Source organism: Arachis ipaensis, chromosome B4 (assembly GCF_059453495.1).
Source record: "Arachis ipaensis isolate K30076 ecotype BB chromosome B4, ASM5945349v1, whole genome shotgun sequence".
NCBI classification, from domain to species: Eukaryota; Viridiplantae; Streptophyta; class Magnoliopsida; order Fabales; family Fabaceae; genus Arachis; species Arachis ipaensis.
In genome coordinates this window covers 136593526-136725045 of record NC_142439.1, presented here as the reverse complement: position 1 = coordinate 136725045, position 131520 = coordinate 136593526, and the positions used below count along the sequence as shown (strand labels likewise).

Genomic DNA, 131520 nt, shown 5'->3' with positions numbered 1-131520 from the left:
TTATATATAAATATCAAATAGTGAATAATGAAAATCTTTAAATATTGTATACATAAATGTATAGCGTGAATAAATTTTACATATAATATCAAAAATTGGAAGTTGTGCAAAATTGTCTAATCTATTATAAAGAAAAAGATCTAATGTCTAGGTGAATAATTAGACATACATCTTATGATGGGTATCAATTAAAGAAATACACTAAAAAAAATAGCACAAGAATCAATAGGGATATGTTGATGGGAATAATAATCGAATCCAACTATATCTATCAACTATTTATTCCAAAGTTAGACAAGTAGATTTATTCCAAACAAAAATTAAACTATCCAGAATTCCGAAGTATTAATAAGGATGTATTTTTTTTCCTTTTTTCAAAAATAAAAAAATTACATATGGCTGGATCGGACAAAGATTTGAACATTAAAAGAAACGTGAATATAAAAATGAAATTAAAATGATAAGGAAAAAAACATACTCGTAACATGCAATGTAAATTATCTATGCTTCTGGAAGAAATAAATTTGTAATAAATGTATTTTGTGAATAGATCTCAACCATTTTACAATCGATACGATATTTATTTAATTTATAGGATTAATGGTAAAATTAATCACTAAAAAGTAGCTTATTCGTCGAATTCATTTTTAAATAATTTTTTAATCAAATTAATCTATAAAAAATTTAAAATTAATTGCATTTGTCCTTTCGTTAATGAATTAATATTCTCTGTTAACAATTAACAGTGAAAAGGTATGCTCTGTTAAGTCCAGAAAAAAATCATTTCTAAAAGGACTAAATAATTTCACGGAATTAAAGATCTAAAATTAAAAAAAATTATTATTATTAAGAGTCTCATTGTCTTTCAAAATAATTATGAGATGCTGTTTAGAGGTTTTTTTATAATTTATTATAATTATTTTATATAGCATAACCTTAATAATTTTATAAAAAAAATTATAATTACATATTTATTATATCTAAAATTATATAATTATTCTAATAATAATTAATAAAATATTAAATAAAATAAGTTTAGACCATTTAAACTGATTTTTTATTATCCTTTAAATAATATTCTATTTCATTGATAATATGTAAAATGAAGTCAATATTCATGGTCAAATATTTAATGCGCTTCCAAAATATTTAGTAATCTTCTCAATAATTATGAGAATATATATAACATCTGAAGCATCTAATTTTATTAATTAAATATGTGAATGCATTAATATTTAAATTCTACCATCAAAATACTTTCATGCATCTCTACACAGTTGTTTTAGATGAAAACATGTAACACCCTCACTACCAGAATGTCACGTGCACATTTTCGGCTGCGCCATTCTGATAGTAAAAAGTATTACGACTAATTTATATCCTTAATATTAAAATAGAAGCTTGTGACTCGACACCGTATCGCTGACTTCTTTAAAAACTGAAAATAAATACTTTATCTAAAAAAAACAAGCAGTCATAGATTCGTATATATATATATATAACATACAACTCATATCCCTCTTACAAAATTGTAATAACAAAGACGAGGGAAGAAAATAATCTAATTAATACAACAACATATAAACCAAACGCATTATAACTCTTCTTAATGCTTCTTGTCATTTAATTTTCTGCACTTGCATTCAAAAATCAAATCTCATGAAAAACCCATGTTTGTTTGACTAAATATACCATTTAACTAAAATTGATTAATCTACCAATTTCCGTGGGATCGACCTCACTCTTAGTGAGTTTTATTACTTGATACGATCCGGTATACTTGCCGGTTATACGTGAATTCTTAATTTTTTACGTATCACGAGGCGGGCGAGGCTCGCGAGGCGGCGGCGGTCACCCTCCCCCCTCCCCCTCTCCCCTTCCCCCTCCCCCTCCCCCTCTCCCCTTCCCCCCACCCCCGCGTCCTTTCCCCCTCCCCCACCCCCCACGCGTGTTTTATTTTATTATTTTAAAATTTTATTTTTTTATTAAAATAGGGGTAGTTTAGGAATTAAATTAAAAATTTTATTAAAAAGGACGAATTTAATACAAAAAAAAAACATTAAGGACAATTTTAAATTCAAAATTAGAAGAGGGACGAAATCGATTCTGACGCTAAACTTTAGGGACCAAAATCGTACTTATCCCAACTAATAACGAGGTTTCATGGTTATAGTTTGATCCACGTTTCTTTTCTTTTCTTTTCTTTAATGATTCGGGCACAATAAAAGGAAATGAAGAATGATAAGATTAACTAATGAAATGAAATGGTTGATTTGTTAGAAAAGGAGTTATGTGTCACGTTTATGTTTATATATATATATATATATAAACATATATATATATATATATATATATATATATATATATATATATATATATATATATATATTAAGCCAACGTTGCGCTTTCTTTCTTTTGCTTCTATATTGGCTTCAACCAAATGAATGAATCCCTTTCCCTTATTTCCTTATCAAACTTAATAATAATAATAATAATTTTTATCTTTTTCAAAATATTTTATTATAATAAAATTTATTTAAAAATTTTAATAAATTTGAAACTCAAAATATCATAAAATTTAATTTAATTATTTTTAAAAAAATATTTTTTTTAATAAAATAATAAATTATGAATAACTCATTATTTAATTTTCAAAAACTCGAATTATTATATACCACCTCCATCAACAACTTTCATCCGGCCGCCACCGCAGAGCCCTCGGTATTTCAATGTCCTAACCACACCATAACAAGTCACATTATGCCTGCCTCCACTACATACCGACCCTAATCTCCATTCTTTCGGCACTCTTTCTTTCCTTAGAGTGGCTGCCACTACCACATTGAAGCTGTCATCACCACCATTTCACTGTCCTCTTCCATTTTCTAGATTTGTCGTCTTCCTCCTTCTCCTTCTTCTCTTTCCTTTTTTGAAAATTCTAAATCCTTTCTATAGTTACAACTATCTCCATTGTTGTCCCCACTAGCCTCTAGGTTAGGCTAAATTTTAATTTTAATTTTACTTTTTATTTTTAATTACATTTTAAGTTAACATGTAATTTTATAGTTATTTTATGTTTAGAATAATTATACATAAATTAGGGTTATGATTTTTTAATTTGATAAAGTTCTGTTTACTTTAGATCATGTAATTTTTAGGATTTTAAAAAATTTAGGGTAATTAATATAATTTAAGTTTAATAAGTTAATTTATCTTAATTGGTTAGTTACAGTTTAATTAATTTAGAGATTCGGTTACTTTAGTTTTGAAATTAGGTTAACTAGGAGAATTAGGTGACTTTATTTTTTAAATGAATTAAATTTAGGTTAATTATATTAATTTACGTTAGTTAGGGCAATTTAGGTTATTACCTTTGAATTTAGAGAGGAAACAATATGAGATAATAAATGGTGTGAAATAATTAGTTGGTGTAAAAATTACCTGTGATAAAATTCGATGGTAATTGTTTGTCAATTTTGTTGAACTTTTCTATTATTACTATCAGATTATTTTAACAGTAAGAGTGTTGATGAATTTTATACATATTTTGATCGTACTGTAAATTTGCCAGAAGTAAAACACTGTTGATGGAGAGATGCATTCTAACAAAGTCAATAAGACATTTGAAGTCACCTGTAACAAATATAGCCAAAAAGACTGTTACTACAAGACTTGCTCCAAATCCCATAAAGATCCTAATTAAAAGTCTATGACCAAAAAGAAAGAAGAGCTAGCAAAGAAAATGTTACATATCAATGGGCTCTACCAACACCATACAGATATAATAAGCACTTTTGGGTTCCATTTGTCCTATATATCAAAAGGTTGGGAGTTTAAGTGTCACTTTATATTTTGATGAGGAATTTAATTCTTTGTAAATAAAATATTCAAGTGTTTAATTGATAATTATTTATACAGGTTCAGAGAATAGAGAAAAATAGTCAGAACACCAATTCTATAATAACTACCATGGATCCGGTGGTATAAGCAAGTTCATGGTTATATCTCTTAAAGTTGTGTTCATAATCTTGTCATTGTTTATATATGAATTGTATGTTATTTATAATTGTAGGCAAATAAAAAAACTACCTAAATCAATTCTAAATGAAGGGACTCTAGTAGCATAAGAGGATGAAATGTCATTTTTATGGTCTGCTCCCCAATTAGAAGTGGTAATCTGAATCATAATTAAATTATACTATTTTATCGTTCATCCCATCTCTTTTGCTCCCATGCTCTCTGCTACTACTCAAGGAGGTTTATGGTTTCAAACATGAAACAAGAGGAGAGAGACTACTAGAATCATCTAATAACATCTTCTGGGAGCAACAAAATGACATTGTTCGTGCTCACGTGGAATAGGACAAATAGGTCTCTGTCCTTTCTAACAAGCCATGCACGTGGACATCTAACATGTACCTCATTACCTTAACATTCTACCTCAGTAGCTTAACGAGACACATTAGCAAGTTTCGTTACTCCTTGATAGCAAAAAAACAAAAAGACCTCATTGGCAAACAGAGGACAAGGTCAATGGTCAAAATGGATTATTTTTTAGTCAAATATTGTGTTGTCATTCGAACAAATGGACAGGGACCATATTGATCATTACAAAAAAATATTAGAATAACGAGACCGATTTTAGCAACCAACAACATCAGTTGCTAATAGTGATCAATTGATCTTTTTTATACCAAAAAAGATTAGTCACTAAATCGATCGCTAATTTTTAATTTTTAGTAATGGGTACCTTACTCTAGAAATTTTAAATGTACGAATCAAGCGTTTCATTAAACTTTTTAACAATTCAAAACAACAACAATAGTACAATTTTAAGAAAGAATTTTGCTAAAGAAGAACACTGGTTAAGAATAAGAATTTTAAAAATTATTTTTTACTTTGTATTTTAAAAAATGATATTCTTAATTAGTATTTCAAGACATTTATTAGTAAGACCATTTTAAAAAATTTGAAGCATCAAGCTACACAATAATTTTTTTTTAAGAAATCAATTTCATGCAAGAGTATAGTTAGGAGGGTTATTGACTTGAGTAGACCCAAAAACTCAGGGTTTAAAATTTCTTTTTAGAAAAAATCATATTCATATTTTGGTTCGGTGCCTTTTTTGGAACTTGGCTCAACTTGGCTTGAAAATATATCATTCTTGAAAGAATAAATCACAAAAAATAAAAAAAAAATAAAAACTTAGAGAAACTATCCAAAAAGAGCTGATAAAAATAACTATAAAAGATGAAAACGACAAAAAAATTTTCAAAAGATAGATTAAAAAATTAAATTGATAAAAATAATCAAACAGCAAACCTCTTTAAATCTTCATTATATATAATAAAAGTAGAAATATATAGGTAACAAAAACGTCAAGTTTGTTAGAAGTTTCAACTAATGATTGTTAAAAACATTAAAGGTTTTAATAAAAGGATGGGAAAAATTGAAATTGTTTGAAAATGTCGAAGACAAAAGTAATTAAAACGGTTTAAAGTTTTGAGAGCAAAATTAAAAATTTCTTTAAAATGTTGGAGGCATTTTTTCATACTTTTTCCTTATTTAATACTATGTTAATTTCAATTTTTTTTCAATTGCTTAGACTATACAGCATTTTGTCTATATTTTCTTTGGTGATTTAATTTTCTTTATATTTTGTTTGTTTGCTTTTCCTTTTATTTTTTGTACAGAGTTTTTGATGCATAACAACTTATCATAAATTATTTATTCAATTTTCATTATTTTTTCCAATTCTAATCTAATCAGAATAGTTGGTATTCTGCTAATATTTTTGGTCCAAATTGAAAAGGAACATGGAATTCTTGTTTGTAAGAAAATATATCCAGAGACAATGATATGTCAAGGAACTAGGAATATATAACATTAAGGATTCAAAGTTTAATATTTAAAATAATTAATAACAAATAGATAAGACTGATAACAACTAATAATATTATTTTCATTAATATATATCTTTTATGTAATTTTTATAATTAAAAAATTTAATAATTATTACTAATATTTTTTAATTCTTATACAATAAATTTAATATATGAAAAGTATAACAAAAAATAAAAAAATTAAACGTTCTATGTCAATTATTCAAAAGATAACGAGGCTTTTAATAAAAAAAATCTATCAAGCTAGCAACTAATAAAAAGATCAGTAATTTAACATATTACGTAAGTATGCTCCATTAATTCTAAAAAGAAATCATTGACAAAAAGACTAACCAAATTCATAAAATTAAAAATCAAGGAATGAAATTTTTTTATTAAAACTCTAGTAATTCTTCGAAAAAATTGTCGGAATCATAATGAATATTCACTCTAAATTATTTCTCTATCATATATTATTGCACAATAGATCTGTATGGTACATTTTTAACAAATGAAATAATTATACATTTTACCAATCTTACACATAGTTAAAATTTAAATAAAAATAAGCTTTTACAACACACATAAAATATATTCTAGAATCACATAAGTATTTATGACGTTTTATACTTTTATGAAAATGGAAATTATATGATAAATTAATTATTTATATTCTTATTTATTATATCAATTTTAGATAAACTTTATGTCAATTTTTTTATTATTTATTATAAAATAGAATATACACTTATTTTAATAATTCAATCAATATAATAGTTAATAATAAATGAGTTTTATGTGAATTATGATATTCAATTTAAATTGAATATACTTAAGACTTAACATAATTCTAATAATATAATATGCTAATAATTTTTTTAAATTAGAGTGAAAAGATTAAAATGATATATCTTCTATTTAATTTTTATAAATAAAAAATTAAAAAATAAGTAATATTTTTCAATTCTTACACAATAAATTTAATCAATATATATATATATGAAAATATAAAAAAATAAAAAATTCTAAATATCACTGATATAATTATCTCAAAAGACAATAAAATTTTAAAAAAAATCTATTAATCTAAACTGGTACTTAACAGACATATCAGTAGTTTATTATGCCACATAGGTATGTTCTGTTAAGCCTAAAAAAAGATCATTTATAGAAAGACTAAACAATCTCACAGAGTTAAAGATAAAAAAAAAAAAGAATTTATTATTATTAGGAGTCTCATTGTCTTTCAAAATAATTATAAGATACTGTTTAGAGTTTTTTTTAATAATTTATTATAATTATTTTATATAACATAACCTTAATAATTTTATAAAAATAATTTTATAATTACATATTTATTATATCAAAAATTATACAATCATTCTAATAATAATTAATAAAATATTAAATAAAATAATTTTAGACTTTAAATTGATTTTTTATTGTCTTTTAAATAATATTCTATTTCATTGATAATAATATGTAAAATGAAGTCAATATTCATGGTCAAATATTTGATGCGCTTCCAAATTAGTAATCTTCTCAATAATTATGAGAATATATATAATATCAGAAGCATCTAATTTTATTAATTTAATATGTGAATGCATTAATATTTAAATCTTACCATCAATATACGTTCATGTATCTCTACACAATTGTTTTAGATGAAAACACAATATGTTTGATATGAAATGCATATATAAATACAAACCGTTCCAGGAGATTATCATCAAGGGTTCATATGAAAAAATATTGATCACCATGTTAGATGTTTGTTCCTATGGTCATTCACTGCCTTACCTACATATACAACTTTCAACTATAATGATCTTTAAATTGATCATCATATCAAGTCAATAAAGTACCAAAGGATTAGATTATTTTTGTTTTTATTGTTGCTATATATTTTTAATAATAACTGATTCTGGGAATTCATAACTGCAGTGATGAAAACAAATCTCTGCATTGTTGGGTGATGATATTGCAGGAGATTATTTTAATATTTTTTCTGACAAGTTCCACCATAGTTTTTAGGATTTTATGTTATCCTTAAATGTTATAGTGAGCTCAAGTAAAAATAAATGAGATCTAATTTTGATACATCTTATTGATTCGAAGTGAAGTTCTTCGGTTATATAAATTTTCTGGAACTAATGTGCTATTTGAACATTAGCAAATGAGATCCAATTGATGTATATACAATGATATAGTGTATTAAATTGAAAAAAATGTCATTTTATATTTTTTAGTTAAAGACAAGTAAAAAGTGAGATCTAATGTATGTTATAATAGTGTATTAAATTTGAAACTTTTCCTATTTTCTACTTGTATTTTTTATATGTAATGAATGCCTCTTTTAAATTTGGTGTTATCATAAAATCACATTTATTCTAAAAATTTAAATTAACAAGAGAAGATACATAATTATTTATATTTTTAATAGATTTTTGTATCAAAATTTATCATTTTTGTATTTTTTACAATTTTTTTTATTTTCGATATTAACATATACTTTTTTATCATCAAATTAAACAGAGAAGTGTCCAAGAATATGTGAGAATATTATTTCTATTCTAACTATTAATAAAAGAAATAGATAGAGTGTCGGGGGTTCGAATCGCGCCTTATACACATTGGCCAGCGACAAACTCTTAAATGGAGTTCAGTACCGCGACAGATTAGTCCTTGCCCTGTCGGATTGTGGGATACCGTAGAAAACCAAAAAGAAATAGATAGAAGCACAAAGACCATTTTACATTTTATTGCATACATAATTAAATCAAATAAAAGACATAACAAAATTAATTTTTTTTAAATTGGTTGAACTTAATTAAATTATAATCATATACTATGGAGTATAGATTTAATCGATTAGACATCTATTATTTCGTTAGAATTCTAAAATTTACACTAAAATAATATTTAATCTCAATGACACATTTTTTATGTATATACTTGTATAATATTTAAATTTTGTAAATAATGGGAATTAAAGAGTATTTATAAATTTATAATAATATTATTATTAATATTATTTTTAATAATAATAAAGTAATTAACAGTTATTAACCGTTTAGCATGGTATCAATAATAACGGTAATACTTTATGTGTTGAACCATTGTATTGTTTGACAAAAAAAATATCCTTTGAGTGTATTTCATAAATGAAACAACATGTACATTGATAAGCCATGCTTGTTAAATTTGAAATTCGTTGAAAAAGTAATAACCATTAAATAATTATGTGACTTTTGATTATGGATTTGGATCTTTTAAAGTTTGAATTTTACTTTAGAGAGTAAAGTGTGATCTTTTACCCTTGAATAGTTTCTCTTTCATATTTATTATTGGTCCCACCTATAAAATCAATGGTGAGAGATCACACTTTACTCTCTAAAGTAAAATTCAAACTTTAGAGGATCCAAATCCTTTGATTACTACCCATAATATATGAATACTAACCAATTGTTTTGAAGTGTGCAACAAAAGAAAATAAAAAGTGTGCTTTTAATTTTCTTGTTCAAGAAATTTAAATTTTTTTTATTATTCTTAATTAAGAAATTTATTTGTTTCATTGTATTTTGAGAAAATATTATTGTCATTAACCCTATACAACCAAATATAGAGACAAATATATATCTTTCTAAAGAAAATAATCTAATCGTTTTTTGAAACTATCTTCATATACCCAATATGTACTAATTACTCTTATAAATTTCAAAATACTGATCACTTTAAAATTTGAATGGATCTAAAATTTAAAGGTAAATTATCAAATATTATCAAAGACTCTTTTATTAAAATTACATCCTGAAAGATCAAACTAATAAAAATTTTCTAAAAAAATTTAAAATTGGAACATATTCCAAATATTATTTTTTATATATAAATATCAAATAGTGAATAATGAAAATCTTTAAATATTGTATACGTAAATGTATAGCGTGAATAAATTTTACATATAATATTAAAAATTGGAAGTTGTGCAAAATTGTCTAATCTATTATAAAGAAAAAGATCTAATGTCTAGGTGAATAATTAGACATACATCTTATGATGGGTATCAATTAAAGAAATACACTAAAAAAAAAAATAGCACAAGAATCAATAGGGATATGTCGATGGGAATAATAATCGAATCCAACTATATCTATCAACTATTTATTCCAAAGTTAGACAAGTAGATTTATTCCAAACAAAAATTAAACTATGCAGAATTCCGAAGTATTAATAAGGATGTATTTTTTTTCCTTTTTTTCAAAAATAAAAAAATTACATATGGCTGGATCGGACAAAGATTTGAACATTAAAAGAAACGTGAATATAAAAATGAAATTAAAATGATAAGGAAAAAAACATACTCGTAACATGCAATGTAAATTATCTATGCTTCTGGAAGAAATAAATTTGTAATAAATGTATTTTGTGAATAGATTTCAACCATTTTACAATCGACACGCTATTTATTTAATTTAGAGGATTAATGGTAAAATTAATCACTAAAAAGTAGCTTATTCGTCGAATTCATTTTTAAATAATTTTTTAATCAAATTAATCTATAAAAAATTTAAAATTAATTGCATTTGTCCTTTCGTTAATGAATTAATATTCTTTGTTAACAATTAACAGTGAAAAGGTATGCTCTGTTAAGTCCAGAAAAAAATATTTATAAAAGGACTAAATAATTTCACGGAATTAAAGATCTAAAATTAAAAAAAATTATTATTATTAAGAGTCTCATTGTTTTTCAAAATAATTATGAGATGCTGTTTAGAGATTTTTTTTATAATTTATTATAATTACTTTATATAGCATGACCTTAATAATTTTATAAAAAAAATTATAATTACATATTTATTATATCTAAAATTATATAATTATTCTAATAATAATTAATAAAATATTAAATAAAATAATTTTAGACCATTTAAACTGATTTTTTATTGTCCTTTAAATAATATTCTATTTCATTGATAATATGTAAAATAAAGTCAATATTCATGGTCAAATATTTAATGCGCTTCCAAATTAGTAATCTTCTCAATAATTATGAGAATATATATAACATCTGAAGCATCTAATTTTATTAATTAAATATGTGAATGCATTAATATTTAAATTCTACCATCAAAATACTTTCATGCATCTCTACACAGTTGTTTTAGATGAAAACATGTAACACCCTCACTACCAGAATGTCACGTGCACACTTTCGACTGCGCCATTCTGATAGCAAGAAGTATTACGACTAATTTATATCCTTAATATTAAAATAGAAGCTTGTGACTCGACACCGTATCGCTGACTTCTTTAAAAACTGAAAATAAATACTTTATCTAAAAAAAACAAGCAGTCATAGATTCATATATATATATATATATATATATATATATATATATATATATAACATACAACTCATATCCCTCTTACAAAATTGTAATAACAAAGACGAGGGAAGAAAATAATCTAATTAATATAACAACATATAAACCAAACGCATTATAACTCTTCTTAATGCTTCTTCATCCGGTTCCTGAAAATTGTCATAAGAAGATTACTTAATAAGAATTGTCATAAGAAGATTACTTAATAAGAAAACTATTTTCAAGCTCAGTGGTTATCATTGTCCTGTGAATCTTTTAAAAACCAATAGCTAATCATTCAAAAACCTTTTCAAAGAAACAAGATTTAATCTTTCTGAAATCCAAAACCTTTCTTTTCTTATAAGAAAATCTTAATCAGAAACCAACTACGCAATCAATCAACACAATCATCAATTCAGCACCAAAGTTCATTCTCAAAAGTAGCACACCAGGACAAACACAAGCAAAACAGACAAGGAAAGCACAAATTTAGGTAGCAGTTACAGCAAATAGTTTAGGTAACAGTTAAGAACAGTTTAACAATTAGGCAAAACAAAACAAATTCAAACCCAAGCAATGCATACAAATGCATATGATGCATGCATGTCCTATGGCTAACGAGCTCATCTATCGGTTATCCAGCTAACCCGACAAGTTCGAAAACTTTAGACTGTCCCCCTTCGCGCATCCCCATGAGTCTATGCATAGATTTTACATTCATACATCATTCAAATCACTCACTGGGGGCTATCTATACCCGTGAATTTATACGTGCCCGGTCACCCTTACGACGTAGGGTCGACAGAGTATCGAGATTCAACCTGGAACACGTGGTGGCAAGCCACGGTACTTTACCCAGGGAAATTCATATCTCAGATAAAAGTGCTGAAGCCACATATATTTATTCATAATCATTCATCCATCATCATTTTCCACATTTCATTAACAATTCATATCAAACCAATCATTATTCAAGCCATAAGTCACTTTTTATTTCTCAAATCTCTTCAAACTCATAATTCAACTTTTCCTCAAACTCATTTTATTTTCGGTTTTCAAAGAAGTCAGCAATACGGTGTCAAGTCACAGGCTTCTATTTTAATATTAAGTATATAAATTAGTCGTAATACTTCTTGCTATCAGAGTGGCGCAGCCGGAAGCGTGACATTCTGGTAGTGAGGGTGTTATATTATGGTATCAGAGCGGTCCTTCCTGTAGAGCTTGAAGAATGGACCGACTATGCTTTAATTGCATACTCTGAGCGTCTGTCATGTAATAGGTCTTGTTCAGATAACGAGAATTAGAGTTTAATACACATGATGGTCTATTGATTAATGCCATTAGTCTTGCATTGCATAATTTCTGGTATTAAGTTTGGCCAGCATAACACTAGTGAATTATGTATATGGAAGCACCAATGGATTATCATAGATGATATGCAAGTCATAGATAACGTGAGTTGCGGGTTTTGGGAACGTTAGAAATTATTTCTCAAAGTTACTCGGTTAAGTGTCTTGAACTTTGTGAATATCATGTATCTTGTTCCTGCTTGGCATGCTCTAAGGTTCTTGTTTGCGATTCTTTTCTTGGAATGTGACCAGATTATCTTCCAATCCTGTCCTCTTGTTCATGTGTGCTCTTGTTTGATCCTAATTGCATATGTCTGCTTAAAACCCTTGGTGTATTTACCTTCTTTATTTAGACACTCCCTCTTGAGTCATGTATTCTTTGATATATGTAAAACCCGGTTAATTAACGGCTAATTAACTCATAAATGAGAATTTATTTTAGAAATCCAAAAAGTGATTTTTATGGCTAAAGATGATAGAGGAGATTGAGACGAGAATTTCAGTACCAATTTTATAGAAATCGGACCAAGATTGGACCGAACGGGCCAAACCGGGCCAACCGGACCCAAAGTGGGCCCTTGGCCCAACTAAACTAAGCCAAAACCCTAGTTTTCAGCACTCTCTCTCCTCATTTGTTACACACACGCTGAAATGGAGTAAGGGAGGGGAAGAACACTCTCTCAAACTTCTATCTCTCACTTGATCTTCAAACCACCATAACTTTTGATCTAGAGCTCCGATCGCCGCACCGTTTGCGGCCACGCGTTCATCGCGGAGAGCTCTACAAAACCCATACAATCAATCTTGAGGTAAGTGTAACACCCTACCATACAGAGACTTATGCTTAAGTCATAATTCAGAGATGGCAAGGTATTACGACCTCTAAAACAAAAATTTAGTACGTATAGTAGTATGAATGATTGATTATAACTAGGAGCCTTGTAGAAAAAAGGGATAAACAAAAACCGCAACTCGAAAGCGCAACACTCCGATCACTAACACAACGAGCAAAGGATAAGCTAACGCAAGATCATATATATAAAGAGTATCAAAAACAGGAATATCAAGACTCAAAATCCGGCTGCGAAGGTAACCGGTTCGAGCATAGCAATATATACATATAATAAAATAAGGAAAACCCAAAGGGACATAAATACCGAAAACCTAATCTCCAAAATCCCCTCTAGAAGGAGTCATCACAGTTTGTATTATTTAATGGAGATAAAAGTATCTAAACAAGATATATAAATCAAGATAGAGTCCCGAGAACAAGAATCTTCGCTAATCCCGAAGTCCCCAGCATGCCTCAACGAGAAGCCTCGCGTCCTGCATCTGAAAACCACAAAATCCGCATGGGTGAGAACCAGAGGTCCCCAGTACGGTAACAGCTTCCACATATATAATACATAATAATAGAGGAAAGCCGAAGGCAATCCTAGAACTTCCTCCAGGAAATATCAAAGCTTATAAACAAGCTAAACCGTAAGCGGCAACTAACTAAAGATCCTTCAGTCTAACTAATACTTCCCTTTCTACTTCCTTTAGACCTCCCAACAACCAGCAGGAGTATAATATGGCAAACACAGTTATATCAGACAAGAGATTTACAAATAGGAACAAATAAGGCATTTAGGCAATTAGCAAGTAATATGCAGTCAAATAGGCAATCTCAAACAATTCATGTAGTATGCTTATGATGCATGCCTGTCCCTAGTGGCTGATGATATCATCTGTCGGTTATAGAGCCAACCCGACAAGTCCTGGTAGCTAGCCATTGGACTGTCCCTCTGTCGTGCATCCCCAACTCGAGTTATACTCATCATAAACTTGATCATAATCATGATCCATATCCATCACCCTCACTGGTGAATATTTATCCATCACCATCACTGGTGAATATTTATGGGGGCGAGCTCATCCGGGCCTTTCACAGTGCCCGGCCACACTTACGACATAGGGTCAAAAGAGCTTCGAGTCTCAACCTGGAGCACATGGTGGCTAGCCATTGCTACTACCCAGGGAAACCCTCATCTCCAATGGTGGAAGTGCAAACCTTCACAATTCAATCAACATCATATATGCATTTATACTTGGCCATAAACATGGCTCCGCCGTAACACGGCAATAATCTAGCCATCCGGCTCACGGTTAAATCCATAACCAGCCAATTCATTAACAATTACGGCCCTTCGGCCCATGGCACAACAAGCACTTCCACCGCCATTATCCGCATCTCACATAATCATCTTTGATCCTCAATGATCATTCATTTTTCCCTTGCTTCACTCGCAAGTTACCACATTCATTAGCCCTTTTTCTCATGCTAGGCATATCATAATGATTTAAGACATAAGTGGTGAGATCGGAGGCTTAGAAGTATGAAATTTGGCTTTTAAAACTCAAAAATCAACTTTGGGATGAAAACAGGTCCACGCGTACGCGCACTCCACGCGCACGCGTGGATGGCGCTTTCTCGAAGAACGGCGCGTACGCACCAAGTGCGCCTACGCGCGAGGGGTCATTCTGCTAAAAATTTTCTAAGTTAAAAGCTGCAGAATTTACAGATTCAAACCCCAATCTTCCGACGGACATAACTTCCTCATTTTAAATCGTTTTTCACTCGTTCTTCGAACGGCATGGACATCCCGGATCCAATTTCATTTCTAAACAGATTTGGCACAAATCAAAGATCCGTAGTCCAAGTTATGTCCCGTCAAAGTATGCCCAAAAACCATGTTTTTATACAAAACCACAAGGTGCCATTTTCAAAACAAGCCACTTTCAACTCTTTTCAAAATCAATCAAACATGCCAATTTCAATCCTTCTCTTTGAAATCATTCAAAATGTACCAAAATCAACAACAAGCCATCCTCAACTCACACATTGACACTTTACCAAGGTTTCCAAAACCACATCCAACCATTTTAACACTTCTCAATCAAATGGCTAAAGGACAAACACAATATCATGTCATACATCCTTCCTCATCCCAATTTCTAATAATACCATTTCCAATTAACCATCATTATACATAATCAACATCATACTCACCATCAACATGGTACCACCCATCAATTCAACCTCAATCATCCATCAAGCATATATCACAACATGCATTTCTCATATTTCACACAATCAAGGCATCAATATTCATAATCACATATATGAACACATCATATATTTCAACCATTCAACAACACCAACAATTCAATGCCTATCTTAGGGCCTCTAGCCTAAGTATTTCCTACCACATTACATATTAGATACGGGAAACTAAAACCATACCTTAGCCGATTCCCCAAGCTCAACCGGAGCACTTTCAAACCACTTGTCCACAAGCTCTCAAGGTATCAACACCTCCAAGAACAGATTTTATCACACAAAACCCTCTTCCAAGCTTTCCAAAATCACCAATCAAGCTCCAATATTCACATATACACAACCTAAGCCACAATCATCATACCCATACACAACATCTCAATACCCAAACATCATAGAACAACAAATTATACTAGGGTTGAGAATCTTACCACACCCAAGGTCCAAGGAGACAAGATTAACCTTCTCCTTCAAGAGAGTTGGGTCCTATAACATCAAAGAACCCAAAATCTCAACATTTTTGCTCATGAAACTCGAAATCAAGGGCTGGAATTTCGAACAGTAAAACGTGGCTTACCTCAAGATTGATTGTATGGGTTTTGTAGAGCTCTCCGCGGTGAACGCGTGGCCGCAAACGGAGCGGCAATCGGAGCTCTAGATCAAAAGTTATGGTGGTTTGAAGATCAAGTGAGAGAAGGAAGTTGAGAGAGTGTTCTTCCCCCTTCCATCTCAATTTTCAGCGTGTTTTGGTGTTGTGTGAGGAGAGAGAGTGCTGAAAACTAGGGTTTTGGTTTAGTTATGTTGGGCCAAGGGCCCACTTTGGGTCCGGTTGGTCCGGTTTGGCCCGTTCGGTCCAATCTTGGTCCGATTTCTATAAAATTGGTACCGAAATTCTCGTCTCAATTTCCTCTATCACATTTAGCCATAAAAATAATATTTTTGGCTTTCTAGAATAAATTCTCATTTATGGGTTAATTAGCCATTAATTAACCGGGTCTTACATTCTACCCACCTAATTGGGAATTTTGCCCACAAAATTCAAATTCAATTACCTGAGAATAAGTGCGGGTAATCCGTTCGTATCTCCGACTCAAGTTCCCAAGTGTGTCCTTCAACACCGCCTCGACTCCAAGCCACTTTGACTAATGAAGCCTCTTTTCCACGCAATCGTTTGATACTAGTATCGTCAATTCTAACTGGAGCCACTAGAAGCGTCAAATCTTCTCTTAACTGAACTGATTCAGTTTCTAACACATGGCTAGCATCAGGAGTGTACTTCCGAAGCTGTGACACGTGAAACACATCGTGCAGGTTCGAAAGATGAGGTGGTAGAGCCACCCGATACGCCACCGGCCCAATCCTCTCCAGGATCTGAAATGGACCAATGTATCGAGGATTCAACTTCTTTGCTTTAATCGCTCTACCTACTCCTGTGGTCGGAGTAACCTTCAGGAAAACATGATCTCCTTCCTCAAATTCCAAGGGCTTCCGCCTCTGATCGGCGTAACTCTTTTGGCGACTCTGCGCCGTAAGCATCCTGTCTCGGATTTTCTTGACTTGTTCAGTGGTTTCAGCTATCGTTTCTGGCCCCAACAAGCCTTTCTCTCCAGCTTCATACCAACATAGTGGAGATTGACATTTCCTCCCATAAAATGCCTCATACGGAGCCATTCCGATGCTCGCATGGTAACTATTATTGTATGCAAACTCCACTAACGGCATATACCGATCCCAACTCGTCGGTTGGTCCAAAACACAAGCTCTCAACATATCCTCTAGTGTTTGGATCGTCCTCTCAGATTGACCATCTGTTTGAGGATGGTAAGCTGTACTCAAGCTTAATCGGGTTCCAAAAGCTTTCTGAAATGCACCCCAGAACCTCGAAGTGAAACGAGGATCTCTATCAGAGATTATAGTAGCAGGTACACCATGGAGTCTCACAATCTCCTTTATGTATAACCGAGCTAGCTCCTCAAGGGTGTAAGTCATCCGAATGGGCAAAAAGTGAGCTGACTTCGTCAGTCGGTCCACAATCACCCAGATAGCATCAAAACCAGTCCTAGTCCTTGGCAATCCCGACACAAAGTCCATTGCAATACTTTCCCACTTCCATTGCGGAACCTCTAAAGGTTGCAACATCCCGGAAGGTCTTTGATGTTCAATCTTTACCTTTTGACAAGTTAAGCACTTTGAAACATATTCCGCCACATCATTCTTCATACCCGGCCACCAAAACATCACCTTTAAATCATGGTACATCTTAGTACTTCCCGGGTGAATGGAGAATCCACTTTTGTGTGCCTCCCTTAAGATATCTTGTCTCAAAGTACCAACATCCGGCACAATGATCCTACCCTTGAATCTCCATAACCCATCTTTTTCTTCCGACACTCTCCACTGTTTTCCTTGCTCGATAGCCGGTAACACCTTCCATAATGCTTCATCATTTTCATGAGCCTTTAGGAGTTCGGACTTAAAGTCACTTGAGATTTCTAATCGGCTCAAACACAAGTTTCCAGATACTTCTCGAGCACCAATTTTTAGACTCTCGAATCCCTTGAGCAACTTCTCCTCTTGAAGCATCATCCAAGACGCATATAACGACTTCCGACTTAACGCATCCGCCACTATATTCGCTTTTCCCGGATGGTAATTCAACTCAAAGTCGTAGTCCTTCAATAATTCCATCCACCTCCTTTGCCTCATATTAAGCTCTTTCTGATCAAAGAGGTATTTCAAACTCTTGTGATCGGAAAAGACTTGGAACTTAACCCCATAGAGATAATGCCTCCACACCTTCAAGGCAAATACGACCGCAGCGAGTTCCAGATCGTGCGTAGGTTAACTAACTTCATGAGGTCTCAACTGTCGTGAGGCATACGCCACCACATTATGATGCTGCATCAGCACGCACCCTAGACCCTTCAACGATGCATCACAGTACACCTCAAAAGACTCGTTCGGCTCAGGTAACACTAACACAGGTGCAGTGGTCAACTTTTTCTTCAATGCCTGAAAGCTCTCCTCACACTCAGGAGTCCAAACAAACAGAGTGTCTTTGCGAGTTAACTTTGTCAATGGCAAAGCTAATTGCGAAAAGCCTTTGATGAACCTTCGGTAATAGCCAGCTAAACCCAGAAAACTCCTTATCTCAGTTACTGTGGTTGGTTGCTTCCATTCCATCACAGCCTCCACCTTAATTGGATCTACGGCTATTCCCCTCTTACTCACCACGTGACCCAAAAACTTTACCTCATCCTTCCAAAACTCACACTTAGACAATTTCGCATAGAGTTTCTTCTCCTTTAAAATTTGCAACACGGTCCGCAAGTGTTCCGCATGCTCTTCTTCGGTCTTGGAGTAAATTAGTATGTCGTCAATGAAGACAACAACGAATTTATCCAGAAACGGACGGAACACTCTATTCATGTAATCCATAAACACTGCAGGAGCGTTCGTCAACCCAAAAGACATTACAGTATACTCGAAATGACCATAACGAGTCCTGAAAGCAGTCTTAGGGATATCCTCACCCCTCACCCTTATCTGGTGATAACCGGATCGCAAATCGATCTTGGAGAAAACCCCAGCTCCTTGTAATTGATCCATGAGATCATCAATCCTCGGCAATGGGTATTTATTCTTTATGGTGACCTTGTTCAGCTGCCTGTAATCCACACAGAGCCGCATACTTCCATCTTTCTTCTTTACCAGTAATACTGGAGCACCCCACGGGGAAACACTTGGTCGGATAAAGTTCTTACCCAACAATTCCTCTAACTGAGACTTTAGCTCGGCCATCTCTAACGGTGACATCCTATAAGGAGAACTTGAGATTGGTCCCGCCCCAGGCACCAACTCAATAGCAAACTCGACCTCTCGGTTAGGTGGAAATTCCTCAATATCATCGGGAAACACTTCCGGAAACTCACACACTACCGGAATCTGATCCAACTTTTGATCATCACCTGAAACACCAGCGGTTAACAACAGGATACCCTGACATTCGATTCCAGAACAGTTCACCATCATCGAATTCAAGTAATAATTATTCACCACGACCGGCCCTTCTGTATCTTCCGGCATAAAGTACACCGACTTTGTAGAACAATCAAGCAGGACATGGTTCTCAGATAACCAGTCCAATCCCAAGATAAGATCAAGACCGATCATCGGCAAGCAGATTAAATTATGGACAAAATCACGCTGCTTGAACCTGAACAAAACTTTCGGGCATCCTAGCCTAGTTACCATGGCTTCATGGGTAGCATTATGTACCTTTAGGTCATAACCTAAGGTTACGATCTTCAATCCTAACTCATGGGCTTTCTCAAATGCAATAAATGAATGCGATGCTCCCGAATCAAATAAAGCATTTAAAGTTTGACCAGCCATTTCACAATTACCTCGAATGAGTGTCTCAGATCCTTCTGCACCCACAGCTGAGGTGGTGAACACCCGACCAGTCTGTTGTGCTTTCCCAGCACCTTGCTTTTGCTTCTCTGGACAACTTGCGGCTTTATGCCCCGCCTTTCCACAATTGTAGCACAAACCCCATCCGGCCTTGCATGGTACTCCCGGATGGTGACTCCCACACCTAGTACAAGCTTGATCATTCTGAGGCTGCTTCCCAAACCTTTTCCCTTGGGAGTAGTTGTTGTTGGGCCTCCTAAAAGAAACTCCCCTCTTGAAAGACAGACCTCTAGGTGCAAAGCTCTTCCTTCGGTTCTGTGGAAATGATCCTTTGTGACTTCCTTTCTCAGCGGCTGCCCTCTTCACACACTCTTCAGCAACCCTACACTTGTTCACCAATTCGGAGAAAGTCCTAATCTCCATTGGCCCCACCGAACCGAAAATATCACTCCGGAGTCCTCCCTCGTACTTAACACACTTCCATTCCTCATATTCCACCGGAGTCCCTTGACACATACGAGAGAATCTGAACAACTCCTCAAACTTGTCAGTATACTCAGATACGGACATAGTACCCTGCTTCAGCTGCAACAATTCAAGCTCCTTGGCCGTCCTAGCAGAAGTCGGAAAGTACTTCTTATAGAACTCCTCTTGGAAGACATCCCAGGTGATATAATCATCACCCTGCTGCAGAAGACGACGGATACCTTGCCACCAATGCGACGCTTCACCTGTGAGCATATAGGTAGCGAACTCGACACGCTGTCCTTCAGGTACCACTTGTGCTTGCAGTGCTCGCTCTATAGCCTGAAACCATGTATCGGCCTCAGTCGGGCTAGTAGTTCCCTTGAACTTAGGTGGATTAACCTTCAAAAAGTTCGCCAGTGTCATCGGGCCTTGAACTCCACCTCCGTCATTACCATGGTTGTTCATCTGTTGACCAAGAGCCTCAGCAGTGGCTTGCATAGCAGCAGCCATATTCTCCAACGCAGTCATAAAGTTCAACGGGTCATTAGGGTTAGTGTCCGGCGCACGAGCATTAGTACGACCTCTCCCACGGCCTCTACCGCGTCCACGAGGCGCCATCTGGTTCCTATACACACCAAACAATCGATATTAAGTTGATCAGTCTCAATATCGGAAGTTTAGTACTTTAAAGTCCCAAATGCATGCTCATGAACGTTTATGCCAACTATATCAAGTAGATATACTAACAGCACATAACACACATACAGAGAATGCACAGAAGCATAGTCAGTCCATTCCTCAGGCTCTACAGGAACGAACTGCTCTGATACCATAATGTAACACCCTACCATACAGAGACTTATGCTTAAGTCATAATTCAGAGATGGCAAGGTATTACGACCTCTAAAACAAAAATTTAGTACGTATAGTAGTATGAATGATTGATTATAACTAGGAGCCTTGTAGAAAAAAGGGATAAACAAAAACCGCAACTCGAAAGCGCAACACTCCGATCACTAACACAACGAGCAAAGGATAAGCTAACGCAAGATCATATATATAAAGAGTATCAAAAACAGGAATATCAAGACTCAAAATCCGGCTGCGAAGGTAACCGGTTCGAGCATAGCAATATATACATATAATAAAATAAGGAAAACCCAAAGGGACATAAATACCGAAAACCTAATCTCCAAAATCCCCTCTAGAAGGAGTCATCACAGTTTGTATTATTTAATGGAGATAAAAGTATCTAAACAAGATATATAAATCAAGATAGAGTCCCGAGAACAAGAATCTTCGCTAATCCCGAAGTCCCCAGCATGCCTCAACGAGAAGCCTCGCGTCCTGCATCTGAAAACCACAAAATCCGCATGGGTGAGAACCAGAGGTCCCCAGTACGGTAACAGCTTCCACATATATAATACATAATAATAGAGGAAAGCCGAAGGCAATCCTAGAACTTCCTCCAGGAAATATCAAAGCTTATAAACAAGCTAAACCGTAAGCGGCAACTAACTAAAGATCCTTCAGTCTAACTAATACTTCCCTTTCTACTTCCTTTAGACCTCCCAACAACCAGCAGGAGTATAATATGGCAAACACAGTTATATCAGACAAGAGATTTACAAATAGGAACAAATAAGGCATTTAGGCAATTAGCAAGTAATATGCAGTCAAATAGGCAATCTCAAACAATTCATGTAGTATGCTTATGATGCATGCCTGTCCCTAGTGGCTGATGATATCATCTGTCGGTTATAGAGCCAACCCGACAAGTCCTGGTAGCTAGCCATTGGACTGTCCCTCTGTCGTGCATCCCCAACTCGAGTTATACTCATCATAAACTTGATCATAATCATGATCCATATCCATCACCCTCACTGGTGAATATTTATCCATCACCATCACTGGTGAATATTTATGGGGGCGAGCTCATCCGGGCCTTTCACAGTGCCCGGCCACACTTACGACATAGGGTCAAAAGAGCTTCGAGTCTCAACCTGGAGCACATGGTGGCTAGCCATTGCTACTACCCAGGGAAACCCTCATCTCCAATGGTGGAAGTGCAAACCTTCACAATTCAATCAACATCATATATGCATTTATACTTGGCCATAAACATGGCTCCGCCGTAACACGGCAATAATCTAGCCATCCGGCTCACGGTTAAATCCATAACCAGCCAATTCATTAACAATTACGGCCCTTCGGCCCATGGCACAACAAGCACTTCCACCGCCATTATCCGCATCTCACATAATCATCTTTGATCCTCAATGATCATTCATTTTTCCCTTGCTTCACTCGCAAGTTACCACATTCATTAGCCCTTTTTCTCATGCTAGGCATATCATAATGATTTAAGACATAAGTGGTGAGATCGGAGGCTTAGAAGTATGAAATTTGGCTTTTAAAACTCAAAAATCAACTTTGGGATGAAAACAGGTCCACGCGTACGCGCACTCCACGCGCACGCGTGGATGGCGCTTTCTCGAAGAACGGCGCGTACGCACCAAGTGCGCCTACGCGCGAGGGGTCATTCTGCTAAAAATTTTCTAAGTTAAAAGCTGCAGAATTTACAGATTCAAACCCCAATCTTCCGACGGACATAACTTCCTCATTTTAAATCGTTTTTCACTCGTTCTTCGAACGGCATGGACATCCCGGATCCAATTTCATTTCTAAACAGATTTGGCACAAATCAAAGATCCGTAGTCCAAGTTATGTCCCGTCAAAGTATGCCCAAAAACCATGTTTTTATACAAAACCACAAGGTGCCATTTTCAAAACAAGCCACTTTCAACTCTTTTCAAAATCAATCAAACATGCCAATTTCAATCCTTCTCTTTGAAATCATTCAAAATGTACCAAAATCAACAACAAGCCATCCTCAACTCACACATTGACACTTTACCAAGGTTTCCAAAACCACATCCAACCATTTTAACACTTCTCAATCAAATGGCTAAAGGACAAACACAATATCATGTCATACATCCTTCCTCATCCCAATTTCTAATAATACCATTTCCAATTAACCATCATTATACATAATCAACATCATACTCACCATCAACATGGTACCACCCATCAATTCAACCTCAATCATCCATCAAGCATATATCACAACATGCATTTCTCATATTTCACACAATCAAGGCATCAATATTCATAATCACATATATGAACACATCATATATTTCAACCATTCAACAACACCAACAATTCAATGCCTATCTTAGGGCCTCTAGCCTAAGTATTTCCTACCACATTACATATTAGATACGGGAAACTAAAACCATACCTTAGCCGATTCCCCAAGCTCAACCGGAGCACTTTCAAACCACTTGTCCACAAGCTCTCAAGGTATCAACACCTCCAAGAACAGATTTTATCACACAAAACCCTCTTCCAAGCTTTCCAAAATCACCAATCAAGCTCCAATATTCACATATACACAACCTAAGCCACAATCATCATACCCATACACAACATCTCAATACCCAAACATCATAGAACAACAAATTATACTAGGGTTGAGAATCTTACCACACCCAAGGTCCAAGGAGACAAGATTAACCTTCTCCTTCAAGAGAGTTGGGTCCTATAACATCAAAGAACCCAAAATCTCAACATTTTTGCTCATGAAACTCGAAATCAAGGGCTGGAATTTCGAACAGTAAAACGTGGCTTACCTCAAGATTGATTGTATGGGTTTTGTAGAGCTCTCCGCGGTGAACGCGTGGCCGCAAACGGAGCGGCAATCGGAGCTCTAGATCAAAAGTTATGGTGGTTTGAAGATCAAGTGAGAGAAGGAAGTTGAGAGAGTGTTCTTCCCCCTTCCATCTCAATTTTCAGCGTGTTTTGGTGTTGTGTGAGGAGAGAGAGTGCTGAAAACTAGGGTTTTGGTTTAGTTATGTTGGGCCAAGGGCCCACTTTGGGTCCGGTTGGTCCGGTTTGGCCCGTTCGGTCCAATCTTGGTCCGATTTCTATAAAATTGGTACCGAAATTCTCGTCTCAATTTCCTCTATCACATTTAGCCATAAAAATAATATTTTTGGCTTTCTAGAATAAATTCTCATTTATGGGTTAATTAGCCATTAATTAACCGGGTCTTACAGTAAGCCACGTTTTTCTCTTCGAATTTCCAGCCTTGATTTCGAGTTTCATGAGCAAAAATGTTGAGATTTTGGGCTCTTTGATGTTATAGGACCCAACTCTCTTGAAGGAGAAGGTTAATCTTGTCTCCTTGGACCTTGGGTGTGGTAAAATTCTCAACCCTAGTGTAATTTGTTGTTCTATGATGTTTGGGTATTGAGATGTTGTGTATGGGTATGATGATTGTGGCTTAGGTTGTGTATATGTGAATATTGGGGCTTGATTGAGACCTTGGAAAGCTTGAAAAGGGATTTTTGGTGGTAAAAATCTGTTCTTGGAGGTGTTGAGACCTAGAGGACTTGTGGACAAGTGGTTTGGAAGTGCTCCGGTTGAGCTTGGGAAATCGGCTAAGGTATAGTCTCGGTTTCTCGTATCTAATATGTAATGTGGTAGGAAATACTTAGGCTAGAGGCCCTAAGATAGGCATTGAATTGATGATGTTATTGAATGGTTGAGATATATGATGTGATCATATATGTGATTATGAATATTGATGCCTTGATTGTGTGATATATGAGAAATGCATGTTGTGATAAATGCTTGATGAATGATTGAGGTTGAATTGGTGGGTGGTACCATGTTGATGGTGAGTATGATGATGATTATGTATAATGATGGTTGATTGGAAATGGTATTATTGGAAATTGGGATGAGGAAGGATGTATGACATGATATTGTGTTTGTCCTTTAGCCATTGATTGAGAAGTGTTAAAATGGTTAGATGGTGATTTTGGGAATTTTGGTAAAGTGTCAATGTGTAAGTTGAGGATGGCTTGATGTTGATTTTGGTACATTTTGATTGATTTCAAAAAGGGTTGAAATTGGCATGTTTTGGTTGATTTTGAAAGTAGTTGAAAATGGCTTGTTTTGAAAATGACACATTTGGTTTTGTATGAAAACATGGTTTTTGGGCATATTTTGACGAGACATAACTTGGACTACGGATCCCCGTTTTGTACAAAATTTGTTTAGAAATGAAATTGGATCCGAGATGTCCATGCCGTTGGAAGAACGGGCGAAAAACGATTTAAAATGAGAAAGTTATGTTCGTCGGAAGATTGGGGGTTGAATTTGTGAATTCTGCAACTTTTAACTTAGAAAATTTTTAGCAGAATGACCCTCCGCGCGTAGGCGCACTTGGCGCGTACGCGCCGTTCTTCAAGAAAGCACCATCCACGATTGCGCGTGGTGTGCGCGGGCGCGTCGATGCACTGCACCAAATGCCCATCTATTTTCCCGAGAGTTGTGCCAGTTTTGTGCCTGGGAAGCAAGAGCACCCACGCGTACGCGTGGCTGACGCTTGCGCGTCGTTTTGCTATTTTTCAATCCGCGCGTCCGCGCGTATGACGCTTGCGCGTCGATGAGTTTTGTGGCCATCCACGCGTGCGCGTGGAGTGCGCGTATGCGTGGCCCTGTTTTCATCCCAAAGTTGATTTTTGAGTTTTAAAGGCCAAATTTCATACTTCTAAGCCTCCGATCTCACCACTTAAGTCTTAAATCATTATGATATGCCTAGCAATGAGATAAGGAGCTAGTGAATATGGTAACTTGCGAGTGAAGCAAGGGAAAAATGAATGATCAATGAGGATCAAAGATGATTATGTGAGATGCGGAGGATGGCGGTGGAGGTGCTTGTTATGCCATGGGCCGAAGGGCCGTAATTGTTAATGAATTGGCTGGTTATGGATTTAACCGTGAGCCGGATGGCTGGATCATTGCCGTGTTACGACGGAGCCATGATTATGGCTAAGTATAAATGCATATATACTGTTGAATGAATTGTGAATGTTTGCACTTCCACTATCGGAAATGAGGGTTTTCCTGGGAGGAAGCAGTGGCTAGCCACCACGTGCTCCAAGTTGAGACTCGAAGCTCTTTTGACCCTATGTCGTCAGGGTGGCCGGGCACTGTGAAAGCCCCGGATGAGCTCACCCCCATAAATATTCACCAGCGAGGGTGATGGATATGGATCATGATTATAATCACGATTTGTTGAGTATAACTCGAGTTGGGGAGACACGACAGAGGGACAGTCCAATGGTTAGCTACCAGGACTTGTCGGGTTGGCTCTATAACCGACAGATGATATCGTCAGCCACTAGGGACAAGCATTCATCATATGCATACTATATGAATTGTTTGAGCTTGCCTATTTGACTGCATATTACTTGCTAATTGTCTAAATGCCTTATCTGTTCCTATTTGTATATCTCTTGTTTGATTTAACTGTGTTTGCTACATTATACTCCTGCTGGTGGTTGGGAGGTCTGAAGAAATTGGAAAGGGAAGTATTAGTTAGACTGAAGGATCTTTAGTCAGTTGCCACTTACGGTTTAGCTTGTTTATAAGATTTGATATTATCTGGAGGAAGTTCTAGGATTGCCTTCGGCTTTCCTCTATTATTATGTATTATATATGTGAAAGCTGTTACCATGCTGGGGACCTCTGGTTCTCAGCCATGCGGATTTTGTGGTTTTCAGATGCAGGACGTGAGGTTTCTCGCTGAGGCATGCTGGAGACTTCTGGATTAGCGAAGATCCTTTGTTCTCGGGACTCTGTTGGTTTATATGTTTTGCTTAGATACTTTTATCTCCATTACATAATACAAACTGTGATGACTCCTCTTATAGGAGATTTTGGAGAATAGGTTCTCTGTATTTATGTCCCTTTGGGTTTCCTTTGGGGTTTCCTTATTTTATTATATGTATATATTGCTATGCTCAGACCGGTTATCTTCGCAACCGGATTTTGAGTCTTGATATTCCTGTTTTTGACGCTCCTTTGTATATATACAATCTCACGTTAACTTATCCTTTGCTCGTTATGTTATCGATCGGAGTGTTGCGCTTTCGTGTTGCAATTTTTGTTTACCCCTTTTTCCACAAAGGCTCCTAGTTATAATCCTTATTCACACTAGTATATGTACTAAATTTTAATTCTAGAGGTCGTAATACCTTGCCATCTCGAAATTATGACTTAAGCATAAGACTCTGTATGGTAGGGTGTTACATTATGATATCAGAGCAGTTCGTTCTTGTAGAGCCTGAGGGACGGACTGACTATGCTTCTGTGCATTCTCTGTATGTGTGTTATGTGCTATTAGTATATCTGCTTGATATAATTGGCATAAACGTTCATGAGCATGCATCTGGGAATTTGAAGTACTAGACTCCCGATATTGAGACTGATCAACTTAATATCGATTGTTTGGTGTGTATAGGAACCAGATGGCGCCTCGTGGATGCAGTAGAGGCCGTGGGAGAGGTCATACGAATGCTCGTGCACCAGAGATTAACCCTACTGACCCGGTAAACTTTATGACTGCGTTGGAGAACATGGCTGCTGCTATGCAAGCCACTGCTGAAGCTTTTGGGCAACAGATGAATAACCATGGCAACGACGGAAATAGAGCTCAGGGACCAATAGAGATCAGAACTTTCGCTGTGTTGGTGAAGAAGTGTAGGGTTGCTGAAGAGTGTGTGAAGAAGGCAGCTGCTGAGAGAGGGAGTCACAAGGGATCATTCCCACAGAACCGAGGGAAGAGCTTTGCACCTAGAGGTCCTCTTTTCAAGCGGGGAGGTTCTTTTAGGAGGCCCAACAACAACAACTCCCGAGGAAAAAGGTTTGGGAAGCAGCCACAGAATGAGCAAGCTTGTGCTAGGTGTGGAAGTCACCATCCGGGAGCCCCGTGCAAGGCCGGGTAGGGCTTGTGCTATTACTATGGTAAGGTAGGACATAAGGTCCCAAACTGTCTGGAGAAGAAAAAACAAGGTGCTGGGAAAGCACAACAGACTGGTCGGGTGTTCACCACCTCAGCTATGGGTACAGAGGGATCCGAGACACTCATTCGAGGTAACTGTGAAATGGTTGGTCAAACTTTAAATGCTTTATTTGATTCGGGAGCATCGCATTCATTCATTGCATTTGAGAAAGCCCATGAGTTAGGATTGAAGATTGTAACCTTAGGTTATGACCTAAAAGTGTATAATGCTACCCATGAAGCCATGGTGACTAGACTAGGATGCCCGAAAGTTTCGTTTAGGTTCCAGCAGCGTGATTTTGTCCATAATTTAATCTGCTTACCGATGATCGGTCTTGATCTTATCTTGGGATTGGACTGGTTATCTGAGAACCATGTCCTGCTTGATTGTTCTACAAAGTCGGTGTACTTTATGCCGGAAGATACAGAAGGGCTGGTCGTGGTGAATAATTATTACTTGAATTCGATGATGGTGAACTGTTCTGGAATCGAATGTCAGGGTATCCTGTTGTTACTCGCGGGTGTTTCGGGTGATGATCAAAGGATGGATCAGATTCCGGTAGTGTGTGAGTTTCCGGAAGTTTCCCGATGATATTGAGGAATTTTCACCTAACCGAGAGGTCGAGTTTGCTATTGAATTGGTGCCTGGGGCGGGACCAATCTCAAGTGCTCCTTATAGAATGTCACCGTTAGAGATGGCCGAGCTAAAGTCTCAGTTAGAGGAATTGTTGGGTAAAAACTTTATCTGACCAAGTGTTTCCCCGTGGGGTGCTCCAGTGTTTCTGGTAAAGAAGAAAGATGGAAGTATGTGGCTCTGTGTGGATTACAGGCAGCTGAACAAGGTCACCATAAAGAATAAGTACCCAATGACGAGAATTGATGATCTCAGGGATTAGTTACAAGGAGCTGGGGTTTTCTCCAAGATCGATTTGCGATCCGGTTATCACCAGATAAGGGTGAGGGGTGAGGATATCCCTAAGACCGCTTTCAGGACTCGTTATGGTCATTACGAGTACACTGTAATGTCTTTTGGGTTGACGAACGCTCCTGCAGTGTTTATGGATTACATGAATAGAGTGTTCCGTCCGTTTCTGGATAAATTCGTTGTTGTCTTCATTGACGACATACTGATTTACTCCAAGACTGAAGAGGAGCATGCGGAACACTTGCGGACCGTGTTGCAGATTTTAAAGGAGAAGAAACTCTATGCGAAACTGTCTAAGTGTGAGTTCTGGAAGAGTGAGGTAAAGTTTTTGGGTCACGTGGTGAGTAAGAAGGGAATAGCCGTAGATCCAACTAAGGTGGAAGCTGTGATGGATTGGAGGCAACCAACCACAGTAACCATGATAAGGAGTTTTCTGGGTTTAGCTGGCTATTTCCGAAGGTTCATCAAAGGTTTTTCACAATTAGCCTTGCCGTTGACAAAGTTAACCTGCAAAGACACTCCGTTTGTTTGGACTCTTGAGTGCTAGGAGAGCTTTCAGGCATTGAAGAAAAAGTTGACCACTGCACCTGTGTTGGTGTTACCTGAGCCGAACGAACCGTTTGAGGTGTACTGTGATGCCTCACTAAAGGGTCTAGGGTGCGTGCTGATGCAGCATCATAATGTGGTGGCATATGCCTCACGCCAGTTGAGACCTCATGAAGTTAGTTACCCTACGCACGATTTAGAACTCGCTGCGGTTGTGTTTGCCTTGAAGGTGTTGAGGCATTACCTCTATGGGGTTAAGTTCCAAGTCTTCTCCGATCACAAGAACTTGAAATATCTCTTTGATCAGAAAGAGCTTAATATGAGGCAGAGAAGGTGGATGGAATTATTGAAGGACTACGACTTTGAGTTGAATTACCATCTGGGAAAGGCGAATGTAGTGGCGGATGCGTTAAGTTGGAAGTCGTTATATGCGGCTTGGATGATGCTTCAAGAGGAGAAGTTGCTCAAGGGATTCGAGAGTCTGAAAATTGGTGCTCGAGAAGTATCTGGAACTTTGTGTTTGAGCCGATTAGAAATCTCATGTGACTTTAAGTCCGAACTCCTAAAGGCTCATGAAAATGAGGAAGCGTTATGGAAGGTGTTACCGGCTATCGAGCAAGGAAAACAGTGGAGAGTGTCGGAAGAAAAAGATGGGTTATGGAGATTCAAGGGTAGGATCATTGTGCCGGATGTTGGCACTTTGAGGCAAGATATCTTAAAGGAGGCACACAAAAGCGGATTCTCCATTCACCCGGGAAGTACTAAGATGTACCATGATTTAAAGGCGATGTTTTGGTGGCCAGGTATGAAGAATGATGTGGCGGAATATGTTTCAAAGTGCTTAACTTGTCAAAAGGTAAAGATTGAACATCAAAGACCTTCCGGGATGTTGCAACCTTTAGAGGTTCCGCAATGGAAGTGGGAAAGTATTGCAATGGACTTTGTGTCGGGATTGCCAAGGACTAGGACTAGTTTTGATGTTATCTGGGTGATTGTGGACCGGCTGACGAAGTCAGCTCACTTTTTGCCCATTCGGATGACTTACACCCTTGAGGATCTAGCACGGTTATACATAAAGGAGATTGTGAGGCTCCATGGTGTACCTGCTACTATAATCTCTAATAGAGATCCTCGTTTCACTTCAAGGTTCTGGGGTGCATTTCAGAAAGCTTTTGGATCCCGATTAAGCTTGAGTACAGCTTACCATCCTCAAACAGATGGTCAATCCGAGAGGACGATCCAAACACTAGAGGATATATTGAGAGCTTGTGTTCTGGACCAGCCAGCGAGTTGGGATCGATATATGCCGTTAGTGGAGTTTGCATACAATAATAGTTACCATGCGAGTATCAGAATGGCTCCGTATGAGGCTTTGTATGGGAGAAAATGTCAATCTCCGCTATGTTGGTATGAAGCTGGAGAGAAAGGCTTGTTGGGGCCGGAGATGATAGCTGAGACCACTGAACAAGTCAAGAAAATTCGAGATAGGATGCTTACAGCGCAGAGTCGCCAGAAGAGTTACACCGATCAGAGGTGAAAGCCCTTGGAATTTGAGGAACGAGATCATGTTTTCCTTACGGTTACTCCAACCACGGGAGTAGGTAGGGCGATTAAAGCAAAGAAGTTGAATCATCGGTACATCGGTCCATTTCAGATCCTGGAAAGGGTTAGACCAGTGGCATATCGGATGGCTCTACCACCTCATCTTTCGAACCTGCACGACGTGTTTCACGTGTCGCAGCTTCGGAAGTACACTCCTGATGCTAGCCATGTGTTAGAACCTGAATCGGTTCAGTTAAGGGAAGATTTGACGCTTCCAGTGGCTCCAGTCAGAATTGATGATACTAGTATCAAACGGTTGCGTAGAAAAGAGGTTTCATTAGTCAAAGTGGCTTGGAGTTAAGGCGGTGTTGAGAAACACACTTGGGAACTTGAGTCGGAGATGCGAACGGATTATCCGCACTTATTCTCAGGTAATTGAATTTGAATTTTGTGGGCAAAATTCCCAATTAGGTGGGTAGAATGTAAAACCCGGTTAATTAACGGCTAATTAACCCATAAATGAGAATTTATTCTAGAAATCCAAAAAGTGATTTTTATGGCTAAAGATGATAGAGGAGATTGAGACGAGAATTTCAGTACCAATTTTATAGAAATCAGACCAAGATTGGACCGAACGGGCCAAACCGGGCCAACCAAACCCAAAGTGGGCCCTTGGCCCAACTAAACTAAGCCAAAACCCTAGTTTTCATCACTCTCTCTCCTCATTTGTTACACACACACGCTGAAATGGAGTAAGGGAGGGTAAGAACACTCTCTCAAACTTCTATCTCTCACTTGATCTTCAAACTACCATAACTTTTGATCTAGAGCTCCGATCGCTGCACCGTTTACGGCAACGTGTTCATCGCGGAGAGCTCTACAAAACCTATACAATCAATCTTGAGATAAGCCACGTTTTGCTCTTCGAATTTCCAGCCTTGATTTCGAGTTTCATGAGCAAAATGTTGAGATTTTGGACTCTTTGATGTTATAGGACCCAACTCTCTTGAAGGAGAAGGTTAATCTTGTCTCCTTGAACCTTGGGTGTGGTAAGATTCTCAACCCTAGTGTAATTTGTTGTTCTATGATGTTTGGGTATTGAGATGTTGTGTATGGGTATGATGATTGTGGCTTAGGTTGTGTATATGTGAATATTGGGGCTTGATTGAGACCTTGGAAAGCTTGAAAAGGGATTTTTGGTGGTAAAAATCTGTTCTTAGAGGTGTTGAGACCTAGAGGACTTGTGGACAAGTGGTTTGGAAGTGCTCCGGTTGAGCTTGGGAAATCGGCTAAGGTATGGTCTCGGTTTCTCGTATCTAATATGTAATGTGGTAGGAAATACTTAGGCTAGAGGCCCTAAGATAGGCATTGAATTGATGATGTTGTTGAATGGTTGAGATATATGATGTGATCATATATGTGATTATGAATATTGATGCCTTGATTGTGTGATATATGAGAAATGCATGTTGTGATAAATGCATGATGAATGATTGAGGTTGAATTGGTGGGTGGTACCATGTTGATGGTGAGTATGATGATGATTATGTATAATGATGGTTGATTGGAAATGGTATTATTGGAAATTGGGATGAGGAAGGATGTATGACATGATATTGTGTTTGTCCTTTAGCCATTGATTGAGAAGTGTTAAAATGGTTGGATGGTGATTTTGGGAATTTTGGTAAAGTGTCCATGTGTGAGTTGAGGATGGCTTGATGTTGATTTTGGTAAATTTTGATTGATTTCAAAAAGGGTTGAAATTGGCATATTTTGGTTGATTTTGAAAATAGTTGAAAATGGCTTGTTTTGAAAATGACACTATGAAAACATGGTTTTTGGGCATATTTTGACGGGACATAACTTGGACTACGGATCCCCATTTTGTACCAAATTTGTTTAGATATGAAATTGGATCCGGGATGTCCATGCCGTTGGAAGAACGGGCGGAGAACGATTTAAAATGAGAAAGTTATGTCCGTCGGAAGGTTGGGGGTTGAATCTGTGAATTCTGCAGCTTTTAACTTAGAAAATTTTTAGCAGAATGACCCTCCGCGCGTAGGCGCACTTGGCGCGTACGCGCCGTTCTTCAAGAAAGCACCATCCACGCGTGCGCGTGGTGTGCGCGGGCGCGTCGATGCACTGCACCAAATGCCCAGCTATTTTTCTGAGAGTTGTGCCAGAATTGTGCCAGTTTTGTGCCTGGGGCGCAAGTGCACCCACACGTACGCGTGGCTGACGCTTGCACGTCGTTTGGCTATTTTTTAATCCGCAGGTCCGCGCATATGATGCTTGCGCGTCGATGAGTTTTGTGGCCATCCACGCGTGCGCGTGGAGTGCGCGTACGCGTGGCCCTGTTTTCACCCCAAAGTTGATTTCTGACTTTTAAAGGCCAAATTTCATACTTCTAAGCCTCCGATCTCACCACTTATGTCTTAAATCATTATGATATGCCTAGCAATGAGAGAAGGAGCTAGTGAATATGGTAACTTGCGAGTGAAGCAAGGGAAAAATGAATGATCAATGAGGATCAAAGATGATTATGTGAGATGCGGAGGATGGCGGTGGAAGTGCTTGTTATGCCATGGGCCGAAGGGCCGTAATTGTTAATGAATTGGCTGGTTATGGATTTAACCGTGAGCCGGATGGCTGGATCATTGCCGTGTTACGACGGAGCCATGATTATGGCTAAGTATAAATGCATATATGCTGTTAAATGAATTGTGAATGTTTGCACTTCCACTATCAGAGATGAGGGTTTTCCTGGGAGGAAGCAGTGGCTAGCCACCACGTGCTCCAGGTTGAGACTCGAAGCTCTTTTGAACCTATGTCGTCAGGGTGGCCGGGCACTATGAAAGCCCCGGATGAGCTCACCCCCAAAAATATTCACCAGCGAGGGTGATGGATATGGATCATGATTATGATCACGATTTGTTGAGTATAACTCGAGTTGGGGAGACACGACAGAGGGACAGTCCAATGGTTAGCTACCAGGACTTGTCGGGTTGGCTCTATAACCGACAGATGATATCATCAGCCACTAGGGACAGGCATTCATCATATGCATACTATATGAATTGTTTGAGCTTACCTATTTGACTGCATATTACTTGCTAATTGTCTAAATGCCTTATCTATTCCTATTTGTCTATCTCTTGTTTGATTTAGCTTTGTTTGCTACATTATACTCCTGCTGGTGGTTGGGAGGTCTGAAGAAATTGAAAAGGGAAGTATTTGTTAGACTGAAGGATCTTTAGTCAGTTGCCACTTACGGTTTAGCTTGTTTATAAGATTTGATATTATTTGGAGGAAGTTCTAGGATTGCCTTCGGCTTTCGTCTATTATTATGTATTATATATGTGGAAGCTGTTACCATGCTGAGGACCTCTGGTTCTCACCCATGCGGATTTTGTGGTTTTCAGATGCAGGACGTGAGGTTTCTCGCTGAGGCATGCTGGAGACTTCTGGATTAGCGAAGATCCTTTGTTCTCGGGACTCTGTTTTGGTTTATATGTTTTGCTTAGATACTTTTATCTCCATTACATGATACAAACTGTGATGACTCCTCTTATAGGAGATTTTGGAGAATAGGTTCTTTGTTTTTATGTCCCTTTGGGTTTCCTTTGGGGTTTCCTTATTTTATTATATGTATATATTGCAATGCTCGGACCGGTTATCTTCGCAACTGGATTTTGAGTCTTGATATTCCTGTTTTTGACGCTCCTTTGTATATATACAATCTCACGTTAACTTATCCTTTGCTCGTTACGTTATCGATCGGAGTGTTGCGCTTTCGTGTTGCAATTTTTGTTTACCCCTTTTTCCACAAAGGCTCCTAGTTATAATCCTTATTCACACTAGTATATGTACTAAATTTTAATTCTAGAGGTCGTAATACCTTGTCATCTCGAAATTATGACTTAAGCATAAGACTCTGTATGGTAGGGTATTACATTATGGTATCAGAGCAGTTCGTTCCTGTAGAGCCTGAGGGACGGACTGACTATGCTTCTGTGCATTCTCTGTATGTGTGTTATGTGCTATTAGTATATCTGCTTGATATAATTGGCATAAACGTTCATGAGCATGCATCTGGGAATTTGAAGCACTAGACTCCCGATATTGAGACTGATCAACTTAATATCGATTGTTTGGTGTGTATAGGAACCAGATGGCACCTCGTGGACACGGTAGAGGCCGGGGGAGAGGTCATACGAATTTTCGTGCACCAGAGATTAACCCTACTGACCCGGTAAACTTTATGACTGCGTTGGAGAACATGGCTGCTGCTATGCAATCCACTGCTGAAGCTTTTGGGCAACAGATGAATAACCATGGCAACGACAGAAATAGAGCTCAGGGACCAATAGAGATCAGAACTTTTGCTGTGTTGGTGAACAAGTGTAGGGTTGCTGAAGAGTGTGTGAAGAAGGCAGCTGCTGAGAGAGGGAGTCACAAGGGATCATTCCCACAGAACCGAGGGAAGAGCTTTGCACCTAGAGGTCCTCTTTTCAAGCGGGGAGGTTCTTTTAGGAGGCCCAACAACAACAACTCCCGAGGGAAAAGGTTTGGGAAGCAGCCACAGAATGAGCAAGCTTGTGCTAGGTGTGGAAGTCACCATCCAGGAGCCCCGTGCAAGGCCGGGTGGGGCTTGTGCTATTACTATGGTAAGGTAGGACATAAGGCCCCAAACTGTCCGGAGAAGAAAAAACAAGGTGCTGGGAAAGCACAACAGACTGGTCGGGTGTTCACCACCTCAGCTATGGGTGCAGAGGGATCCGAGACACTCATTCGAGGTAACTGTGAAATGGCTGGTCAAACTTTAAATGCTTTATTTGATTCGGGAGCATCGCATTCATTCATTGCATTTGAGAAAGCCCATGAGTTAGGATTGAAGATCGTAACCTTAGGTTATGACCTAAAAGTATATAATGCTACCCATGAAGCCATGGTGACTAGACTAGGATGCCCGAAAGTTTCGTTTAGGTTCCAGCAGTGTGATTTTATCCATAATTTAATCTGCTTACCGATGATCGGTCTTGATCTTATCTTGGGATTGGACTGGTTATCTGAGAACCATGTCCTGCTTGATTGTTCTACAAAGTCGGTGTACTTTATGCCGGAAGATACAGAAGGGCCGGTCGTGGTGAATAATTATTACTTGAATTCGATGATGGTGAACTGTTCTGGAATCGAATGTCAGGGTATCCTGTTGTTAACCGCGGGTGTTTCGGGTGATGATCAAAGGATGGATCAGATTCCGGTAGTGTGTGAGTTTCAGAAAGTGTTTCCCGATGATATTGAGGAATTTCCACCTAACCGAGAGGTCGAGTTTGCTATTGAATTGGTGCCTGGGGCGGGACCAATCTCAAGTGCTCCTTATAGAATGTCACCATTAGAGATGGCCGAGCTAAAGTCTCAGTTAGAGGAATTGTTGGGTAAGAACTTTATCCGACCAAGTGTTTCCCTGTGGGGTGCTCCAGTGTTACTGGTAAAGAAAAAAGATGGAAGTATGCGGCTCTGTGTGGATTACAGGCAGCTGAACAAGGTCACCATAAAGAATAAGTACCCATTGCCGAGAATTGATGATCTCATGGATCAGTTACAAGGAGATGGGGTTTTCTCTAAGATCGATTTGCGATCCGGTTATCACCAGATAAGGGTGAGGGGTGAGGATATCCCTAAGACCGCTTTCAGGACTCGTTATGGTCATTACGAGTACACTGTAATGTCTTTTGGGTTGACGAACGCTCCTGCAGTGTTTATGGATTACATGAATAGAGTGTTCCGTCCGTTTCTAGATAAATTCGTTGTTGTCTTTATTGACAACATACTGATTTACTCCAAGACTGAAGAGGAGCATGCGGAACACTTGCGGACCGTGTTGCAGATTTTAAAGGAGAAGAAACTCTATGCGAAACTGTCTAAGTGTGAGTTCTGGAAGAGTGAGGTGAAGTTTTTGGGTCACGTGGTGAGTAAGAAGGGAATAGCCGTAGATCCAACTAAGGTGGAAGCTGTGATAGATTGGAGGCAACCAACCACAGTAACCGAGATAAGGAGTTTTCTGGGTTTAGCTGGCTATTACCGAAGGTTCATCAAAGGTTTTTCACAATTAGCCTTGCCGTTGACAAAGTTAACCCGCAAAGACACTCTGTTTGTTTGGACTCCTGAGTGCTAGGAGAGCTTTCAGGCATTGAAGAAAAAGTTGACCACTGCACCTGTGTTGGTGTTACCCAAGCCGAACGAACCGTTTGAGGTGTACTGTGATGCCTCACTAAAGGGTCTAGGGTGCGTGCTGATGCAGCATCATAATGTGGTGGCATATGCCTCACGCCAGTTGAGACCTCATGAAGTTAGTTACCCTACGCACGATTTGGAACTCGATGCGGTTGTGTTTGCCTTGAAGGTGTGGAGGCATTACCTCTATGGGGTTAAGTTCCAAGTCTTCTCCAATCACAAGAGCTTTAAATATCTCTTTGATCAGAAAGAGCTTAATATGAGGCAGAGAAGGTGGATGGAATTATTGAAGGACTACGACTTTGAGTTGAATTACCATCCAGGAAAGGCGAATGTAGTGGCGGATGCGTTAAGTCGGAAGTCATTATATGTGGCTTGGATGATGCTTCAAGAGGAGAAGTTGCTCAAGGGATTCGAGAGTCTGAAAATTGGTGCTCGAGAAGTATCTGGAACTTTGTGTTTGAGCCGATTAGAAATCTCAAGTGACTTTAAGTCCGAACTCCTAAAGGCTCATGAAAATGAGGAAGCGTTATGGAAGGTGTTACCGACTATCGAGCAAGGAAAACATTGGAGAGTGTCGGAAGAAAAAGATGGGTTATGGAGATTCAAGGGTAGGATCATTGTGCCGGATGTTGGCACTTTGAGGCAAGATATCTTAAAGGAGGCACACAAAAGCGGATTCTCCATTCACCCGGGAAGTACTAAGATGTACCATGATTTAAAGGCGATGTTTTGGTGGCCAGGTATGAAGAATGATGTGGCGGAATATGTTTCAAAGTGCTTAACTTATCAAAAGGTAAAGATTGAACATCAACGACCTTCCGGGATGTTGCAACCTTTAGAGGTTCCGCAATGGAAGTGGGAAAGTATTGCAATGGACTTTGTGTCGGGATTGCCAAGGACTAGGACTGGTTTTGATGTTATCTGGGTGATTGTGGACCGGCTGACGAAGTCAGCTCACTTTTTTCCCATTCAGATGACTTACACCCTTGAGGATCTAGCACGGTTATACATAAAGGAGATTGTGAGACTCCATGGTCTACCTGCTACTATAATCTCTGATAGAGATCTTCGTTTCACTTCAAGATTTTGGGGTGCATTTCAGAAAGCTTTTGGAACCCGATTAAGCTTGAGTACAGCTTACCATCCTCAAACAGATGGTCAATCCGAGAGGACGATCCAAACACTAGAGGATATGTTGAGAGCTTGTGTTTTGGACCAGCCGGTGAGTTGGGATCGATATATGCCGTTAGTGGAGTTTGCATACAATAATAGTTACCATGCGAGTATCGGAATGGCTCCGTATGAGGCTTTGTATGGGAGAAAATGTCAATCTCCGCTATGTTGGTATGAAGCTGGAGAGAAAGGCTTGTTGGGGCCGGAGATGATAGCTGAGACCACTGAACAAGTCAAGAAAATCCGAGATAGGATTCTTACGGCGCAGAGTCGCCATAAGAGTTACACCGATCAGAGGCGAAAGCCCTTGGAATTTGAGGAACGAGATCATGTTTTCCTTAAGGTTACTCCAACCACAGGAGTAGGTAGTGCGATTAAAGCAAAGAAGTTGAATCATCGGTACATCGGTCCATTTCAGATCCTGGAAAGGGTTGGACCAGTGGCATATCGGATGGCTCTACCACCTCATCTTTCAAACCTGCACGACGTGTTTCACGTGTTGCAGCTTCGGAAGTACACTCCTGATGCTAGCCATGTGTTAGAACCTGAATCGGTTCAGTTAAGGGAAGATCTGACGCTTCCAGTGGCTCTAGTCAGAATTGATGATACTAGTATCAAACGGTTGCGTGGAAAAGAGGTTTCATTAGTCAAAGTGGCTTGGAGTTAAGGCGGTGTTGAGGAACACACTTGGGAACTTGAGTCGGAGATGCGAACGGATTATCCGCACTTATTCTCAGGTAATTGAATTTGAATTTTGTGGGCAAAATTCCCAATTAGGTGGGTAGAATGTAAAACCCGGTTAATTAACGGCTAATTAACCCATAAATGAGAATTTATTCTAGAAATCCAAAAAGTGATTTTTATGGCTAAAGATGATAGAGGAGATTGAGACGAGAATTTCAGTACCAATTTTATAGAAATCGGACCAAGATTGGACCGAATGGGCCAAACCGGGCCAACCAGACCCAAAGTGGGCCCTTGGCCCAACTAAACTAAGCCAAAACCCTAGTTTTCAGCACTCTCTCTCCTCATTTGTTACACACACACGCTGAAATGGAGTAAGGGAGGGGAAGAACACTCAAACTTCTATCTCTCACTTGATCTTCAAACCACCATAACTTTTGATCTAGAGCTCCGATCGCCGCACCGTTTGTGGCCACGCATTCATCGCGGAGAGCTCTACGAAACCCATACAATCAATCTTGAGGTAAACCACATTTTGCTCTTCGAATTTCCAGCCTTGATTTCGAATTTCATGAGCAAAAATATTGAGATTTTGGGCTCTTTGATGTTTTAGGACCCAACTCTCTTGAAGGAGAAGGTTAATCTTGTCTCCTTGGACCTTAGGTGTGGTAAGATTCTCAACCCTAGTGTAATTTGTTGTTCTATGATGTTTGGGTATTGAGATGTTGTGTATGGGTATGATGATTGTGGCTTAGGTTGTGTATATGTGAGTATTGGGGCTTGATTGAGACCTTGGAAAGCTTGAAAAAGGATTTTTGGTGGTAAAAATCTGTTCTTGGAGGTGTTGAGACCTAGAGGACTTGTGGACAAGTGGTTTGGAAGTGCTCCGGTTGAGCTTGGGAAATCGGCTAAGGTATGGTCTCGGTTTCTCGTATCTAATATGTAATGTGGTAGGAAATACTTAGGCTAGAGGCCCTAAGATAGGCATTGAATTGATGATGTTGTTGAATGGTTGAGATATATGATGTGATCATATATGTGATTATGAATATTGATGCCTTGATTGTGTGATATATGAGAAATGCATGTTGTGATAAATGCTTGATGAATGATTGAGGTTGAATTGGTGGGTAGTACCATGTTGATGGTGAGTATGATGATGATTATGTATAATGATGGTTGATTGGAAATGGTATTATTGGAAATTGGGATGAGGAAGGATGTATGACATGATATTGTGTTTGTCCTTTAGCCATTGATTGAGAAGTGTTAAAATGGTTGGATGGTAATTTTGGGAATTTTGGTAAAGTGTCAATGTGTGAGTTGAGGATGGCTTGATGTTGATTTTGGTAAATTTTGATTGATTTCAAAAAGGGTTGAAATTGGCATATTTTGGTTGATTTTAAAATGAGAAAGTTATGTCCGTCGGAAGATTGGGGGTTGAATCTGTGAATTCTGCAGCTTTTAACTTAGAAAATTTTTAGCAGAATGACCCTCCGCGCGTAGGCGCACTTGGCGCGTACGCGCCGTTCTTCAAGAAAGCACCATCCATGCGTGCGCGGACGCGTCGATGCACTGCACCAAATGCCCAGCTATTTTCCCGAGAGTTGTGCCAGAGTTGTGCCAGTTTTGTGCCTGGGGCGCAAGAGCACCCACGCGTACGCGTGGCTGACGCTTACGCGTCGTTTGGCTATTTTTCAATCCGCGCGTCTGCGCGTATGACGCTTGCGCGTCGATGAGTTTTGTGGCCATCCACGCGTGCGCATGGAGTGCGCGTACGCGTGGCCCTGTTTTCATCCCAAAGTTGATTTTTGAGTTTTAAAGGCCAAATTTCATACTTCTAAGCCTCCGATCTCACCACTTATGTCTTAAATCATTATGATATGCCTAGCAATGAGATAAGGAGCTATTGAATATGGTAACCTGCGAGTGAATCAAGGGAAAAATGAATGATCAATGAGGATCAAAGATGATTATGTGAGATGCGGAGGATGGCGGTGGAAGTGCTTGTTATGCCATAGGCCGAAGGGCCGTAATTGTTAATGAATTGGCTGGTTATGGATTTAACCGTGAGTCGGATGGCTGGATTATTGCCGTGTTACGACGGAGCCATGATTATGGCTAAGTATAAATGCATATATGCTGTTGAATGAATTGTGAATGTTTGCACTTCCACTATCGGAGATGAGGGTTTTTCTGGGAGGAAGCAGTGGCTAGCCACCACGTGCTCCAAGTTGAGACTCGAAGCTCTTTTGACTCTATGTTGTCAGGGTGGCCGGGCACTGTGAAAGCCCCGGATGAGCTCACCCCAATAAATATTCACCAGCGAGGGTGATGGATATGGATCATGATTATGATCACGATTTGTTGAGTATAACTCGAGTTGGGGAGACACGACAGAGGGACAGTCCAATGGTTAGCTACCAGGACTTGTTGGGTTGGCTCTATAACCAACAGGTGATATCATCAGCTACTAGGGACAGGCATTCATCATATGCATACTATATGAATTGTTTGAGCTTGCCTATTTGACTGCATATTACTTGCTAATTGTCTAAATGCCTTATCTGTTCCTATTTGTATATCTCTTGTTTGATTTAGCTGTGTTTGCTACATTATACTCCTACTGGTGGTTGGTAGGTCTGAAGAAATTGGAAAGGGAAGTATTAGTTAGACTGAAGGATCTTTAGTCAGTTGCCACTTACGGTTTAGCTTGTTTATAAGATTTGATATTATCTGGAGGAAGTTCTAGGATTGCCTTCGGCTTTCCTCTATTATTATGTATTATATATGTGGAAGCTGTTACCATGTTGGGGACCTCTGGTTCTCAGCCATGCGGATTTTGTGGTTTTCAGATGCAGGACGTGAGGTTTCTCGTTGAGGCATGCTGGAGACTTCTGGATTAGCGAAGATCCTTTGTTCTCGGGACTCTGTTTTAGTTTATATGTTTTGCTTAGATACTTTTATCTCCATTACATAATACAAACTGTGATGACTCATCTTATAGGAGATTTTGGAGAATAGGTTCTCTGTTTTTATGTCCCTTTGGGTTTCCTTTGGGGTTTCCTTATTTTATTATATGTATATATTGCTATGCTCGGACCGGTTATCTTCGCAACCGGATTTTGAGTCTTGATATTCCTATTTTTGACGCTCCTTTGTATATATACAATCTCATGTTAACTTATCCTTTTCTCGTTACGTTATCGATTGGAGTGTTGTGCTTTCGTGTTGCAATTTTTGTTTACCCCTTTTTCCACAAAGGCTCCTAGTTATAATCCTTATTCACACTAGTATATGTACTAAATTTTAATTCTAGAGGTCGTAATACCTTGCCATCTCGAAATTATGACTTAAGCATAAGACTCTGTATGGTAGGGTGTTACAATATACATTTGAACCTGTTTTGACAAAGTATACCTTTTTAAGTTCTTATTCCGAGTTCTTTGTAAATAAATTGTGATTTAGTTTTCCTCTTATTTGACGATAATTACAGCCATTCTTCAAATATTAACAAAATCGCTTTTGATTTAATATGCACTTCTTTATATAAACTTTGAAAGTTCCTTATACAATTTAAAACTAATTATTTCCAATACCTCGCTTGTTCTCTCACTGATTTATGGAAATATATTCACTTTAAATACAACTTGATTTTCTAACAATTTTATTACAGTTTTTACAAATATCTTTATTTGATTATATATTTAGATATTCTTCAAAGAAAGGTTTTTGTCTCTTTCCAGTTGGTTTTTGTTTGGTAAGCTTCACCTAATTTATTTTTAATTCGAATTTGGTTTAGCATACCACATTATTTATGCAATTGTTGTTCTTACAAAAAAATGTTGGACTCATGTCTTTATTCTTATGAATGGACCAATTTCTTTCTTAAGCCTTTCATTTCTGTGGATGTCATATTTGATTCTATTTTTAATTACTCTTTTACTTTTTGTTTTTGAACGTCACCAGTAGTCTTAGTTTTCCATTTCTTGTGAATCTCATACTCATCCGAGTCAACTTGAATTCATTTCCATCTAAAGCACCATTTGTCTTTTTATTTGTCTTCTTTAGTCAAAGGTTCTTTCTTGAGAATTTTCTATTGATTGAGTTGTCTTCCTGGCGCATTTTATATTCCTTTGGACCAATTGAAAACTCGTTTAATAATCCATGCCTAGTGAGTTCTTGTTTGAATTCCCTTGATTTAAAGATCCTTTCTTCCATGGACTGATTTCTTTTCAAGCGCATCGTAATCTTCTTAAATGATTCTTGCGAGGCGGTTACTCCAAGTATACTTTTAGAATTTTGTTTTGATCCATTTTTGAAAAGGTTTTGAATTCTTTTGAAGAAATTTAAGTTTTGAATCAACTTTTTTAGTTGTTAAGTTCCTTCTTAAGCTTTTCATTTCTATGAGTGACATGCTTTATGAATCCTAATTGAAATCCTTAAATTTAAGTTTCTTTCTTGAAATGAGTTGGTTTCCTTCTTAGCGCATCTTAATATTATTGAACATCCTTATAAGGATGTGATTTCAAGTATATTATTGGAGTTTTGTTTTAAACCTTTTTAAACAAGTTTTGGTTTATTATTATGCAAAGTTGTCCTTGACTTTGCATTCCTTTACTTGAGCAGTGCCTCTCTTTGATGTGATTTGAACTTGTTTTGATGCGATATAACCATCGATTGAAATTTTAATAAAATCGCTTTCAATTCAGCCTACACTTCTTTACCTTATACTCTAAAATTTTTTGTATATGATTTAAACTTGTTCGACTGTAATGTAACCTCTTTTCTTTTATGAGCAAAACTTTATCTCAAGTTCCTTTCCAACAAGATCGCAGTTTTTATGCATGCTTGAAAAAGAAAAGAAAATACAATTTTGCTCTTAGCCAAATTAATCTTTCCATTTACAAATTGTGTAATCTATTTCCACTTGAATTTATATTGAAATAATGCCATATTTACACTCTTATTAATCTTTTGAAGGATGTATGTTACTCATTTTCTCTTACAGAACATGAAATGATTTTCCCTTAAGTTTTCCATTCTTTACGAACAATGTATTCGAAAGTATTTTTAAACCATACTATTGAGTTCTATAAGCTTTATCTTTGGTTTTGGATATTCTTCTTCTGTAGATCTCATATTTTTTTTACTTAGTTTGAACTTGTTTCAAACTAATACGCTATTTTTCTCCTTATTGATCCTATTGAAATTTTTCTGATTCAAGAGTTATCCTTGTAGTTACCAATGGACTCCTTTCCAACACTCCTCATTGCTTGTGCATCCATGTTTACCTGTAATTTCATTAATTCTTTCAAATTTTTATGATTACTGTCTTTTTCGCTTGTCATTTCCTTCAAAAAAAAATCTTTTGTCCTTCTGAGAAAATTCGAGATTTGTTTTAATGCCACCTGCGATCTTAGATACGGCAAGTAATATGTTAAATCTTAGAGCACGGTTAGTGAATGTGGAAGATGAAGCTTGTAAGTGTGCGATGCTAAAAGATGTTATGGAGTTGTGTTTTACGCAAAAAAGGTTTTGTCAATGTTGGATTTGTGATTGGTAGCGAGTTTGCGGAGTGATAGATAAGGTGGAGAACTCCCGAGGGATCTGTTTGATAAAGTGTAGTTGGGAATAGTGAAGTTACATCATGTTGAAGTTTAGGAAGTTGAATCCCTGAGGTTGGTGTGAGATCAGTGTTGAGAACGTTAGCCACGTTGTTTCAATACCAGTCTGCTTTGTGATCTTTTGCACCAAGCTTGTTTTGTAGCTTTTGTTTCGCATCACACTTATATCCTTATATCCTCATGCCATATAAAAATCTTGGTATATGAAACTGTATGTATATATGCTGCAATCTTTTGTTTTTCTTTAAATGTGATTGAAAATAAAGTGATATGAAGTCTCTTTCATTTTGTATCAATTTTCTAGGACGAAAATTTTTATAAGGTGGGTAGGATGTAAGACCCAATATTTTCAAATAAATCTTATTATGAGTTAATTTTAATTTATTTATTCATGAGAAATTTTATTTTCAGAAATTATTTTTATTAAAGCTAATTATATCAGATTTTGATAATTAATTAGAATTTTACCTAATTTTATAATTATTGAATTATTTTCTATATTTAAATTACAAAATTAGTAGTTATGGAATGACAAGAATTTTTATGTGATTTAATTCAAATAATTGATATTTCTATGATTTAATACTTCAAGTTTTAGGAATAAAGAAAATTAATCTTATTATCTTATAAATTCAATTAAAGAATTTGATTTCAAACTAATTAGTATTTTAAATACAACAAATGATATATTTTAAAATAATTTTCAAGATTAAATTATATTTCAAATTAACACTTTATACCCTAATTTGATTAAAATTAACCAAATCTAAATTAAACCCAAAAACCCTCAATTTTATACACAAACCCTAATTTACTACCCTAACCCACCCTCACTCTTCTCTCAGCACAACAGCCTTTCCCCAAAACATTTACCATAACCTTTTCCCCAAAACATTTAACCTAACCTTTACCAGCTTCAGACAAAAAGAAAGGAAAGAAATAAAAAAAAAGAAGAAAATAAAAGGAAGAGAGAGAGGGGGGACTGATCGGGGAAGAGGGGAAGAGAGAGTAAGACCCGAGAGAGAGCTGAATGGGAAGAGAGGGAAGGAGAATGCGCCACTGCCGCTGCCCAACCGTGTCGCTGCCGTCTCGTGGAGCTGTCGACGAACTATCGCGCGCGAGAAACATGTGCTGTTGCCGCCATCGCCGTCGCGAAGAAAGGAGCTCAGAGGAGAGAAAGCCCGTGCGACGCTGAGGGAGGAGGACGCGGGCCGGTGCCGCGAGGAGGAGCGCGACCTGCTGCGTGAAACTACGCCGCCATGTGTTGCTGCCGTCGCCGAGCTCCCGTGGCTGCCGCCGGCAAGATTCGAAGAGAGAGAAGCTCGAGGAGAGAGAGAGAGATTGACGGAGGGGGTTCTGTTCGCGCAACTGTGCCTCCACTGCCTTTCACCGCTGTAAATCCGCCATCATCCACCACGCCGCACCACGCCAAGTCGCCACTAGAAACTGTCAATGAAGTCCCTTTTTCCTTTGGTAAGCGTTATCGTCTCTGAAACCTTTGAAATCAGTTTTCCGTCATAGCCTGTTATAGTAACTGTGATGATGGTAACATAGGGCCGAGATGTGGTTCTCGCATGCTGAGTTTAGTAGTCATGCACGCGACATCGAGCTGCCGTGTTGCCAACGGAGTCACCGCCGCTCATTTTTCTCGGCTATTCGTAAGTTCGGTAAGCTGTTTCCTATTCCGAATTCTCTCAGTCGCTGCTCTATTATATGTTTCTAAGTCCTTGCAACATTAATGCTTTAGGTTTGAGTTTCGATCCTTATGTGCCGTGATTAGAGTTGCCATAATTGCGGCTGCCGTGGATTTCGGGCTGTGAGAAAAAGAGTTTCTATGAGACGATAACGCTTACCAAAGGAAAAAGGGACTTCAGTGATAGTTTCTGGCGGCGACTTGGCGTGGTGTGGCACGGCGGATGATGGCGGATTTGCAGCAAAGAAAGGTGGTGCACGAAATTGTGATCATCAACAATGGCGCCAAAGGACTTGGAGCTCTCAAACGTGAATCACAATTTGTCACAATTCTGCACAACTAACCAGCAAGTGCACTGAGTCGTCCGAGTAATAAACATTAAGTGAGTAAGGGTCGATCCCACGGAGACTGTCGGCTTGAAGCAAGCTATGGTCATCTTGTAAATCTCAGTCAGGCGGATTCAAATGGTTATGGAGGATTGATAATTAAAGATAAATAAAACATAAAATAAAGATAGAGATAGAAATACTTATGTAATTCATTGGTAGGAATTTCAGATAAGCGTATGAAGATGCTTTGTTTCTCCTGAACCTCTGCTTTCCTATTGCCTTCTTCCAATCATTCATACTCCTTTCCATGGCAAGCTTTATGTTGGGCATCACCGTTGTCAATGGCTACTTCCCGTCCTCTCAGTGAAAATGTTCTACGCACGCTGTCACCGCACGGCTAATCATCTGTCAGTTTTCGATCATGTTGGAATAGGATCTATTGATCCTTTTGCGTCTGTCACACGCCCAACAATCGCGAGTTTGAAGCTTGTCACAGTCATCCCTTCCCAGATCCTACTCAAAATACCACAGTCAAGGTTTAGACGTTCCGGATTTCAGGAATGGCCGCCAATAATTCTAGCCTATACCACGAGGGTTCCAATCTTAGATTAGAAATCCAAGAGATACACATTCAAGCTTGTTTGCATGTAGAACGGAAGTGGTTGTCAGTCACGCGTTCATAGGTGAGAATGGTGATGAGTGTCACATAATCATCACATTCATCATGTTCTTGGGTGCGAATGAATATCTTGGAGAAGAAATAGACTTGAGTTGAATAGAAAAACAATAGTACTTGTATTAATTCATGAAGAACAGCAGAGCTCCACACCTTAATCTATGGTGTGTAGAAACTCCACCGTTGAAAATACAAAAGTGATAATGGTGATCATTGGCTTCGGCCCCAAAGAGGGAATCCGAAGAGCCAAGATGAAAATACAATAGTAAAAGGTCCTATTTATAGAGAACTAGTAGCCTAGGGTTTACAGAAATAAGTAATTAATGCAGAAATCTTCTTCCAGGCCCACTTGGTGTGTGCTTGGGCTGAGCATTGAAGCTTCCATGTGTAGAGACTTTTCTTGGAGTTAAACGCCAGCTTTTGTGCCAGTTTGGGCGTTTAACTCCAGCTTTTGTGCCAGTTCTGGCGTTAAATGCCAGAATTCTTGAGCTAACTTGGAACGCCTGTTTGGGCCATCAAATCTTGGGAAAAGTATGGACTATTATATATTGCTGGAAAGCCCAGGATGTCTAATTTCCAACGCAATTGAGAGCGCGCCAATTGGGTTTCTGTAGCTCCATAAAATCTACTTAGAGTGCAGGGAGGTCAGAATCCAACAGCATCTGCAGTCCTTTTTCAGCCTCTGAATCAGATTTTTGCTCAGGTCCCTCAATTTCAGCCAGAAAATACCTGAAATCACAAAAAAACACACAAACTCATAGTAAAGTCCAGAAATGTAATTTTTAAATAAAAACTAATAAAAACATAATAAAAACTAACTAAAACATACTAAAAACATACTAGAAACAATGCCAAAAAGCGTATAAATTATCCGCTCATCACAACACCAAACTTAAATTGTTGCTTGTCCCCAAGCAACTAAAAATCATATATCATAAAAAAGAATAGAATGTACAATGAATTCCAAAAACATCTATGAAGATCAATATTAATTAGATGAGCGGGGCTTTTAGCTTTTTGCTTCTGAACAGTTTTGGCATCTCACTTTATCCCTTGAAGTTCAGAATGATTGGCATCTATAGGAACTCAGAATCTAGATAGTATTATTGATTCTCCTATTTAAGTATGTTGATTCTTGAACACAGCTACTTTATGAGTCTTGGCCGTGACCCTAAGCGTTTTGTTTTTCAGTATTACCACCGGATACATAAATGCCACAGACACATGACTGGGTGAACCTTTTCAGATTGTGACTCAGCTTTGCTAAAGTCCCCAGTGAGAGGTGTCCAGGGCTCTTAAGCACACTCTTTTTGCTTTGGACCACGAATTTAATCGCTCAGTCTCACGTTTTCACTTGACACCTTCACGCCACAAGCACATGGTTAGGGATAGCTTGGTTTAGCCGCTTAGGCCAGGATTTTATTCCTGTGGGACCTCCTATCCACTGATGCTCAAAGCCTTGGATCCTTTTTATTTTACCCTTGCCTTTTGGTTTAAAGGGCTATTGGCTTTTTCTGCTTGCTTTTTCTTTTTCTTTCTCTCTTTTTTTTTTGCATATATCTTTTTTTCTGCAAGCTTTTCACTACTTTTTCTTACTTCAAGAATCAATTTTATGATTTTTCAGATTATCAAATAACATTTCTCCTTTTCTATCATTCTTTCAAGAGCCAACAATTTTTAACATTCATGAATCAACAAATTAAAAAATATGCACTGTTCAAGCATTCATTCAGAAAGACAAAAGTATTGCCACCACATCAAAATAATTAAACTGCTTTAAAATTCGAAATTCATGCACTTCTTTTCCTTCTTCAATTAAAAACATTTTTCATTTAAGAAAGGTGATGGATTCATTTTTATAGCTTCAAGGCATAGACACTAAGACACTAATGATCATGTAATAAAGACACAAACATAGATAAACATAAAGCATTATTTTTGAAAAACAGAAAATAAAGAACAAGGAGATTAAAGAACGGGTCCACCTTAGTGATGGCGGCTTGTTCTTCCTCTTGAAGATCTAATGGAGTGCTTGAGCTCCTCAATGTCTCTTCCTTGCCTTTGTTGCTCCTCTCTCATGGTTCTTTGGTCTTCTCTAATTTCATGGAGGAGGATGGAATGCTCTTGGTGCTCCACCCTTAGTTGTCCCATATTGGAACTTAATTCTCCTAGGGAGGTGTTGATTTGCTCCCAGTAGTTTTGTGGAGGAAAATGTATCCCTTGAGGCATCTCAGAGATTTCATGATGAGGAATTTCCTCATGCTCTTGTCCATGAGTGGGATCTCTTGTTTGCTCTATCCTTTTCTTAGTGATGGGCTTGTCCTCATCAATGAGGATGTCTTCCTCTATGTCAATTCCAGCCGAATTGCAAAAGTGACAAATGAGATGAGGGAAGGCTAACCTTGCCAAAGTGGAGGACTTGTCTGCCACCTTGTAGAGTTCTTGTGATCTAACCTCATGAACTTCTACTTCCTCTCCAATCATGATGTTATGGATCATGATAGCTCGGTCTATAGTAACTTCAGACTGGTTGCTAGTGGGAATGATCGAGCGTTGGATGAACTCCAACCATCCCCTAGCCACGGGCTTGAGGTCATGCCTTCTTAGTTGAACCGGCTTCCCTCTTGAATCTCTCTTCCATTGGGCGCCCTCTTCACAGATGTCCATGAGGACTTAGTCTAACCTTTGATCAAAGTTGACCCTTCTAGTGTAGGGGTGTGCATCTCCTTGCATCATGGGCAAGTTGAATGCCAACCTTACATTTTCCGGACTGAAATCTAAGTATTTTCCTCAGACCATTGTAAGCCAATTCTTAGGGTCCGGGTTCACACTTTGATCATGGTTCTTGGTGATTCATGCATTGGCATAGAACTCTTGAACCATTAAGATCCCGACTTGTTGAATGAGGTTGGTGAGAATTTTCCAACCTCTTCTTCGGATCTCATGTCGGATCTCCGGATATTCGCCCTTTTTGAGCTTAAAAGGGACCTCGGGGGTCACCTTCTTCTTGGCCACAACTTCATAGAAGTGGTCTTGATGCACCCTTGAGAGGAATCTCTCCATCTCCCATGACTCGGAGGCGAAAGCTTTTGCCTTCCCTTTCCTCTTTCTAGAGGTTTCTCCGGCCTTTGGTGCCATAAATTGTTATAGAAAAACAAAAAGCTTTAGCTTTTACCACACTAAACTTAGAAGGTTGCTCGTCCTCGAGCAAAAGAAGAAAGAAGAGAGTAGAAGAAGAAGAAATAGAGGAGATATAGGGGGCTTTGTGTTTCGGCCAAGGGGGATAGGTAGTGTTTAGGTTGGGTGAAAATGAAGGAGTGAAGATGAGTTTATATAGGAGTGGAGAGGGGGGGTATGATTCGGCCATTATGGGTGGGTTTGGGAGGGAAAGTGGTTTGAATTTGAATGGTGAGGTAGGTGGGGTTTTATGAAGGATGGATGTGAGTGGTGAAGAGAATGGTGGGATTTGATAGGTGAGGGGTTTTTGGGGAAGAGGTATTAAGGTGATTGGTGAATGGGTGAAGAAGAAAGAGAGAGAGGTGGGGTAGGTGGGGATCCTGTGGGGTCCACAGATCCTAAGGTGTCAAGGATATCTCATCCCTGCACCAAGTGGCGTGTAAAAATGCCCCTTTCTGCCAATCCTGGCGTTAAACGCCAGGCTGCTGCCCATTTCTGGCATTTAACGCTAGCTTTTTGCCCATTCCTGCGTTAAACGCCAGTCTGGTGCCCATTTCTGGCGTTAAACGCCCAAAATGGTGCCAGATTGGGCGTTTAACGCCCATTCTGCTACCTTTACTGGCGTTTAAACGCCAGTAAGTTTCTCCTCCAGGGTGTTCTATTTTTAACATTGTTTTCCTTCTGTTTTTGCTTTTTCAATTATTTTTGTGACTTCACATGATCATCAACCTACAGAAAACATAAAATAACAAAAGAAAATAGAAATTTAACATAGATAATTAAAGATTGGGTTGCCTCCCAACAAGTGCTTCTTTAATGTCAATAGCTTGACAGTGGGCTCTCATGGAGCCTCACAGATGTTCAGAGCAATGTTGGAACCTCCCAACACCAAACTTAGAGTTTGAATGTGGGGGTTCAACACCAAACTTAAAGTTTGGTTGTGGCCTCCCAACACCAAACTTAGAGTTTGACTGTGGGGGCTCTGTTTGACTCTGTATTGAGAGAAGCTCTTCATGCTTCCTCTCCATGGTTACAAAGGGATATCCTTGAGCTTTAAACACAAGGGAGTCTTCATTCACTTGAATGATCAATTCTCCTCTGTCAACATCAATCACAGCTTTTGCTGTGGCTCGGAAGGGTCTGCCAAGGATGATGGATTCATCCACACACTTCCCAATCTCTAGGATTATGAAATCAGCAGGGATGTAGTGGTCTCCAACCTTTACCAAGACATCCTCTACAAGTCCATAAGCCTGTTTCTTTGAATTGTCTGCCATCTCCAGTGAGATTCTTGCAGCTTGTACCTCAATGATCCCTAGCTTCTCCTTTACAGAGAGAGGCATGAGGTTTATGCTTGATCCTAGGTCATACAGAGCCTTCTCAAAGGTCATGGTGCCTATGGTATAAGGTATTGAGAACTTTCTAGGATCTTGTCTCTTCAGAGGTAATCTCTGCCTAGTCAAGTCATCCAGTTCTTTGATGAGCAAGCGGGGTTCTTCCTCCCAAGTCTCATTACCAAATAACTTGGCATTTAGCTTCATGATTGCTCCAAGATACTTAGCAACTTGCTCTTCAGTAACATCTTCATCCTCTTCAGAGGAAGAATACTCATCAGAGCTCATGAATGGTAAAAGTAAATTCAATGGAATCTCTATGGTTTCAGTGTGAGCCTCAGATTCCCATGGTTCCTCATTAGGGAACTCCTTGGAGGCCAGTGGACGTCCATTGAGGTCTTCCTCAGTGGAAATCACTGCCTCTTCCTCCGGTTCAAGTTCGGCCATGTGAGATATGGTTATGGCCTTGCACTCTCTTTTTGGATTCTCTTCTGTATTGCTTGGGAGAGTGCTAGGAGGGAGTTCAGTAATTTTCTTACTCAGCTGACCCACTTGTGCCTCCAAATTTCTAATGGAGGACCTTGTTTCAGTGTTGAAACTTTGAGTGGTTTTAATTAGATCAGAGACTATAGTTGCTAAGTCAGAATGGCTCTGCTTAGACTTCTCTGTCTGTTGCTGAGAAGATGATGGAAAAGGCTTGCTATTGCTAAACCTGTTTTTTCCACCATCATTGTTGTTGAAACCTTGTTGAGGTCTCTGTTGATCCTTCCATGAGAGGTTTGGATGATTTCTCCATGAAGGGTTATAGGTGTTTCCATAGGATTCTCCCATGTAATTCACCTCTTCCATTGCAGGGTTCTCAGGATCATAAACTTCTTCTTCAGGGGAAGCTTCCTTAGTACTGCCTGGTGCAGCTTGCATTCCAGACAGGCTTTGAGAAATCATATTGACTTGCTGAGTCAATATTTTATTCTGAGCCAATATGGCATTTAGAGTATCAATCTCAAGAACTCCTTTCTTCTGATTTGTCCCATTATTCACAGGGTTCCTTTCAGAAGTGTACATGAATTGGTTATTTGCAACCATCTCAATGAGTTCCTGAGCTTCTGCAGGTGTCTTCTTCAGATGAAGAGATCCTCCAGCAAAGCTGTCCAATGACATCTTGGATAGTTAAGACAGACCATCATAGAATATACCTATGATGCTCCATTCTGAAAGCATGTCAGAAGGGCACCTTCTGATCAATTACTTGTATCTTTCCCAAGCTTCATAGAGGGATTCTCCTTCCTTCTGTCTGAAGATTTGGACTTCCACTCTAAGCTTGCTCAATTTTTGAGGTGGAAAGAACTTTGCCAAGAAGGCATTGACTAGCTTTTCCCAAGAGTTCAGGCTTTCTTTAGGTTGTGAGTCCAACCATGTCCTAGCTCTGTCTCTTATAGCAAAAGGGAAGAGCATAAGTCTGTAGACCTCAGGATCAACCCCATTGGTCTTGACATTGTCACAGATTTACAAGAATTCAGCTAAGAACTGATGAGGATCTTCCAATGGAAGTCCATGAAACTTGCAATTCTGTTGCATTAGAGAAACTAATTGAGGCTTAAGCTCAAAGTTGTTTGCTCCAATGGCAAGGATTGAGATGCTTCTCCCATAGAAGTCGGGAGTAGGTGCAGTAAAGTCACCAAGCACCTTCCTTGCATTGTTGGCATTGTTGGTTTCGGCTGCCATGGCTTCTTCCTCCTTGAAGAGCTCTGTTAGGCCCTCTAGAGAGAGTTGTACTTTAGCTTCTCTTAGCTTTCTCTTTAAGGTCCTTTTAGGTTTAGGATCAGCTTCAACAAGAATGTCTTTGTCCTTACTGCTGCTCATATGAAAGAGAGAAGAAGAAAGTATGGAATCCTCTATGTCACAGTATAGAGATTCCTTGAGGTGTCAGAGGAAAAGAAAAATAGAAGGAGGAGGTAGAAAGAGAAGAATTCGAACTTATCAAGAGGGATAGAGTTCGAATTATTGATAGTGGAGGAGTGTTAGTCCTTAAATAGAAGGATGTGAGAAGAGGGGAAGAATTTTCGAAATTAAAGTAAAATATTTTGAAATAATTAAAATAAATTTTGAAAATTTGGTAAAGGTTTTTCGAAAATTAAGATTGGGAAAGAAATTAAGTGATTTTTGAAAAAGATTTTGAAATTAGAAATCAAAAAGATATGATTGAAACTTAATTTTGAAAAAGATGTGATTGAAAAGATATGATTGAGAAGATATGATTGAAAATCAAATTAAAAAGAGAAATTTTTAAAATTAAAGTTGATTACTTGACTAACAAGAAATTAGAAGATATGATTCTAGAATAAAAATTGTTGATCCTTTCTTAATAGGCAAGTAATAACTTGAAAATTTTGAATTAAATTACTAATTGTAGAAAGAATTTTCGAAAATAGTAATAAATAAAAAAATTGAAAAGAAATTGATTTTGAAAAGATATGATTGAAAAGATATGATTTGAAAAAGATTTGATTTTGAAAAATTATGAAGATGTGAAAAAAATTTGAATTAAAAACAAAATCTTCCCTCTAGTGTCCTCCTGGCGTTAAACGCCCAGAATGGCATCCATTCTGGCGTTTAACGCCCAAAATCCTACCTTTTGGGGCGTTAAACGCCCAGCCAGGTACCCTGGCTGGCGTTTAAACGCCAGTTTTCCTTTTTCACTGGGCGTTTTGAACGCCCAGCTTTTTCTGTGTAATTCCTCTGCTGAATGTTCTGAATCTTCAATTATCTGTATTATTGACTTGAAAAGACACAATTTAAATTTTTTTTTGAATTTTTAAATGATGAGAAACAATAAAAATGCAACTAAGATCAAATGAACAATGCATGCAAGACACCAAACTTAGAAATTTTGTATTAGAGGCTCTAACAAATTGAGAATGCATAAGAAAAACAACAAAACACACAAAACAAGAGAATTTAAAGATCAGAGCAAGTAAATCATCAATTACAACTTGAAGATCAATGAAGAACATAGTGCATATATTTGAAAAATGCAAGAAGAATAAAGACATGCAATTGACACCAAATTTAAAATTGATACTAGACTCAAATAAGAAACATAAAATATTTTTTATTTTTATGGTTTTATAAAAAAAATTTTGTGATTTTCGAAACTTATATAGAAAAGAAAATAAAGAGAATCAAAACTTTTAATAAGAATTCCAAGAATCATGCAATGTTAGTCTAAAGCTTTAGTCTAAAAAGATTAGACATGGCTAGTCAAGCTTCAGCAGGACATTACATTCAACAGCTAAATTGATGAGAATCAATCAGCTTTTGTGATGATAAGAACATCACCTTGAAACTCTAGAATTCATTCTTAAAAATTCTGAAAAATAAAAAGAAAAGTACCTAATCTAAGCAACAAGATGAACCGTCAGTTGTCCAAACTCGAACAATTCCCAGCAACGGCGCCAAAAACTTGGTGCACGAAATTGTGATCATCAACAATGGCGCCAAAGGACTTGGAGCTCCCAAACGTGAATCACACTTTGTCACAATTCCGCACAACTAACCAGCAAGTGCACTGGGTCGTCCAAGTAATAAACCTTACGTGAGTAAGGGTCGATCCTACAGAGACTGTCGGCTTGAAGCAAGCTATGGTCATCTTGTAATTCTCAGTCAGGCGGATTCAAATGGTTATGGAGGATTGATAATTAAAGATAAATAAAACATAAAATAAAGATAGAGATAGAAATACTTATGTAATTCATTGGTAGGAATTTCAGATAAGCATATGAAGATGCTTTGTTCCTCCTGAACCTCTGCTTTCCTATTGCCTTCTTCCAATCATTCATACTCCTTTCCATGGCAAGCTTTATGTTGGGCACACCGTTGTCAATGGCTACTTCCCGTCCTCTCAGTGAAAATGTTCTACGCACGCTGTCATCGTACGGCTAATCATCTGTCAGTTCTCGATCATGTTGGAATAGGATCCATTGATCCTTTTGCGTCTGTCACACGCCCAACAATCGTGAGTTTGAAGCTCGTCACAGTCATCCCTTCCCAGATCCTACTCAGAATACCACAGACAAGGTTTAGACGTTCTGGATCTCAGGAATGGCCGCCAATAATTCTAGCCTATACCACGAAGGTTCCAATCTTAGATTAGAAACCCAAGAGATACACATTCAAGCTTGTTTGCATGTAGAACGGAAGTGGTTGTCCGTCACGTGTTAAGAGGTGAGAATGGTGATGAGTGTCACATAATCATCACATTCATCATGTTCTTGGGTGCGAATGAATATCTTGGAGAAGAAATAGACTTGAGTTGAATAGAAAAACAATAGTACTTATATTAATTCATGAAGAATAGCAGAGCTCCACACCTTAATCTATGGTGTGTAGAAACTCCACCGTTGAAAATACAAGTGATAATGGTGATCATTGGCTTCGGCCCCAAAGAGGGAATCCGAAGAGCCAAGATGAAAATACAATAGTAAAAGGTCCTATTTATAGAGAACTAGTAGCCTAGGGTTTACAGAAATAAGTAATTAATGCAGAAATCTTCTTCCAGGCCCACTTGGTGTGTGCTTGGGCTGAGCATTGAAGCTTCCATGTGTAGAGACTTTTCTTGGAGTTAAACACCAGCTTTTGTGCCAGTTTGGGCGTTTAACTCCAGCTTTTGTGCCAGTTCTGGCGTTAAACGCCAGAATTCTTGAGCTGACTTGGAACGCCTGTTTGGGCCATCAAATCTCGAGCAAAGTATGAACTATTATATATTGCTGGAAAGCCCAGGATGTCTACTTTCCAACGCAATTATGAGCGTGCCAATTGGGCTTTTGTAGCTCCAGAAAATCCACTTAGAGTGCAGGGAGGTCAGAATCCAACAGCATCTGCAGTCCTTTTTCAGCCTCTGAATCAGATTTTTGCTCAGGTCCCTCAATTTTAGCCAGAAAATACCTGAAATCACAGAAAAATACAGAAAATCATAGTAAAGTCTAGAAATGTGATTTTTAAATAAAAACATAATAAAAACTAACTAAAACATACTAGAAATAATGCCAAAAAGCGTATAAATTATCCGCTCATCAAAAGGCAGTGGAGGCACAGCCGCGCGAACAGAACTCCTTCCGTTAATCTCTCTCTCTCCTCGAGCATCTTTTTCTTCGAATCTTGCCGGCGGCAGCCATGGGAGCTCAGCGACGGCAGCCGCACACAGCGGCGCAGTTTTGTGCAGCGGGTCGCGCTCCTCCTCGCGGCACCGGCCCGCATCCTCCTCCCTCAGCATCGCACAGTCTTTCTCTCCTCTGAGCTCCTTCCTTCGCGACGGTGATAGCGGCAACAGCACAGGTTCCTCGTGCGCGATAGTCCAGCAACAGCTCCACGGGACGGCAGTGACACGGTTGGGCAGCGGCAGCGGCGTAGTCTCCTTCCCTCTCTTCCCATTCAGCTCTCTCTCGGGTCTCACTCTCTCTTCCCCTCTTCCCCGGTCAGTTCCCCCCCCTCCTTCTCTCTTCCCTTTCTTTTCTTCTTTTTTTTTCTTTCTTTCCTTTCTTTTTGTCTGAAGCTGGTAAAGGTTAGGGTAAATGTTTTAGGGAAAAGGTTAGGGTAAATGTTTTGGGGAAAGGGCAGCTATGCTGAGAGAAGAGTGAGGGTGGGTTAGGGTAGTAAATTAGAGTTTGTGTATAAAATTGGGGGTTTTTGGGTTTAATTTGGATTTGGTTAATTTTAATCAAATTAGGGTATAAATTTTTAATTTGAAATCTAATTTAATCTTGAAAACTATTTTAAAATATATCATTTGTTCTATTTAAAATACTAATTAGTTTGAAATCAAATTCTTTAATTGAATTTATAAGATAATAAGATTAATTTTCTTTATTCCTAAAACTTGAAGTATTAAATCATAGAAATATCAATTATTTGAATTAAATCACATAAAAATTCTTGTCATTCCATAACTACTAATTTTATAATTTAAATATAGAAAATAATTCAATAATTATAAAATTAGGTAAAATTCTAATTAATTATCAAAATCTAATTTAATTAACTTTAATAAAAATAATTTCTGAAAATAAAATTTCTCATGAATAAATAAATTAAAATTAACTCATAATAAGATTTATTTGAAAATCCTGGGTCTTACAAAATACAATATATTTAATACGAAATGCATATATAAATACAAACTGTTTTAGGGGGGTCATCATCAAGGGTTCATATGAAAAAATATTGATCACCATGTTAGATGTTTGTTCCAATCGTCATTCACTGCCCTACCTGCATATACAACTTTCAACTATAATGATCTTCAAATTGATCATCATATCAAGTCAATAAAGTATCAAAGGATTAGATTATTTTTGTTTTTTTGCTGTTATATGTTTTTAATAATAACTGATTCTGGGAATTCATAACTGCAATAATGAAAACAAATCTAGACTAAGCTTGAAAAGGATGATGATGGCAAAGAAGTGGATGAAACATGGTATAGAGGAATGATAGGTTCACTCATGTATCTTACCTCCTCTAGACCAGACATTGTTCAAAGTGTGGGTGTATGTTCAAGATTTCAATCTCACCTAAAAGAATCCCACCTTTCAGCCATCAAAAGAATCATTAGATACATTAAGGGAACGTGCGATTATGGCTTATGGTATCCAAAATATGATGATTTTTGTGCAGTAGGGTTTTGTGATGCAGATTATGCGGGAGATCGGGTGGAAAGAAGGAGCACCTCCGGAATGTGTTGCTTCCTTAGAAGCTCACTAAATATGTGGTCAAGCAAGAAATAAGCCACAGTAGCTCTATCCAGAGCCGAAGCTGAATATATATCTGTCTCTGCTTGTTGTTCACAATTAATTTGGTTAAAAACTCAGTTGGAGGATTATAAATTGAAAATCAATAGTATTTCTTTGTTTTGTGATAATATGAGTGCTATAAACATCTCTAAAAATCCTGTGTTGCACTCTAGAACTAAGCACATTGAAATTAGATATCATTTTATTAGAGAACATGTGCAAAAAGGTACTATTGATATTCAATTTGTGAAATCTGAAGAACAACTTGTTGATATATTCACTAAACCTTTGTGTGAGGATAGATTCTGTTCGTTAAGGAATACCTTGGGTATGGTGAATTTGAATTCTGTTGATAATTTGTGAATTTTGATGAATCTGTTGGTTTTGTCTCGTAGGTAAACAGGAGACAAATTTGAGGACGTGATGAACTGGCCATGATACAGGGGGAGACTGATTTGGATATTAATGATCATGGGCCCCACCTAATCTTCTTTGACTTCATTCATAACCCTGGCCCGTTTTGAGTTCTCCAATTGTTAATCATATTTTTTTGGGAGGTTGTCATATCAAATCTTCTAGGAAGGAGTAGTTGTCAAATCATAATCTTCTTTGGAAAACTCTAATTTAATTTGATGATGATCAAACATTATTAAAATAATTAATTACGAAATTATTAATTTGAATTTTAATTAACATGTGTTAATTAATAATTTTGTTATACAGATTGTGCTTTGGACCGAAAAATAACAAGCCCAATGGAAAGTTAAAATTCAGTCCTATGCAAAAATGCTTAATACATTGGCTGAATCATTGTTATGCATAATTGGGCCAGATGTTGTTGAACAAAGCCCAAATTAATTTTTGCTACAAGTTCATTAAGTCTAGGTCTGAAAATTTGAAGAAGAGAGAAAGCAAATGTTGTATGCTTCCACGGTTACCACACCCTTCATTTGATGGAATTCAAAATTTGATTAAATGAAGTTAATGCAGACATTGGTAACATGAGAGAGAAAGTTTGAAATTGATGTGATTGCTATTATTGCTTCACACGTTACTATGAAAGAGGGAAGTGGGTTTTAATTAAGTATAATTGATTTTATTTCCTTCTTTATTTTCCTTGAAAGCATTCTCTCTCTTCTCTCTCTTCTCTCATCAATTTCGGTCACTTCACAAGAAAAATGGAAGAAAGCACAAGCTATCAGAAGCAGGTAGAAGAAGCTAGGCTCAAGCATGAAGCCATTGTGATGATGGCGGTAAGAAAAAGAAAATCTACAGTATGGTGTGGCTGAGATCTTTGCCACTTATGGTAAGAAGTGGTGAGGAAGTCTCAAGCCTTCCATACCCAAAAATGGAAGAAATCCATCTCGGCCAGAGGAAGAAGATCACTTGGAAGCATGGTTCGTTTCTACTTTTGCTCAACCACTACAGGAGGTAGCTATTGTAGCTACGTGAAAGATGAGGCAGGAGATAAGAACAGGAGGAGCTGTCAAGCAATCAAGGACTCATCAAGGGGCTAGGAATCCTTCTTGGGGAGCAAGTCAAGATGGAAGGCCCGGATTGATAGATCTTGGTGAGAAGGGATGACACAGAGGTAATTGCATATTGGTTATAGCATTCGGTTTCCTCTCTCCTCTCTTTGGCCGAACCGGTTTTTGTGTGAAAAATAAGAAGTTGGCTCGGTTCAACAGTTTCAACTTGGAGGCTTCCCCTTCTATAAATAAGGGAGAACAGATAGGGTTTGAAGCAAGGAGAAAAGAGTGAAAGAACAGAGTTCTCATAGCTACCCAAGCTAACAGAAGTTCTTCTCCTTCAATGTTTTTATTTTGTAATTTTTCTGTTTAGTTTTGTCTATCTTGAGTCTCATGGAAAAAGGCAAACAATGAGGTTTGTAAGAAAAATCCATAGAGTGAAAAAAGAAGAGTATACAAAATTAAAAGAAAAAGCCATAAATGTCCTAGAGGTCCTTTGTACATCTGTGTTGTGTTTCATGATTCTGTGGGAATTCCCTTGCAAGTTGGGTTAGCACTTAGCAGTTGAAAGCTTGGTAGGTAACCAAGTCAAGTTCAGGATTGGGGTTAGATTCTGGACTTGTCCCAGATAGGAAGGGTAGTTCCTAGGGAGAATTGGTGTATGTAATCATGATGATTATAGTGAAATTCCATCATTGTTGTGATGGAGACTGGATGTAGGCTGCATTGCACTTGGCAGCTGAACCAGGATACTTCGTGGTGTGATTCTCTCTCTCTCTTCTACTGCATTTCTGTTTCTGCTGCATAGGAGATAAAACTGAAAAATATCTCTTGCCTGGTTACAAGATAAAAAGAAAAGGTCTCGTGGCTAGGTACGAGACAAAAAGCAAAAAATCTCCAGAAGTTATTTGAAAAACCAGCAAGTGTTAATAAGGAAAAAAATGGGGCTAAGATTCAACCCCCTTTCTCTTAGCCACTGATAACCATCAGAAGCCATGGTTTCACAAAGAGAAAGTAACATAGGGTTGGAGATATTATTAGAGCGTTATTGTTTTTTTTTTTATGAATTTTGATTAGTGAATATGCAGGATGACAAATTATAAGGGAGGGCGTTATAGCAGGACAAGAAATTGCAAGGGGTGCACATCACGTCATGAGAAATTGTAGGGTAGGGTGTGCGCATCCCGATACGAGGTGTTGCATGGAAAGGCACAGCGTCACGTCGATCAAGGTCAAAGGGGAGGGGCGCGGTGCCGCAGAGAGAAGAGTCAGGAAGAGAATGCAACAGCGCGCGAGCAATAATGGACCTTGAAGGCTCTCGGAAGGAATTGAAAAAAGAGGTAATAGCGTCGCGGGGAAAAGCAATTGGAGGGGGAGGTCACAATAGGGGTTGAGATTGGATGGCGCGTGTTTCTGAACCTAATCCTAAATTTTTGGGAATTTCAAAATACAAGTTTTTAAACATTTTTGAAAAGTTGTTCATGTTGGTTATACATAGAGTTGGTTACTTATAATTTTTATTTTACCAAAGAAAAACATCTTTCTACATTAAATGTTAAAAATTTTTAACCTAAAATCCGTACGAATTACTGACGCGCATTTAGATGAAATTTACATAGATTATTATTTTCGTCCCAAATAAATCTGGGTAAAATATTTTGGATTATTTTAGAGGGTAGTTAAAACTAATATAGCAAAAAATTTGAGGCTGATTATACACAAATTTATAATAGAATTAACATTTTTCAAAACGAGTCTCAAATAAGTGTGAAGTTATTATGCACGCTCAAATGAAATACAAACGAATTCTAATTTTTGTCTTAAACTCATTACTATTTTGTTTAAAAAAATTTTTGTGCCATAAAAAAATGTTTGACAAGAAATTTTTGGATTAAATTTAGCTGAGTTTGAATCTATTTTTTTATAACCTACACCGAAATTCGATAAAAAAGTTATTTTTAAACAACAAATATATTTATTTGGTACTTAATTTAATGGCTAATTTTTTATAAACTAAATTAATATGATTAGATAATAATAAATTAAATAATTCAATTTTCAACAATAATTTTTTTCATAATTCTTCCGAACAACATTCTAGACTTTATTTTTTTCCTTAAATACTCTTAATTTTAAATAATAATTTTTTTCTATAATTCTAGCCTTTATTTTTTTCCATAATAATGAAAATATGAATCCCTTTTGACTTTATAATTAATGTGTTCATGTATCTAGTTACAATTTATTTAGGTATAATGCAATTTGTTTGAGATGCAATGGATGTATAAATATCCTTCTATGCGGTGCAAAATCCATATGATTCTTGGGTAGTGCTACAATGATGAAAGAACTATTTTTTTTATATCTAGCATGAGTAGTAAAGAATCATGGCCAATACTATCATGATGAAAGAGATATTTTTCTTTAGCTGCTGAAGAGACGTAAAGACACAGGCTGCTGAATACATGTTATCTTGTTTTCTGAAGGACGGCGCGTCCTGACAGGAAGAAGAAGTTGCAGACTGTGACCCATGAAAAAAGATAATTTCCCCTCATTCGCCACAGTCTGCAGTTGTTTCTTCCAGTCAGGATGTGTCGTCCTTCGGAAAAAAAGATAACACGTGTTTAGTAGCTTGTTTTTCCACGTTTCTTCAGTAGCTGAAGAAAAATATCTCTTTTATCATGATAGTATTGGCCATGATTCTTTACTACTCATGCTAGATATATTTATTCCATATTGTTTAAGGTCTCATGACTCATATGGCGCTCCTTCTCTTCGTTATACATTTTTTCTGTTTTATATATGTACTATGTCTTTAAAAAAGATCATTGTAGATCTACATATCAACTCAATAAAGTACCAAAAAATTTTATTATAATATTTGTTAAACATACTTTTTGTGAATGTTTTGGGCAACACGACTACCTGCATTGCTTCATTGAAAGGGACATCAAATTGTGCATAATTTGAATGTTTCATCGGAACACATTCATCTAAGGCGCATGCACATACATATGTTGGTGGGATTGCTCAAAAGAATGAGAACAAAAGAATGTTCATTATTATGAGGTTTGGGTTGCCATTCAAGGTTTTACTATTATCATTTTTTTCTTATTGAGAATGTAAATCTGGAAATGTCTTCTTGAGTTTGCTATGTAATTAGATTATTTTGTTAGAGTGACAACGGAAATCTCTGTCAGTAATTAATCAAAAAAAGAATTTATTAGAGGAACAACAAAAATCTATGTCAATAATTAATCGGAAAACTAATTTCTTTATTCAAGAATTTAATATTACATATTTAAAATCTAACAATCACATATTTAAAATACAAGCTAATTGGTTGATTGTTCTTTGCGATTTATCCAAGTGTATAATATATAAGTCATAATATAATTGTATTTATTATTTTGCTTTGGTGTGTACAAATGATGTATGTTTTTATTTCTCTTATTGAAAATCAAACGCTTTATCTAAAGAATAATAATTTAAAGGGATCCTTAGTAAATTTTATATTATATAATTTGATCTCCAACAATTTCTATTTAAAAGTTAATGAGAATTATTTCGCTTAGATAGATTTCGGTTTTTCTTTGGCTTTTATTAAAATTTTTAATATGTGTAGAATAATTAGATTCTTAAATAAATTTTATTACAAGATAATTAAGTTATAAAAAATATGCCATGATAAGACAAATTAATCACTCTTCAAAAACCAAATATTTTGTCTTGTAGTCATTCTCGAAACTTTTTAAAGTAATAAATTTTGTTCTAAAATTTCTTGAGAACCAATTTAATTGCTTACTAAACTAATTGTGAAAAAACTTAATTAAATGTACTTTAGAATGAAATTTAGAACAAAATTTAGAACCAATTTAATTGCTTACTGAACTAATTAAACCTAGTACCGATGGATTTACTATTGGAAAAAATTCTGAATGAAATTTCTATCAGATTTAGAATCGCCACAGAGAACAGAAATGATGAATTTTGGTATTTCACCAAAAGTTACTATCGGACAAGTAATTCGGATGGAAATTCCACAAAAAAATTATGGGCGTAATTAAATAAGTTGGCACCAAGTCTTAATTTTTATTCGACAAAAACCCCAATTTAAAAATGCTTCAACGTTCCATATTACTGTAGAATAAATTCGATGGTAATACCAACGATAATGACCTTATTTAAATCGAATTTGTCATCCTCTCTCCTTCACTTCTGAAAATAACCCTTCCCCCAAAACCTTCTCCCCTCCCCACCTAGCTACCACCTCCATCAACAACCTTCATCCAGCCGCCACTGCAGAGCTCTTGGTACTCGTCATTTCAATGTCCTAACCGCACCCTAACAACTCACATTGTGCCTGCCTCCACAACATACTGCACCCTAATCTCCATTTTTTTTTACATTCTCTCTGTCCTTAAAGTGACTGCCACTACCGCATTGAAGCTATTGTCACCACTGGCGCTCTCTCTCACGAATGAAGTTTTTACTGAGTCCTTAGCCGTGCTATTTCTGTTTATATATATATATATATATATTAGTTATAGTTTTTCCTCGCCTTATCATTATGTTCTTATAAGAAGGATAGGAGTCGTGATTGTAATGATATATGTATATAATATTTGTATGTTTCTTGTATAAGAAGTTTTGTTTATATATGCATGTTTGTAAAAGGTGAAAAATATCTTACGGTTTCCCAAAGAAAACAGCGATACGGTTTTGAGAGTTAAAGAATCATATTTTATTATTCAGTATATAGATAATATTCCTTTCTATCAGAGTGGTGCAGCAAAAAATGTGATATTCTAATTAATAGTAAGAATGTTACAGAATACTAATCATTCTGCTTAGATTAGAATTGTAAAAAATAATGAAAATTGAATAAATAATTTACGGTAAGTCGTTCTGGGGATTAAATTATAATAATAATATATAAATATTCTTATTTATTGTATCAATTTTAGATAATTTTATGTTAATTTTTTATTATCTGTTATAAAATAGAATATGCACTTGTTCTAATAATTCAATCAATAGTTAATAATAAATGAGTTTTATATGAATTATGATGTTCAATTTAAATTGAATATACCTAAGACTTAACATAATCTTAATAATACAATATGTTAATAATTTTTCTAAGTCAGAGTGAAAAGATTAAAATGATATATCCTTTATTCAATTTTTATAAGTAAAATCAAAATAAAAAAATTAGTAATATTTTTCAATTTTTATGCAACAAATTTAATCAATGTATTTGAAAAATAAAAAATCTTAAACAATCATTGATAATTATCCTAAAAGACAATAAGATCCCCTCAAAAAATCTATTAATCCAGGCTGGTACTTAACAGATAGATCAGTAGTTTATCATGTCACATAGACATGCTCTGTTAAGTCCAAAGAGAGGTCGTTTACAGAAGGGCTAAAGAGTCTCACGGAATTAAAGATAAAAAATCGGAAAGCATTTTTTTTGTTGGGAGTCTCATTGTCTTTCAGAATAATTGTGAGAGACCGTTTAGAATTTTTTTATAATTTATTATAAATATTTTATATAACATAACCTTCATAATTTTATAAAAATAATTCTCTAATTACAAATTTATTATATCTAAAATTATATAATTATTTTGTAAGACCCAGAACTTTTGAAAAAGTTTATTCTAAACTAATTTCAATATCAATTATTTATTTCTAGCTTTAATTTCAGAAATTACTTTATTAAAGAATATTTAAAGCAAGTTTTGATTAATTGAATTTGAAATAGATTAAGATTCTTATCTAATTTTATAATTATTGATTTATTTTTTATATTTAAATTATAATGTTAGTAGTTATGAAATAATAAGAATTTTATATAATTTAATTTAAATAGTCCATATTTTTATAGTTCAATACTTTAAGTTTAAAAATAAAAGAAATTAATCTTATTATCTTATAATTTCAATTAAAGTATTTAATTTTTAATTAATTAGTATTTTGGTACAGCAAATAAAATTTTTAAATAATTTTTAAAAAATTAATTTGAGTTTAAATTAATATCCTATGCCTCAATTTTATTCAAATTTTCCTACTGTAATTAAACCTGAAAATCCCCAAATCAAACCCTATTTTTCATCTAAACCTAATCCTGATTTGATCAAACCTTAACCTAGCTACCCTACCCCCTCTCACCCACGGCTCACACACACACACACCAACAACACACATGCCGCGGGAACGGGAAGGAAGGAGAGAGGAGGAGGGAAGAGAGAGAGCATTCGCGGAGAGAGCTACGAGGAGAGGGAGTCACGCTGCCATCCCTGCACCGTCGCCATTGTGCCGTCATCGCCGCTGCTGTCAGTGAAGCCATCGTCATCGTGGAATAGATCTGAGGTGAGAGAGAGAACCGCGATCGGGAAGTAGTCGCGCCACCCAGTTGCCGTCCGTGAAGAGTCATCGCCAGTCTGCACGCTACCAACGTCGCCGGCGTTGTCGCGAGAAGGAGAGACAGCCGCGTCGGAGGAGAAGAACCATCGCGTAGCTGTCCTTACCGCTATGCCTAGCTGCTATCACGAGCCTCGTCGCTGCTGATGGGGTGCGCCGCCAAGCTTCTGCGCCGGAGAACCCCGCTGCCGTCGCCGATGACCACTGCCGGTAACGGTTTTAAGTTTGGTTTCTGTTCTTTTGGATTCCAAGAGGATTGCTGATGCTACGTGATTGTTACAGTCGCCGTCACCAGGGTTCTTGCTCGCCGCTGTCACTTGAGGTTATTGCTGGAGCTGCTACCGGGTTGATTCGGGGTTTCGGTTTCTTTGTTTTGTTACTATAGTAAATGTTTATGTTTCGAAAACCCATGCGTTAGTATTCTGTTATGTTTGGTTATAAACTCTGAGGTTTGTTAACGTAGGTTCATGTTCTGAGCGTTGCACGTCGCTTTTAAGTTGCTGTGATTGTTGCGAAAGTAATCAGAGGCTGAGGTTTCGGTTGCCATTGGTTTTGGGTTGAGAGAAAAAGTTCCGTTGATGCGGTTGGGTTATGGTTTCGACGAGTTGAGGTAGGGGCAATTTTATAAACTTAATTTACTATCGAGAAGTGTTTAAGTTGATATTAATATGAAAAATACGTTTTTATGATTTCGTAAGTCTTATGAATTGAGTTGAGTTACCTTGAATGAATGTAAACGCGAGTTTGAATGATTTACTGATTAATTGAAGATGTTTAGTCGGACTTTATACTTGGATTCAGGTTATTATGATGATGATTGGGCTGTGGCTGCTTCTTATTATTAAATTAGAAAGTTGGTTTGATTAAATACTATGTAAAATGATTTTTCTTGGTTTGGGGTTTAATTTGATGGTGAAAATGAATTGGCATTTGAAATTATTTGAGATATTGGGAATGGGTTTTGTTGATCTGTTGGAAACGATTCTGAGAATTTGAAAGTGATTTAAATGATTGATAGGCATTTGGTTTGGTTTGGTTAGGACCCTTGAAGGGTGGCGAAAGTCCGAGTTTTAGGGGAGGTGTTGCCGAAATTTTATGAAACTCTGAGACTTTGTTTAAAGAACTACTTAAAAATAAAATTTGATTTAGGAATTATATTATTTGATTTCCATTTATTACAAAAAGAACTATGCTTTAAGTTTGATTTATTAATGAAAGAATAATGTTTTGAGCTTTATTGAGAAAAGATTTATGTTTTGAGTTTGAACTATTAATAGAAAGGGTTATACCTTAGATTTGATTTAGTAAGAAAAGATTTATGTTTGGGTTTGAATTATTAAGAACAACTTTATGTTTTGAATGTGATTTATTTAGAAAGGATTATATTTTGAGTTTTGACTTATTAAGAAAGGCTTTATGTTTTGAGTTTGATTTATTAAGAAAAGTTTTACGTTTTGAGTTTGACGAAAGAACTACATTTTAAGGAATTATGATTCAAGGAGTTTAATAATTTTAAAGAACGAGATTGGTTATCATCCTCCCTAAAGTCTCGAGACCCTGCCATGAGCTTTAATTAATAGATGGTTCTCTTAGCATTTTGAAAAAGGTTTTAATCTGAAATAGTCTTGAAGTTGGTTTGGAAAAAGAAATCTTGGTTAAGTAAGAATTGGGTTTTGTATGAAAGAAGAACTTGTTTTTTTATAAGGTGGTTTTGGGGGTTTTGAAAAAGATTATAAGGAGTGATGTTGGTTTTCAAATAAAAATGAAATTGTTTTGAGCTTTGACCTGGCAAGGTTCGTGGTGGTTTACCGCTTGCCCAGTGTCGAGATGTATGTGGGGTTCGTGGTGGTGTACCGCCTACATATTTCTAAAAGAGGATGTTGTGTGGGGTTCATGGTAGTTTACCGCCTACATGTGGTGTTGTTTTTCAACTGAAGATCTTGCGAGGTTTGTAAAATTCGGTCAAACCGTAATTAATAAAATAATAAATTAAAATAAGAGCGAATATGGTTATAAAATTTAGCAATCGTAATGTGATAATTTAAATATGATATTTGGACTCAGTGAATTTTTCTGAGTCGGAAAACATAGTTTTTTGAATAAAAATACGCACTGGAAATTTGACCGGCAGTGCCGGCTGCGATCTGTCCGGTATTGTGGTTGAGAAAATCAATTAGAAGTGAATAATTTTAAGAAATAAGAATTTATAATTTGGGAAGCTAGAAATATTTAAAATACGATTTAAAACTCTAATCTTAAAGGTTTTGGCCCAAAATTGGGCCAACGGACTAAACCAAGTGAACCGGGCTAAGTGGGCCCAAGACCCAACATATAAACATTAGTTATGAGCATTTCAGCTCATTTACCATAAAGAAAGGGTGTGGGGCGGATAGAGAGAAGAGAGAAAGAAAACCTAGCTTTCCAAACTTCAAATCACCATAACTTTTGATCTGAAACTCCGGTTGACGAGCCGTTTGCGACCACGTGTCACTCTTCTCATCCTCTACAATTCTATATAAGTTTTGTGATGAGTATTCTACTGTCCTCTGCCCAGTTTTCGTTTTTCTCTTTAAATTCGAATTTGGTTTGGGTTTTGAGGAAATCTTGTGATTTTGGTTATTTAGGGGTGCTCTAGTATGAGCCATTGGTGATATTCATCATAAAGTACAGTGAGTTAAGCTAAAAAACCCTTCAACCCTTGTGATTTATCAATTTCATGAACCCTAGGTTGATTTTAAGTGTGAAAATTGATTATGTTAGAGTATTAGGTGATTTTGGTGCACAATTGGAAGATTGATATTGCTTGTGGGGCTTTGGTGAGACTTGGAGCTAAGGGTTGGTGGAGACTTCTAAAGAAGAGGTTCAATTGGCTTGGCTCCAAGAGGTACGGTTTAAGTTTCATTTAAGTATCGTGTGGTGTAATGAGAATTCCTAGGCTAGATGCCCCTATGATTAAGTTTGGATTGTGTAAATGGTTGGTACTAAAATGTATAGTTGATATGCAATGTAAATTAATGATTGGGTTGAGAATTGTGTGAATTTGTATGTTTGGTGTGTTGAGAAATCGATAAATTGGATAATGAATATTAGTTTGTGGAATATGCATTTAAATTGTGAATTTGGGCCGGAGGTCGTGAATTTTGGGTCGGAGGTCGTGAATTTTGGGCAGGAGGCCGGAAAGAGGTAAGGAAGGTAAGTGATGTGTGTATTGTGTGATGTCATTGAGATTGAAGGGAATTGTAATTGTTGTTATTTGGTTACAAGGGATTGTATGGATTATGTGTTTATTGGTGTTGAAGGATAAATTGATGTCTTTGTTGATAATGCACGTGAGTTGTATATGATAACATGGATTTATATGTATTGGGGGTTGATGGAATTGGTATTGTTGGAACTTGAGATGTGGAATGAAATATATGATATGGTATTTTGTTTGAAATTAAGTTATTTAATTGAGATTGGTCAAAATGGTGGATTGTGAATTTAATGAGAATGTTGAAAATATGAGTTGAGGAGGCTTGAGGTTGATTTGGTAAGTTTTGGTTGGTTTTGAAAAGGTTTGAAATTGGTTTGTGTTGAAAATTTGGTTTTGTTAGTTTTTATGAAAATTATGATTTTAGCCTACTTTGACGGAGCATAACTTGGTCTCTGGATTCCCGATTTGTATCAAACTTGTTTAGAAATAACATTGGATCCGAGATGTTTATGCCGTTCGAAGAATGGGTGGAAAATGATACGAAACCAAAAAGTTATGCCCATCAGAAGTTTGGGGTTTGAAAATGTAATCCTGCTGCTTTTTAAACTTAGTAAAATTTTTGGTAAAACGTACTCCGATGCGCACGCATGGCCGATGCACACGCATCACTCACGATTTTTACTCTCTCATGCATGTGCCTGGCCGACGCGTACTCGACGCTGTATTGATGCAGGTGCGTGGTACAAATTCCAGAGAGTTGTGATGGTAGTGTGTTGGTTTTGTGCGAGGAGCACAAAACGCCTCCATGCGTATGCGTGGCTGACAGGCATGTGTCACCCTACCTCTACTTTCCATGCGTGCGCATGGGCGACGCTCATGCGTCACTTTATTTTTCCGCCTTCCACGCGTGTGCGTGGGCAACGCGCACGCGTGACCCCGTTTTCAGCAAAAAGTGATTTTTGAGTTTTTAATGCCGAATTTCAGACTTTTAAGCCTCCATTTTCATCCTTTAAGTCCTAAATTTTTATAATATGCCTAATAATGAAAAGAAGCTGGGACATGTGGTAACTTGTGAGTGAAGTAAAGTGAGAATCAATGATGAATGATGAGTAATGATGATTGTATGAGTTGCTGAGGATGATGGTGGAAGTGTTGTGTATAGTATGAGCCGGATGGCTGTGATAAGAATTGAATTATGGCTGAATATGTATATGTATATGATTAATGATCAAATGTGGTAAATGAATAATGATGAAAAATGTCGAATGTGATGTGTGACCCCGGATAGTAGGCAGTGGCATTGTCCGCTTGCTCCGGCGGTATGAGATGGGAAAGGAGAATTATGATAAATGAGTTTAATTATGGAGTTTTGAATGAATGTATGTCTGTGATACCTGGGTAGTAGCAAGGGTCATAGTTCATCCTGCTTGCTCCGGGTCATTATTTGAGAATTGGTAATAATGAAGAATGATTATGAATGATTGTGTATTTGTGATACCCGGGTAGTAGCAAGGGTTGTGGTTCGTCCCGCTTGCTCCAGGTTAATGTTTGAGATTTGATAACAATGATCATTGATTTTAAACTGAATGAATGTATGTTTTGAGATCCTGGGAAGTAGCAATGGTTGTGGTTCGTCCCACTTGCTCCAGGTCAGAGATTGTGACACCTGGGTAGTAGCGGCAGTAGTGGTGATTCCACTCGCTCAAGGTTGAGCTTTTAAACACCAGCCTGGGTAGTAGCCACAGTAGTGGTTGTTTCACTGGCTCTGGGTTAATCGGGTAGTAGCAAAGAGGTTGTAGCTCAAGCCCACCTGCTCCGCATGGGTGTTTCTGTCCATGGTTAGCTACTAGGACGTGTCGTGTTGGCTATATAATCGACAGATTATATCATCAGCCATAGGGCATGCATACATCATTTGCATAAGTTTGAATTGTTTGGGTTTGCCTATTTGTTTTGGATTGCTATATCATATATGCTATGTTACCTGATTATGTGCTACTTGTTCTACTTTTACCTTATTGTGTATTACTTGTCTGTATTGCTCGTGTTTGTACAACTGAGAGGTCCCTCATGCTGGTGTCGGTTGATGCTGAGGGTTGTTCTTGTTGAGATGGAGTAATAATATGATTAATTTTAATTTGATGATTATTGAAAGAGATAATTTGAGCTCCTTGGGTGGACGTAGTGAAGTGATTTCACTTGCTTCGGGTGAGGATATGAGGTAATGATATAGAATTGCTGATTTTTGTTAGTGTTGGACCTACTTAAATAAACTTAGATGAAAAAATACTTGAATGTGTAGCAACCCTATTTTTTATAAATATCAAATAGTGAATAATGAGAATCCTTAAATGTTGTGTAAGTAAATGTGTAATACGAATAAATTTAGCATGTTATAATATCTAAAATGGAAAGATGTGCATACTTGTCTAATCTATTAAAAAGAAAAAGATCTAATGTCTAGGAGAATAATTAGACATACATCTTATGATGGGTATCAATTAAAGAAATACATTAAAATAATTAAAATATAGCACATGGACCAATAGGGATATGTCAAAGGGGATAATAATCGGATATTCGGATCCAACTACATCTGTCAAGTATTTATTCCAAAGTTAGACAAATAAATAGATTTATTCAAAACAAACCTTAAACTGTACAAAATTCCAAAGTATTAATAAGGATGTATTTTTTTTTTCAAAGTTTAAAAGATTACACATGGATCGGACAAAGATTTGAACATTAAAAGAAATTTGAATATAAAAATGGAATTCAAATGATAAGGGCAAAAAGATATACTCTTAACATGTAACGTAAATCATCTATGTTTCTAGAACGAATAAGTTTGTAACCAGTGTATTTTGTGAATAAATTTAAACTTTTTACGATTGACACGCTATCTATTTAATTCATAGATTTAATAGTAAATTTAGTCACTAAAAAATAATTTGTCCATTGAATTTATTCTCAAAATTTTTTCAATTAAATTAATCCATAAAAATTTAAAATTAATCGTATTTCTCCTTTCGTTAAAGGATTAATATTTTCCGTTAACAATTACCAATGACATCAAGAGTATCTTCTCCAACCCCATAAATTGTTGATCTCCTTTCATCATTTTTAAATTTTTCATCATAGTGAAAAACAATTGTTTTCTGTATTTGCTATGGATCTCTAAATATTTTTCATAGTACTATGTCAAAAATACATAAATCAGGAGACATTATGAATCATAATAATTTTACAAACAATTCTGCTAGATAATTAACTAAAAGTGCAGTTAACTAGTGAAAAAAGGTGTCTATTTATGAAAAAATAGTACCCCAATTCCAGAGTCAACCTTAATTTCACTTTCAATTTCATTCACAGTAAAATAGGCAACCACAAAAAATAAAAATAAACATCCAAAATATAACAAAAAAAAATACCTAAAATTATTGTAAAAGATTATCCAAAACTCTTTTACTTAGGGTAAAGAAGAAGCATCATTTTTGGATATAGAAACATCCAAAACCTAACAAAAGAGATACCTAAAATAATTTTAAAAAATTCAAAAACTAACAAAAGAGATATCCAAAATAATTTTAAAAATCCAAAACCTAATAAAATGAGACATCTAAAATTATTATAAAAAGAACATTTGAAAACTAAGAAAAGAAACATCTAAAACTATTCAAAAAAATCATTCAAATCCTAAAAAAAACATCAAAATCAAAACAAAAGAAAAATTACATTCAAAACATATAACAAAAAAAAAAAACAAGCACAAAAAAAAGAAACATCCAAAATCATTGTAAAAAATTATCGAAAACTTTTCAATTACAGTAAAAAAGAACGCATCACTTTTGAATATAGAAATATCCAAAATCTAAGAAAAGTGAGATATCCAAAAGTATTTAAAAAAAATTCTAAACCTAATAAAACAAGACATCCAAAATTATTGAAAAAAGAGCATCTGAGAACTAAGAAAAGAAACATATAAAACTATTAAAAAAGAATTATCCAAAACCTAAAATGAAGAAACGTCCAAAATATAAGAAAAAGAAACATAAAAGATATATAATATAAACACATCCGAAATCTAGGAGAAAGAAACATCTAAAACTTGTAAAAAGAATCATCCAAAATTTAGAAAAAAGTTCGCAGGTAGCAAGTATGATGTCAAGGCCTCTTGCTAAGAGTCTTTTGGTGAACCTGGGATTGGGTTGATGTTGTTGTGCGCTAAAAACGCCACCAACAGAACGTGAAGCTCTTTTTTGTCATCGAAGCCATGGTTTCACAAACAGAAACTAACATAGGGATGGAGATATTATTAGAGCATTATTGTTTTTTTTTTTATGAATTTTGATTAGTGAATATGCATGATGGCAAATTACAAGGGAGCGCATTGCAGCAGGACAAGAAATTGCATGGGGTGCACATCACGACACGTGAAATTGTAGGGTAAGGTGTGCGGATCATGAGACGAGGTGTTGCATGGAGAGGCGCAGTGTCACGGCGATCAAGGTCGGAGGGGAGGGGAGCAGCAATGGACCTTGAAGGCTCTCGGAAGGAATTGAAAAGAGAGGTAACAACGTCGAGGGGAAAAGCAATTGGAGGGTTGAGATTGGATGGCGCGTGTTTCTGAACCTAATCCTAAATTTTTGGGAATTTCAAAATACAATTTTTTGAAAATTTTTGAAAAGTTGTTCATGTTGGTTATACATAGATTTGGTTACTTATAATTTTTCTTTTACCAAAGAAAAACATCTTTTTACATTAAATGTTAAAAATTTTTAACATAAAATTCGTATCATAGTTGTAAAAACCGGACCGGACCGGCCGATTTAACTGGAAAACTGGTGAACCGGACCCTATACCAGTCCAGTCCGATAGTTAGACCGTGTAAAGAAGGGAACTGGTACGAACCGGTCAGACCCAGAATGAACCGTTAAAAATCGATCAAACTCGGTCAAGACCGGTCCGACCGAACCGATTGAAAATGCAAATTTGTTCAAAATGTTAGAGGGAGGGTTCGAATCCCTGTCCTCAGAGAACTAAAATACTAACAGAGACGCTAGGCTATTATGTTTCTAATTCATTTATATGCAAATTATAATATATAAAAATATATTTTATCAAATAACTTACTTTTATTAATTTATTTTAATTTTAGTTATAAATTCAATCTTTTTAATTATATTTTTATTTAATAATAATTATAAATTCACTTATTCTTTCTTTTCATAATTATATAATATATATTAATATTATTTTTAATAAATACTTGTAGTATATAATAGTATAATAGATATAAATTAATTAATAAATTATTGAAATTTAAAAATAATAGTTATTTTAATACAAAAACAAAATAAAAATATTTATGATAGAATAAAAATAACAAAATACTTATTATTTCTGTTCCATATTATTTTAAAATAGTTTAATATTCTTAAAATATTAGTGAAAATATGTATTTTAAATTTTTAGTTATTTTTTATTATATAGGACCGGGTTAAACGGTTCAACCAGTGACTCACCGGTTGAACCAGTAACCCAGTGACCCAGTAACCTGATCGGTTCGATCATCGGTTCGGTTCCGACAACTATGATCCGTATGAATCACTGATGCACATTTAGACGAAATTTACATAGATTATTATTTTCATCCCAAATAAATCTGGGTGAAATATTTTGGATTATTTTAGAGGGTAGTTAAAATTAATATAGCAAAAAAATTTGAGGCTGATTATACACAAATTTATAATAGAATTAATATTTTTCAAAACGAGTCTCAAATAAGTGTGAAGTTATTATGCACGTTCAAATGAAATCCAAACGAATTCTAATTTTTGTCTTAAACTCGTTACTATTTTGTTTAAAAAAAATTTTGTGCCATAAAAAAATGTTTGACAAGAAATTTTTGGATTAAATTTAGCTGACTTTGAATCTATTTTTTTATAACCTACACTGAAATCCGATAAAAAAGTTATTTTTAAACAACAAATATATTTATTCTGGTACTTAATTTGATGGCTAATTTTTTTATAAACTAAATTAATATTATTAGAATAATAAATTAAATAATTCAATTTTCAATAATAATTTTTTTCATAATCCTTCCGAACAATATTCTAGACTTTATTTTTTTTCCTTAAATACTCTTAATTTTAAATAATAATTTTTTTTCTATAATTATAGCCTTTATTTTTTTCCATAATAATGAAAATCTGAATCCCTTTTGACTTTATAATTAATTTGTTCATGTATCTAGTTACAATTTTATTAGGTATAATGCAATTTTTTTGAGATGCAATGGATGTATAAATATCCTTCTATGCGGTGCAAAATCCATATGATTCTTGGGTAGTGCTCTGGTGATTAAAGAAATATTTTTTTTAACTGCTAAAGAGACGTAAAGACACAGGCTGCTGAACACGTGTTATCTTGTTCTCTGAAGGACGACACGTCCTGACTGGAAGAAGAAGCTACTGTCACCCATGAAAAAAGATAATTTCCCCTCATGCGTCACAGTCTGCAATTGCTTCTTCCAGTCAGGACATGTCGTCCTTCGGAAAAAAAGATAACACGTGTTTAGTAGCTTGTTTCTCCACGTTTCTTCAGCAGCTAAGAAAAAATATCTCTTTCATCATGATAGTGTTGGCCATGATTCTTTACTACTCATGCTAGATATATTTATTCCATATTGGCATATTGTTTAAGGTCTCATGACTCATATGGCCCTCCTTCTCTTTGTTATACATTTTTCTTGTTTTATATATGTACTATGTCTTTAAAAAAGATCATTGTAGATCTACATCTCAACTTAATAAAATACCAAAAAATTATATTATAATATTGTTAAACATACTTTTTGTGAGTATTTTGGCAACGCCACTACCTACATTGCCCCATTGAAAGGGACATCAAATTGTGCATAATTTGAATGTTTCATCGGAACACATTCATCTAAGGCGCATGCAGATACATATGTTGGTGGGAGTGCACAAAAGAATGAGAACAAGAGAATGTTCATTATTATGAGGTTTGGGTTGTCATTCAAGGTTTTACTATTATCATTTTCTTTTTTGTTGAGAATGTAAATCTGGAAATGTCTTCTTGAGTTTGCTATGTATTTAGATTATTTTGTTAGAGTGACAACGGAAATTTCTGCCAATAATTAATGGAAAAAAGAATTTATTTATTCAAGAATTTAATATTACATATTTAAAATCTAACAATCACATATTTAAAATATATGCTAATTGGTTGATTGTTCTCTGCGATTTATCCAAGTGTATATATAAGTCATAATATAATTGTATTTATTATTTTGCTTTGGTGTGTACAAATGATGTATGTTTTTATTTCTCTTATTGAAAATCAAACACTTTATTTAAAGAATAATAATTTAAATGGATCTTTAGTAAATTTTATATTAAATAATTTGATCTCCAATAATTTCTATTTAAAAGTTAATGAGAATTATTTCGCTTAGATAGATTTCGGTTTTTCTTTTGCTTTTATTAAAATTTTTAATATGTGTAGAATAGTTAGATTCTTAAATAAATTTTATTACAAGATAATTAAGTTCTAAAAAATATGCCATGATAAGACAAATTAATCACTCTTCAAAAACCAAATAATTTGTCTTGTAGTCATTCTCGAAACTTTTTAAAGTAATAAATTTTGTTCTAAAATTTCTTAAGAACCAATTTAATTGCTTATTGAACTAATTGTGAAAAAACTTAATTGAATGTACTTTAGAACTCTTTCATTACTAGAAACACACTTAGTACCGATGGATTTACTATTGGAAAAAATTCTGAATTAAATTTCTGTCAGATTTAGAATCGCCACAGACGACACAAATGATGAATTTTGGAATTTCGCCAAAAGTTACTATTGGACAAGTAATTTAGATGGAAATTCCACAAAAACATTATGGGCGTAATTAAATAAGTTGGCACCAAGTCTTAATTTTTATTCGACGAAAATCCCAATTTAAAAATGCTTCAACGTTCCATATTACTGTAGAATACATTCGATGGTAACACCAACGATAATGACCTTATTTAAATCAAATTTGTCGTCCTCTCTCCTTCACTTCTGAAAATAACCCTTCCCCCAAACCCTTCTCCCCTCCCCACCTAGCTACCACTTCCATCAACAACCTTCATCCAGCCGCCACCGCATAGCTCTTGGTACTCATCATTTCAATGTCCTAACCGCACCCTAACAAGTCACATTGTGCCTGCCTCCACAATATATTGCACCCTAATCTCCATTTTTTCGGTGCTCTCTCTGTCCTTAAAGTGACTGCCACTATCGCATTGAAGCTATTGTCACCACTAGCGCTCTCTCTCACGGATGAAGTTTTTACTGAGTCCTTAGTCGTGCTGTTTCTGTTTGTATATATATTAGTTATAGTTTTTCCTCACTTTATCATTATGTTCTTATAAGAAGGATAGGAGTCATGATTGTAATAATGTATGTATATAATATTTGCATGTTTCTTGTATAAGAAGTTTTGTTTATATATGCATATTTGTAAAAGGTGAAAAATATCTTACGGTTTCCCAAAGAAAACAGTGATACGATTTTTAAAGGAGTTAAAGAATCATATTTTATTATTAAGTGTATAGATAATATTCCTTGCTATCAGAGTGGTGCAGCAAAAAACGTGATATTCTAATTAATAGTAAGAATGTTACAGAATACTAATCATTCTGCTTAGATTAGAATTATAAAAAATAATGAAAATTGAATAAATAATTTATGGTAAGTTGTTCTGGAGATTAAATTATAATAATGATATATAAATATTCTTATTTATTGTATCAATTTTAGATAAATTTTATTTCATTTTTTTATTATTTGTTATAAAATAGAATATGCACTTGTTCTAATAATTCAATCAATAGTTAATAATAAATGAGTTTTATATGAATTATGATGTTCAATTTAAATTGAATATACCTAAGACTTAACATAATCCTAATAATACAATATGTTAATAATTTTTCTAAGTCAGAGTGAAAAGATTAAAACATCTATTCAATTTTTATAAGTAAAAACAAAATAAAAAAATTAGTAATATTTTTCAATTCTTATGCAATAAATTTAATCAATGTATATGAAAAATAAAAAATCTTAAACAGTCACTGATAATTATCCTAAAAGACAATAAGATCCCCCCCTCCCAAAAAAAAATTATTAATCCAAGCTGGTACTTGACAGACAGTTCAATAGTTTATCATGTCACATAGACATGCTCTGTTAAGCCCAAAGAGAGGTTGTTTATGGAAGGGCTAAAGAGTCTCACGGAATTAAGGATAAAAAATCGGAAAGAAATTTTTTTTTTGTTGGAAGTCTCATTGTCTTTCAGAATAATTGTGAGTGACCGTTTAGAATTTTTTTATAATTTATTATAAATATTTTATATAACATAACCTTTATAATTTTATAAAAATAATTCTCTAATTACAAATTTATTATATCTAAAATTATATAATTATTTTGTAAGACCTTTTGAAAGCTTTATTATAAACTAATTTCAATATCAATTATTTATTTGTAACTTTAAATTCAGAAATTACTTTATTAAAGAATATTTAAAGCAAGTTTTGATTAATTGAATTTGAAATAGATTAAGATTCTTATCCAATTTTATAATTACTGATTTATTTTTTATATTTAAATTATAACATTAGTAGTTATGAAATAATAAGAATTTTATATGATTTAATTTAAATAGTTGATATTTTTATAGTTCAATACTTTAAGTTTTAAAAATAAAGAAAATTAATCTTATTATCTTATAATTTCAATTAAAGTATATGATTTTTAATTAATTAGTATTTTGGTACAATGTATAATATTTTTAAGTAATTTTTAAAAATTTATTAGAGTTTAAATTAATATCCTATGACTCAATTTTATTCAAATTTTCCTACTGTAATTAAACCCAAAAATCCCCAAATCAAACCCTATTTTTCATCTAAACCTAATCCTAATTTGATCTAACCCTAACCCTAGCTACCCCACCCCTTCTCACCCACGGCTCACACACACGCACACCAACAACACACACACACACACACCAACAACACACACACGCACACCAACAACAACACACACACACACACACACACACACACACACACACAGTAGCAGCTGAAACAGAAAAGAAAGAAAGAAATGGAAGAAAGAAAAGGGGAGCCGTAGGAACGGGAAGGAAGGAGAGAGGAGGAGGGAAGAGAGAGAGAGAGAGAGAGCGAGCTTTTGCGGAGAGAGCATTCGCGGAGAGAGCTACGAGGAGAGGGAGTCGCACCGCCATCCTTGCGTCGTCGCCATTGTGTCGTCATCGCTGCTGCTGTCAGTGAAGCCATCATCATCGTGGAACATATCTGAGGTGAGAGAGAGAACCGCTGATAAACCACTATTTTATGGTTTATCTTGTGTTTAATTGAGTGGTTTCATCAAGTCTTCACCCACTTATTCATATGATTTGCATGGTTTTACATTTTCCTTCCTAGTTTTATTCTATGGTTGAAAACTTGCCTCCTAGAGATCTTTAATTTGTGTATTTTAATTCTCTTTTATACCATTCGATGCCATGATCTGTGTGTTAAGTGTTTCAGGCTTTATAGGGCAGGAATGGCTTAGAAAATGGAGAGGAGGCTTGCAAAAATGGAAGGAACACAAGAAACTAAGGAGATGACCAGCGAGCATCGACGCGCATGCATGGCTCACGCGTGCGCGCGACATGTAGAAAATTGCAGCGATGCGTGCGCGTGCCTGACGCGTACCCACGGATTGGAGTCTGCACAAAAGACGCACACGCGTGGATGACGCATACGCGTGACAAGGAAATTTGCTGAATGACGCGCACGCGTGACCGACGCGTACGCGTGACCTGCACGATCTGCAGAAATAACAGAAAATGCTGGGGGCAATTTCAGGCCGCGTTTTGACCCAGGTTTCGGCCCAGAAACATAGATTAAAGCCATGGAACATGCAGAGACTCAACACATTCTCATTAGGATAATTTTAGGTTTTTAGATCTGAATCTAGAGAGCACTACTCTTCCTCTAGGTTTTCTTTACATTCATAGTTTATTAGTTTTATGCTTTTGCTTTGGATATTGAAGAGTCATCACCTCCGTTGAAGATACTATTCTAGTTTGTTTCCTTACTTGCTCTTTTATTTATTCCATATTCTTAATTCTTGTTTAGAGTGGTAATTGGATTATTTTCATGGATTGTTAATGCAAAGGATTACTTTTACTTTTAATTAATTTTGAATCCCTATTATTCTATTCCAAACTCCCAATAACGAAGATGGTATCCATGTCAATAGAGTAGATTCCCTACTTGACATGGGGGTTGATTAAGAGGAGACACTTGAGTTGGAATGCTCAAGTGGTTAGTTAAATTGGAAGTTGTTGGCTAATTCTGTATTTACTAACGCTAGACCTTCCCAAGGGAGAGGACTAGGATTTGTGAATAAGAGTTAGCTCAATCACTTGACTTTCCTTTATTTAGTAAGGGTTAACTAAGTGAAAATAACAACCTCTTTATAAGACACTTGAGAGAATTCCAACAAGGACAGAACTTCCAATTAATCATTCCCCCAGTCAAGGCTTTTTATTTTGAATAATATAAATTCCTTTTAATTTTCATTGCACTAAATTACAATTGTTTAATTTTTGTTATTCAACTCTCAAAATTCTCGGAAAACTCCTGATTAATAACTTAGCACCCTTTCTAGCAACTAGTTGGGAGACGACCTGGGACTCATACTCCCAGTATTTTTATTCTAAATTTTGTGACAACCTTTCTAAATTGATGAGGCAGATTTTAGCTAGTTAAGAGCTATACTCGCAACGTAATTTCTAATTTGATTTCTTAATTAGCCGACTTACGCCTTACTCCGTCAACCGCGATAGGGAAGGAGTCGCACCACGCAGTCACCGTCCGTGAGGAGTCGTCGCCGGTCTGCACGCCGCCAACGTCGCTGGCGTTGTCACGAGAAGGAGAGAGAGCCACGTCGGAGGAGAAGAACCATCTCGAAGCTGTCCCTGCCGCTGTGCCTAGCTGCTGTCGTGAGCCTCGTTGCCGCTAATGGGGGTGCACCACCAAGCTCTTACGCCGGAGAACCCCGCTGCCGTCGCCGATGACCACTGCTGGTAAGGGTTTTAAGTTTGGTTTTTGTTCTTTTGGATTCCGAGAGGATTGCTAACGCTGCGTGATTGTTACAGTCGCCGCCACCAGGGGTCTTGCTCGCCGCTGTCGCTTGAGGTTATTGCCGGAGCTGCTGCCGTGTTGATTCGGGGTTTCGGTTTCTTTGTTTTGTTACTACAGTAAGTGTTTATGTTTCGAAAATCCCTACGTTAGTATTCTGTTATGTTTGGTTATAAACTCTGAGATTTGGTAACGTAGGTTCATGTTCTGAGTGTTGCATGTCGCTTTTAAGTTGCTGTGATTGTTGCGAAAGTAATCAGAGACTGAGGTTTCGGTTGCCGTTGGTTTCGGGTTGAGAGAAAAAGTTTCGTTGACGCGGTTGGGTTATGGTTTCGACGAGTTGAGGTAGGGGAAATTTTCTAAACTTAATTTACTATCGAGAAGTGTTTTAAGTTGATATTAATATGAAAAATATGTTTTTATGATTTCGTAAGTCTTATGAATTTAACTGAGTTGCCTTGAATGAATGTAGACGCGAGTTTGAATGATTTATTGATTAATTGAAGATGTTTAGTCAGGTTTTATACTTGGATTAAGGTTATTATGATGATTGGACTGTGGCTGTTTCTGATTATTGAGTTAGAAAGTTAGTTTGATTAAATACTATGTAAAATGATTTTTCTTGGTTTGGGGTTTAATTTGATGTTGAAAATGAATTGGCATTTGAAATGATTTGAGATATTGGGAATGGGTTTTGTTGATCTATTGGAAAAGATTCTGAGAATTTGAAAGTGATTTGACTGATTGACAGGCGTTTGGTTTGATTTGGTTGTGACCCTTGAAGGGTGGCCAAAGTCTGAGTTTTAGGAGAAGTGCTGCCGAAATTTTATGAAACTCTGAGACTTCAACGCTTCGCAAATCTTAATGGTCACAAACCCAACATTAACAAAATTCTTTCACATGAAATAAAGTTCCACAACTCCCTGCAACGTCATACATTTACAAATCTTCACCTTGTGTTCACCAAACGTGTCCTAAAGAGCTAATGTGTCGTTTACTAAGTTTAACGGTCGCACAAGATACCAGAACTAATCCCGAGTATACTCAGAAGGATAATAGACCATAGAAAAGAAAGAAAAGTAATAAGGATCGTGCTCGTGAGAATTTGACAGAGTTGTTGAAATCACAAGTAGACAAGGATGGACAAGCAATAAAAAATGCTAGAAAGAGAATCAACTGACAACTTTAAGGGTAATTCTTTAAATTGAAGGGATTCGATAGGACCAATAAGATGAAAAATAATACAGTGTTTTGAAACGAATTCAAACTGAGTCAAATAAATATGAGGTTTACAAAAGAAGAATATCCAAAACCAAAGACAAAATTCATAGAACCCAAGAGTATGATTTAAAGATACTCTCGAATGCATTGCTCATAAGGAATGAAAAACTTGAAGAAAAAATCATTTTATGTTCTAAAAGAGAAAATGAGTAACAAACATCCTTCAAAAGATTAATAAAAATGTAAATGTGGCATTATTTCAATATAAATTCAAGCGGAAATAGATTACACAATTTGTAAATGGAAAGATTAATTTGGCTAAGAGCAAAATTGTATTTTCTCTTCTTTTTCAAGCATGCATGAATACTATGATCTTGTTGGAAGGAAACCTGAGATAAAGTTTTGCTCATAAAGGAAAAAACGATGCATTGCAATTGAACAGGTTTAAATCACATACAGAAATTTTTTTTGAATATAAGGTAAAGGAGTATAGGCTGAATTGAAAGTGATTTTATTAAAACTTCAATAAACAGTCATATCGCACCAAAACAAGTTCAAATCATGTCAAAGAGAGACACCGCTCAAGTAAAGAAGTACGAGGTCAAGGACAATTTTACATAATAATAAATCAAAACTTGTTTAAAAATGTTTAAAACAAAACTCCAATAATATACTTGAAATCACAACCTTATAAGGATGTTCAATAGTATTAAAATGCGCTAAGAAGGAAACCAACTCATTTCAAGAAAGAAACTTAAATTAAAGGATTTCAATTAGGGTTCATAAAGCATGTCACTCATAGAAACGAAGAGCTTAAGAAGGAACTCAACAACTAAAAAAAGTTGATTCAAAACTTAAATTTCTTCAAAAGAACTCAAAACTTTTTTTTTCCCAAAATGGTTCAAAACAAAATTCTGAAAGTATACTTGAAATAACCACCTCGCAAGAATCATTTAAGAAGATTATGATGCGCTTAAAAGAAAATCAGCCCATGGAAGAAAGGATCTTTAAATCAAGGAAATTCAAACAAGAACTCATGCCCGCATGGATTATCAAACGAGTTTCCAATTGGTCCAAAGGAATACAAAACGCGCCAGAAAGACAACTCAATCAATAGAAAATTCTCAAGAAAGAACCTTTGACTAAAGAAAGATAAATAAAAGGACAAATGGTGTATTAGATGAAAACGAATTCAAGTTGACTCGGATGAGTATGAGATTCACAAGAAATGGAAAACTAAGACTAATGGTGATGTTTATAAAAATAAAAATAAAAGAATAATTAAAAACAGAACCAAGTATGACATCCATGAAATGAAAAGCTTAAGAGGTAATTGGTCTTGTCTTAAAAGGAAAGAAAAGTCCAATACTCTCCAAAAGAACAACAGTTATATAAATAATGTATTATGCTAAACCAAATTCAAATTAAATAATTTAGGTGAACTTATCAAATGAAAGTCAACTAGAATAAGGGCAAAAATCCTTTCTTTTCAAAAATTTGAAAAATACCTAAGTACATAATCAAATAAAGATATGCATGAGAACTATAGTAAAGCTATTACAAAAATCAAGTTGTATTTAGAGTAGGTATAATTCTGTAAACTAGTAAAAGAACATGTGAGGTATTGGGAGTAAATAGTTTTTTAAACTGCATAAAGAATTTTCAAAACTTCATATAAAGAAAGTTATATCGAATCAAAAACGATTTTATAAGGGCTTCAAGAATAATAGTTGTAAATATAATCAAATAAGAGAAAAATTATATCACAACTTTAAAAAGAATTCGAAATAGGAGTTTAAAGGAATACACTGCATCAAAACATGTTCAAAATTGTACCAAAGAATATATGGATCAAGAAAAGAATTTAAACAAAGAAAGGCAAGCACACCAAGGACGTTAAGCAGACTTATGCAGTTAGAATCAAACGAGGAAGCATATGAACAGAAGAATAGGGTTGGGAAAACATCAATTCACTTTTCCAAAAGAAATAGCAATCGAGGATTCCAAGATAAACTTATGAGAGAACAAGTCACATGACATTCACAGATTTTAAGACACCTAATCGAGTAACTTCGAGAAATAGTTTCTAACGTTCCCAAAACCCGCGACTCGCGTTATCTATGACTCGCATATCGTCTATGATAACCCATTAGTGCTTCCATACACAATTCACTGGTGTTAAGCCGGCCAAACTTAATACTAGGAATTATGCAATGCAAGACTAATGGCATTAATCAATAGACCGTCATGTGCATAAAGCTCTAATTCTCGTTATTTGAACGAGACCTATTACATGACAAATGCTCAGAGTATGCAATTGAAGCATAATCAATCCATTCCCAAGGCTCTACAGGAAAGACCGCTCTGATACCATAATGTAACACCCTCACTACCAAAATGTCACGCTTCCGGCTGCGCCACTCTGATAGCAAGAAGTATTATGACTACTTTACATACTAAATACTTAAATAGGAGCCTGTGACTCGACACTGTATCACTGCGTTCTTTAAAAAGCGAAAAATAAATACTTTATCTTAAGAAAAATACAAGCAGGCATAGATTCATATACAAGACTCCTTACATAATATCTTATAATATAATATACATATAAAACATACAACTCCTATCCCTCTTACAAACTCGTGATAACAAAGACGAGGGAAGAAAATAATATAATTCATACAACAACATATGAAACCAAACGCAGTTTAACTCTTCTTAATGCTTCTTCATCCGGTTCCTGAAAAGGTAAAGCTGTAGGGGGTGAGAACCTAACCACATGGTCTCACCACAGAGTTTCAAAGTTGTCATAAGGAGATATTTAACAAGAAAATTGTTTCCAAGCTCAGTGATGAGCGGATAATTTATACGCTTTTTGACATTGTTTTTAGTATGTTTCTAGTAGGATCTAGTTACTTTTAGGGATATTTTCATTAGTTTTTATGTTAAATTCACATTTCTGGACTTTAATATGAGTTTGTGTGTTTTTCTGTGATTTCAGGTATTTTCTGGCTGAAATTGAGGACTTGAGCAAAAATCAGATTCAGAGGTTGAAGAAGGACTGCTGATGCTGTTGGATTCTGACCTTCCTGCACTCAAAATGGCGCGCTTCCAATTGCGTTGGAAAGTAGACATCCAGGGCTTTCCAGCAATATATAATAGTCCATACTTTGCTCGAGGATAGATGACGTAAACTGGCGTTCAACGCCAGCTCTCTGCCCAATTCTGGAGTTCAGCGCCAGAAATGGATCAAGAACCAGAGTTGAACGCCAGAAATGGATCAAAACCTGGCGTTCAACTCCACAAATGGCCTCTGCACGTGGAAAGTTAAAGCTCAGCCCAAGCACACACCAAGTGGGCCCCGGAAGTGGATTTATGCATCAATTACTTACATCTGTAAACCCTAGTGATTAGTTTATTATAAATAGGACTTTTTATCATTGTATTCACAGTCTTGGTTACTCCGGTTCCCCTCTGGGGCCGAGACCAATGAACTCCATTATCACTTATGTATTTTTAACGGTAGAGTTTCTACACTCCATAGATTAAGGTGTGGAGCTCTGCTGTTCCTCAAAGATTAATGCAAAGTACTACTGTTTTCTATTCAATTCTTCTTATTTCGCTTCTAAGATATTCATTCGCACTTCAACCTGAATGTGATGAACGTGACAATCATCATCATTCCCTATGAACGCGTGCCTGACAACCACTTCCATTCTACATTAGAATTGAATGAGTATCTCTTAGATCTCTTAATCGGAATCTTCGTGGTGTAAGCTAGAATGATGGTGGCATTCAAGAGAATCCGGAAAGTCTAAACCTTGTCTGTGGTATTCCAAGTAGGATTCAATGATTGAATGACTGTGACGAGCTTCAAACTCGCGATTGCCGGGCGTACTGCCAGATGCAAGAGGATAGTAAATCCTGTTCCAGCATGATCGAGAACCGACAGATGAATAACCGTGCCGTGACAGGGTGCGTTGACCATTTTCACTGAGAGGATAGGATGAAACCATTGACAAGGGTGATGCCTCCAGACGATTAGCCGTGCCGTGACAGGGCATTTGGATCATTTTCCCGAGAGAAGACCGAAAGTAGCCATTGACAGTGGTGATGTATCACATAAAGCCAGCCATGGAAGGGAGTAAGACTGATTGGATGAAGATAGCAGGAAAGCAGAGGTTCAGAGGAACGATTGCATCTCCATATGCTTATCTGAAATTCTCACCAATGAATTACATAAGTATTTCTATCCTTTATTATTCATCTTTTAATTATCTAATCCAATCACATTTAACCCTACCTGACTGAGATTTGCAAGGTGACCATAGCTTGATTCATACCAACAATCTCCGTGGGATTCGACCCTTACTCACGTAAGGTATTATTTGGACGACCCAGTGCACTTGCTGGTTAGTTGTGCGAAGTTGTGAACCATGGTATTGGCATCATGTTTTTGGCGCCATTACCAGGGAAAGAAAGAGCGATGAATTTTACATAATCAAAATGTAATCACAATTTCTACGCACCAAGTTTTTTGCGCCGTTGCCAGGGATTGTTCGAGTTTGGACAACTGACGGTTCATCTTGTTGCTCAGATTAGGTAATTTTCTTTTTGTTTTAATTTCAAAAAATTTTCAAAAATCTTTCAAAATTTTCTCCTTTGTTTTCGAAAAAAAAAATGTTTTCAAAAATATATTTTTCTTCAGAATTTTTAAGAATGAATTCTAGTGTTTCATGAAGCATGCTAAGCCTGCCTGGCTGTAAAGCCATGTCTAAATTCATTTGGACTGAGGCTTGCAATTTGTTATCAAGAGCAAGCTAGTTGTTGTTAATCCACCTGCTACTGTTCCTGATTTACATGCTAAAGCTTGGCTGGCCATTGGCCATGTCTAGTGTTTTGGACCAGAGCTTTCATTGAAAGCTTGGCTGGCTAGTGAGCCATGTCTAATTCCTGGACTGAAGCTTTAGACTAACACTGCAAGATTCCTGGAATTCATATTAAAAATTTTGGAATCCTTATTTTTCCTTTTTCAATTAATTTTCGAAAAAAAAATACAAAAAAATTAGAAAATCATAAAAATCAAAAATATTTTTCATGTTTCTTGTTTGAGTCTTGAGTCATGTTATAAGTTTGGTGTCAATTGCATGTGCATCTTGCATTTTTCGAAAATTTTTATGCATTCATAGTGTTCTTCATGATCTTCAAGTTGTTCTTGGTAAGTCTTCTTGTTTGATCTTTGCATTTGCATGTTTTGTGTCTTTTCTTGTTTTTCATATGCATTCTTGAATTCTTAGTGTCTAAGCATTGAAGAATTCTAAGTTTGGTGTCTTGCATGTTTTCTTTGCATTAAAAATTTTTCAAAAATGTGTTGTTGATGTTCATCTTGACATTCATAGTGTTCTTGGTGTTCATCTTGACATTCATAGCATTCTTGCATGCATTCATTGTTTTGATCCATAACTTTCATGCATTGCATCATTTTTCTTGTTTTTCTCTCTCATCATAAAAATTCAAAAATAAAAAAATATCTTTCCCTTCTCTCTCATCAAATTCGAAAATTTGAGTTGACTTTTTCAAAAATTTTTAAAATCAAGTTGTTTCTTATGAGTCAAATCAAATTTTCAATTTAAAAATCTTATCTTTTTCAAAATCTTTTTCAAAAATCAAATCTTTTTCATTTTTCTTAGTTATTTTCGAAAATTTCAAAAATATTTTTCAAAAATCTTTTTCTTAATTTTACATCATATTTTTGAAAATAACAATAACAATTAATGTTTTGATTCAAAAATTTCAAGTTTATTACTTGCTTGTTAAGAAAGGTTCAAACTTTGAGTTCTAGAATCATATCTTGTGATTTCTTGTGAATCAAGTCATTAATTGTGATTTTAAAAAATCGAATCTTTTTCAAAATTAATTTCAATCATATCTTTTCAAAAATATCTTCTTATCTTTTTTTAAAAATTTGATTTCAAAATATCTTTTCTAACTTCCTAACTTCTTATCTTTTCAAAATTTGTTTCAACTAACTAACTAACTCTTTGTTTGTTTCCTATCTTTTTCAAAACTACCTAACTAACTTTCTCTCTCTAATTTTTGAAAATATCTTCCCCCTTTTTCAAAATTTCTTTTTAATTAACTAATTATTTTAAATTCTTATTTTAATTTTCGAAAATTACTAACATTTTTCAAAAACCATTTTCAAAAATTACTAACTCTTTTTCAAAAATAATTTTCAAAAATTCACCTTCTTCCTCATCTCCTTCTATTTATTTATCTACTAACATCTCCTCATCTCACATCTCTGCTATCCTTACCCTTGTGTTTGGATTCTTCATTCTTCTTCACCCCTATTCCTTTTCTTCTTCTTCTACTAACAATAAGGAACCTCTTTACTGTGACATAGAGGATTCCTCTTCTTTTCTTTTTCTCTTCTCTTTCTTATGAGCAGGGACAGAGAAAAAGGCATTCTTGTTGAAGCTGATCCAGAACCTGAAAGGACTCTGAAGAGGAAACTAAGAGAAGCTAAATTACAACAATCCAGAGACAACTTGATTGAAAATTTCGAACAAGTAAAGGAGATGGCAGCCGAACCCAACAACAATGCAAGGAGAATGCTTGGTGACTTTACTGCACCTAATTCCAATTTACATGGAAGAAGCATCTCCATTCCTGCCATTGGAGCAAACAATTTTGAGTTGAAACCTCAATTAGTTTCTCTGATGCAGCAGAACTGAGAGTTTCATGGACTTTCATCTGAAGATCTTTTTCAGTTCTTAACTGAATTCTTGCAGATCTGTGATACTGTTAAGACTAATGGAGTGGATCCTGAAGTCTACAGGCTCATGCTTTTCCCATTTGCTGTAAGAGACAGAGCTAGAATATGGTTGGACTCTCAACCTAAAGATAGCCTGAACTCTTGGGATAAGCTGGTCACGGCTTTCTTAGCCAAGTTCTTTCCTCCTCAAAAGCTGAGCAAGCTTAGAGTGGATGTTCAAACCTTCAAACAAAAAGATGGTGAATCCCTCTATGAAGCTTGGGAGAGATACAAAGGACTGACCAAAAAGTGTCCTACTGACATGCTTTCAGAATGGACCATCTTGGATATATTCTATGATGGTTTATCTGAGCTATCAAAGATGTCATTGGATACTTCTGTAGGTGGATCCATTCACCTAAAGAAAACGCCTGCAGAAGCTCAAGAACTCATTGACATGGTTGCTAATAACCAGTTCATGTACACTTCTGAGAGGAATCCTGTGAGTAATGGGACGCCTATGAAGAAGGGAGTTCTTGAAGTTGATACTCTGAATGCCATATCGGCTAAGAACAAAATATTGACTCAGCAAGTCAATATGATTTCTCAGAGTCTGAATGGAATGCAAGCTGCATCCAACAGTACTCAAGAGGCTTCTTATGAAGAAGAAGCTTATGATCTTGAAAACCCTGCAATAGCAGAGGTGAATTACTTGGGAGAACCTTATGGAAACACCTATAATCCATCATGGAGAAATCACCCAAATTTCTCATGGAAGGATCAAAAGCCTCAACAAGGCTTTAATAATGGTGGAAGAAACAGGTTTAGCAATAGCAAGCCTTTTCCATCATCCAATCAGCAACAGACAAAGAATTCTGAGCAGAATCCATCTAGCTTAGCAAACTTAGTCTCTGATCTATCCAAGGCCACTGTAAGTTTCATGAATGAAACAAGGTCTTCCATTAGAAATTTGGAAGCACAAGTGGGCCAGCTGAGTAAAAGGATCACTGAAATCCCTCCTAGTACTCTCCCAAGCAATACAGAAGAGAATCCAAAAGGAGAGTGCAAGGCCATTGACATAAGCACCATGGCCGAACCTGTAAGGGAAGGAGAGGACGTGAATCCCAAGGAGGAAGACCTCCTGGGACGTCCAGTGGTCAATAAGGAGCTTCCCTCTGAGGAACCAAAGGACTCTGAGGCTCATCTAGAGACCATAGAGATTTCATTAAACCTCCTTATGCCCTTCATGAGCTCTGATGAGTATTCCTCTTCTGAAGAGAATGAGGATGTTACTGAAGAGCAAACTGCCAAGTTTCTTGGTGCAATCATGAAGCTAAATGCCAAATTATTTGGTATTGAGACTTGGGAAGATGAACCTCCCTTGTTCACCAATGAACTAAGTGATCTGGATCAACTGACATTGCCTCAGAAGAAACAGGATCCTGGAAAGTTCATAATACCTTGTACCATAGGCACCATGATCTTTAAGGCTCTGTGTGACCTTGGTTCAGGAATAAACCTCATGCCCCTCTCTGTAATAGAGAAACTGGGAATCTATGGGGTGTAAGCTGCTAAAATCTCATTAGAAATGGCAGACAATTCAAGAAAACAGGCTTATGGACAAGTAGAGGACGTGTTAGTAAAGGTTGAAGGCCTTTACATCCCTGCTGATTTCATAGTCCTGGATACTGAAAAGGAAGAGGATGAATCCATCATCCTAGGAAGACCTTTCCTAGCCACAGCAAGAGTTGTGATTGATGTGGACAGAGGAGAGTTGATCCTTCAATTGAATGAGGACAACCTTGTGTTTACAACTCAAGGATCTCTCTCTGCATCCATGGAGAGGAAGCAGAAAAAGCTTCTCTCAAAGCAGAGTCAAACAAAGCTCCCACAGTCAAACTCTAAGTTTGGTGTTGGAGAGTCTCAACAATGCTCTGAACATCTGTGAGGCTCCATGAGAGCCCACTGTCAAGTTATTGACATTAAAGAAGCGCTTGTTGGGAGGCAACCCAATTTTTATTTATCTAACAATATTTTTCTTAGTTATATGTCTTTATAGGTTCATGATCATGTGGAGTCACAAAATAAATATAAAAATTGAAAACGGAATCAAAAACAGCAGAAGAAAAATCACACCCTGGAGGAAGCACCTGCCCGGCGTTCAACGCCAGAACAGAGCATGGTTCTGGCGCTGAACGCCCAAAATGGGCAGCATCCTGGCGCTGAACGCCCAGAACAAGCATGGTTCTGGCGTTCAACGCCAGAAATGGCAACAAATGGGCATTGAACGCCCAAAATGGGCACCAACCTGGCGCTGAACGCCCAGAGTTGTGTGCAAGGGCATTTTACATGCCTAATTTGGTGCAAGGTTGTAAATCCTTGAACACCTCAGGATCTGTGGACCCCACAGGATCATCTCAGGATCTGTGGACCCCACAGGATCATATCAGGATCTGTGGACCCCACAGGATCCCCACCTACCTCCACTCACTTCTTCTCACCCCTCTTTCACACAATCCCATAAACACTCTTCCCTATTAAACCTTCACCACTCACATCCACCCACTCTTCCCAATAAACCTACCTCATAAACTCCACCTACCTTCAAAATTCAAAACCAATTTCCCACCCAAACCCACCCATATGGCCGAACCTTAACCCCCCCTCCCTTCCCTATATAAAGCCCTCCATTCTTCATCAAATTCACACAACACACCCCTCTACACTCTTCTTGGCCGAAACACTTCCCAATCTCCCTCTCTTTCATTTCTTCTTCTTCTTCATCTATTCTTTCTTTTATTGCTCGAGGGCGAGCCAAATTCTAAGTTTGGTGTGGTAAAAGCATAAGCTTTTTGTTTTTCCATTACCATTGATGGCACCTAAGACCGGAGAATCCTCTAGAAAGGGGAAAGGGAAGACAAAAGCTTCCACATCCGAGTCATGGGAGATGGAAAGGTTCATCTCCAAAGCCCATCAAGACCACTTCTATGATGTTGTGGCCAAGAAGAAGGTGATCCCTGAGGTCCCTTTCAAACTCAAAAGAAATGAGTATCCGGAGATCCGACATGAAATTCAAAGAAGAGGTTGGGAAGTTCTAACAAATCCCATCCAACAAGTCGGCATCCTAATGGTTCAAGAGTTCTATGCCAATGCATGGATCACCAAGAACCATGATCAAAGTAAGAACCCGGATCCAAAGAACTATGTTACAATGGTTTGGGGGAAATACTTAGATTTTAGTCCGGAAAATGTGAGGTTGGCGTTCAACTTGCCAAACATGGAAGAGAATGCATGCCCCTACACAAGGAGAGTCAACTTTGATCAAAGGTTGGACCAAGTCCTTATGGACATATGTGTAGAAGGAGCTCAATGGAAGATTGACTCCAAAGGCAAGCCGGTTCAACTAAGAAGATTGGACCTCAAGCCTGTAGCTAGAGGATGGTTAGAGTTCATTCAATGCTCAATCATTCCCACTAGCAACCGGTCTGAAGTTACTATAGACCGGACCATCATGATCCATAGCATCATGATTGGAGAAGAGGTGGAAGTTCATGAGATTATACCTCAAGAACTCTACAAGGTGGCTGACAAGTCCTCCACTATGGCAAGGTTAGCCTTTCCTCACCTCATTTGCCACCTATGCAATTCGGCTGGGATTGACATAGAGGGAGATATCCTCATCAAAGAGGACAAGCCCATCACTAAGAAAAAGATGGAGCAAGCAAGAGAGCCCATTCATGGAGCTCAAGAGGCGTATGAAGCTCATCACCATGAGATCCCGGAGATGCCTCAAATGCATTTTCCTCCACAAAACTATTGGGAGCAAATCAACACCTCCCTAGGAGAATTAAGTGCCAATATGGGACAACTAAGGGTGGAACATCAAGAGCACTCCATCATGCTCCATGAAATAAGAGAAGATCAAAAAGCAATGAGGGAGGAGCAACAAAGACAAGAAAGAGACATAGAAGAGCTCAAGGACATCATTGGTTCCTCAAGAAGGAAACGCCACCATCACTAAGGTGGATTCATTCCTTGTTCTTACTTTCTCTGTTTTTCGTTTTCTATGTTATGTGCTTATCTATGTTTGTGTCTTCATTACATGATCATTAGTAGTTAGTAACTTTGTCTTAAAGTTATGAATGTCCTATGAATCCATCACCTCTCTTAAATGAAAAATGTTTTAATTCAAAAAGAACAAGAAGTACATGAGTTTCGAATTTATCCTTGAACTTAGTTTAATTATATTGATGTGGTGACAATGCTTCTTGTTTTTTGAATGTATGCTTGAACAGTGCATATGTCTTTTGAAGTTGCTGTTTAAGAATGTTAAATATGTTGGCTCTTGAAAGAATGATGACTAGGAAACATGTTATTTGATAATCTGAAAAATCATAAAAATGATTCTTGAAGCAAGAAAAAGCAGCAAAGAACAAAGCTTGCAGAAAAAAAAAGAAAAAAAAAATAGGCGAAAAAAAAATAGAAAGAAAAAGAAAAAGCAAGCAGAAAAAGCCAAAAGCTCTTAAAACCAAGAGGCAAGAGCAAAAAGCCAATAACCCTTAAAACCAAAAGGCAAGGGTAAATAAAGAGGATCCCAAGGCTTTGAGCATCAGTGGATAGGAGGGCCTAAAGGAATAAAATCCTGGTCTAAGCGGCTAAACCAAGCTGTCCCTAACCATGTGCTTGTGGCGTGTAGGTGTCAAGTGAAAACTTGAGACTGAGCGGTTAAAGTCAAGGTCCAAAGCAAAAAAAGAGTGTGCTTAAGAACCCTGGACACCTCTAATTGAGGACTTTAGCAAAGCTGAGTCACAATCTGAAAAGGTTCACCCAATTATGTGTCTGTGGCATTTATGTATCCGGTGGTAATACTGGAAAACAAAGTGCTTAGGGCCACGGCCAAGACTCATAAAATAGCTGTGTTCAAGAATCATCATACTGAACTAGGAGAATCAATAACACTATCTGAACTCTGAGTTCCTATAGATGCCAATCATTCTAAACCTCAATGGATAAAGTGAGATGCCAAAACTATTCAAGAGGCAAAAAGCTATAAGTCCCGCTCATTTGATTGGAGCTATGTTTCATTGATAGTTTGGAATTTATAGTATATTCTCTTCTTTTTATCCTATTTGATTTTCAGTTGCTTGGGGACAAGCAACAATTTAAGTTTGGTGTTGTGATGAGTGGATAATTTATACGCTTTTTGACATTGTTTTTAGTATGTTTCTAGTAGGATCTAGTTACTTTTAGGGATATTTTCATTAGTTTTTATGTTAAAATCACATTTCTGGACTTTACTATGAGTTTGTGTGTTTTTCTGTGATTTCAGGTATTTTCTGGCTGAAATTGAAGGACTTGAGCAAAAATCAGATTCAGAGGTTGAAGAAGGACTGCTGATGCTGTTGGATTCTGACCTCCCTGCACTCAAAATGGATTTTCTGGAGCTACAGAACTCAAAATGGCGCGCTTCTAATTGCGTTGGAAAGTAGACATCCAGGGCTTTCCAGAAATATATAATAGTCCATACTTTGCTTGAGAATAGACGACGTAAACTGGCGTTCAACGCCAGCTCTCTGCCCAATTCTGGAGTTCAGCGCCAGAAATGGATCAAGAACCAGAGTTGAACGCCAGAAATGGATCAAAACCTGGCGTTCAACTCCACAAATGGCCTCTGCACGTGGAAAGTTAAAGCTCAGCCCAAGCACACACCAAGTGGGCCCCGGAAGTGGATTTATGCATCAATTACTTACATCTGTAAACCCTAGTGACTAGTTTATTATAAATAGGACTTTTTATCATTGTATTCACAGTCTTGGTTACTCCGGTTCCCCTCTGGGGCCGAGACCAATGAACTCCATTATCACTTATGTATTTTTAACGGTAGAGTTTCTACACTCCATAGATTAAGGTGTGGAGCTCTGCTGTTCCTCAAAGATTAATGCAAAGTACTACTGTTTTCTATTCAATTCTTCTTATTTCGCTTCTAAGATATTCATTCGCACTTCAACCTGAATGTGATGAACGTGACAATCATCATCATTCCCTATGAACGCATGCCTGACAACCACTTCCGTTCTACATTAGAATTGAATGAGTATCTCTTAGATCTCTTAATCGGAATCTTCGTGGTGTAAGCTAGAATGATGGCGGCATTCAAGAGAATCCGGAAAGTCTAAACCTTGTCTGTGGTATTCCAAGTAGGATTCAATGATTGAATGACTGTGACGAGCTTCAAACTCGCGATTGCCGGGCGTAGTGACAGACGCAAAAGGATAGTAAATCCTGTTCCAGCATGATCGAGAACCGACAGATGAATAGCCGTGCCGTGACAGGGTGCGTTGACCATTTTCACTGAGAGGATAGGATGAAACCATTGACAAGGGTGATGCCTCCAGACGATTAGCCGTGCCGTGACAGGGCATTTGGATCATTTTCCCGAGAGAAGACCGAAAGTAGCCATTGACAGTGGTGATGTATCACATAAAGCCAGCCATGGAAGGGAGTAAGACTGATTGGATGAAGATAGCAGGAAAGCAGAGGTTCAGAGGAACGATTGCATCTCCATATGCTTATCTGAAATTCTCACCAATGAATTACATAAGTATTTCTATCCTTTATTATTCATCTTTTAATTATCTAATCCAATCACATTTAACCCTACCTGACTGAGATTTGCAAGGTGACCATAGCTTGCTTCATACCAACAATCTCCGTGGGATTCGACCCTTACTCACGTAAGGTATTACTTGGACGACCCAGTGCACTTGCTGGTTAGTTGTGCGAAGTTGTGAACCATGGTATTGGCATCATGTTTTTGGCGCCATTACCAGGGAAAGAAAGAGCGATGAATTTTACATAATCAAAATGTAATCACAATTTCTGCGCACCACTCAGTGATTATCATCGCCTTATGAATCCTTTTTTAAACCAGTAGGTAATCGTTCAAAAATTTTCAAAGAAATAATGTTTAATCTAATTTAAATCCGAAACCTTTCCTTTCTTATAAGAAAATCTCAATCAGAAACTAACCACGCAATCAAACAACACAATCATTAATTCAGCACCAAAGTTCATTCTCAAATGTAACACGCCAGGACAAACACAGGCAAGACAGACAAGGAAAGCACAAGTAGGTAGCAATTACAGCAAATAGTTCAAGTAGCAGTTAAGAACAGTTTAGCAATTAGACAAACCAAAACAAGTTCAAACCCAAGCAAAACATACAAATGCATATGATGCATGCCTGTCCTATGGCTGATGAGGCTCATCTGTCGGTTATCCAGCCAACCCGACAAGTCTGAATTGTCCTTAGACTGTCCCCCGACGTGCATCCCCAAGAGTCTATGCATAGCTTTTTCTCAAATAATCAATATTGCTCAATGGGGGTAACATTCCCGGGAATTTATATAGTGCCCGGTCACACTTACGTCGTAGGGTCAACAGAGTATCGAGTTTTCAACCTGGTACATGTGGTGGCAAGCCATGGTATTTTATCCAGGAAACCTCGTATCTCAGATAATTCAAAATCATAAGCCATATGAATAATTCAAAGATCATATCTCAACATTCTCAACATCATAATCATTCGTCAATCTAAATCTCATTTCCAAATTCATTCAAAAACCATATTTCAAAGAAAATTCTCATTGTCCTTCTTTCCATTCCGTTCACTAACAATTCCCAATCCAAAACATAACTCTTTCTTTAATAAATGAGGTAATTTTAAATCATATAATACTTAAAACCCTTTTAAAATAACTACTTTAAATGAAACTTCTAATTTTATAAAATTTCGGCAGCATCTCCTCTAAAACTCGGGTTCTGCCACCCTTTTTGGGTCCCGTCCAAACATTTCTCAAACTTTTTTCTCAACCATTTCCAAATCTCATTCATTTTCCAAAATTCAACCAGTTCCAATATAAAATTGTTTTCAAAGCAAATCAGTGCCAATAATAAATCTCTTTTTAAAATCAAACCAGCTCAAATACTAAATCATTTATAAAGTTAGACTAACTCAAAATTAAACCGTTTCCAAAATTAATTCAGTTTCATATTCCAAATCATTTACAAAGCCGATTCATTTACATTATCAAAAATAGCTTCAAAACCAAGAAAACCATTTTTCATAATAATCAACTAAATAACCTTTCAAACTAATTTCTTTTTAGCCATCACAAACTACTCAAGCAATCATGCAGCCAGTCATTCAGTCCAGCAAACAACCACAGTTATAAGACAATCATAATCACAGACATATGTTTCTCACATTAATATCTATTTATAACAACTCGGTAATGTAAAATAGATTTTAAGAAAAACCCCTACCTCAATTTAGTCAAAGCTCAGTAGTTAAACGCATCAATTCCTCTTCCGTTCATCACTTCTGTTTGGTTTATGATCCTGAGAGAGCAATTGCTTTACCAGCCAATATTATAGTCCCAGAATTTCCAACATTAGCAACATAGAAATGGTTATCAACCAAAACAGCAGTTGAAGCAGTAGAGCCATCATCCCAAAAAGTGTCTTTTTCAGAATCCAGAAATTGATACGTTTCACTTATAGCCAATTTGGCACCAGTAAAGAAAATTTGGATGCTTCATGAGATTATCAAAGAGATGCTCTTTCAAATACTCTGCAGCACGAGAACTACCATGACCATCAAATATTCCAAATAAGCATACTGAATGACCACCAATCTTCAATATTTTAATATCATAAAAATCCTCCATCGTTACTCTCTTCCATCTGAAGCTTGAATACCCACGGCTAAGCCTTCCATCCTCACTTTTCCACCCTCTACTTGCAAACCGGCCATCATCATCTTTTTCTGGCATCATATTCACAAGGGAACCAACACTTCTTGACACAGAACCCGTATCCACCATCATCATTAAATTGACGAATAAGAAATACTAGGGGCAGCTTGCAAACTCCTCTTAGTGTTGTTTATTCTCACTTGATTGGAAAAGGTTCCAGCTTGAACAACCAAAGACTTACACGATTGCTGCATACCATCTAACCGACCAATCAAGAAGATAGGGGTTCCGGCGGCAGTTTTCGGCAACCACACCCACAGCAGCGCAGCTTCCAACAGAACCAAATAGAGCGACGGTAACCTTCGAGCAACTTTGATGAGCTTCATCAGCGGTGGTAAGAAAGGCGGTCCCGACGGCCAGAGGCTCCAGCAGCGGTGGTGAGATTTGGTGGCAGTGACGTAAACATCGTCTCCTTCCTCGCGTCGCACTCCTCCTCCACAAGTCTCCTCTCTTCGGGCACTCTCTCTCCTCGGCTCCACCATGGATGGCGGTGACTCTGCTTGCGGTGAGGACGACGATGGTGACCTCAGCAGTGGCAGCGGCGGCAAGATGCGACGACAGTGGTGGCTTCTCCCCTGCGCGCGCTCTGCTCCTCCCTTGCATGGCTCTGGTTCGCGCTCCTCTTCCTCTAATGGTGACACACAACGGCATAGATGCATCTGCGGCGGTGACAGCCTCAACCGCGATGAAGAGCGGCGGAACAGCTCACCAGCTTTGGTGCGTCTTCCCCTTCCACCGGTGCTCTTCCCTCTCTTTCTCTCTGTTTTCTCGGATTTCACTCTCTTTTCCCTGCTTTCCCTGTTTTCATTTCCCTTCTCTTTTTCTTTTTGTTTATTTTGAAGCTGTGTTTCTTTACAGAAAAGGAGGTATGGCGGTGGTGGTTAGGGGTTAGGGTAGAATTAGGATTTGATTTGGGACAAATGTAAAATTAGGGATTTTTGAGCAAATTGAAATTTTGTTAAATTTTAATAAAATTAAGAGATATTATATTAAATTAACTTTTAAATTAATCCTTTAAAATTATTTTAAAAATATTATTTAATTATTAATTTATTGATTAATTTTTAATTAAATAGTCTAATTTAAAATATAAAATAATATAATTAATTTTATTTGTTTATAAGGATTAAAGTATTAAATTACAAAATCTTAATTATTTAAACCAAATCATGTAAAATTCTTATTATTTTACATTTACTAAAATTTATAATTTAAATATAGAAAATGATTCGTTAATTATAAAATTAGATAAAACCTTAAATTACTTTAAACTCAATTAATCAAAATTTGCTTTAATTATCTTTAATAAAATAATTTATGAGATTAAAGTACTTAATGACTAAATAAATCAAAATTAGCTCTTAATAAGATTATTCTAAAATTTTTGGGTCTTACAGAAAGAACTATGCTTTAAGTTTGATTTATTAATGAAAGAATGATGTTTCGAGCTTTATTGAGAAAAGATTTATGTTTTGAGTTTGAACTATTAATAAAAAGGGTTATACCATAGATTTGATTTAGTAAGAAAAGATTTATGTTTGGGTTTGAATTATTAAGAACAACTTTATGTTTTGAATGTGATTTATTAAGAAAGGATTATAATTTGAGTTTTGACTTATTAAGAAAGGCTTTATTTTTTGAGTTTGATTTATTAAGAAAAGTTTTACATTTTGAGTTTGATGAAAGAACTACATTTTAAGGAATTATGATTCAAAAAGTTTAATAATTTTAAAGAACGAGATTAGTTATCATCCTCCCTAAAGTCTCGAGACCCTGCCGTGAGGTTTAATTAATAGATGACTCGTTTAGTATTTTGAAAGAGGTTTTAATCCGAAATAGTCTTGAAGTTGGTTTGGAAAAAAAATCTTGGTTAAGTAAGAATTGGGCTGAAATAGTCTTAAAGTTGGTTTGGAAAAAAAAATCTTGGTTAAGTAAGAATTGGGTTTTGTATGAAAGAAGAACTTTTTTTTATAAGGTGGTTTTGGGGGTTTTGGAAAAGATTTTAAGGAGTGATGTTGGTTTTCAAATAAAAATGAAATTGTTTTGAGCTTTGACCTAGCAAGGTTTGTGGTGGTTTACTGCTTGCCCAGTGTCGAGATGTATGTGGGGTTCGTGGTTGTGTACCGCCTACATGTTTCTAGAAGAGGATGTTGTGTGGGGTTCGTGGTAGTTTACCGCCTACATGTGTGTGTTGTTTTCCAATTGAAGATCTTGCGAGGTTTGTGGTGGTGTACCGCTTGCAATGGTGGGGTTCTTGGTGGTGTACCACCCACCGGTTTTCAAGAGGATGATATCCAGGTTAGCTATCGGATGTGTCAGGTTCTGACAAAGTAACCGACACGTGAGCTCACGGCCAGTAGGACAGGCATGCATCATCATATTGCATTTGTTTGCCATTGTTTGGGTGTGCTTAAATTGTTTTGGTTTGCCTATCTGATAAGTTCTGCTTAACTGGTAATTGTGATATTTGCTGTAACTGTTCTTTAAGTGTGTTTGCCTTGTATTTATTTGTGCTTGTGACTAATTTCTGTTTTAAGTATTGGTGGTGGATTGATGATAGCGGTGATGAGTTTTGTTGGGCCGGAGGCCGAGATTTAATTGTATTTTGGGGCGGAGGCCGTGATGGGTGAGTTTGGTTTGATTGATTCCTTGGTATTTACATTGAATATTATGTATATTTATAAAGAATGGAACTTTTACGAAATTAAGATATGGGTGTCGGGATTTCGGATTTAATTACATGTTGAAGTTTGAATAGATTCATAAGATAACGATAAGTACTGAGCTTTAAAACAATTTTCGTTAAAAATATCTTCTTGTAACAGTTCTCAAAACCCTCTACTGAGAACCCTTTCGAGTATGATATTCTCACTCCCTTACAGAACTTTTCCTTTCAGGATATGGACGCTGAAGTCATGAAGAGTTTACTTAGTTGTTGTTTTGGCAATGTTTTGTATTGCTTTAGTTATTATTTATTATTCCCTCGTGTTTATCTTTCACAATTTGTAAGAGGGATATGATTTGTTTTATGAAATGCTTGTAAGTTAATACTATGTATATGTATGTATATGGTTGTAAGTATGGATTTATGTTTTGTTTTAAACGGTCGTTTGAAAAATATAGTTTAAGTTTTAAACAGGCTCATATTTTAGTATTAAATATTTTAAGAATCGTCGTAATACCTAAACTATCAGCGTGGCGCAGCCGGAAGCATGACATTTTGATAGTTAGGGTGTTACATATTCTAGTAATAATTAAGAAAATATTAAATAATAAGATAATTTTAGACCGTTTAGACTGATATTTTATTGTTTCTCAAATAATATTCCATTTTATTGATAATATGTAAAATAAAGTCAATATATATGGTCAAATATTTAAAGTGCTTCCAAATTAGTAATCTTCTCAATAATTATGAGAATATATAAAATATCAAAACATCTAATTTTATTAATTTAATATGTGAATGCATTAATATTTAAATCTTACCATCAATATACATTCATGCATCTCTACACAATTGTTTTAGATGAAAACAAAATACGTTTGATACGAAATGCATATATAAATGTAAATCATTCCACGGGATCATCAAGGGTTCATATAAAAAAATATTGATCACCATGTTAAATATTTGTTCCGTATTATTTGATTCTTCCATTTTCATTCGGCACTTTCATTTTCTATCAATTTTTTCCTATCCTCATTCACTAACCTACCAACATATACAAGCTTCAACCTTAATGATCTTCAAATTAATCATCATATCTAATCAATAAAGTACCAAAGGATTAGATTATTTTTGTTTTTATTGCTGCTATATGTTTTTAATCATAACCAAAATTTGGGAATTCATGGTGGCAATAATGAAAACAAACCTCTGCATTATTGGTGATGATAGTACAGAAGATTATTTTTCCTTGCAAGCTTCACCACAACTTTTAGGATTTTAAGTTGTTTTTAAATATTACGGTGAACTCAGGTGAAAATAAATGAGATCTAATTTTGGTACTGTAACACCCTCACTATCAGTAGTCACGCTTCCGGCTGCACCACTCTGATAGCAAGAAGTATTATGACTACTTTACATACTAAATAATAAAATAAGAGCCTGTGACTCGACATTGTATTGCTGATTTCTTCGAAAACTAGAAATAAATATTTTATCTTAAGAAAAATACAAGCAAGCATAGATTCATATACAAGACTCCTTACATAATAACTCAATATATTATACATATAAAACATACAATTCCTATCCCTCTTACAAACTTGTAATAACAAAGACGAGGGAAGAAAATAATCTAATGAATACAACAACATCTAAGCCAAACGCAGTGTAACTCTTCATAATGCTTCTTCCGGTTCCTGAAAAGGTAAAGCTGTAGGGGGTGAGAACCTAACCACACGGTCTCACCACTGAATTTCAAAGTTGTCATAAGAAGATATTTAATAAGAAAACTGTTTTCAAGCTCAGTGATTATCATTGCCTTATGAATTTTGTTTTTAAAACCAATAGGTCATCATTCAAAACCTTTTCGAAGAAACAATATTTAATCTTTCAGAAATCCGAAACCTTTCTTTTCTTATAAGAAAATCTCAATCAGAAACCAACCACGCAATCAAACAACACAATCATTAATCCAGCACCAAAGTGCATTCTTAAATGTAGCACGCCAGGACAAACACAGGCAAGACAGACAAGGAAAGCACAAGTAGGTAGCAATTACACCAAATAGTTCAAGTAGCAGTTAAGAACAGTTTAGCAATTAGGCAAACCAAAACAAGTTCAAACCCAAGCAAAGCATACAAATGCATATGATTCATGCCTGTCCTATGGCTGATGAGGCTCATCTGTCGGTTATCCAGCCAACCTGACAAGTTTGAATTATCCTTAGATTGTCCCCCGACGTGCATCCCCAAGAGTCTATGCATAGCTTTTTCTCAAATAATCAATATTTCTCAATGGGGGTAACATTCCCGGGAATTTATATAGTGCCCGGTCACACTTACGTCGTAGGGTCAACAGCGTATCGAGTTCTCAACCTGGTACACGTGGTGGCAGCCACACCACTTAATCCAGGGAACCTCGTATCTCAGATATTTCAAATTCATAAGCCAAATGAATAATTCAAAGATCATATCTCAACATTCTCAACATCATAATCATTCATTAATCCAAATCTCATTTCCAAATTCATTCAAAAACCATATTTCAAAGAAATCCTCAACATCTTTCTTTCCATTCCGTTCACTAACAATTCTCAATCCAAAACATAACTTTTCCTTTGATAAATAAAGTAATCTTAAATCATATAATGCTTAAAATTAAACCTTTTAAAATAACTACTTCAAATGAAACTTCTAATTTTATAAAATTTCGGCAGCATCTCCTCTGAAACTCGGATTCTGCCACCCTTTTCGGGTCCCATCCAAACATTTCTCAAACCTTTTCCAAACCTCAATAATTTTCCAAGATTCAGCTAGTTCCAATATCAAATTATTTTCAAAGCGAATCAGTGCCCATAATAAATCTCTTTTTAAAATCATACCAGCTCAAATACTAAATCATTTATAAAGTCATTTATAAAGTCACTAACTCAAAATTAAACCATTTCCAAAGCCAATTCCTTTACATCATCAAAAATAGCTTTAAAACCAAGAAAAGCCATTTTTCATAATAATCAACTAAATAACCTTTCAAACTAATTTCTTTTCAGCAACACAAACTACTCAAGCAATCAAGCAATCAGTCATTCAGTCCAGCAAACAACCACATTTAGAAGACAATTATAATCACAGGCATATGTTCTCTCACTTTAATATCTATTTATCACAACTCTGTAATATAAATTAGATTTCAAGAAAAAACTCCTACCTCGTTCGCGATTCAACTACGCGACAAACCACATTTCTATTCTTATCCTACAGCAACAACATTAATACCGACCGTCCCCGCAGCAGCCACAGCCTCTAAACACAGTCTTAGCTCAATCCTAAAATATTAATGTCGCGTAAAACTCAATAATCTATAACATAACAGCAACTAAAAGAGTTTGGAACAAGGAACGACTTACTGGGCTTACGAATAATAAAGAAAACGGAGCAACAACAGCTCCGGTGACGACGCAGCACCTTGATGCTGTATGCAGCAGCCATAGAACTCAACAATCAAGACCCGTAACTCGATCCTATGACACCAAGACCTCAAATCCTCAAACAACTTAAAACAGAAATACCAATATAAAGGTTTTGGAATGCATGGCTTACCCAAACAAGGACGAACGGATGAACTGAAATAACGGTAACTCCGATGGTGGTTCCGGTGATCACCCACGCCACACCCGGTGACCAGAACGGCGGCAACGACGGTGCAGCAGTTCAGAACAACAAGCAGCAGGGGCAGGTGACTGAAATAAGCATGCAGTGACGATAAAGGTTCCCGGAATCCAAAAGAACAGAAACCAAACTTTAAAACCCTTACCGACAGTGTGTTCTCCGGCGGCGGCAGCAGGATTTCGAGCGGCAGAAGCGGCGGTGGCTGGCGCGGGTCTCTCTTTTCTCTCCTTTGCTCCTGAGCTCGCTCTCTCTTGCTCTTTCTGGCTCCTCCATAAGTGGCCGCAACTGACTCCATGACGAGGACGATGACGACGCGGGTACAGTAGCGGCGGCGACGGCTTCACGGTGAGAGCAACGCTGGCAACGCGAAAAGGGTTCCTGTAAGACCCGGTTAATTAACGGCTAATTAACCCATATATGAGAATTTATTCTAGAAAGCCAAAAATGATATTTTTATGGCTTAATATGATAGAGGAAATTGAGACGAGAATTTCGGTACCAATTTTATAGAATTCGGACCAAGATTGGACCGAACGGGCCAAACCGGGCCAACCGGACCCAAAGTGGGCCCTTGGCCCAACATAACTAAACCAAAACCCTAGTTTTCAGCACTCTCTCTCCTCACAACACACTCAAACACGCTGAAATTGAAGAGAGGGGAGGAAGAACACTCTCTCAAGTTCTTTCTCTCACTTGATCTTCAAACCACCATAACTTTTGATCTAGAGCTCCGATTGCCGCTCCGTTTGCGGCCACGCGTTCACCGCGGAGAGCTCTACAAAACCCATACAACTAATCTTGAGGTAAGCCACGTGTTTCTGTTCGAAATTCCAGCCCTTATTTTCGAGTTTCATGGGTAAAATGTTGAGATTTTGGGTTCTTTGATGTTATAGGACCCAACTCTCTTGAAGGAGAAGGTTAATCTTGTCTCCTTGGACCTTGGGTGTGGTAAGATTCTCAACCCTAGTATAATTTGTTGTTCTATGATGTTTGGGTATTGAGATGTTGTGTATGGGTATGATGATTGTGGCTTAGGTTGTGTATATGTGAATATTGGAGCTTGATTGGTGATTTTGGAAAGCTTGGAAGAGGGTTTTGTGTGATAAAATCTATTCTTGGAGGTGTTGATACCTTGAGAGCTTGTGGATAAGTGGTTTGGAAGTGCTCCGGGGGAGCTTGGGAAAATCGGCTAAGGTATGGTTTCGGTTTCCCGTATCTAATATGTAATGTGGTAGGAAATACTTAGGCTAGAGGCCCTAAGATAGGCATTGAATTGTTGATGTTGTTGAATGATTGAGATATATGATGTGGTCATATATGTGATGATGATTATTAAGGCCTTAGTGGTATGATGTATGAGAAATATGCATGTTGTGATATATACTTGATGATTGGTTATGGTTGAATTGTGGGTTGAACCATGTTGATGGTGAGTATGATGTTGATTGTGTACAATAATAATTTACTGGAATTGGTGTTGTTGAGAATTGGCATGAGGAATAGTATATGATATGTCAATGTGTTTGAGTTTGAGCCACTTGGGTGAAGTGGGGTAAAATGATGAGATAGTGATTTTGGTAATTTGTGGTAATGTGTGTCAATGTGTGAGTTGAGGAGGCTTGATGTTGAATTTGATATATTTTGATTGATTTCAAAGAAAAGGGATGAACCTAGCATGTTTTGATTGGTTTTGAAAAGAGTTGGAAATGGCTTGTTTTGAAATTGGCACTTTGTGGTTTTGTATGAAAATATGGTTTTTGGGCACACTTTGGCGGGACATAACTTGGACTACGGATCTCCGTTTTGTACCAAATCTGTTTAGAAATGAAATTGGATCCGGGATGTCCATGCCGTTCAAAGAACGGGTGAAAAACGATTTAAAATGAGGAAGTTATGTCCGTTGGAAGATTGGGGTTTAAATCTGTGAATTCTGCAGCTTTTAACTTAGAAAATTTTTAGCAGAATGACCCCTTGCGCGTGGGCGCACCTGGCGCGTACGCGCCGATCTTCCAGAAAGCGCCATCCACGCGTGCGCGTGATGTGCGCGGGCGCGCCGATTGTGCTGCACCCAATGCCCAGCCATTTTCCAGAGAGTTATGCCAGAACTGTGCCAGTGTTGTACCTGGGGCACGAGAACACCCACGCGTACGCGTGGTTGGCGCGTGCGCGTCGATTGGCAAATCTTTAATCCACGCGTTAGCGTGCATGACGCTTGCGCGTCGATGAGTTTTTGAGGCCATCCACGCGTGCGCGTGGAGTGCGCGTACGCGTGGCCCTGTTTTCATCCCAAAGTTGATTTTTGAGTTTTAAAAGCCAAATCTCATACTTCTAAGCCTCCGATCTCACCATTTATGTCTTAAATCATTATGACATGCCTAGCTATTAAAAAGGGGCTAGTGAATGAGGTAACTTGCGAGTGAAGCAAGGGAAAAATGAATGATCAATGAGGATCAAGATGATTATGTGAGATGCGGAGGATGGTGGTGGAAGTGCTTGTTAAGCCATGGGCCGAAAGGCTATAATTGCTAATGAAACGGCTGGTTATGGATTTAACCGTGAGCCGGAAAGGCTGTGTATAATATGAATATTGGCTGGTTCTGGACTGAACCGTGAGCCGGATGGCTGATATGGATGTTGATCCATGGATGAGAATTCATGCATGCTTATGCTGAATTATTGATAATTGAGATTTGCACTTCCACTATCAGAGGCACGAGATCCCTGGGAGGAAGCAGTGGCTAGCCACCACGTGCTCCAGGTGGAGGCTCGAGACTCTGTTGACCCTATGTCGTAAGTGTGGCCGGGCACTGTGAAAGACCCGGATGAGCTCGCCCCCGAAATATTCACCAGTAAGGGTGATGGATATGGATCATGTTTATGATCAAGTTTATAACGAGTATAACTCGAGTTGGGGATGCGCGACAGAGGGACAGTCCAATGGTTAGCTACCAGGACTTGTCGGGTTGGCTCTATAACCGACAGATGATATCATCAGCCACTAGGGACAGGCATGCATCATAAGCATACTACATGAATTGTTTGAGATTGCCTATTTGACTGCATATTACTTGCTAATTGCCTAAATGCCTTATTTGTTCCTATTTGTAAATCTCTTGTCTGATATAACTGTGTTTGCTATATTATACTCCTGCTGGTTGTTGGGAGGTCTGAAGGAAGTAGAAAGGGAAGTATTAGTTAGACTGAAGGATCTTTAGTTAGTTGCCGCTTACGGTTTAGCTTGTTTATAAGCTTTGATATTTTCTGGAGGAAGTTCTAGGATTGCCTTCGGCTTTCCTCTATTATTATGTATTATATATGTGGAAGCTGTTACCGTACTGGGGACCTCTGGTTCTCACCCATGCGGATTTTGTGGTTTTCAGATGCAGGACGCGAGGCTTCTCGTTGAGGCATGCTGGAGACTTCTGGATTAGCGAAGATCCTTTGTTCTTGGGACTCTGTTTTGGTTTATATATCTTGTTTAGATACTTTTATCTCCATTACATAATACAAACTGTGATTACTCCTTCTAGAGGGGATTTTGGAGAATAGGTTGTATGTATTTGTGTCCCTTTGGGTTTCCTTTGGGGTTTCCTTATTTTATTATATGTATATATTATTATGCTCGGACCGGTTATCTTCGCAGCCGGATTTTGAGTCTTGATATTCCCGTTTTTGACACTCTTTATATATATGATCTTGCGTTAGCTTATCCTTTGCTCGTTACGTTATCGATCGGAGTGTTGCGCGTTCGAGTTACGGTTTTTGTTTACCCCTTTTTCTACAAAGGCTCCTAGTTATAATCAATTATTCATACTACTATACGTACTAAATTTTTGTTTTAGAGGTCGTAATACCTTGCCATCTCTGAATTATGACTTAAGCATAAGTCTCTGTATGGTAGGGTGTTACATTATGGTATCAGAGCAGTTCGTTCCTATAGAGCCTGAGGGATGGACTGACTATGCTTCTGTGCATTCTCTGTTGTGTGTTATGTGCTATTAGTATATCTGCTTGATATAATTGGCATAAACGTTCATGAGCATGCATTTGGGACTTTGAAGCACTAGACTTCCGATATTGAGACTGATCAACTTAATATCGATTGTTGGGTGTGTATAGGAACCAGATGGCGCCTCGTGGACGCGGTAGAGGTAGTGCGAGAGGTCGTACGAATGCTCGTGCACCGGAGAATAATCCTAATGACCCGGTGAACTTTATGGCTGCGTTGGAGAACATGGCTGCTGCTATGCAAGCCACTGCTGAGGCTCTTGGTCAACAGATGAACAACCATGGTAATGATGGAGGTGGAGTTCAGGGTCCGATGACCTTGGCAAACTTTTTGAAGGTTAATCCGCCTAAGTTCAAGGGAACTACTAGCCCGACTGAGGCTGATACATGGTTTCAGGCTATAGAGCGAGCATTACAAGCACAAGTGGTACCTGAAGGACAGCGTGTCGAGTTTGCCACTTATATGCTCACCGGTGAGGCGTCGCATTGGTGGCAAGGCATCCGACGTCTTCTGCAGCAGGGTGATGACTATATCACCTGGAATGTCTTTCAAGAAGAGTTCTATAAGAAGTACTTTCCGACTTCTGCTAGGACGGCTAAGGAACTTGAATTGTTACAGCTGAAGCAGGGTACTATGTCCATATCAGAGTATACTGACAAGTTTGAGGAGCTGTTCAGGTTCTCTCGTATGTGCCAAGGGACTCCGGTGGAATATGAGGAATGGAAGTGTGTTAAGTATGAAGGAGGACTCCGGAGTGATATCTTCAGTTCAGTAGGACCAATGGAGATTAGGACTTTCTCCGAATTAGTGAACAAGTGTAGGGTTGCTGAGGAGTGTGTGAAAAGGGCAACCGCTGAGAAAGGGAGTCACAAAGGTTCATTTCCACAGAACCGAGGGAAGGGCTTTGCACCTAGAGGTCCGTCTTTCAAGAGGGGGAGCTCTTTCAGGAGGCCCAACAACAACAACAATTTCCAAGGGAAGAAGTTTGGGAAGCAACCTCAGAATGAACAAGCTTGTACTAGGTGTGGGAGTCACCATCCGGGAGTACCATGCAAGGCCGGATGGGGTTTGTGCTACAATTGCGGAAAGGCGGGGCATAAAGCCGCAAGTTGTCCAGAGAAGCAAAAGCAAGGTGCTGGGAAAGCACAACAGACGGGTCGGGTGTTCACCACCTCAGCTGTGGGTGCAGAGGGATCCGAGACACTCATTCGAGGTAACTGTGAAATGGCTGGTCAAACTTTAAATGCTTTATTTGATTCGGGAGCATCGCATTCATTCGTTGCATTTGAGAAAGCCCATGAGTTAGGGTTGAAGATCGTAACCTTAGGTTATGACTTAAAAGTGTATAATGCTACCCATGAAGCTATGGTAACTAGACTAGGATGCCCGAAAGTTTCGTTTAGGTTCAAGCAGCGTGATTTTGTCCATAATCTAATCTGCTTACCGATGATCGGTCTTGATCTTATCTTGGGATTGGACTGGTTATCCGAAAACCATGTCCTGCTTGATTGTTCTACCAAGTCGGTGTACTTTATGCCGGAGGATACAGAAGGGCCGGTTGTGGTGAATAATTATTACTTGAATTCAATGATGGTGAACTGTTCTGGAACCGAATGTCAGGGTATCCTGTTGTTAACCGCGGGTGTTTCGGGTGATGATCAAAGGTTGGATCAGATTCCGGTAGTGTGTGAGTTTCCGGAAGTGTTTCCCAATGATATTGAGGAATTTCCACCTAACCGAGAGGTCGAGTTTGCTATTGAATTGGTGCCTGGGGCGGGACCAATCTCAAGTGCTCCTTATAGGATGTCACCGTTAGAGATGGCCGAGCTAAAGTCTCAGTTAGAGGAATTGTTGGGTAAGAACTTTATCCGACCAAGTGTTTTCCCGTGGGGAGCTCCAGTGTTACTGGTAAAGAAGAAAGATGGAAGTATGCGACTCTGTGTGGATTATAGGCAGCTGAACAAGGTCACCATAAAGAATAAGTACCCATTGCCGAGGATTGATGATCTCATGGATCAGTTACAAGGAGCTGGGGTTTTCTCTAAGATTGATTTGCGATCCGGTTATCACCAGATAAGGGTGAGGGGTGAGGATATCCCTAAGACCGCTTTCAGGACTCGTTATGGTCATTACGAGTACACTGTAATGTCCTTTGGGTTGACGAACGCTCCTGCAGTATTCATGGATTACATGAATAGAGTATTCCGTCCGTTTTTGGATAAATTCGTTGTTGTCTTCATTGACGACATACTGATTTACTCCAAGACTGAAGAAGAGCATGCGGAACACCTGAGGACCGTGTTGCAGATTCTAAAGGAGAAGAAACTCTATGCGAAACTGTCTAAGTGTGAGTTTTGGAAGGATAAGGTGAAGTTTTTGGGTCACGTGGTGAGTAAGAAGGGAATAGCCGTAGATCCAACCAAGGTAGAAGCTGTGATGGATTGGAAGCAACCAACCACAGTAACTGAGATAAGGAGTTTTCTGGGTTTAGCTGGCTATTACCGAAGGTTCATCAAAGGCTTTTCGCAATTAGCTTTGCCGTTGACAAAGTTAACTCGCAAAGACACTCTGTTTGTTTGGACTCCTGAGTGCGAGGAGAGCTTTCAGGCATTGAAGAAAAAGTTGACCACTGCACCTGTGTTAGTGTTACCTGAGCCGAACGAGCCTTTTGAGGTGTACTGTGATGCATCGTTGAAGGGTCTAGGGTGCGTGCTGATGCAGCATCATAATGTGGTGGCGTATGCCTCACGACAGTTGAGACCTCATGAAGTTAGTTACCCTACGCACGATCTGGAACTCGCTGCGGTCGTATTTGCCTTGAAGGTGTGGAGGCATTATCTCTATGGGGTTAAGTTCCAAGTCTTTTCCGATCACAAGAGTTTGAAATACCTCTTTGATCAGAAAGAGCTTAATATGAGGCAAAGGAGGTGGATGGAATTATTGAAGGACTACGACTTTGAGTTGAATTACCATCCGGGAAAAGCGAATATAGTGGCGGATGCGTTAAGTCGAAAGTCGTTATATGCGTCTTGGATGATGCTTCAAGAGGAGAAGTTGCTCAAGGGATTCGAGAGTCTAAAAATTGGTGCTCGAGAAGTATCTGGAACCTTGTGTTTGAGCCGATTAGAAATCTCGAGCGACTTTAAGTCCGAACTCCTAAAGGCTCATGAAAATGATGAAGCGTTATGGAAGGTGTTACCGGCTATCGAGCAAGGAAAACAGTGGAGAGTGTCGGAAGAAAAAGATGGGTTATGGAGATTCAAGGGTAGGATCATTGTGCCGGATGTTGGTACTTTGAGACAAGATATCTTAAGGGAGGCACACAAAAGTGGATTCTCCATTCACCCGGAAAGTACTAAGATGTACCATGATTTAAAGGTGATGTTTTGGTGGCCGGGTATGAAGAATGATGTGGCGGAATATGTTTCAAAGTGCTTAACTTGTCAAAAGGTAAAGATTGAACATCAAAGACCTTCCGGGATGTTGCAACCTTTAGAGGTTCCGCAATGGAAGTGGGAAAGTATTGCAATGGACTTTGTGTCGGGATTGCCAAGGACTAGGACTGGTTTTGATGCTATCTGGGTGATTGTGGACCGACTGACGAAGTCAGCTCACTTTTTGCCCATTCGGATGACTTACACCCTTGAGGAGCTAGCTCGGTTATACATAAAGGAGATTGTGAGACTCCATGGTGTACCTGCTACTATAATCTCTGATAGAGATCCTCGTTTCACTTCGAGGTTCTGGGGTGCATTTCAGAAAGCTTTTGGAACTCGATTAAGCTTGAGTATAGCGTACCATCCTCAAACAGATGGTCAATCCGAGAGGACGATCCAAACACTAGAGGATATGTTGAGAGCTTGTGTTTTGGACCAACCAGCGAGTTGGGATCGGTATATGCCGTTAGTAGAGTTTGCATACAATAATAGTTACCATGCGAGCATCGGAATGGCTCCGTATGAGGCTTTGTATGGGAGAAAATGTCAATCTCCACTATGTTGGTATGAAGCTGGAGAGAAAGGCTTGTTGGGACCGGAAATGATAGCTGAGACCACTGAACAAGTCAAGAAGATCCGAGATAGGATGCTTACGGCGCAGAGTCGTCAAAAGAGTTACGCCGATCAAAGGCGGAAGCCCTTAGAATTTGAGGCAGGAGATCATGTTTTCCTGAAAGTTACTCCGACCACAGGAGTAGGTAGAGCGATTAAAGAAAAGAAGTTGAATCCTCGATACATTGGTCCATTTCAGACCTTGGAGAGGATTGGGCCAGTGGCGTATCGGGTGGCTTTACCACCCCATCTTTCAAACCTGCACGACGTATTTCACGTGTCGCAGCTTCGAAAGTACACTCCTGATGCTAGCCATGTGTTAGAACCCGAATCGGTTCAGTTAAGAGAAGATTTGACGCTTCCAGTGGCTCCAGTCAGAATTGATGATACTAGTATCAAACGGTTGCGTGGAAAAGAGGTTTCATTAGTCAAAGTGGCTTGGAGTCGAGGCGGTGTTGAGGAACACACTTGGGAACTTGAGTCGGAGATGCGAACGGATTATCCGCACTTATTCTCAGGTAATTGAATTTGAATTTGAATTTTGTGGGCAAAATTCCCAATTAGGTGGGTAGAATGTAAGACCCGGTTAATTAACGGCTAATTAACCCATATATGAGAATTTATTCTAGAAAGCCAAAAATGATATTTTTATGGCTTAATATGATAGAGGAAATTGAGACGAGAATTTCGGTACCAATTTTATAGAATTCGGACCAAGATTGGACCGAACGGGCCAAACCGGGCCAACCGGACCCAAAGTGGGCCCTTGGCCCAACATAACTAAACCAAAACCCTAGTTTTCAGCACTCTCTCTCCTCACAACACACTCAAACACGCTGAAATTGAAGAGAGGGGAGGAAGAACACTCTCTCAAGTTCTTTCTCTCACTTGATCTTCAAACCACCATAACTTTTGATCTAGAGCTCCGATTGCCGCTCCGTTTGCGGCCACGCGTTCACCGCGGAGAGCTCTACAAAACCCATACAACTAATCTTGAGGTAAGCCACGTGTTTCTGTTCGAAATTCCAGCCCTTATTTTCGAGTTTCATGGGTAAAATGTTGAGATTTTGGGTTCTTTGATGTTATAGGACCCAACTCTCTTGAAGGAGAAGGTTAATCTTGTCTCCTTGGACCTTGGGTGTGGTAAGATTCTCAACCCTAGTATAATTTGTTGTTCTATGATGTTTGGGTATTGAGATGTTGTGTATGGGTATGATGATTGTGGCTTAGGTTGTGTATATGTGAATATTGGAGCTTGATTGGTGATTTTGGAAAGCTTGGAAGAGGGTTTTGTGTGATAAAATCTATTCTTGGAGGTGTTGATACCTTGAGAGCTTGTGGATAAGTGGTTTGGAAGTGCTCCGGGGGAGCTTGGGAAAATCGGCTAAGGTATGGTTTCGGTTTCCCGTATCTAATATGTAATGTGGTAGGAAATACTTAGGCTAGAGGCCCTAAGATAGGCATTGAATTGTTGATGTTGTTGAATGATTGAGATATATGATGTGGTCATATATGTGATGATGATTATTAAGGCCTTAGTGGTATGATGTATGAGAAATATGCATGTTGTGATATATACTTGATGATTGGTTATGGTTGAATTGTGGGTTGAACCATGTTGATGGTGAGTATGATGTTGATTGTGTACAATAATAATTTACTGGAATTGGTGTTGTTGAGAATTGGCATGAGGAATAGTATATGATATGTCAATGTGTTTGAGTTTGAGCCACTTGGGTGAAGTGGGGTAAAATGATGAGATAGTGATTTTGGTAATTTGTGGTAATGTGTGTCAATGTGTGAGTTGAGGAGGCTTGATGTTGAATTTGATATATTTTGATTGATTTCAAAGAAAAGGGATGAACCTAGCATGTTTTGATTGGTTTTGAAAAGAGTTGGAAATGGCTTGTTTTGAAATTGGCACTTTGTGGTTTTGTATGAAAATATGGTTTTTGGGCACACTTTGGCGGGACATAACTTGGACTACGGATCTCCGTTTTGTACCAAATCTGTTTAGAAATGAAATTGGATCCGGGATGTCCATGCCGTTCAAAGAACGGGTGAAAAACGATTTAAAATGAGGAAGTTATGTCCGTTGGAAGATTGGGGTTTAAATCTGTGAATTCTGCAGCTTTTAACTTAGAAAATTTTTAGCAGAATGACCCCTTGCGCGTGGGCGCACCTGGCGCGTACGCGCCGATCTTCCAGAAAGCGCCATCCACGCGTGCGCGTGATGTGCGCGGGCGCGCCGATTGTGCTGCACCCAATGCCCAGCCATTTTCCAGAGAGTTATGCCAGAACTGTGCCAGTGTTGTACCTGGGGCACGAGAACACCCACGCGTACGCGTGGTTGGCGCGTGCGCGTCGATTGGCAAATCTTTAATCCACGCGTTAGCGTGCATGACGCTTGCGCGTCGATGAGTTTTTGAGGCCATCCACGCGTGCGCGTGGAGTGCGCGTACGCGTGGCCCTGTTTTCATCCCAAAGTTGATTTTTGAGTTTTAAAAGCCAAATCTCATACTTCTAAGCCTCCGATCTCACCATTTATGTCTTAAATCATTATGACATGCCTAGCTATTAAAAAGGGGCTAGTGAATGAGGTAACTTGCGAGTGAAGCAAGGGAAAAATGAATGATCAATGAGGATCAAGATGATTATGTGAGATGCGGAGGATGGTGGTGGAAGTGCTTGTTAAGCCATGGGCCGAAAGGCTATAATTGCTAATGAAACGGCTGGTTATGGATTTAACCGTGAGCCGGAAAGGCTGTGTATAATATGAATATTGGCTGGTTCTGGACTGAACCGTGAGCCGGATGGCTGATATGGATGTTGATCCATGGATGAGAATTCATGCATGCTTATGCTGAATTATTGATAATTGAGATTTGCACTTCCACTATCAGAGGCACGAGATCCCTGGGAGGAAGCAGTGGCTAGCCACCACGTGCTCCAGGTGGAGGCTCGAGACTCTGTTGACCCTATGTCGTAAGTGTGGCCGGGCACTGTGAAAGACCCGGATGAGCTCGCCCCCGAAATATTCACCAGTAAGGGTGATGGATATGGATCATGTTTATGATCAAGTTTATAACGAGTATAACTCGAGTTGGGGATGCGCGACAGAGGGACAGTCCAATGGTTAGCTACCAGGACTTGTCGGGTTGGCTCTATAACCGACAGATGATATCATCAGCCACTAGGGACAGGCATGCATCATAAGCATACTACATGAATTGTTTGAGATTGCCTATTTGACTGCATATTACTTGCTAATTGCCTAAATGCCTTATTTGTTCCTATTTGTAAATCTCTTGTCTGATATAACTGTGTTTGCTATATTATACTCCTGCTGGTTGTTGGGAGGTCTGAAGGAAGTAGAAAGGGAAGTATTAGTTAGACTGAAGGATCTTTAGTTAGTTGCCGCTTACGGTTTAGCTTGTTTATAAGCTTTGATATTTTCTGGAGGAAGTTCTAGGATTGCCTTCGGCTTTCCTCTATTATTATGTATTATATATGTGGAAGCTGTTACCGTACTGGGGACCTCTGGTTCTCACCCATGCGGATTTTGTGGTTTTCAGATGCAGGACGCGAGGCTTCTCGTTGAGGCATGCTGGAGACTTCTGGATTAGCGAAGATCCTTTGTTCTTGGGACTCTGTTTTGGTTTATATATCTTGTTTAGATACTTTTATCTCCATTACATAATACAAACTGTGATTACTCCTTCTAGAGGGGATTTTGGAGAATAGGTTGTATGTATTTGTGTCCCTTTGGGTTTCCTTTGGGGTTTCCTTATTTTATTATATGTATATATTATTATGCTCGGACCGGTTATCTTCGCAGCCGGATTTTGAGTCTTGATATTCCCGTTTTTGACACTCTTTATATATATGATCTTGCGTTAGCTTATCCTTTGCTCGTTACGTTATCGATCGGAGTGTTGCGCGTTCGAGTTACGGTTTTTGTTTACCCCTTTTTCTACAAAGGCTCCTAGTTATAATCAATTATTCATACTACTATACGTACTAAATTTTTGTTTTAGAGGTCGTAATACCTTGCCATCTCTGAATTATGACTTAAGCATAAGTCTCTGTATGGTAGGGTGTTACAGTTCCGACATGGTGGTTGGACCTCAGCTCGGCTTTAGATCCCGCTCTCTCTCCCTCGCGCGTCTCTCCTCCTTGCATGGTCTCCTCGGCGCTGGCACCAACGGCCACGCGACGCGACGGCGGTCCTGAGCTGCGCGGCGGCTCCCTTGCGGTACTCTCCTTCTCTCTCAGATCTCCTCCCTCTTCTTCCTCCCCTTTCCTTCTTTCTTTTCTTCGTTCTTCTGCTTTTGCTTTTTTTCTCTTTCTTTCTTTCTTTTGATATGTTTACTGAAGGAAAGAAAATAGGTGTGGCGGCTAGGGTTAATTTAGGGAGTTAGGGTTAATTTGGTTAAAGTTAGGGTTTGGATTTAATTTAGGAAAATTTGTCTTTAATAATTTTAATCAAATTAGGATTTGTTTTATTAATTTCAAATCTAATTTAATCATTAAAACTAATTTAGAAATATTATTTAATTATCAATTTACTAATTAACATTTAATTAGGTATTTTAATTTAAGATTAGAAATAATATAATTAATTTTCTCTGTCTATAAAAATTACGGTATTAAATTCAAAAATCTCAATTATTTTACTAAATCGTATGGAATTCTTATTCTTTTCCAACTGTTAAGTTGTATAATTTAAATATATAAAATTATTCAATAATTATAAGATTAAGTAAAATTTCTAATTTAATTGTCAAAACTTGATTTAATTACTTCTAATAAAATAATTTCTAAAATAAAATCTTTAATGAATAAATAAATTGAAATTAACTCATAATATTTTTTTTTTGAAAATTATGGGTCTTACAGGTACATCTTATTGATTCGAACCGAAGCTCTTTGATTACGAAAACCTTCCAGATCTAATGCGTCAGTTGAACATTGACAAATAAGATTTAATTTATGTACGTACAATGATATTTCATATTTTTTTTTATTATAGTCAGGTGAAAAGTGAGATCTAATGTATGTTACAATGTTGTATTGATAAGGATGTATTTTTTTATTTTTTTCAAAATTTAAAAAATTACATATAGATCGGAAAAAAGATTTGAACATTAAAATAAATTTGAATATAAAAATGGAATTCAAATTATTAGGGCAAAAAGATATACTCTTAACATGCAATGTAATTCATCTATGTTTCTAGAACGAATAAGTCTGTAACAAGTGTATTTTGTGAATAAATTACAAACTTTTTACAATTGACACACTACCTATTTAATTCATAGAATTAATGGTAAAATTAGTCACTAAAAGATAGTTTGTTCGTTGAATTTATTATCAAAATTTTTTCAATTAAATTAGTCCATAAAAAATTTAAAATTAATTTCATTTCTCCTTTCGTTAATGGATTAATATTCTCCGTTAACAATTACCAATGACATCAAGAGTATCTTCTCAACCCCCATAAATTGTTGATCTCCTTTCATCATTTTTGAATTTTTCATCATGGTGAAAAACAATTGTTTTCTGCATTTGCTATGAATCTCTAAATATTTTTCATAGGACTATGTCAAAACTACATAAATCAGGAGACAATATGAATCATAATAATTTTACAAACAATTCTGCTAGATAACTGACTAGGAGTGCAGTTAACTAGTGAAAAAAGGTGTCCATTTACGAAAAAAATAGAACCCCGATTCTAGAGTCAACTTAATTTCACTTTCAATCCCATTCACAATAAAATAAACAACCACAAAAAAAAAACAAAAATAAACATCCGAAGCATAACAAGAAAATATCTAAAATTATTGTAAAAGATTATCCAAAACTCTTTCCCTTATGGTAAAGAAGAATGCATCCTTTTCGGATATAGAAACATCCAAAACCTAACAAAAGAGATATCCAAAATAATTTAAAAAATCCAAAACCTAATAAAATGAGACATCTAAAATTGTTGAAAAAAGAACATTTGAAAACTAAGAAAAGAAACATTTAAAACTATTCAAAAAAATAATTCAAATCCTAAAAAAAATATCAAAATTAAAACAAAAGAAAAAATACATTCAAAATATATAAAAAATAATCAACCACAAAAAAAAAACATCCGAAACTGTAACAAAAAAAACATCCAAAATCATTGTAAAATATTATCGAAAAGTTTTTCAATTATAGTAAAACAGAACGCAATACTTTTGAATACAGAACACATCCAAAATCTAACAAGAGATATATTCAAAAGTATTTTAAAAAAAAAATCTAAACCTAACAAAGCAAGACATCCAAAATTGTTGAAAAAAGAGCATTCGAGAACTAAGAAAAGAAACATCTAAAACTATTAAAAAAATTTATCCAAAACCTAAAAAGAAAAAATATCCAAAATATAAGTAAAAGAAACATTCAAAACAGATATAAAAACACATCCGAAATCTAGGAGAAAGAAACATCTAAAACTTGTAAAAAGAATCATCCAACACATTTGAGGCCTCTTGCTAAGAGCCTTTTGGTGAACCTGGGATTGGGTTGATGTTGTTGTGCGCTAAAAATGCCACGAACAGAACGTGAAGCTCTTTTTTGTCGTCGAAGCCATGCTTTTACAAATAGAAACCAAATTAGGGATGGAGATATTATTAAAGTGATATTTTTTTATGAATCTTGATTAGTGAATGTGTAGGATGGCAAATTGCAATGGAAGGCATTGCGGCACGAGAAATTGCAGGGTGGGTGCACATCATGACACGAGAAATTGTAGGGTAAGGTGTGCACATCACGAGACGAGGTGTTGCATGGAGAGACGCAGCATCACAGCGATCAGGGTTGGAGGGGAGGGGTGCGGCGCCGCGGAGAGAAGAGTTGGAAAGAAAATGCAGCAGCGCGCGAGCAGTGATGGACCTTGAAGGCTTTCAGGCGGAACTGCAAAGAGAGGTAAGAGCGTCGCGCGGGAGAGCAATTGGAGGGAGAGGTCACAATAGGGGGTTGAAATTGGATGGCGCATGTTTCTGAACCTAATCCTAATTTTTGGGAACAAAATACAATTTGTTAAAAAATTTTGAAAAGTTGTTCATGTTGGTTATACATAGAGTTGGTTACCTATACTTTCTCTTTTATCAAAGAAAAACATCTTTCAGCATTAAATGTTAAAATTTTTTAACATACATTTAAAATCCATATGAATTACTATTGTGCATTTAGACGAAATTTACATAGAATATTATTTTTGTCCCAAATAAATCTGGGTGAAATATTTTGGATTATTTTAGAGGGAAGTTAAAACTAATATCAAAAAATTTGAGGCTGATTACACATAAATTTATAATAGAATTTTAACATTTTTCAAAATGAGTCTCAATTAAGTGTAGAGTTATTATGCACGTTCAAATGAAATACAACCGAATTCTAATTTTTATCTTATACTCGTTACTAATTTCTTTAAAAAAACTTTTGTGCCATAAAAAAATGTTTGAAAAGAAATTTTCGGACCAAATTTAGCTGAGTTTGAATCTATTTTTTTATAACCTACACCGAAATCCGTTAAAAAAGTTATTTTTAAACAACAAATGTATTTATTTGGTACTTAATTTTATGGCTAATTTTTTTATAAACTAAATTGATATGATTAGACAATAATAAATTAAATTCACTTTTCAACAATAATTTTTTTTCATAATTATTCCGAACAACATTCTAGACTTTATTTTTTTCCCTTAAATACTCTTAATTCTAAATAATAATTTTTTCCATAATTCTTGCCTTTATTTTTCCCATAATAATGAAAATTTGAATCCCTTTTGACTTTATAATTAATGCGTTCATGTATCTAGTTACAATTTTATTAGGTATAATTAATGCAATTTGTTTGAGATGCAATGGATGTATAAATATCCTTCTATGCGGTGCAAAATTCATATGATTCTTTACTACTCATGCTAGATATATTTGTTCTATATCGTTTAAGGTCTCATGGCTCATATGGCCCTCCTTGTCTTCGTTATACAGTTTTCCTGTTTTATATATGTATTATGTCTTTAAAAAAGATAATTGTAGATCTACATATCAACTCAATAAAGTACCAAAAAATTATATTATAATATTTGTTAAACATACTTTTTGTAAGTGTGTTAGCAACGCCACTACCTACATTGCTACATTGAAAGGGACATCAAATTGTGAATAATTTGAATGTTTCATTGGAACACATTCATCTAAGGCGCATTCAAATACATATGTTGGTGGGAATGCTCAAAAGAATGTTCATTATGAGGTTTGGGTTGCCATTGAAGATTTTACTATTATCGTTTTCTTTTTTGTTGAGAATGTAATTCAGGAAGTGTCTTCCTGAGTTAGTTATGTAATTATATTATTTTGTTAGAGTGACAACGAAAATTTCTGTCAATAATTAATCGGAAAAAGAATTTATAAGAGGAACAACAAAAATCTATGTCAATAATTAATCGGAAAAAGAATTTATTCATTCAAGAATTTAATGTTAGATATCTAAAATCTAACAATCACATATTTAAAATACATGCAAATTGGTTGATTGTTCCCTGTAATTTATCCAAGTGTATAATATATAAGTCATAATATAATTGTATTTATCATTTTACTTTGGTGTGTACGCAAATGATGTATGTTTTTATTTTTTTTATTGAGAATCAAATGCTTTATTTAAAGAATAATAATTTAAATGGATTCTTAGTAAATTTTATATTAAATAATTTGATCTCCAACAATTTTTATTTAAAGGTTATTGAGAATTATTTCACTTTGATAGATTTTGGTTTTTCTTTTGCTTTTATTAAAATTTTTAATATGTGTAGAACAATTAGATTCTTAAATAATTTTATTACAGGATAATTAAGTTGTAAAAAATATGTCATGATAAGATAAATTAATCACTTTTCAAAAAATAAAAAGTTTGTCTTGTAGTCATTCTCGAAACTTTTTAAAGTAATAAAATTTTGTTTTAAAATTTCTTAAGAACCAATTTAATTGCTTACTGAACTAATTGTGAAAAAACTTAATTAAATGTACTTTATAACTCTTTCATTACTAGAAACACACCTAGTATCGATGGATTTACTATTGGAAAAAATTCTGACTAAAATTTCTATCGGATTTAGCGTCGCCACAGATGACACAAATGACGAATTTTGGTTTTTCTCCGCCAAATGTTACTATCGGACAAGTAATTCAGATGAAAATTCCACAAAAAATTATGGGTGTAATTAAAAAAGTTTGCTCTAAGTCTTAATTTTTATTCGACAAAAATCCCAATTTGAAAACGCTTCAACGTTTCCTATTATCATAGAATAAATTTGATGGTAATACCAACGATAATGACCTTATTTAAATCGAATTTGTCGTCCTCTCTCCTTCACTTCTGAAAATAACCCTTCCCCCAAACCCCTCTTCCCTCCCCACCTAGATACCACCTCCATCAACAACCTTCATCCAGCCGCCATTGCAGAGCCCTCGGTACTCGTCTTTTTAATGTCCTAACCGCACCTTAACAAGTCACATTGTGCCTGCCTCCACCACATACCGCACCCTAATCTCCTTTCTTTTGGCGCTTTCTCTGTCCTTAAAGTGACTGCTACTGCCGCATTGAAGTTGTTGTCACCACTGGCGCTCTATCTCACTGAAGAAGTTTTTACTAAGTCCTTAGTTGTGCTATTTCTGTTTGTATATATATTAATTATAGTTTTTCCTCGCCTTATCATTATGTTCTTTTAAGAGGAATAGGAGTCGTGTTTGTAACGATATGTATTTATATAACATTTGTATGTATTTTGTGTAAGAAGTTTTGTTTATATATGCATATTTGTAAAAGGTGAAAAAGATCTTACGATTTTTCAAAGAAAACAGCGATACGGTTTTTAGAGTTAAAGACTCCTATTTTATTGTTAACTATATAGAAGTCGTCATAATATTCCTCGCTATCAGAGTGGTGCAGCCAAAAGCGTGATATTCTAGTTAATAATAGTAAGGATGTTACAGAATACTAACCATTCTGCTTAGATTAGAATTGTAAAAAAAAAAAAGGAAAATTGAATAAATAATTTACGATAAGTTGTTCTGGAGATTAAATTATAATAGCTAGTGATATATAAATATTCTTATTTATTGTATTAATTTTAGATAAATTTTATGTCAATTTTTTTATTATCTATTATAAAATAGAATATGCACTTGTTCTAATAATTCAGTCAATAGTTAATAATAAATGAGTTTTATATGAATTATGATGTTCAATTTAAATTGAACACACCTAAGATTTAACATAATTCTAAAAATATAATATGTTAATAATTTTTCTAAGTCAGAGTGAAAAGATTAAAATGCTATATCTTTAGTTCAATTTGTATAAATAAAGAAATTAAAAAATAGTAATTGTTCTGAGGGTTACCTGAAACTGTAGGTCGATCTCGGATGAGATCTGCTGTGGTGGTCGGCGCTGATGTGTCCGACTTGTTGGACTTGCTGGTGATGCTGATCCTTCGTCACCGGAGCGTGGTGGTACCTGCAAGGGACTCTGATGCTTAAGTTAGCAAGGGTATTAAGCAGGTTTTTAGTAGAATCAGAGTATGAGTTATACCTGGGTGCTCCAGTGTATTTATAATGTTGTAGAGTGATCTTTTTCCTGGAGATAAGATAGTTTAGTTATCTTATCTTATCTTCGAGTGGAGTTATCTTTATCTCTGTGGGAACCGCCCTTATCTCTCTAGGCTTGAGCTGCCTTTGGACTTGGGTCGTGTTCCTCTGTTTGGGCCCTTTTCTGGGCTTTCTTGGTGACTTGGCTGAACTCTTTTAAAGAGGTCGGGTAGTTCTGACCTGAAGAGGTCGGTCGATTCAGCCCGAGTCGGACAGCTCGACCCAGGGTATGAACAGTTTCCCTGCTCGAGCGTGATCTTCCTTTTGAGGTCGAATCCTGGCTTAGGATTTTAATCCTTTTCTTGGAGAAGCCGAGCTCGAGCATTGTCGATTTCTTCTTTGTAGAGTTTCTCTTTGAATATGGAACATTTTTTCTTTTCCTTTATCCTTTGGAAACGTGCGTTTCTTCGCCTTGGGAATGTGCGAGGGTTTTTAATAACCCCTTAACTCTTCTTTTTTGCCGTTTTCCCTCTTTTTCATTTTGAATTGGACTTCCAAAAGATTTTGCTTCCATTTCTTCTTCCATTTGCTTACTATAACTCCATCCTTTCCCTTCCGTTTTTTTGGCTCGCCTGGGATTTTTGTTTTCACATTTTCACGCTTCTCTCTGTGGCGCCATTGGTGGTTGTTGGTGCTTCGCTTGTTTGAAAGGTGATCTTTGGTCTCGTTTCCCGTCTTCAACTTCTCAGTGTTCATCGTCTCCTCCCTTTTGCAGGTAGGTTTTCTTTCTGTTTCTTTCTTTTACCTCTTTCACCGTTCTTCTTCGTGCTTGCATTGTTCTATTTTTGGCAAAGTTTTGATTTTGCTTGAATTTACATTGGAAAGCTTGAACCTTTTCGTATCGTCGTGCTTGATTATTGCCGTGATGCATGTTTTTCTTCGACTTATATATGCTCCTTGGTGTATTCCCTGATAATTTGATGCTTTTAGGGTTTTGCATGTTGTCACTGCTTCTGACCGTACCTTTTGTGGCTTATGAACTGCTTGATTCTGAAAAATATTGTGCCTTTTGTTTGAAAGAAGGTTATTTTTCTTACTGAGATGACCTTGTAGATTTTCCTGAGTCCTCGCTCTGTTACTACCTCCAAAGGATGCCCCTGGACCTTGGGTTGTGTCCCGGGGTTTCCTTTTGCTATTGTATCTGTTTTCATCCGAGCTGTTTTTGTTATGCCCGAGTTGTTTATTTAGTAATCCCTCTCTCTTTTTCTTTGCTGTAGGACTAGTTGACCATGTCTTCTCACAAAAATATTGTTGAGACATCTTCCAAGGTCCCTGAGGGTATGTCTGACTGGTTGGACTCCCTCGTCCTGATGTGTGTTTCCGTAGTTAATTCTGAGTTCTGCACGGAGCTTAGAAAACATCACCGAATCTGTAGTAGTAGGGATCAGGAGAAAAACTATGAATTGGTAGCGCCTGACTTCGATGAAAGGGTTTGCTTTCCTGCTCTGACCCAGGGGGAACGCCCTTTCTTTTATGCTTACGACTACTTTTTTAGCCAAATGAACATCACCCTTCCTTTTACCTCCTTTGAGATCGACTTGTTGTGGTCGTGTAATGTAGCTCCATCCAAATTCCTGGGGCTTTATCAAGATCTTTCAGTTGCTTTGCCAAGAGTTAGATGTCAAACCTTCTCAAACTCTCTTTCTTTATCTTTTTATTTTGACTAAGACTAGGATCTCTTCAAAAAAGAAAGCTTCTTGGATTTCCTTTCGGTCTGCTCAAGGACATAAAGTGTTTGCTATGTATGACGAGTCCTTTAGGGACTTTAAGAATTACTTTTTTAAGGTCCGAGCTGTTGAGGGAGCTCGACCATTTTTCTTAGAGTCGAATAATGAACCTGCCTTCCCCTTGTGTTGGCAAAAGAATGTTGTGGTGTCTCGATACTCGTGGGAGATGCTTGACGAGGTCGAGCAGGCTTTTGTGACTGTGTTGGAAGATATTTGGGGGCAACCTCCCCATCTCGATACAAAGAGATTTTGGGGGATCCCTCTCTTATCCGAGCTGAGCTGGGTAGTAACCGACTTCTCTTACTCTGTTTTATTTGCTTTTGCTTCTTTTCCTTCCAGTTTGTAACCTATTTTTTGGTCGACTTTTTTTCAGAGATGGCAAAGACCAATGATTCCATGAAAGCCTTTAAGAAGGCGAGGAAGGCCACCGCCGCCCAGAACATCTTGGCTAAAGCTGCAGGGGAGGGATCTTCTCAAGTTCCTCCTAAGGGGCCGATCTTGAGCTCTACTGCGCCGAGGAGGATGATTCCAACTCCTCAGGTCCATTTGGTTGATCCTCCCCCGACTTCTGCTGCTACTTCTATTGGCCCTCCTCCAAAAAGACAGAGGAATGTTGAGCCCTTCAATTTGGATGCCCCTGACTTTGATGCCGTTGGGTTTGTTGATCAACAGATTGCTCCTTACGGTGTTGTTCCTACTGACGATGTCTCTCTTCTTCGTCATTTGGACTTTATTATTCGGAGTAGTATTAAGATGGCACAAATGGGAGCAGCTTTATACCGAACTACCTAGGATCTTCCCATTCATGCAACAAAGGCTTTTTTGGAGGAGGCTAAATCAGAGTTCAACAGAATCAAGGGTTTGAAGGAGGAGCTTGAGGTGAAGGTGGCAAAGCTGGAAAAAGAGTTGGAGGGTGAGAAGACTTGGGCTACTGTTGTGGTGGCTTCTGCGAACTTGGCTGAGGAGATGGCATTGAAGCATAAGGAGAGCTATGTCCTTTACTTATGGGGAGATGATAGAGCTCAGGCAGAGGTTGGAGTCTGCTCAGGCCGACTACACCGAGCTCCAGGGTCATCTTGTAGGTAGCGTGAATGCTGCTTATGAGAATTTGAAGGCTCAGGTTCGAGTTCTTGTGCCTGAGCTCGACCTCACCCTATTCAGCTTGGACAACATTGTAGTAGATGGTAAGATTGTTCCTGATGGCTCGGATGATGATGATGTAGATGTAGACCCTCCTCCTATGCCATCTGCAAAAGTCTCTGCTGCCCCGGCTTCTTCGATTCCTAATACTGAAGTCGTCCAACCCGAGTCTGACCCTGATGTCCAGATCTTGAACCGGGATGATGGGACTGTAGATGTAATTCCTACAAAGATCATCTACTCTTCGTCGACTCAGGGTGCTGCTCCTGATGAGAACCTGGATCTTTGATAAATTTTATTTGATGTTTTGTACAGCCCGGTTTGTGGGCTTTTTGAACTCTTGTTTGTTGTTGGTGGTTTATTTGACCTTGGATATTTTAGTTGCTTTTCTTTTAGCAACTTTATTTAGAAAAAACAAAGTAGTTTCTTAGGCTCTTGGGGTCGACTTCAAGCAGCATCTTGAGTCTGTTATTATAGCAACCTTGTTTCTTTTGTGATATGTTTGTCTGCATCTTTTTTACACTTTCTGGAATCTTGAGAGTGTTGGAGTTTTGCTATCCGACCTCTTTTGATTGCCTTTGTGCTTTATTTCCTGCTTTAGTCGAAGCTAGCTTTGTTTAACTATTCTTCTTCGCATTCTTTGATAGAATACTTGTAGATTGATTTTATGGCTTTCTGGGTCCGACGTGAGTCCCTTATAGCGCATGCCTTCTGTCGGCCGACTTCTTTCGTGTAGTCTTTGTAGTAATCCCTTGGGATTTACTTTTTATAACTCTGTCGCTTTGATTTGGCTTAGGCCAACTTCTTCATCTCGGTCTGTTTGAAGTTGTTTCTAGTAATCCATTTTATTTGGACCTTGTCAGGTCTCTTTTTATGGATTACTATTTATAACTTTTTGTAGCTTTTTCAGGCCGACTTCATTATGTCGGTCCTTTCTAAGTTATTTTCAGTAATCCATATTATTTGGACCTTTGTCAGGTCTCTTTTATGGATTACTTTTTATAACTTTTGTGGTTTTGTTGGGCCGACATCATCATGTCGGTCCCTTCTAAGTTATTTTCAGTAATCCATATTATTTGGACCTTTGTCAGGTCTCTTTTATGGATTACTTTTTATAACTTTTGTGGTTTTGTTGGGTCGACTTCATCATGTCGGTCCCTTCTAAGTTATTTCTAGTAATCCTCTTTTTTAGGGCTGGCCAGGCCTCTTTCTAAGGATTACTTTTTATAACTTTTGTTGTTGTAGTCGACTGGTCCGACTTCTTTATGTCGGTCCGTCTTTAAGTTATTTCTAGCAATCCATTTTTGTTGAGGCCTCGTCAGGTCTCTTCCTATAGACTACTTTTTGATAACTTCTTGCATTATTCTGTTTTTGTCGCTTTTTATCTTGCCGATTTTATAGAAATTGAGTTTGATCCTCGCTTGGTCGACCTTTGATGAATTCGGTTTTCATCTTTGTTGATCTTTATCGTGATCGAGCAGTGAATTTAGTTTTCACTTTTTGTCGATCTGTAGCTTTATAATCGGGCGATGAATTTTTTGCGTTTCAGACTAATGCGTCTTGATAAAGAGGATTTGTAGAAAATCTGAAAAAACTTTATTCAAAATAGAAAATATGCAAATACATACATGTGGGTGCTTTACCCCTCTAAGTCAGGCAGTTCATAGATCTTGGCTTGGCGCCTCGTTAAAAAACTTTTTTAGGAAAAAGAGTGCACCTTATCCTAAGATCTTTATTACCTCCTAACTGTAATACCTTCTTAGGTTGCAGGCGTGCCATGACCTTGGCAGCTCTCGCCCTTTGAGTTCGGACAGCCTGTAGTAGCCCTTTCTGAGTACTTCTATGACTCGGTAGGATCCTTTCCAGTTCGTCGCCAGCTTTCCTTCTCCAGGTCGACTTGTTCCGATATCATTTCAGATTAGGACGAGGTCGTTGTTGGCAAAACTTTGCTGTACTACTTTTTGATTGTACCTTGAGGCCATTCGACGTTTTAGCGCCTCCTCCTTGATCCGAGCTCTTTCCCGTATTTCTGAAAGTAAGTCGAGCTCTTCTCATTGAAGTTGGGAGTTGGCCTCTTCGCTGTAGAAGATCATTCTGGGGGACCTTTCTTCAACCTCTACTGGGATCATTGCCTCCATTCCATAAGCTAGTCGGAAGGGTGACTCCCCTGTCGTGGAGTGTGGACTTGTGGGAGCTCTTCGGCCCAGGCTCCCTTTGCATCCTGTAATCTCCGTTTTAGCCCGGCTAATATAACTTTATTGGCGGCTTCTGACTGTCCATTGGCCTGGGGGTGTTCTACGGACGTGAATTGGTGCTTTATTTTCAGGTCGGCCACTAATTTTCTGAAGCCTGTGTTTGTGAATTGAGTGCCATTGTCTGTGGTAATGGAGTATGGAACCCCAAACCTTGTGACAATGTTTCTATATAGGAATTTTCGACTTCTTTGAGCAGTGGCATTAGCTAGGGGTTCTGCCTCAATCCATTTTGTGAAGTAGTCGACCCCTACAATGAGGAATTTTACTTGTCCTGATCCTTGGGGAAAAGGTCCCAGGAGGTTGAGTCCCCATTTTGTGAATGGCCAAGGTGAGGTTATACTGATGAGCTCTTTTGGTGGGGCGATATGAAAGTTGGCATGTTTCTGACATGGTGGGCATGTCTTGACGAACTCAGTCGCTTCTTTTACCAAAGTTGGCCAAAAGAATTCGGCTCGGAGTAATTTCTTGGAGAGAGCTCGTGCTCCCAGATGATTGCCACATATGCCACTGTGTATTTATTCCATGACCTCTTTTGTGTTGGAGGTCGGTACAAATTTTAATAGGGGTGTTGAGATTCCTTTCTTGTATAGAGTATTGTTTATGATGGTGTAGTATTGTGCCTCCCGTTTTAACCTCTTTGCCTCCTTTTTATCTGTGGGGAGTGTTTCTGTTTTGAGGTAGTTAATTATAGGAGTCATCCATCCTTGATCCAGGCCTGTTATGGTTAGGACCTTTTCTTCTTCCGAGATTAACGGGATCTGTAGTATCTCCTGGATGAGGCTTCTATTGTTTCTCCTGGTTTGGTGCTGGCTAGTTTTGAGAGTGCATCAGCTCGAGCATTCTGTTCCTGAGGAATGTGGCGGACCTCATATTCCCCGAGTTGTCCGAGCTGTTCTCTGGTTTTATCCAAGTACTTTTTCATGGTGGGATCTTTGGCTTGGTAGCTCCCCGCTATTTGTGAGGTGACTACTTGTGAGTTGCTGAAGATGATAAGTTTTTGAGCTCTGACCTCCTTAGCCAGCTTCAAACTAGCCAGTAATGCCTCATATTCGGCTTGGTTGTTTGAAGCAGGGAACCCAAATTTGAGGGAAAGTTTGATTTGGGTTCCCTGGTTGCTTTCCATTATCACACCTGTGCCACTCCCTGTTTTATTCGAGGAGCTGTCTACGTAGAGATTCCATTCTGTAGTGATTTTTGGTGTGTCAGTAAACTCTGCAATGAAGTCAGCCAGATACTATAATTTGATGGTTGTCCGAGCTTCATATTGAAGGTCGAATTTGGATAACTCGACTGCCCACTGTAAGATTCTTCCTGCTAAATCTGTTTTTTTGCAAAATGCCTTTTATGGGCTGATTGGTTCGAACCTTGATGATGTGAGCTTGGAAATATGGACGAAGTCGTCGAGACGTTAGGATGAGAGCATAGGCGAATTTTTCTATTTTCTGGTAGTTCAGTTCGGATCCTTGTAGTGCTTTGCTGATGAAGTATATAGGTTATTGTCTGCTTTCGTCTTCTCTGACCAGTGCTGAGACTATTGCCCGATATCTTACTGCGAGATAGAATACAAGCGGTTCTCTTTCTCGTGGCCGAGTTAGGATAGGTGGTTGTCCCAGGAACTTTTTGAAATCCTGGAAAGCTTGCTCTCACTCCGTTGTCCATTTAAACCTCTTTCCCTTCCTTAGAGTGGCGTAGAAGGGGAGGGATTTTATTGCTGATCCGGCTAGAAATCTGGACAAGGCTGCCAATCTTCCATTGAGTTGTTGTACCTCTTTGGCACAGGTCGGACTCTTCATGTTGAGTATAGCCCGACATTTATCCGGATTTGCCTCGATTCCTCTTTGTGTGAGCATGAAATCCAAGAATTTACCAGCTTCTACTGCGAAGGTGCATTTTGCAGGGTTAAGTCACATGCCATGCCTTCTTATAGTGTCGAATACTTGGGTGAGGTTGGACAGTAATGA

The 131520-nt window shown here is 37.2% G+C and overlaps 1 protein-coding gene, 2 non-coding genes and 2 pseudogenes across 3 annotated transcripts; 3 read left to right on the top strand and 2 right to left on the bottom strand.

Annotated features, from left to right (window-relative positions):
• Positions 1 to 27966: 27966 nt before the first annotated feature.
• On the top strand, positions 27967 to 34769 carry LOC148569379 (uncharacterized; annotated as a pseudogene).
• A 914-nt stretch (positions 34770 to 35683) lies between these two features.
• LOC148569377 (uncharacterized) lies at positions 35684 to 82438 on the top strand. Its single transcript, XM_088485015.1, has 2 exons — positions 35684 to 36308; positions 82230 to 82438. The coding sequence occupies exons 1-2, from the start codon at positions 35684 to 35686 to the stop codon at positions 82436 to 82438; spliced, it is 834 nt and encodes a 277-aa protein (XP_088341141.1).
• On the top strand, positions 53661 to 53768 carry LOC148569378 (small nucleolar RNA R71). The gene has a single exon (XR_015881911.1). It is a non-coding gene; the product is annotated as a small nucleolar RNA R71 (small nucleolar RNA).
• Positions 82439 to 90755: 8317 nt separating the features above from the next.
• On the bottom strand, positions 90756 to 90863 carry LOC148569376 (small nucleolar RNA R71). The gene has a single exon (XR_015882052.1). It is a non-coding gene; the product is annotated as a small nucleolar RNA R71 (small nucleolar RNA).
• Positions 90864 to 98893: 8030 nt separating this feature from the next.
• LOC107638071 (putative protein phosphatase 2C 76 pseudogene) lies at positions 98894 to 99423 on the bottom strand (annotated as a pseudogene).
• Between the last annotated feature and the right edge of the window lie 32097 nt (positions 99424 to 131520).

What these genes read in the sequence shown, in the direction of transcription:
- LOC148569377 (XM_088485015.1), top strand. Translation starts at nt 35,684, where the DNA reads ATGGCACCTCGTGGACACGGTAGAGGCCGGGGGAGAGGTCATACGAAT. An exon ending in ATCCGAGACACTCATTCGAG is followed by an intron (nt 36,309 to 82,229) that starts GTAACTGTGAAA and finishes TTTCTTAATTAG; the next exon opens with CCGACTTACGCCTTACTCCG.